Below are 144,179 nucleotides of genomic sequence, written 5' to 3' on the forward strand. Positions count from 1 at the left end.
AAGGAGAGAGTATGATGACTCCATGGAGGGACCTGAGTGGCTGTGGGGAGTTCTGTCTAGGCAAAGCAAAGCTCCTCTCCCTGTACCTCACTGGAGCTATGCCAGACCAGGGCCAAACTTGGCCTAAGCAGCCACTTTTGGGGTTTTCCCTTCTTTCCGGGGAAGAACAGAAGATGCTAATCTAAATTAGGCTGGAGCAATAGCATTAGCTCATCGGAAGGTAAGGGATGTTGTTCAAACAAATACTGTGCTTGCTTAAGCACTACCTAAAGTTCAGTTAATTAGGCAATAATTTAAACTCTGGCTGATTCTAGGGGCAGTAGTTTTTATTTTTGTATCATTACATATCTCATCCACGTGGCTTTAGTTTTCAAATATGAAAAATGATGCTGTATGACTATAAAGCCAACATCTGTGGAAATAGTCTTGATGCTAATAGGAGCATATTTATTTGGGGAACACAGCAAATAATTTCTAGTAGTAACTGAACTCCTTTAAATTAATAAGTAGTACTTAATCAATTAATTGTTCGTGTTTATCCTACATCAGCTCCAAAATAAATGAGGAAATACATTTCTTACCAGATATTCCCAATCACAGCTAAGCTTGGTACATCATTAACTTTTCCTGCTCTGGACTGGAATAAACAGATGTTACTTATGATCTGGGATGCTTTGCTAAAAGTGAGCAGAAATGTGCTGAAGTCACAAGGAGCTGTTCTCTTAACTTCAAAGGCCTTGCAATCACATCTATGGTGCTGAATATTTTACCTACTAAAAGTTGTGACATGTATCATTAGCTACTATGAGATTAAGCAAGTGTGTAACAGCTTGTTCTAACACAAATCATGGCAGTTGATTATAAGGATGGACTGCTTTCCAAATCTTGAGGCTATTTCTTGGTTTTGGGGAAAGGGATTGGTGAAGGGATTGATTAATTCCAGATGATTTTAAAACCCATTGTGGAATCTGTCATTATCCTGACTCCTCTAAAATACATACTAATATTTAGCAATAGAAAGTGTAATGAGCAAAATCACCAGTCCTGATACAATTAGCATAGCGGGAGAAAGGATTTTTTTGTTTGGTTGGTTTTGAAATGTTTATAACTTCATTAATGAAACAATTAAACAGGATAGAACTGTCTTGTTTTGGTATCGAGTACTCTTTTGCCTCCTGGGCAGGTAGAGCTTTCATGAAAGACAGAGGGCAAACTTTTTGCTCTTAACTGGCAATGCCCCAGCTTGAACAGAGGTTGGTTTGCTCCTAAGAGTCCTTCTAAGACAGTGGATGCAGTGTATTCCCTTTTCGATAACCTACCATAGAAAACAGCAGGAAATACAGTAGTTTAATGCTTATGTATCAATAAGAAAATGCTTTAATTTTTGTTTTGGGTGGGTTTTTTTAATTGTGTAACACTAACAATTGCATGATATTTAGCATGTAATTAAAGATTAAAATTTAGACAGTCATCACACTCCCTCCATCCCCAGGAAAAAAAGTAAACAATTAATCTTTAAATCCTTTTTAATAAATGAATATTCATTCATCAATATTTTCATAAAGCATCTATTCGTCATTCCATTTTACTATTCTTTTTTTTTTTTTTTCACTGTTGAATACCAAAAATACATAGATGTGCCTTACGCAAAAAAGACTGGGTTTTGGTTTATCTTTACAATGGGATGAAATCAACTTAGAGTTAAACCACCATAATATTTCTACTGTTTATTGACCCTTTAGACTATAACACAAGATAGTTCCTTTTATTTAAATGCATTTTACAAACAAATGGTGTGTAAATGTTATTTAGAGTAGTGTTGAATTAGAAAGGAGTTCATTAGCTATGAAATACATTATTCTGGTTCAATTTGGTTGAAATTACCATTTTTAGTCTTAAAGCCATCTATGGTTAAAATCATACACTGCAGCTAGCATAAAGGGACAAAAGCCAGAAAATGGGAGGTCAAGGCAAACACTGCTTTTAACGTGTGTGTGTGTCTGTGTGCAAGAAGTGGTGCTGGGATTGGAGGAAGGGAATTGGCAAAAAAAGGCACAAAAATGCATGTTAGAGATGAAGTGTTAACCTTAAGTGAGGTTTTCCTGTTTTTTTTCAAGACAAACCAAGATTTTGATCTGTCTAAAGTTCAATCTGTTTCTGCCCCACATAACTCAACTAGGCCAATGAAATATCCTGAAAACTCTGAAACATGCAACTGTCCACTTTTTGCAATGGCAGGCAAGGTGGGGTGTTCAGTTTCAAAGAAGGTCTGCAGTAACACACTACTCTCCAGTTGTGCAAAGGGTAAGAGAGGAGGAGTCCTCAGACACTGAGTTCTCTTGCCTGTGCATAGTCCCAAAAACGTACCTTGCCCTTTGTTCTTGCTAGACAGTGATTTTCCACCTGCTTGGAAATCCTGACTGAAGCCACTGGAGAACTGTTTACACTGGGATTTGGAGTACCCATTTCGATCACAATTAAACAGTCTCGTTGAAGATCTCTACTTGACCACAGGATCTATAGGAGCTGGGACTTGAAGAAAACAGAGAATTTAACTGTGATTAAACCATGAGGGTGTGACCACTTTTCTTTTAAATCCCATTTTCAGGATAGTTCTTGGGGGACTTACTGAAAGACTTCCTTGATGATAATTTTGTTAGGGTAATTTTCTAAAGCAAAGCCTTCCATTTAACATTTTTATAAAAAAAAAAAAACAAACAGATCTTCTTGTTTAATTCTACTTTGTCATTAGGGTAAAAACCTGGGAGGTCTTTTCAGCAATTCTACCAAATCTGTACTTTGGGAGGGTGTTAATTGTTTAGTGACTTTGATTATAATGATGACAATGTGCTCTCTAATCCCTTCACAGTTTGAAGCGGTATTAGAGAGCTCATAATACAACTGTGGTTTACCAAGGGGAGATAATACTGAGGAGCTTTTAAAAGCAAAGTTTTTCTGCTCCAGCTATACGGGCTCCTTTGAGGCTCTTCACACTGCATAGCTGTTTGCAGATACAGTGCTTAAACACTGCAGTTAGAGCCACTTTGCACCACTGCCAAGGATGCAGCAGGACTGCGGTGCTGATCCTGCACACGAGAGCAGCTGAGGATTGCATTGCAGCTTTGCTGCAAGGCAACCGTGTGGAGCCCATTCCTGTTGAAGGAGCAGCCCCGAGGATGAGATTGCAACACACACTTTGCAACCCAGACTCATCTATGCTGCATTTCAGTCCAGAGCAAAGTTTCATAGTTCAGCTGCAAATAGTCAGAGATAGGAACAGTAATGGACTGTACACAGCAGCAACACAAGTATCATTGCTCTACCCACAGGTAAATCAAGAACTAAGAAGAATGCGGGTCATTACAGAGCTAAAGCAGCCTTTTCAGCTTCATCCCTTTTTTGTGTTTTTGGTAGATGCATATCCACACATTTTTTTCCCATAGGCGTCTCTAGCTAGCATCCAAAGCTCTCTCCCTGCCCCAAATTCCTATCCATGTCCAGAAGAATTCTACATGCAGAGAACTGGCAGGGCTAAGCCTGATTTTTTATTTTTTTTTAAAGATCTATTTATGCTACTGTTTTTGTTGTTATTGAGAATGTACATGATAGAAACACTGTTTACAAAAAAATATATCTTCTTTTCTTTAGAAAGTTTTAGTTCTGATAAATAGCAAATTAAGTTTACAGATCTGCAATTGGCATACCTTGACAACTACAATCTACTCGACTGAAAAAAGTTGGAATGGCAGTGAGGGAATGAATTGAGATGAAAACCAAAATGGTCACATATGCATGAAGGATATGTTAGAATATAGTTAATGCTGAAACAAAACATACTGTTTGCTATCCCTTCTGATTTGTGATGACAGCACACTACCTTGGTAAGTGGACGTGTATATACTTTCAGTATATAAATAAAATATGAAAATGCTCCATTACTGAATCAAAGTATCAGAAGTGTTCTATTCACTCAATTCTAGAGAATAAAAAGTTGTAACATCACAGAAACAAAAATATGACATAGCATGCAGTCACAATAACAAGCACAGGGAAGAAAAATATTGAGAAAATATACTTATATGCATATTATGCAAATATATTTTACATTAACATACAATGTTATAAGAATGTTAAATAATGTGAATGCATATTTAAAAAAGGCTACAGCTAGGTGGTTTCATGTCAAAGTAGCAAATAACCTGAGACATCTTCTATGCTTTCACTGGAATAACAATCTTTAAATCTACAACAGATGTAGAACACATTGACAGCAGTTGAATTCTCAGCTAAATTATACTAAAAATGTGCTGTTCTCTTTCAAAATGACATGGCAGCTGGAACCAGTCCAAGGGAAGGGAAATGTGCTGTACATTTACAGTACTTACAAAAGATTCATTTCACTGTTGATGGACACTTAAAATGCTTGTCTGAAATACTATGAACATGTGTTTGTCTCCAAAGACCTAGAGCAACATTCCCATGATCACCTTGCTACAGAAGAGAAAGCAAGAGATCATTAAAAACAATGTCCATTCAGGAGTGGAAAAAAAGTGTTATGACATATATAAACCCAAGAAATTTTAGCAAAGAAAAATAAATTTGGCTCAATGAAATCATAGTTGACGGAACTACATTATAAATTATTTACTTTAAACTTACCAGTGTAACTACTGCTTTATGATTAGTGTGTATGGCAGCATTTACAAACAGTGTTACTCAGTACTGACTTTATACATGTTTACAGCTGTTTGAAAATTTCTATGACAATCAAAGTCTTGTAGGGATAATATACAACACTTACTTTCTCAAGGCTTGTTGTTTGGACAACACCTGCCTTTTGATTTAAAAAGTTCCTCTGAAGTGCATTCTATGTTAGTGTCCATAACCTCAGAATCAATGTGTACATGTGTGTGTGCATACATATACATTTTGTTTGCAGTATGTGCTTTTAAGTACACACAGTTCTTTGCTACATGTATTCACACATACATGAGTATGGTCTATAAGTTCATATATATATATTTATGTATAAATATATATATAAACTGTGCAGGCAAGTAGTACTTCTCTTGTTATAATTGAAGTCCTTTAAAAAAGTTCAGTCACTCAGTTAACATAGTATAGCCAGTAAATTAGGTTGAAAAGAGAAAATGTGAATGGAAAAACCATTCTTGACCATCTGTCGATGGCATTCACATCTGTTAGATCAGGGATTTTTATTTTCAGTTGTGAAGACCTTCTTCGTAAATGGCCCCTCCTGCTGTGGGAGCCTGGTCTTTCTGACGAACGCCTTCCAAGGCTTTCGCGATGTGAGCTTTGTTTTCTGTACTGTATTCCTGAGTTATCGAAGGATATCGTTGAATTTCGGGCTTCCGTAACACTGGTGGTGACCTCGTTGCTTGCCACCTCGTTGTGAATTTCAAGCGATGTTAACAGAATGTTTCCATGGGTGTCCACCTAGGGGACAAAACCAGAAATATAAATTGTTTCAAAAGACTTGACATTTATCAGCAGAATGTGGGTGTATTTAAATCTCCAAACCCATACATATTTTAGGAAAGTGTGTATTCATTTTAAGCATGTGATAATCTTAGGAAAAGAAAAAAAGGGTAATACTCATATGCCTAAAATTAGGAAAGTACTTAAATACTTTTACAAACAGGCATATCATCATACTACCAACCTCCAGTACAAACTGCATCTGGCAAAAAAAATAATTTCCCTCTCCCTCTAAACCACCTGCATTTTAAAGGGTGGCGTAGTTCAGTGAAATCTGCACATTGCTGGCAATGGGGGAAAAGGGATGGATTCTGCCTCTGCTATAGCAGAAAATTAAATTAAACTGGACTAGTTTTTTTCTATCTGTGATTTAAAACCAGCTGGAAAAAGGGCCTGTGAAGCTTTCTAAAATCACAAGAACAGTTCTGATCTGTTGAACTCTTTGCATTTTGCAGTCCTAGAGCTTATTTGCAAGTTTTCAACTTTTCCTTGTATGGTCATTTCCACAGTTTTCCAATCGTGGCAATGCTTAACTGTAGGGTTTTTCCACCTGGGTAAGTGATCTTAAAGACCAATGAACTTAGATGTGGAAGAAAGCTGCTGAACTGAGAAAACAGGTGGCACATCTTCCCTTCCACCTCCATATCCAACAGGCAGTGAACACAGTGTTGAGCACAGATGAGCAATGTGATACCATTTTTAGTAATTACAAGGAAGGTTGTGATAATTTTTACATTTTTACAAATTAAAGGCCAGATTCTCCAGACCCCCTGAGCAGCAATAACTGAAGAGTTGCACAGAGTTGGGTTTGGCTCCTTCATTCCAGAAAAACCTTCAGTTCCCATCAGTGGCACTAACAGGAAGTCTTAAATTATGCTGTCTTAGTCAATAGTGTCTTAGTCTTAGCTACAGTGGTGAGGCATCACCTCCCCTTGTGCCCCATGCCCTGAATGCTGGAGGAAGTGAAGAGAACATAGCTGATGCTGAGATCAGCTCCAACTCTCTTGCTAGTTTTTGGAAAATGACAGATGAAGGTAAAATACTCTGTGCTAGGTATTTTCAGCCAGTTAATGCATGTGTGACTGTTCAAGTGAACTCACTTCCCTATGTCAGACACAGATAGTGAATCATGCCATACAGCATAATTTCCAGTTTTACATATATAATTTAATCATCCAGAATTCATCCTGTAATTAATACGTATTTCTAATCTGCCACATGATCTAGCTGTGTTAACTGCAGCAGTCAAACATATCATCCTAGCAGCATCTGTTTAAAAGTGCTTGATAAAACACACTGCTGTCATGGCCTTTTGAAGTTTGTACAGTCATCTGATACAATGTCCTTTGCAAGCTTTGTGTGATGCATGAAAAGTATGTGTGGCTGTGGCTGTCCATATGCATTTAGCTTTTTTTCAATCCTGTTAAAATTCTGTAAAATGTATATTTTTTTCATTAAGCATTGAAGCTACAGCTTATCTTTTCTCAGGGAAAACAATTATGATAGTTTATCAGTAATGCTTTGCCAAGCTTCTTGCAAATGGAAAAAGAATATATAATGCTATGACTGACATAAAGGCAAGTAGGGAAAAAATGTCTTAAGGTATCCAACAAATCCTGCAGTTGTAGGTAATAGCACATTATGCTGATGAATGCCTATAAATAAAAATAAACAACGTGAACCAAAATAATGGGGTGGAGAAGCCTCAGTAGTGATTAAGAAGAATTTATTTTCCTCATGGCAGAAACTCATTGGGTACAAAAGTACAAGCCTGAGGTTTGTAGAAACGAGTTCATGCTGTTGAGCAGTATCTGTGACCAGGGAATACACACAGCAGTAAAATACAGCCATGAATAGCATCACTACTTATGGTTGTCTCTGAAAGGAATAGATTCAGATTTTTCTGTTTGTTTGGTTGTTTGTAGTTGGTTGTGCTGCTTTGTTTGTTTTTTTTTTTTTTTTCCACAAAGTTTACAAATTATGATCAGGATTTGTAACAGCATTGTGTAAAATATCTCCATAATCTGCATTTTTCATATGAACATTAAAAGTAAATCTGTCATCCAGACCCCACAGCATCACATGTCATGTCCTTTCCCATCTCCTCCCACACTTCGAGAAATCTCTTTCAGCTTACTAAAAATGCCCCAGCAGAGGCTGTTTTGCTGGGCTCCATCTTGACAGCATTGCCTTCTCTTTGCAGGTTTCTATTCCCTTTCCTTCCACCACCACAGGTGTCAGCTGCTCTTTCCCTCGGGGCTTCCCAATTCTGCCTGCCACCTACATATATACAAACATTAGCCCATCCATGGGTACTCTGTCCTTCTACACTGAGCCTGGATTTTTGTTAAGTGAGGTGCTGGCTGAAAGCCTGTATTCTGGAGGGTACACTTATATATTCTGGCTTCTCCTGCACAAGGAATTAATTTTATTCCACTTATTTTATTACACTTCACAGCCACCTTAATTTTGTCTGTCAACCTTACATGCCATCCTAACATGGCTTCTGCCTCTGACCTGCCACTGATGCGGCCACTTGTCACCGCTTGTGACTGCACTTATAAATCAAACTAGAAAAGCTGTAAAACATGTTGCAACATTTGTGGAAATGTTTTGTCTGAAAATGCCATTATGTCCTATGAAGTTGCATGACAGCATGTATTTCCTAAAAATCACAAGTGAAACATATTTGGAGACATACTTTTGAAACAAATCTCCTTGTTAATAGGGCAACAGACTTGCATGTCAAATACAAGGAATGAGCAGATGGAGAGAAGAAGGGGTCTGCAGAAACTGAAATCAGGCTTCTGGTCCACATACACTCTTGAGATCCATTCCTAAAAATTATCTTGATTCCTTCAGTGGTTTTGAATAAATCACCTAAGCCCTCAACCACATTAGACCAATATATGCTAATGCTTTGTGACAATCTTAAGGTGATGTTGTGAAGCATGAATACTTAATGTATGCAACATGCTAAAAAGTATTTGCACAAAAGCATGACTTCTGAATGGTATAAGCAACAATTTAAATTACTTTGACAAATGTACACAAGCTCTCTCAGTGAATGAAAAAGCAAATCAATAACAGTAGAGTATCCTGTGCAAGTCAACTCATGTTTGCCTGAATATACAGGTAAGACAAAATCCTCCATGAGTGAACATGAATCTTGGTCGGTGGCTCCAGGGAAAATATTACAGATACAGATTGAGATAAGTAGCTAAACAGATTAGTCATGGATACACATGATGAACAAGGCCAACATTTTTGTTAAAACTTTTGTTTTGCTCCCTATGAGCCTTAGAATAAAATTTTATCACCTGGCTCAAAAAAGTCACTGTCTGTGCACTGGAAATCACCCCAAAAATGTTAATGCTAGGCTTTGCTCTCAAGCATTGCTTATAAATTGGAGAGATGACATTGTAGATTTGGATGATTTCCCCTCAGACCTTGCCACCCTTATTTAACCTAGACATTTCTCCTTTTTGCCTTCTCTGCCAGCCCTGTGCCTCCATGCTTCTTGTACTCTCCTTTCTGCTCACTCTGGTTCCACCTGAAGCTGTTAATTTCCATTTTCTCACTGTGGTCTCCACTGCTGGTACTCCCATCTTCTCTTCAACACAAGCCAGGGCTGGTTGCTTCCATGGAGTGTTACCCAGTGAGGTCATCAAAGCAGAGAGAAACAGCTGAGTACCAATTTGTTAATTCCCTGCTGAAGTATTATGGATCCAAATGTGCAAAATTGATGCTTACATTTCAGAATCAATTTTAATCAAACCCCATCCTTCCCACCTCTGATCAACAGCTCCTGCACTAGGGTAAAGTGACTGAACCTCACATACTCTGGAGGCTGAGAAACATTAAATGCCATGAGATGTTTTAGGTACAGAAGAGCAGATTAACTTCTGAAGGTTCACCATTTCTGAACTATACGTATTACAGTACAAATAAAAAATCTGAAGACTCTAGCAGCCTAATATCATCACACAAAAATTACCATAACTTACCTAACTGAAGTCAGAAACAGGAGAATTAAGATAAGGCTCACAACGAACCTCTGATACTTGCTCTTGGAGGAACATCTTGTCACCAGCTTAGGTTGTATGTTGTGGGTATGAAACTCTAAACTTTTACACGTGAAAATTCCTGAATCTATATCTCAATTCTAAACAAGATACTGACTCATTTAGATGTTAAGTATTATACTTTTAAAGAAATGAAAGACACGATCTGCTATAGAATACCTTTCCTCAATTAAGATTTTGGGAAAACCTCAGCTTTAATGCCAGTGAGAGAACACTTTACTAGGGTCAGGAAACTACCATAGGGCTTGATTTACCATTAGGTAATGTCTGAATTATTTCAGGTTCATTTAGTTTTCTGATTAATATTTCGTAAATTTTAAGGAGTACTTTATAATTAAATCTTTTTCCTCATAAGTCTTTCACTACACTACACAAAAAAGAAAAATAAGAAGCATTTTGCTCAAACCCCATAGGTATGTTTAGGAGTTCATAAATCCCAAATTTTTAAATACCATGTAAACACTTTCCATCATATGAAGCAATATAAATGCAAATAGCGGGTTTAAATAACAGCATGAAAAGCTGTCTCTGTAGTTAGTCTTGCATTATTTTACATCAAAATTACTATTCAAGTACATTATCCCACGAAACAGATCTCCCCTTAAAATCATAATAAAATGGAAATCATTTTTGGTGCAAATTATAATCTAGACTCTAGCTCTGTGATTCTCACCTTACCTGCCCTGGTGCAAGTGTCTATGGTTTTGGAAGGGGTAAACTACCTCATAGCAGTTTCCATATTTACTTACATGTATAAATGGCTTTCCAAGTTGTAGAACAGTATGCGATCGAGCCTTAAGTGTTATCTGTGCTTAAAACAAAACTATCTGACCACATTATGCTTTGGATATTTTAAAAATAATTTAAAACTGAAAGCACAATAAGAACTATTGCATTGAGTGTTCTTCCTGTGTCTAAAAGTTGATACTTCTCTCACTACTGCTTTAATATGTTTTTCTTAATTAATAAGCAGAAAAAAAAAGATTGAAAGAGAGATTTGTGTTACATCAGCCTAGGAGATAAGCCCAGGGTAGCCAACAGAACTGGGAAGATGGAAAGATATTGAAAAACAAGGCAAGTATGAAGAAGAAAAGCAATTAGTAACTCCCATATTAATATCACTGTCCACCAAGTAAGAATTAACATTGAGGTATGTGAACAGAGAATAAATAAATAAATAAATGCATGGTCCTCCCTTGCCCTGTGTTTCACATTGTCTGGATTCTTACAATCTCTAGGCTGTAGTATGAGTTGTACATACAATCCTTCTTATTGTCTCTGGGTTTACACCATTCATACTAGTGCAAAGTGGCTGCAGAACAAAATTAGTATATGCATGAGTCCACCAGCACATGCTCCACATCCTCATCAAAAGCACTACAGGATGAGAATTCTTCCCACAAGAGCTGTGCTCATCACTCTTGACGGATATTTTTCGAAGCTTGGCACCTACTCACCATGCTCATGTTTCAGAAATATCCCACTGTTCAAAGCAGCACCAAAAAAAGTACCCAGGAAAGATGCACAAGAGAATACTGCCAGTTTTGCTATTCTCATATTTCCCAATTTAAACTGAGTGGTAATTCTGCCACAGCAGCCAAGATGTTCATTCTCAGAATAAAATCCCACTTGTGAGAAGGGTTGCTACAATTAACAATTCCTTAAAAGCACTAAGTAGATGTAAGTGGCCTGAGCCTCTATTCTCAGCAATGCCTGGTGGGAAGCTGCTGCCTTGGCCAACAGCGGGGGTTTGAGCCAGGAATCTCCAGTGCTAAAAAAAACATGTAGTGACTGCCTGAAGAGAAGGGCCTTTTTATAAAGGGTTATGCATTATTTTTGTTCAAAGGAAGCTGTTCCCACATGTCTGACAGCCAAGGGGGGTTGAAGCTTGAATGAGCTTGTGCAGTAGTTACCCTCCTGATTTGATACCCTGGGGCTGAACTTTTGGTCCCACCAAGCTGGAAACCTAAATTGCCACAGCTTGAACTAAGAAGCAATATTTTTAGCAGGGGACTGTTAGCAAATCATAACCTCTGTGGATTGGCCCAGAAGGTGCAATGTCCAAAACACATGCTTACCAGCTGATTATGCCAGTAGCCTCTACCACAAGAGTGAACAATAAGTGCGAACAGGATTGCCTTAGAGCTCTCTCATGCTGATTTAGTTGTAAATTAGGCTGTATCTGAGCCTTATTTAAAATAAACAATTCATGTAACAAAACTAAAACTGCACAGAGAGCTACAAATGAAGCCTGAATCTGCCAATGGGAACAGGAGAAACAGAATTGTTCTGTAATAATGGTGATCATTTTCAAGGGAAAACATTTTTTCAGGCCACCTATTCTTTTCTGACAGCTTTACCACAAACAGAGGATTTTAGGCACTGATAACCATATGCAGAAGAAATATTTTATGAAAACTCAAGACTCAGTTCTTCCTTTATCCTACAGCTTGTCCTGATGTGTGAAGCAGGGTATCAGAGTATGAGAGTGTTTATAATGCAAAATTGGTGCGTGTATATGAAAATTGGTTATACTCCCAGAAAAAAAAAGATCATCCTATGTTTGTCCCCAGAAACTATGGTTTACTGGGACAGACTGGAAAAGTTCAGTGAGGAATACTATTTACAGTGCATTATCTGAAACTAAATGTGATGCAAAAGTAGTCAAAAGAAGAGACAGCTAAATGTGACATTTTCTTTGTAGTCAGCTGCTGATCCACAAATGAGTCATTTGTAAAGCCTTGCTCAGTTTTCATCTTATCACCAGTTCTGAATCTTCTGAAATCGTTTCCAGAGATTCAGTTTAGTCAGATGTGCCTCAGACATCATGCCATCTTCAGCAGTGCTACATGGGAGAATAGAGGGGAGAGTTTTACTCTCCCCCCTGCTTTTCTTTGTCACCTCTGCAATGTGAAGAGACTGCATGTGCAGTTTCCATGCTGTGAGGACTCTTTTCCTTATGCCTGGAGCTAATGGGCTCATTGGCTTTATCACGTGGGCAGAGCTGGACAAAAAGCCATAATGGGAGCAGTGAAGCCAATGAGCAGCTCAGCAGCAGCAGCTGGCGGAGCATTCCTCAACACAGCAAGCTTCAGTGGCAGTGGATCAGGAATAACTCAGAGAGAAGTGCCTAAAAGCTTGGCACTGGAAAGGCATGTTCATAGCAGCAGCAACAACATGGAGATGGTTGTACTAGTTTTGGCTTTTCAAACCCATAACCTCTGATGCAAAACAATGCAAATGCATGTGTTAGGAAACAGTTACTGAACATCAACTGTCTGTTTGCAATTATCAAATAAAACACAAACATATCCACATCTGTGGATTTTGTGGCCTAGAACATCTTTGTTACTAAAATTCTGCTGCTCTACAACCAAATAAGACTAAGAAAGTGTAAAACACTTTTTCTACTATAAAAGCAGCATTTATAACCAAGCCTGCTAGTTTGTATTCCAGACTTCAGTCCTCTCTGACATGTAAAAAGTTAACTACAATACCAGTATCCATGCTGGTTCTACTGGTTTCCATGAGCTAAAGTCCTCCTATGTGAATATAATGTGTCATTTTCCTTCATCTTTCTCTTGTTCCCTTTGCTCAAGAGACAGACACTGTCTCAGCAGCACTCCCAGTCTCCTACACCACAAGAGCAATGCTTGAACTCAGGGCCTGTACACAAGTCAGTATGTTGTGCTGCCTCTGCTCTGCTAGTGCTGCCTCCCAATGTAAACAAGTGATTTCCACAGCACTGCAGCTCTTCTTGACTCGGGCTGGACTTGATACAGCACAGTTCACAGTTCTATCACAACGCCCACAAGTTACAGCAGCTGATGTGGACAGCAAATGGTCTAATGTTTATTTATTTATTTGGTTTAGTATGGGTTTTTTTGCTAGTGCCCTGAGCTAGCACCCTAAATCAGTGACAGGGAGATCATGCATATACAAAAAAAATCAATTACTAAAACAAAACAGCAACACAAATCAACCCAAAACGGTAGTCTTAGAGACAGACTAAAAATAATGCCTTCTTCCAGTTTTATATTTGAACCCCTTCCAATCTTCTTTCTAGCACAGCACATTTTAATAGTCATCAAATAGTGCCGATGATAGCTACAAAGGAGGCTGCCTGGTTTTAGCCATTCTCCCTTTCTTTCAAAACGCTGCTCAGCCTCAAATCATGTGAGATTTGAAATATTTCCCAGGATTAGAAGTCTTCCTATCCCAAATGGATATACACCCCATGGAATCACCGAAATCAGAAAACCTATAATTTTCGTGAACTTGTGCAAGGCTGTCTTCATGGCTCTAAGCATTCCTTGCTATGCAGTGTGCCTTCCAGTTTATGAGCCTCTCCCAGGACATTCAGCCCCAAGTCCAAACTCTAAAACAAGAAGCAAGCAACTGCCAACCAGCCATTATTTCCATCAGATCCAATGATGTTCAAGGGCACCAAAGGAGAGGTTGGAAGTTAATGCCTCTTTACTGCCTTGAAGAGGTCAGAGGAAACCTTGCAGAGCTTTCAAGTATTGTCTTCCAGGGCAAGTATGTTTAAAACTCTGGCATGATCACCTCTCCTGCTGTATTTAAGGGTGCCTGTACAGAATAGCGGACATAGAATCACAGAATCATAGACTGGTTTGGGGTGGAAAGGACCTTAAGATCATATAGTTCCAACACCCCTGCCGTCTGCAGGGACGCCTCACCCTAGACCATGTCAACTTGGCCTTGAACACTGCCAGGGATGGAATATTTATCATTTTCTTTGGGCAACCTCTTCCATTGCCTTACCATGAGAACCATATTCCTCCATCAGGGCTGTGGTGTCTGGAAGCCCTGATAAACTTTGTCCAATGTAGATCTGCTAGATGGATTTTCCCTGAGCTGCTCATCCTGAAAGCAATGAGACCTCTTATGTACATATATGTACATATATGTACTCCTAAGTACATAAGTACAAGAGTACAATTCCCTCTGCTTTGCATTAGACAGGGTTTCTAAAATGAGAAATTCAGATTTAACATCCTACCTCCACTGAATCTACATTTTCTGTCTATGTTTTTTTCAAAGGAAGATTTCTGATCAGCTGTACCTAATGTTCCTGCCTTTTCCTGTTGTATGCTGGCATTGCTTCTCTGAAAGCACTGAATCCAGTAACTGCAATGAAGCTGTATTGACTTTACCAGCTGAGGCCTGGAGACAAAATGGTTTCTACACAGAATGGGATCATACCTCTTTATTTATCCTGTGTCATCTAAACAGCACATATTCACAGTCAGTATGGATATATACACTGCCAGAAAGCATACAGAGATCCCTTTCACAGCTGGAATTCCAAGAAAAACAAGTAACAAACTCTTCCTTCAGCTCTGGTGTACTGAAACTCTTTCCTAATTTGTTTCATATATGGTTGATATTAAACCAGCAGAAAAGTCAAAACAGTCCATGATATTTGCTTAGGACCACCCAGAAAGAAAAGATTGTAAGGGCTGTGACTCAGAAGTGAACAAAAAAAGGTTGATATATGGTATGATCAAACCTGGGATATAAAAATGGCATAATCTATGTATGAAACCCTCTATTTTTTATATTAAAATACTTATATTTCTTTTGACAACATAGACCAACTGATCCTAAGATGAAAAAACAGTCAGGCTGTTGGGCCCATTAACAAGACTTGTACTGAATTATGTAAATCATTTAAATGGATAAGATTCAGCAGATGGTTTCCATTGGGAGAACTGAACCTTAGTGCATACATCTGCATTACATTCTTGTAGCTAAAATATTCTCAATTTCTTTCAATTCTCCTAATTCTCTTGATACTCCTTTTTTTTCCGCCATCTGCTTTTTTTTATTATTATGACTATTTATTTTTCAAGGAAAGGGAATTAATTCTTCTTGCTAGCTTAGTCCTAAGCAGTGCTACCAACTGTGATGAGAATTTGGTTTCATAATACTGTGGACAAAAATGAGTTTATTGATTAAAAAATTATTTCACAGATATGAATGTCAATAATTTGGTGCAGTTCTGCACTACATTTACTATAGCAGACAGAATCATTAGGATCAAAACATACAGCTTGAAATTACTTTTATGATACTGGTATTTCATAAACAGGTAGTAGTTTTGTCACTGTGATCTCTTCTAATTTATAGGTCATATTAAAAATAATCTTACTCAACAGAACTGAATGAAGAAGCCTCCCTGGAAGCATTTTAGCAAAAAAAAAAAAAACAAACCAACCCATGTTCTATTCAAACTGATATGGTTTGCTAATATCATATAATGTTAAATACCTTTAATGTCTCTTCCAAAGGGAAAAAAAGGGCATCCATTGGATGAAGTAATACTCTAGGCAAGGGAATAGGCTTGAATGTAATCAGCACAGAGCATGCTAATATTTGCTTCAGAAATAAATCCAAAAGTTTCTCTAGGAATAATAATTTTCTGCTGGTCTTAAACAGCGGCAGATGACAATGCCACACACAGTGGTTCAGCTATGCTGGCCAATTAATTAGCATGGCAGAACTAATCCTTTATCTGTTCTCTCCCATTCTAAATGTGTCTGCTGTAATTGAAGTGAGAAAAAGTATGCTCAGATCCTGGGTTGCCTTATGTATATACTTAAACGAAATCACAGCTAAATTATATTGGATTTAGAAAAATGAATGCCTCTGTGGATCTGAGCCTTTATTTTCAAGCTAGCTGCACTCCCATTGTTTTTTTCTTCTTACAATTACTTGTCATACTCCTTCGATTTCTGTATGCCTAAATATATCCTTCTGTGTAGGTTCTTGAATATAAAGATGCCCAAGTTTGTCCACAAAAAGATGATGTGGTTGGTGATGTTTTTACGCAAGCTTTTTTTGTTTCAAACAGATACTTTTGCAATAGAAGAATGGAGAGCATATATATAGATTAAAGAATCTTACCCGGTTGCCTTCAAACTTTGAGCGATCATTGTTTGCCTTTGCTGTTTTTTCTGCAAGTTTCTTCTGCCTTTGTGGGCCTTTTCCAAAGAAAATGTAGTTGACAAAGGCGTATTCAAGTAAGGCCAAGAAGACAAATACAAAGCAGCCCATGAGATACATGTCGATGGCTTTAACATACGGAATTTTAGGCAAAGTCTCTCGCAGATGAGTGTTGATTGTTGTCATAGTCAGCACAGTTGTAATTCCTACACAAAGAAAAAGAGCACATATCTTACAATTCCAAGCACATCACATTTCAATTTTATTTTCCCTTTTGGCAAATCTGCCTTGTCAGTGTGAAGAAGCTTAAAAATTTCTCAACGATATCTCACTGGTGACATCACTGCAAATCAAAGCAAAATTAAAGCTTGATACATGATTATTTTGTTACAGTATTTTCTTCACGATTTCCCCCCACGATTGGGGGAACAGCTACCAAGGGATCTGGCACCACTGCCATGAGTTAATGGAGGTTCATGGAAGCCAGTGTAGCTGTACTGATGATCCATTCCTCAGAGATCAGACCAAACTGATATGCAACAGAATGAGTGTTCATACAGATGGTGAAAGACTCTTCTTATGCCGTTTAAAATTTCAAAAGTTAAACAGCTGGCTGAAGTTAGTCCTGTAGCAAATGTTGACAGACAGGCACCCTTCTTGAACAGCTCATCCCATCTATTTTAGATACCTATTTCAAGGAAAGGTCAACATAGAAGAGGGACTTGGAGATGACTAGTTTAGAGCAGTACTCTAATTTTTACATAGCAAGAAGTGAGATGAGCAGTGAGAGGCAGACAGGTATGTGGATCTGTGCAATGAAAAAGCTAGGGGGGCAGAGCAGCATTTTTATGGTGATTGACTGAACACTAATAAAGTACCTAGAAAAATCTATAAGGTGTGTCAAACCCTCATTTATTTACCTAAGTATGGACATAGCACCTGAAAATATATTACAGAGCACTGCTCTGAAAAGCTGGTAAGAAAAGTGAATTTACTGTCAGTCTGCTTGAATTCACAATAAACTACAGGGTCTGTATCTCTGCTGGAAATCTTATGGGAACTACAAATCACAAGTGGCTGAAAACAATGATTCATAGAATAAGCCTACAATGCAAGGCAAGGCATTCTAATAGGTCCCCTACATTACTGTTTTCTCTGATTTCATAATTATACCATCAGTTTGTAAGCAGTCACTAAAATGCAGGCAGTACAAAAATAAAGGACAAAAGAAAATTGCTGCCATATTATAAAGCACAGCTTCTTTTACATGAAGAAACAGAAACAAAGACAATATAACTCAAAATCAAGCTGTCAGTGTAAACAGTGTCACTCCAGGGAACTGCAGTAGTAGCTTATAAGGTTCTGTGACAGATATTTTGTATATTTAGTAGGTCAGTGTCATGCAGTTTTTCAGTGCTTTTCCTCTAAACTGTGAAACAAGTGTATGTTGATGTCAGATGTTTGGTGATCCAGAAGATCAAGCACACTGAATAGAAAGGTGGCTATCACTAACCAAAAAGAAATACATCCCCTGGGGGACCCTGGCATCCTGCACTCAAATGCCCTTCCAACAATCAATAATTTATTTTAAAGCACAGTTGGAGAAGTAGCTGACACACACCTGTTATATAAAAACAGGATAATCTTGTGATTACAGCCGTTCCCAAGAGTGAGAACTCTCAAGATTATTTTTCCCCTCACTCAAAGGCCTGAATTTTGGAATTTCTAGGACTAACTAGCAAAACCTCAGTACTGAGCAGAACTGATGGGTTTGAATATATCTTTTGAGAACAGCCCTGTATCAGCCTCTGTCTGCAGTGTTCATAGTACAGAGCCTTTGCAATGAGCTAGTGTTTGCTCCATGTCTGGATTTCTCCATTGAGGCAACTACTGGGTTCAGTGCAAGTTGGAGCACAGGTGGCATGTGCAGCAAAGGAAAAGGGACAGGAGCAAAATGTAGAAGTGAATCAACTAGAATTAGGATGTTGTAGAGAATACAGCCTTCCTGTATGGGTTGAGTAAAGTTTGTCTTCACATCCTAAGAATTGCACAAAGAATCCTTCCTCTAACAAATACTCAGGCCAGCAGGCCTTACCCTCCTCTGTACTGCACTTTGCAGTCAGATACATAACTCTAAAGGTGCTATATTGCCTTTAAACTTTGTTACCATATCAGAGCAGCTTCTGACTCATAAGAGGGGCTACACAAAGGAACAAAGGATTAGACCCATGATACTGAACTTTATTATACAAGCATCACAGACATTATCACCAAGTCACTAATTGTTTTCTCAGAAGAATCTATGAGGTGTATTTTTGTCCTGTCAAAAGGACTATCAATTTGAAATAGAACATCTGGGCTCCTGAGCTTGACTTCAATGTTCTCTCTCACTTTTATTCTAATATTTGTGTTATCATAGTACAGTACTTGATGAACTTGTGTTACAGAGAAATAGGCCACATGAGACAGTCCTGTTAAATAACAAAAACCATGTGAATCCATCATAGAAGGGCATGGAATATCACTAGATTTGGTAACTTTGTCTAACCATCTCTTCTCTTCAGTCCTGGCTGATATGTAAAATCTAGATGCTGACTGATATGTTGGAAGTGCTCCCTTCACTCAATCATGTCTCCAGGGTGGATCTTTGAAATGCAGTAGCTCATTTCTGAATACATCACAGCTATTTGGACTTTATGCTACACCTCCCATTCAGCTACTACTACTTATCTGCAACCTGCTGAACATGCACTAACTGCTGACTGGTAATGCCAGATTGTGTCATACCCATATACACCAGCTAATCTACAGTATCTGTATAATTACTGTACAGAAACTGCAGTTAATCTACAGTACCTTCAGTTATCCAAGTTCAGATGCTACTAAGGTGATATTGCACAAAGGTATAGCTGTGGCTGACCTGCCTTCTTTAGTACGTGGAACCTTACCACGTACTACCACCTAACCTCAGTACAGGGTACCGAGGTAGGGAATCATATGGACATCGGTTGCAGTCCCAGTTTGCTGTAGTACATATCATAAAATTAAGAGAACTAGGGAATATGTTTGTATTTTAAGAAGAGAAGAGATTATAGCAGGAAGTTATACAGCGTAGACTTAGAGACAAGTTTAGGGCAGGAAGGTATGTGCTATTGGGAAGCAGAGTTGAAGTCAGGATTCAGGATGAGATGATAGGCAGCGGTAGTCATAAGGATTTATGGATCCATTTCATCTTCCTTGTCCATCGCTATTCCCAACTATGATTCTGTAATAGGTGAAGTACTTTCTGCAAAATATTTTCATAGAATCATAGAACATTTTGGGTTGGAAGGAATCTTAAAGATCACCTACTTCCAACCCACCTGACATGGTCAGGTACACCTTCCATTAGACCAGGTTGCTCAAAGCCCCATCCAACACCTCAAAATCTTTTTCCTCAGAGCTGCTCTCAATCCATTCCCTACCCAGCGTATATTTGTGCTTTGGATTGCCCTGACTCAGGGGCAGGACCTTGCAGTTGGCTTTATTGAACTTAATGAGGTTTGCACAGGCCCACCTCTTGAGCCTGTCAAGGTCCTTCCGGATGGCATTCCTTCCCTCCAGGTTGTCTACTGCACTATTCTGAAGCCACCTTCTGTTATCTAAAGGATATTTTGATCTCAATAGGTCTTGGACAGGGATCACCAACATGTGCCAAATCCAATATTTTCTGCCATGAGGTAAACAACACTTTAAACTGCAATTAAAATGCACTTAGTATACTGTGCATTTTGAGGGTTAAGCAGGATGTAATGATCCACAGCTGATGTGCCCCTGTGCTCTGAACTAGTACATGATTCTTGAGACCTGTTCCCGCCACTGTCAGTTAAAGACCCATACCTTCAGGAGAAGGCTGGAGCTATACTTATCTTCCCACACTAAACTGGATTAAAAGCCCACACTCAAGAGCTTGGAGTATGGTTCTGGAGCTGGTCTCCTTGCTGAAGCTACTGACAACATTAACTTTGATAAGAACAAGGCTAAGACCTGTATGAGCAGCTCATGTTAAGAGATTTAGTGGTAGGTACATTCTTGCATGAAGGGGAAACCTTATCACTTTTGAGGCAATACTTGGTGATGATTTTGATGGAAATTATTTTGGATTATCAAAATACTGACGTGACATTGAAGCCTTTTAACGACCTCCAAAGGCTACATTCAGTCTGACATTTTAATGTCCCGTTCATTCTTAGCACATACCAAGGGCAACTCTTGCTGCTGATGCATCATAATTGATCCAGAATGACACCCATGATAAAATGGTAATCAGTATGGAGGGCATGTAGGTTTGAAGAATAAAGTATCCAATATTTCTCTTCAACCTGAAGCTCAGTGAAAGTCTTGGATAGGCACCTGAGGAAAGGGAGGGAAAACCAGTGTTATTCATACTGAAGACACTTGCAGATATTTGTCTTCAGTTTCCGTAGAAACTAAAGCACACACATTTCATGAGGTAATATGACATCTGCAGAACAGTAGGGGAAATGTCTTCACTAGATTACTGGTTGGTATTACAGGAAACTGTGCAGTGAATATGGTGACATGCAAACAATTTGTATATGGTAAGAAAAGAGAGAAAAATTGTAAATTATTCTAGATTATTGAACAGATGGGTGTGCACCAGTTAGTTTTTAAAACCAGATGCTTAGGTCTCCAAGTAAAATGATTATTCAAATATTCAGTTTTATGCATAGTATTAATATTGAGGTTAATAATGCACATAGCTATTTATTTACAGGGAAGAATTGTCCATGAGATGGTACTTCTTAATTACATTTGAACTATGTAACCTGTGGTGTCAAAAATAAATTGCAATGAATCCCAGTAAGGAAATGCCTCTAAGAGACAGACCAGATCCTCTAACTCAATTAGAATGGGACAGAATGCTTCTTCAAAAAATATTTTAAGCAAAAAAGGATGATTTTATATGTGTGCGTACATACACACAATGCATATATAGATTCACGAATCATCACAAGTGGAACAAATGAATAATGAAAAAAATTAAGAACTTCAATTTTACTGTTTAAAAAAATATTTAACTTAAAATTGGTGTGTTTCAAAATCGGTGTTAATCTTACTGAATATATTTTATATATTTAGAAATCTCAAACAGTTTAAAAAAATTGTGCCTTTTTTTACCAAATGCAAAGAGGATTAAATCTGAGTACAGCTGTACAGGAAAAATGTAGTCATTCTCACAGCATTAGCTCTGTGATTTCAGTGTTTGTTTTACTAGTCTTAGATATGATACTTTTAGTAGCCCGTCTAAAAGCCCTAGTTAAATCAACATCCTAAAAAATATTTCTGCACATACCGAGGACGCATATAGATATTAGACCACATCCCACCCATTCTAATGTAAATATGTGCAAAATATGAGAAATTACACGTAGAAAAAAATTAAAATCTTCCCTTAAATTATGTTCATATGTTTGCTTATAAGCATTAGAAATTACAGTTGCCCGTATACACAAGAATGATGGATTTCTTGAGACAGAAAGTGAAAGAAGGAATAGAAAAACACAGATTTCTCTTCATTACATTCTAGATAGTTCGGTATACTTTGAGTCCTATGACAGAAAAAAATTCTACACCATTTCCAGGAATCAGAAACATCCAGGCAATATTAAGCTGTATACAACTATCCTTAACTGTTCTTTCGAGAAATCTCAGAACTACCACTCGAAAAGAAAATATCTGGTAGCTATATTTGTTTGCTGTGATTACTTCAATCAGTAGTAATTTTTTTTCCAGGATGAAATACCTTCTAGTTTCACTAAGAGATGAATCTTGGTGGAATCATAGTAATTTATTTTATCATAAAAATCAGACCAAGGTTTTCTGCTGTCTAAAGGAGTCAGTTTATTTTTTTTTAGCAAAGAAACATTTAAATTTTAATTTGCTTAACATCTTTGTTTTTGAATGAACAATGCTTCATTTCAAAAGACAAATTCTCTCTTTGAAACTATGCCTTCTTTTTTGTTAAGAAAGCTTAACTTTTCCATGGAGCTTCTTATGAAATTGCTTCTGAGCCCTTGTTTCTGCAGACTATGTAAAATAAAACAGGAACACACCCTGCCGTCATGAAACACATTAAAAACATTCCACAGTAAGAGCAGGGTGTAGTATAAATTCAGGAGTATGAATTTTAATAAAGCTCTATTGAGGAAAATTATTTCATATAATACAGCACCCACTCAAAGAATTCTCTACAGAGCAGTTCCTTTCCAAAAGTTCTGTCCAGGTCTGGGTGTCTGTCGAGTATCACTGATAGAGTTGATGACTGGAAAATCTCCCATAAAATACTGATTCTTTGATAGATACCCTGAAGGATTCAGTCAATAAGGTTCAGTGGAATTGAATCACTGAATCAAAGCCTCTTCTTGGGTCACTCCAGTGCTGAGGACCTTGGACACATTGGGGAACCTCAGAGAAAGAAGAGGGGACTTGGTGCTTTTGAAAAAGCAGGGAAAATTGTGTGGATGGAGGAGATGATAATGTGTCAACAGTGGAAAGAAGTAGTGTGTCACGTATGTCAGTCATGTTCAGTAATGAAATCCTTAACTGAGAAACAGTATCACAGAGCAAACTTTAGATATTCATCTTGAATGCTTCACCTGTGAGCATTGTCCATTATCTCTATCTAATGAGACAAGATAGTTATTAAAATTAGTGGAACCTGGACTTAAAGGTGGACTCTCCAGACAGTGTCTGAAAGCCAAGGTTCTCAACATAAAGTTGCTTCAAGCACCAGGTTCTTTGTCCTGAAGCAAGAAGACAGAACCCTAAGAACCATACATGGGGCCAGGGCTGTCAGTGCTGTCTGACTGCTCTAGAGCTGGACCTGGACTGAAACAGATTCAGTTGTGAATCTGAAGGTGCACTATTTCTTTTGAGATGCCTACAACATCTCAGACACCATCAAGTAGCTGGTGGATATGATATGGCCCCTCCACCTTTTTAATTAGCAGCTAGAGACTAAGAAGACTGCCCTATGCCATGTCAAGTAGCAGCTGATTAAGCAGCTCACTTGAACTGCATATACATTAACAAGGTATCTAAGCTCCCATTACATTTACAGGAAAGTCAGTTAATCTAGTCAATCTAGTAAATGAAACTTGGAGAATTATCCATCTCCTCGTAAAATAGATTCCTATGGATCTACTGAATTTGTTTCCAGACTTCACCAACTCTATTGACTAGATTCCCATCAACTAAGACATCTGGTTCATATGCAGACACTGAAATTATATTCACCTTAAATCAGAACAAGATGAATACCAGCCCTGCAAGTCACAGCATAGGTTTTGAGGGTCTACGGCTCCTGGGCAATCTAACAAAAAGTTTTGCTGGCATTACAGCTACTTAGTTGATACATTGTTCAGTTTTATAAAGGTAAACAGAATGTCATCCTGTTTCATGGTGATTTTTCAAGCTCAGATTTTGTTGGGAGGTCTGGATCTCTGGAATTTCAGAATAATTCAGTCTTCATATAGTTCACGTTGAAACTGAAACATGAACTGGTAGCCTTGCGTTTTCATACTATGCAGGCAGATTTCTCCTTTAGGTAGCTCTCCATGAGACTACAGAAGTTTCTATTACTTTCACCTGTATGGGTTTTATGTCTTTCACAGACGATCTATTGGCCCTACCTCCAGCCTGCTATCTCTGCTGTAGTATCTCACCTTCAGCAAACAGACCACAGGAATCTGTGGAAAACAAAGAATTAAAAGAAGGAACATTCCTTTTTTTTTTGCCTCGTTACCCCTTTGCATGGCTAAAGCTCAGTGAAAAGGATGGGTCCTAACCTGTATGGAACAATCCACATGTAAGCCCAGATCTTTTCTGATCTAAGAAGAAACCATCTTGTGTAATATATTTAATAAAAATTGATTTCTTGGCGAGCTCAACAATTATACTGTTACTTGCCTGATTATGCTTGGATAATGATTTGTCAATTAAGGCTCAGATTAATTACCAGGAAATTCTAGTTGTTAATTTTCCATCAATTTTTTTTTGCATAAAGAACAGTGTTGCTGTTCAAGGACCAGATTTGTTACCCTTTCTCCCATCTCATGTAACATATTTATGTCCATGGGCTAATTTAAATAGTACAGGAACAATAGAATTTAGCCTGAAGTATTTAAATCTAACAACAGCATTGAGAATGTAGGCATGAAAAAGAAAATAATCAATAACTGAGCTGAAAATATTCCTCTTTCATATATTTGGGCACTTGGTAAAAAGTAATTACTTGTTTCTCTTTCAATTTCATCAAAGCTGGCAAGCGGCAGGATCTAGCTCCAAGGCTAAATTAGTCTCTTGCTGTTTTGTTCAAGTAAGAACCAAGATAACAGAGTTGGTCAGTTACAGAATTCTTACTTTAATCTATTCTTTTGGGAAGGTTCTTCCACTAATTGGAAATGTACTTTACAGACTGATCTTTCAGAATACAGCAAATAATTAATTTTCAAACCTTTTAGGACTATTCTCCTCTTACCAACAGGTTGCTAGTTTGGTTCTGACTGCTATGCATCTTGAAGCTTTTAGGTGATGTTTTACATATCCCTATTCCTGTTCAGTTTCTTTGCATTTCTGGGTAACAAACATTTAGGCGGTGGATTCAGCTCCCAGGTCGAGGCTCTAAATTTCAGGGGTTTCCATGCAGATATTTACATATGGATGGCTCATAAGCTCTTGGTGTCAAGATATCAGGAGAGCTAGACTTGTAGGGAGCTGATTCTAAGGGTGTGATTTAATTGCCTATACAGGCAATTAAATTAGAGATGCCTAATGCCATTTGAGATGCATTAGGCTACTGAAGAGTAGAACTTAATACCAGTTAAGTAGTTAATACTAAAGCACTGGATTGTCACATAGGACACAAGAAACTGCCTTGGAACCTGATGATATCCATCTGCAGGTCCCGAGGGAGCTGGTGGATGAATTTGCTAAGCCACTGTCCATCATACTTGAAAAATCATGGCAGTCAGGCAAAGTTCCCAATGACTGGAAAAAAGGAAACAGAACCCCTGTGTTTAAGAAGAGAAGAATGGAAGACCTGGTGAACTATGGACCAGGTAGTCTCACTTGTGTGCCTGGCAAAATCTTGGAGCAGATTCTCCTGGAAACCATGCTAAGGCACATGAAAAATAATGAGGTGACTGGTGACAGCCAGCATGGCTTCACCAAGGTCTGATCATGCCTGACCAGTTTGGTGTCCTTGTATGATGGGGCTACAGAACTGATGAATAGGAGCAAAGCAGTTGGCATTGTCTACCTGGACTTGTGCAAAGTATCTGACACTGTCCTGCATGACATCCTTGTCTGTAAACTGGAGAGACATCAGTTCAATGGATGGACCACTCATCAATTTGATGAATGGAAGATCATAAAAAGCCTGAGACACATTCAAAGAAATCCTGGACATGTCTAAGGCAATAGCCTGCATAATGTGCGGAGGTTTGGCACCCAGTATTTTTGAAAGGACAAGGCATTCTTCCCATGGGAAAACTGAGGGAATTGTACCACACGTCTAGCTTCCTCAGTATTTCTAGGATTTTTGTCAACAAGAAAAAGCTTACCAGTAACATGCTGAGGGCAATTAGTATCCAGCTGAAGGTACTTGACATCTTGCTGATTCTCACAGCTGGAACAACCAGTTTTGATGTTGCAGACATCAATTTTATGGATAGACTACAAAAGAATTGTCTGGATGGCCACATGTAGAGAGTTGCAGTCAACAGCTCAATGTTCAACTGGAAAACCAGTAATGAGTGGTGTCCCTCAGGGACTGGTGTTGGGATCAGTCCTATTCAACATCTTTGTCGGTGACATGGACAGTTTGTTGATGACTCTAAATTATGTGGTTCATCTGATATCCTGGAGAGAAAGGATGCTATCCAGAGGTACCTTGACATGCTTGTGAGGTGGGCCAACATCAGCTTCTGAAGTTCAACCATGCCAAGTGCAAGGTCCTACACCTGGGTCAGAGCAATCCCAGGCACCACTACAGGTTGGGCAGAGAAGAGATTCAGAGCAGCCCTATGGAGAAGGACTTGGGGGTGTTGGTTGATGGGAAACTGAACATGAGCTGGCAGTGTCTGTTTGAAGCCTAGAAAGCCAACTGTTTCCCTGACTGCTGGGGAGGGACTCTTCATTAGGGACTGTAGCAATAGGACGAGGGGTAACAGGTTCAAACTTAAACATGACAAGTTCAGATTGGGTATAAGGAAGAAGTTCTTTACTGTGAGGGTAGTGAGACACTGGAACAGGTTACCCAAAGAAGTGGTAAATGCTCCAACCCTGGCAGTGTTCAAGGCCAGGCTGGACAGAGCCTTGGGCAACATGGTCTACTGTGAGGCATTTCTGCCCATGGCAGGGGGCTGGAAGTAGATCTTAAGGTTCTTTCCAACACTAACCATTCTGTGATTCTACAATTCTAAGGCTCTGGAACACCAGCCTAATTGCTAAGCAGGATGTTCCATAGCATATCAAGAGGCACAAGATACCTATGTTTAGACAACTGAATAGTTTCCTAAGAGCTATTCAATTGACAGAATAGAGGTATTTGAGAGCTGAACTGTTCTTCAGGCTCCATTGACAACACTGATTTGATATTATTTGACTACGGACTTAATTTAGTTATTGACACACAGGCATCCATTGCCATTTTAGATGTCTTATGGCAGCTTGTATGGACTTCAGCTGTGTTAAAAGGACAGTCAAACCAGATTTTTCTTCTTCATAGAATCATAGAATAGTTAGGGTTGGAAAGGACCTTAAGATCATCTAGTTCCAACACCCCTGCCATGGGCGGGGACACCTCACACTAAACCATATCACTTAAGGCTTCATCCAGCCTGGCCTTGAACACTGCCAGGGATGGAGCATTCACAACCTCCCTGGGCAACCCATTCCAGCACCTCACCACCATTACAGTAAAGGATTTCTTCCTTATATCCAGTCTAAACCTCTGCTGTTTAAGATTCATAAAAATTTAACTTCTACTTTCTTTTCTTTCCATCATGAATAAAGAGAGCAGGCTAAAGCCCATGTCTTTGCACACACATTCTAGACATTTGAAGAATTTAATTACCACCAAGTATTTTTTTTTAAACTCACATGACCATACCTCTTTCTCCAGTAAGATCAGGTACTCCATTTTCAAGACTTTACCTCTTACTTACTGATTTTCCCTAGACCCTCTTCTAATGCTCCACAGCTGTTTTGAAGAGCGGTACCCATGATCACAAATACTCATCTCAGGCCTTAGCAGTGCAAGTAAGACTCCTTATAGGATGAATTTTGTTTTGCTTGTTCCCCAGAAGATGTTATAGGCTCATGTTCAGTCTGAGACCAACAGCAGCCCCTAGATTTCTACACACAGACACCTGGTCTAACCTGGTATTCCCTGTCCTGAATATGGATAGGAGTAATTAGTTGTATGTATTTTGCACTTGTCCATACTGATTTTTATATTTTCTTTACAGACCTATTTTGACCCAATTTGCCAAGATAATTTTTAACTCCAATGCTATGTTTCAACATGCATGCATTTCCTCCGGTATTCTTGCAGCCCTGAACATCTTTCTGCCATTATCTATGGGGTTTTTCCCATGTTTACTGTTGCTTTTCTGTAGTAACTATGGGAACAGATTTTCCCATTTGCATAAGTTACACAAGATTACACAGCACTGATCGTCATAGAGGACAGGAGAAATAACTGCTCCAAAGGCTGGTTATGGCATGACTCTGAAGTCTTCTTTCAGTTTTATACAGTCAAAGTCAGTACACTAGTACTGAAATCTCTGAAATGTTCACTGAGATGTTGGGCTCAAAGAACTAATATCTCCCCTTGAGACTTCAATAACCTCATAGCCAAATAGAAAAGAAAGCATGTCTGACTTATTTTCTAAAGAAATGAAGAAACTGGCCCTAATTACTCGGACCATAATAAAATAGGGTCTTGAGAGGAAATCTGAAGAGATTGAGCTGACTTTATCAACCAGATTCACTATCATGTTTCAGATTTAAAATCAAATATGTGATTTTTAGAAAAAAAAAAAAAGAATTATGTTTCCCCTGCATGGAAATACTTGTCACAAAACTTCATAATTAATCAAGCATTTTCACAATGTCCTGAACCAAAACAGTAGTAAATTCAGCATTGTGTCTTCATCAGTGACAAAAATTACATGCTTCAGAAAATGGTACAAGAAACATGGAATAATCCATTCCCTGTGACTGTGTCATTCTACTTCTGGAAGTCAAACTGTCTTAAACCCTGAAGCATGAAACTCTTTTACTCCTTCCACAAGGTTAGGGTTTTTTTTCTGAAAGAACTGTTGTGATTCTGAAACTTTGGTCATAATAATATCTAATCCTAGTTTTCATTCTCTCTCATATTCATCTTACAGCTCTTTGGATTTCCTTTTTCCCTGAATTAACAAATCTTTCTCCTCTTTAAATTACTGAATCATGTCTTTACTGAAATATTTCATACTGAACTGAAAGGTGGCTTAGGACTGCCATAAAAGCTTCCCAACTATTCTCATTGTTATCCAAAGGAGCCATCCTACAAAAACATACCCAGTCTTGTGTAGGGGCAGGTAAACCCTGGCTGCCAAAGCTGACACTAGCTGCAGAATGGAAGGATATAAGATTAGGGTATCTGTTTTGTTGTAGAAAAAAAACCTCCCATTCACAATGATAAACAAGAACAGCAGCAGTTGGCAACCCCCCTCATATTAATTTCAATCTCAGCAATATTTACATTTTGTCCTGAAATACAACTTGTGCTTCTGTGTACTTCAAAACAGATGCTGTGTCCAAAGAGTGGGTGAAGCGATGCTTACAAACATAATAGAGCTGTGCTTCATTTGTTCTAGTGAGCTGAGACAGACGGAACAGCACACTCCTGTGGTCTGAAGAGCACTGAAAATCTGGAGGTCCCAAATAGTAGCCCCACACTTGCTGATAGCTTTCTGTGCTGCTTGTCACACATAACAATATTTTCCTATGCTGCTCTCTAACATTAAACATAAAATTCAATACTGTGCTTCGTCACCTGAAGACATCTAATTCTGTGAGCTACCAGTAACTTTTATTACAACTTCAAGGAAACAAGAAGGAAAACCAGGGATTTAATTTTAGTGTCTTTACAATGATGACAAAAGCACTGGCTATGTATACAGTACTATACATACCCATCAGTGCAAATCAAGATATAAAAGACATTACATTCACTATACAATATAAACCAAACATGCACTGAAAAGCTGCAGGGAGGTATTTCTAAAAATAGTGGCTTTTTGACCTAGTATGCCAAAACAAAGTTATGTATGTCCAGTAACCCTGTATGAATACTTAAGATTCAGAGATGAATGATTTCATATGCATTTAGATCATAGATATTTAGGTGTCTGGTTAAGTATCACACATACACACGAGAAAAAGAGAAATAAACAAGAAATTGTATTTCATGGGCTCTTGCCTCTGTGTATAATCAAGTAAGTAATTTCTTTAGCCAAACACACAACACAGACTATGTGTTATTATGATTAATAATGATTAATTACGATCAGTAAAATTGTAGTTGTCATACGTGAGGAAATTAAACAGTAAATGGGCAAATGATAATACTTGCCTGTGGCAAAGACAACATTCTTTGACACCAGTCTATATTCCACAATGGAGAACTGAGGAAGTTCAATCCTCTCCACACCAGTGACTGCATTATCTCCACCTCTCCAGTAGAACTCTATGTCATCAGTTGTGTAGCCATCTGCGGACAGAGCAGAATAGTAAGTCAGAAATAACAGCAGTCTCAAAGGTAGCCTCAAAGACAGTACAGGCATTTTGTCATCTGAGACGATGAAAAGCATCAGAACAGCTGGAGTCCTGTGTGGTATTTTGTTCTATTTTCTCCTGAAGAGCTGTGCTATTACAGTCTGCTCAAGAATTTGAGGCAATATATTCTGGGTTGTTTTCTGGTTTGTTTTTTTTTTCCGTAACACTCATAAAATTCACATAGAGATTAATGGCCACAAGGAGATGGAAACTGTTACCCAATAACCTGCAAAGTTGCGTGGTTTTCATATACATTTAGCACTGAAACCAGGTGTATATTTATGCTAATAATCACAAGAAGGTGGACTGTTCAATGAATAAAGACAAACATAATTAGGGCAGATCTTTTCTGCTCACACTAAAGGCTGTGAATCGCACCATATCCATTAGCTTCTGTAGTGGAAGACTGTAGCTGAATATAGAATATATACCAGTATTTTCTTTATATGGCTTACAGTCCCCAGCCAGCAGCAGAAATGGAGCAGGAACTCTTGAAGCACAAGTATACATCTAAATATTTCAAACCTAGATCAAGACTTGGTGTTTAAGAGAATATGGTTCTGTTTGGAACACAATTGCAAATCATAAGTGGAGAAGATATGAAAGCCCAAGGGGAGTTCCTCTGTCAAGACCATCTGTGTGTAATAAAGCATACCAAAACAAAATGGTATCACAGTATTTTCTCTCTTGAAAATGAATCTGATTGATTGAAATATGAACATTCATTCTCTTATGTTGAAGGTAAGTATCCAGTCACTGCCACTGATAAGTAGACTAGAGTAATAAATTACTTTATTCTGTCCTAAATCCATTTTTCTAGGACGCATCCATCCATCTAGAAATGTATGACGCCTTCTATTTTTTAAAAAAGTCAAATAAGCAAGCAAAAAATCCAAAGGGTGATAATTACATGATTCACATAGTGCTTATAAATACCAGTGTGAATAGTACACAGCTCTATAAAAGGAAAACTGCCCTGCATCTGAACTAGGTTTTACATGCATTTCCTTATGTACATACAGCTTTCTATTTCCAGAGTACAGTTCTGTTCATCTAATGGGTATCTTCTCAAGTCCATCATACAAGCTGCAGTGGTCGTGATTCTGAAATACAAACACCAAACAGAATTACTGTACAGATAGTAATCCAGGTTTTGCTGTTGTCACTTATTTTTCAAAGTGAGGACTCTCTGAAGAATAACTTAAAAATATTTTAGGATCTGGTCCACAGTTTTACACTGAGCAACAGCTTAATACAGCAGCAGTTACAGTGACTGCAATGAACAACTCACTGTGACTTACCCTTATGCAACCAGTCCCTTTGGGGTTCAATGGATGCATCCACATATGCAAGTATTACACAAACATTTGCTGAGATTAAAAAATATGACTATATACCAGAAAATGTGAAGCGAAAAAAGTCTGCTACAAATGTCAAAATGATTAGAGCTGTATGAATAACTGATTCCTTGGGTTTGTGACAGCTCTAGAAAAAAACTGAAATGTTGAAAACATGCTTTAGTCCAGCAGAACACTTTGTTTCAAAGTTGAGTATACTTCTCTAGTTTTCAGATTTTAAGAGGATTTTGTAATGAAGCACTGTATTGAATTTTAAATTTTCTCACCAAATAACAATATATTTTTGCTTCTTTATCTGTAATGCAGGCAATTGAGCATACTAAGGGTGAATTTGCATAACATTTCACTATTGATGCATCTGCATTTCCCATCAAGCTCTTGCATATCAGGGGTGTAAAAAATGTGCATGCACAACCAAAATAGTTCTATTAGCAGCTTCACACAACATTGGCCTATTTTTTTTATATGTATTAATGAATTTATCTATCTGTACTAACATATTTCAGTGTTTTGCTGAATCACAGCCTTCATCAGGAATATGTACCTTATTATGCATAATTTTCCTTATAATGGCTTCATATATATTTCAAAAATTATCTTCTGGGCCTGACTAGGTCCATTCCTTACTGATCTTTTTCTGATATAAACAAGAGATGGATCTTGTACACAGTTCCTAAACAAACAATATTCTGGTGACAAGGAGGAAGTGCTTTAAATGTACCTCTAAAAGCAGGAACTATCAATATTAATAGTTTTGCCCATGCATATTCTCTGTTTTGACGCTTTCTCTTTAATCCATTAACCAAGGTTTCATTTAAGATCCTGAAGAAGAATCCACATGAGCTAAGTTGATACAAGAGGGAGTGTGGTACCAGGATCTTTACTATTATGTTGTGTAACTAGCTTTAAATGCCAGCCATAGAGCACATATGCAATTACAAGTGATTAATTTGACAGAATTATAAAAAATTATGCAGCTGGTAAACTTGCATTCAACTGACTAATTGCCTTATGACTTTTTAAGGAATGTATCTTTATTTTGGCCTGTTCACATACCATAGTGGTATGCGCATTCCAATACCAGAAACCACACAGACTTGCTCAAGTAAAATTTTAGACTACAACATAATGTATGGTTTCAGTTTCATAAATATGCACTAGAAAAGAAGATGCAGCTAGATATAGATGGAAACATATTTACCCCATTTACTCAAAGCAAGTTGAGTGCTCAGAGGTCCCTCCTGAGTGAACATTCAAGCAACCAAATTTAACTTACACAAATGCTCACCGAAAGCAAACACTAATTGCTCAGGCTTGTGTGCACTCCCAAGAAGAACAAGTTTATTTTTTTATGGGCTGGGATGCTGCCTGACACAGCAGGACAACAAGGTTTCAAGAGCTCATCATCACAGCAGTGACAGAGAAACAATTATGAGACAGACAACAGTAAAGTAGTACACAGATACATATACACTGTGGGTAAAAGCAATACACAAATATTTTTACTTGTTTGAAATCCTTCTCTACTACATTATTACTGGGCTGATTGCCTTTGATTATACTGTGTTATTATATAGGAACCCCACATGAGATGTGCTGGGAGGTGCTGCACAAACAACTGACTGAAGGATATTTTCTGTCCCCCAAAATTTTACAATATAAATCAGTCTAAGCAATATAAATATCTTTTATGTGACTACATCATAGGCTTGATGGCTGATTTGATTCTCTTTTAATCTTGACACAGAAATATATTTATCCAAAAAAGAACAGAAGTAAGAGTGGTTTCCTTGTCCAGCCATTTGTAACTAAACTTTTCATCTTGCAAATACCCATCACATTGTACTTATGAGCAATAACTATGTAAGTCCTTTCAAACAAAATACATATATTCCCCCACTCTATTTATTTATAACCTTTAGCACTGTACTTCCTGAGAACAAGAGATCTATATATGGCAAACACACAAGCAGTCAGACTCTATTATTGATCCCCAGTCTATGTCGTTATTTCTTTTTGGTCTACTATGAGAAAAAAAAGCTGTTGTACCATTGTATGCTTGTAAATTGCTCTGAACAAGGTGGAACAAACTCAGTGCCATGCCCCCCAAAAAAATCCCCAGAAATGGGTTGAACTTCAAAAAGCTACTGTCCCGTTACCCCACTCTCTTGGAGAACACAGAGACACTGTGGCCTTGGGATCACTTTCACAATTGCTTTGCAACATGGATATTCCATAATCAGTTGTAACCCTCCAAAATTTCCACTATTATTCTCAGTGACCCTGTGTTTTGTGGCACATAAAACTCAGGTTCTTATCTCAGCCCACAGTATGAATCAATGACTACAGATTGCAACTTGAGGCCAGTGCCATCAGGATGCTCTGAAACCACAACACAAAAAGACAGGCTAGCAGTAGAGCAACACAAAGCAAAAGACTAAATCAAGATAGTTCAGGCTCAGATATTTACTTCCTTCTGGTCACAATGTCCTATATTTTGCCAAGATTTAATTTTAGGCAGTTATCCTTCACTAAATAACTTAGCTGCATTTCACCATGGACATCTGACCCTGGATGTTGCAAGTTTTCAGAAGAAAGGGAAGGATAGAAGTGAACCACATATGAACCATTGGTGAAATCCCTACTAAGCAAATAATACAAAGTGAAATGCAATCTGCTTGTGGACATTTACATCGTGAAGAAGAGGAAAATAACTTACTCAAATACACTGTTTTATGGCAGATAATCCTCACTTGAATGATTTCAAATACTTTTAGAGTGGAACAGAAAGACTTCTATACATTATTATGATCACAAGAGTTCTAATCTCCATCACTATTACACTGCTTGTGGGGATGGTTGTTGAGATAATGGAAATGAAATTTTTTTTTTTTTGTCATTTAATTGCCTTTGGAAAGAATTGTGAACCTGCAGTGTTCCATTCTGGGTCAATAGGATGAGAGATGAAAGCCTCCTTTTGCTAAACTTAGTTAATTATAGAGACAATATTTCCAAGAACATCCCAAACTTCTTTTAAGTTTCATAATAGACTGAGGCTACTTTTATTTTGCCTAGAAAGTTTCATCCAATTATAGGTTATAATTGGATTATATGCAATAGGAAAAGAGGTAAAGACCTAAGATCCAGGTCAGGTCAGAAGTGCAACTGTTCATAAAAAACAAGAGCAGGTAAAATAATGATACTAGTCGTATAATCCATCTGCACCACTTTTCAGATCTCATTTATATTTACAATAGGGATTTTTTAAGCAGCACTACCTATGTGCAGAAATCTTGAGTATTATCTATGCTTAAAAATACAAGAAACTTCCAGTGATGGAAATGGAAGTACCTATAGTCATGGTCTTAACTGTGGTCATGGTCTTAACTGTGGCTGAATTCATTCAACCAGTGCTGACTGTGGCTTTTCCTTTACAGACTACAGGCACATCAAGAGACAACAGAAGCACAGACATTCAGTCTTACCACCTACACTTTGGACAAAATTTTCAGGGTTACAACTAATGTGTGTCTTTCTGCTTCCTATACCCAGTGAGCTTTCCAGATATGGTGATTCTACATAGATAAAGCCTAACTGAAGGCACTTTTGGCAAAATTAAGAAACACCCAGTGTGTCATTTATTTTCTACAATTGTCTTTCAGACTTACAGTGGAAGGTTACACAACACACTACCCAATGTTTGTAATAACCCTGTACCAGGAAGCAACTATCAACCATATGTAATGACAGTGATAAAATCTTCATTATGGAAGTACAGACCTGAGGCCATAAAGCACTGTTCCATCCGGATGAAGGCGAATCATTCGATTCTTCACAGTAACACCATGCACAAATGATTTCTTGTCATTTAAGAAATAAGTGTCGGGCACCCAGAGTTGATCTGCCACTCGGTTATCAAGTGTTAGGTTGAGAGGTATGCCAGCGTAAGCCAGCCTCTTATCTCTCCAGTACTGTTGAAAATACATAGTCAAAGTGTAATCCTAGTGAGGAAAAAAAGAAAAGCACATCAGTCAATCATACTTGGTGAATTTTGGTTTTTACTTGTTACTAGCTTATTTTTCTGTTGGATTCATTTAAGTTTTATTAAAAAAAACCTGAAAACACTAATGAAAATGTCAAATATTCCCATCACTTCCTAAATAATTTTAACAATTCAGATATCACCCTGGTCTAAAGGAGCATTTCAAATCTTAAGAAATGCAGCTAGTATCGGTATCTTTTGTCCTGCTCCTCATTTTCTTTCATGTGGTTCCCCTGACAACTACCCAAAATAACGATGTTTGTGGAATGATAAACGAGGTAATAGGTAAATACTGCCATCTTCCTCACTTTTAAAAATGATACATAAATGGAAAATTATGCAAAGTATTTTGAAGCAGTATGCAAATTTCTGCATGAAAAATAAGCTGCAAAGATGTTATTTATCATGTGCCTTTGTGTGAGACTGCATCTTGCAGTGACACAAAATTTTTCTCATCAACAGGCTACATCAGTACTTGGAAGAACAGCAAATCATAGTAAAATCCTACTAATGTCCATGTTTGGTATCATCATTTCATCAGTTTCACGGTGTCTGTTATGAGCCGTGATCATGAACATAAAAACTTAAACATGGATACAGATGTCTAAAGCATCCATTTTGGTGAAGAGGGCTTTAACCTAAGTTGCCAGAGGAAGGGAACTTCAATACATCCCACTCCTCTCAGTTTGATGCCAGTACCAGCAATAGATGCCAGGAGCCCAGAAAGCGATCAAAGGTCAGCAGGAGAGCATCTGATGATCAGCACAATGAAATTCCAACCACTCCTGCCAGTAAGTCAGGTTCATTGAGGGCACAACTTAACTGCCTCTACACAAACACTTATAGCATGGGGAATAAACAAGAGGAGTTGAGATGTGCAGATCCTTCAGGGCTATATAGGTCTTACTGGCATAATGGAGATGTGGTGGGATGGATGCTATTGCTGGAGTGTTGAAATTGAAGGATACAGGCTCTTCAGGAAGGAAACACAGAGGAGATGAGGAAGTGTTGCCTTTTATGAGAATGACCAGCTGGAACACATGGAGCTCCAGCTGGGGATGAATAACAAGCCAATGGAGAGCTTATAGGTCAGGACTCATGAGACAGCAGGGACAAGTAACTATATAATTGAGGTCCACTACATGCCATCTGACTAGGAAGACTGAGCAGATGAGGCCCTTCTGTGGACAGATAGGAGCAGCCTCACATTCACAAGTCCACATAAAAGACTTCAACCACCTCAATATGTGTTGGAGTGAAAAGACAGCAGGGCATAAGGAATCCAGGAGGTTCCTGGAACTCACTGATGATAACTTCCTTCTCCAAGTGACAGAGGAGCCAAAGAGGAAAGGGGCTGTGCTGAGCCTTGTTCTCACCAACAAGGAGCGGCTGATGGAGAACATGAAGCTTAAGGACAGCCTTGGCTGCAGTGACCATGGAATTGTGGAGTTCAAGATCCTTAGAGCAGTGAATTGAGCACACAGCAAGCTCATTACCCTATACTTCAGAAGTGCAGCCTTCTGCCTCTTGAGGCATCTGCTTGGTAAAGGACCATGGGATAAAGCCCTGAAGGGAAGATGGGCCCAAGAAAGCTCATTAATATTCAACGATCACCTCCTCCAAGCTCAGGAGCATCCCAACAAAAAGGAAGTCAGGCAAAAACGCCAGAAGGCCTACAAGGATGAACAAGGAGCTCCTGGGCAAACTCCAGCACAAGAAGAAAGCCTACGGAGGGTGGAAGGAAGGATAGGGAGGAATACAGAGAAACTGTTTGAGAAGCCAGGGATCAGGTTAGGAAAGCTGCACCCTGATAGAAGTAAATCTGGCCAGAAATGTTGAGGGCAACAAGAACAGCTTCTGTAGATATATCTGTAATAAAAAGAAGACTAGGGAAAATGTGGGCTCTCTCTGTCAGGAAATAGGAGACCTGTTTACCCAGGAGGTGATTCGGCCCCTCTACTCTGGTCTCTTGAGACCCCACCTGCAGTACTGCATTCAGTTCTGGGGTCCCTGACACAAGAGGAACATGGACCTGCTCATATGAGTCCAGGGGAGAGACACAAAAATGATCAGGGGGCTGGAGCACCTCTCCTATGAATACAGGCTGAGAGAGCCTGGCTTGTTCAGCCTGGAGAAGAAAAGGCCCCTGGAAGGCGTTAGAGCAACCTTCCAGTACCTAAAGCGATAGAAAGCTGAAGTGGAACTTTTTAAAAGGGCATGTAGGGATAGGACAATGAAGAAATACTTTAAGTGAAAAAGGATAGATTTAGATTAGATAGACGGATTAAGCTGTTTATTGTGAGGGTGGTGAGACACTGGAACAAGTTGCCCAGAGAAGCTGTGGCTGCTCCAATCACTGGCAGTGTTCAAGGCCAGGTTGGATGGGGCTTGGAGCAACCTGCTCTAGTGGAAGGTGTCCCTGCCCATGGCAGAGGCTTGGAACTGGAAGATCTTTGAGGCACCTTCCAACCCAAACAATTCTATGATTCTACAATTCTATAAATTCTATGATTTTAAAATTCTTTATTTAATTTTATAATTTGCTAACCTTACTTAGTCATTTCAGAACGGTTCACCACATTAGTGGTAAGGGAACAGTCCACACAAGAGGGTGGTTTAGATTGAATATTAGGAAAAATTTCTTCACAGAGAGGGTGATCAGGTATTGGAACAGGCTTGCCAGGGAAGTGGTGGCATCACAGTCCCTGAAAGTGTTCAGAAAACATTTAGATGAGGCCCCTAGTGACATGGTTTAGTGGTGGTCTTGGCAGTCTTGGGGTAAAGGTTGGACTTGATGATCTCAGAGGTCTTTTCCAACTTAGCTGATTGTATGATTCTATGTTGTAATAATGCTATATTGAAACACTTTGAAAATCTTAGACACAAGGTCTCATTCATTAGCTTCATGGTACTGTAAAAAATAATAAAGTCTGGAAGCATTTTAAAGTTAGGTGTCAGCTAAACTGAAAACAACATAACATGAAATAATAGTAAAATTTCAAGTTTAGAAAAGAAAAACCTTTGTCTTTTCTTTCCTTCATAACCTTCCAAGTGCAGCAAAGCATTTCAGCTTTAGGAACCCGATTTTTATGCATGACATAAAAAGTGAACATCTGAAAATAATTCTGTCTTATATCTGGAAATGCATGTTTATAATTAAAGAAAATACTGAGTTTAGATCTGATAGTACTGCCATATTTACCAATGGAAAAAATGAGACTAAATTCAGGCCATTAAAACTCTGATTTTCAAATTACAGAAGTGCTCTAAATGATAAAACTCTTTGCAAAATGCTGAGAAATTTATATGATCTCCAAACACATTTAAATATTTAGCAGCAGGTGTGCAAGCCACAGGATACCTGCATTTGCATCTGTTTCTACAAGCTGGTAATGCAAAACCCCTCAGGCTTGCTGCTTGTTTGGGAAAAGGATGCTCAGACTTTCTAAAGACAGCTGTTAGGAATGGTCCATCTTTGTAATGGACTTCACATGGAGCCAACCTAACTTCAGGCACTGATCCTGCCCTGCTTCCCTCCAGCCCTCCAGCCTTTCCTTGAAATCAAATGGAAGCTGAGCATGCCTTTCATACTCACAGCCTTTGCATTTTTTATTCAGTGATTCATTCTCTTTAATGAAGAAGCTGATATAGCTTTAAGAAATTAAATTTAATTGCTTAGAAAAATAAATCATTGTAGATATCAAGGACAAGCTGCTCTCATTTTAGGAAACTAATAGGAGACCTCTGAAAACAAAAGGGCCCAGTGATGGGAGAAAGGAGCGTATGTGGAACTGCCTGGAAGGAAGCTCATTCCTCAAAATTCAAATTCGACATGACTGCTCGGGAGAACATGCTCCAACCTTTTTGCCAGCAGCTTTCTTTGGTGGGACTAATGGTCCCTTCTCAACAGTGAATGAGGTGCATGCTACACTGGGCGCACTTCCCTCACTCACATTAGCACGTCAAGAAGACCACATCTTTCCTTATGTTCCTTGCAATCATTTTTTTAACACTCATGCATTAGAATGAATATCCTCTGCCAACTCTATTTCACCTTAATTAAAGCTTGTTTCTATTAATGTTCAAAATTTGCTGTATCCTTGGCTTCTAAAATGCTTTGCACATCAACATCAAGAGCTAGGACTTATAAAAGCTGTGGACACAAGAGCAGTACACCAAAAACCCACTCAGTGTAAATGTATAGTATTGCCCAAAACAATGCTAAATAGAAATAAAGAAACAGGGTGGTATTACACTGCATTGAAAGAAGTGAACCAGCTGGCACCAAAATATAAGAGAAGCAGTATATTTGAACAGAAGAGAGTTTTAGCTTTTTTTTTCGGCTTGAGATAAAATATATGTTAACAGCTAAAACATGAAGAAATTAGCTAAGTAAAACATATGTAACAAAACAAGCAGTATTAGTTTGCAGTTTTATGTTTAAATAATTATACTTCAACAGGGAACACCAGAGAAAAGGTTTACAAATTACACATAGAAACAGTAACAGCCAGCCAACATCAAAAACTTTCAGTGTCTTGACTGAAACATGAACTTCCAAAATGTATCTTTGAAGGTATAAATTTCATTAGTGCTTTCTCAATTAACTTTCACTTCTTAACTTCATCTTAACTTTAAATCAAAATCTTCTGTCTATATGTCTGCTAATGTATGAATACATTTGCATCTATTGAAAGCAATGACACCCAGAACAGTTTTGGATTTGTTTTTTTTTTTTATAGTACATAATTGCATGTGAGCTACCATCTCATTCTCACTTCTTTGCTGGTATCTACTAAGGAAAATGTTCAAGCAGCATCTTCTGCAATAGCAATATACTACCCAGATGCACTCTGCACTTTGAATAACAGACATGGCAGAAATAGAATGCCTGAGAAAGCATGTGTGCTACCACACACTTCGAAGAATCACTGTACATTTGTGCTCTGTCAGCCTCACCTACTCTGAAGATGATGGGACAGAAAGAATTAATATGAACCATGCTTGCTCACCACTTTTTCAAATCACCTCAAAGCAAAAAAGCAGAAACAAACTTGCATTAGAACTTTACTGAAACTGCTTGGCTGTGCAAGGAGCAATAAAATCATAGAACAGAATCATAGAAACATAGAATAGTTAGGGCTGGAAAGGACCTTAAGATCATCTAGTTCCAACCCCCCTGCCATGAGCAGGGACAACTCACACTAAACCATATCACCCAAGGCTTCACCCAACCTGGCCTTGAACACTGCCAGGGATGGAGCATTCACTGCCTCCCTGGGCAACCCATTCCAGTACCTCACCACCCTCACAGTAAAGAATTTCTTCCTTATATCCAGTCTAAACCTCTGCTGTTTAAGTTTCAACCCATTACCCATTGTCCTGTCACTACAGTCCCTAATGAATAGTCCCTCTCCGGCATCCCTGTAGGCCCCCTTCACAGGTCTCCATGCAGCCTTCTCTTCTCCAGGCTAAACAGCCCCAACTTTCTCAGCCTGTCTTCATATGGGAGGTGCTCCAGTCCCCTGATCATCCTCATGGCCCTCCTCTGGACTTGTTCCAACAGTTCCATGTCCTTCTTATGTTGAGGACACCAGAACTGTACACAATACTCCAGGTGAGGTCTCATGAGATCAGAGTAGAGGGGCAGGATCACCTCCTTCGACCTGCTGGTCACGCTGCTCTTGATGCAGCCCAGGATACAGTTGGCTTTCTGGGCTGTGAGTGCACACTGAAGCCGGTTCATGTTCATTTTCTCATTGACCAACACCCCCAAGTCCTTCTCTGCAGGGCTGCTCTGAAAAATGAGAAGAAAAGGCTAGTTCCTTTGGGTGGCTCTACCGAAGTCACTGCCAGCAGAAACTAAGTTTATTAAAACCCCTAATGGTGTCTGCTCTCACTCTCTGATTAACTAATTTGCTAGGCTTTGTACTCATAAAGGAAGTTTTCCCCTTTTCTATACTCTAGAGAAAAAATCAGGAATGGTGTGAGTGGACATGAAAAAATGAACTAGCTATTTGTCAGGTAAAATTAGAAAATGGACTTTTATCCTTCGGCAAGTAGTCTACAAAGTTTTTAAGGGCCACCTTCCTGTGAGGGAGCTTGTAACAACTAGCTCTGATATAGAGGTGAAGAGGCTGGATGTCTAAAGCTAGGAAAGATTAATCCCACTTCAACTACTGTATTAGGGTGCTATTATATGTCAAAGATGACACAGAACTGCCAGCTTTCAGAAATACTAACTACTGCACAGAGCAGCAGACAATTTTCTTAGCACCAAAGACCTCCATAAATCATATTTTTTCCCCATACACCACCATGCCACATTCAAGGTCCTCCATTCCCCTCTCCACTTCTTATTGAAACAGATGCTTCAGGTAAAACATAGTAACAAAATCACTCAAAATCTTGACAGAAAGACAAACACGGTGCTTCTGAAGAACAGGAGACATGTCCTCAAAATGGGAAAAGCAAGACTATACAGACAATGTGAGCTTTCTTTTGTGTACTCAAAGACCATAGAGCACCATACAAGGATAAAAAACAGTGACAAGCATCCTTAAGCATCACTGCAACTATGCCAGCTATGGAAGCAAAGGCACACAGAAAGGTGTGATGGTGGTTTTTTAACACAATTTCCCCTGAGGAAATTGATTAAAAAAAAAGAAAAGAAAAAACTCAAATAGTAGACAATACTTGGAATTAATTTAGATAAAACAGTAAAGATATTACATTAAATAAAGTGTAACACTTGAGGGTGTTGGTTGATGAGAAGCTCAACATGTCCTGATAATCTGTACTCACATCCCAGAAAGCCAACTGTATCCTGGGCTGCATCAAAACGAGTGTGACCAGCAGGCCAGAGGAGGTGATTCTGCCCCTCTATTCTGCTCTCAAGAGACTATCTGAAGTGCTACATCTAGCTTTGAAGCCTCTAATAGAAGAAAGAAAATAGACATATTGGAGCAAGTCCAGAGGATGGCCAGGAAGATGATCACGAGGCTGGAGCACCTCTCTTATGAAGCCCGGCTGAGACAGTTGGGCTTATTCAGCCTGGAGAAGAAAAGGCTCCTGGGAGATCCGATAGCAGCCTTCAAGTACCTAAAGGGGGCCTACAAGAAAGCTGGAGAGTGACTTTTTCACAAGGGCATATAGTGACAGGATAAGGGGAATGGCTTTAAACTGGAAGAGGGGAGATATAGGTTAGATACAAGGAAGATGTTCTTTACTATTAAAGTGGTGAGGCACTGGAACAGGTTGTCCAGAGAAGCTGTGGCTGCCCCATCCCTGGCAGTGTTCAAGGCCAGGTTGGATGGGGCTTGGAGCAACCTGCTCTAGTGGCAAGTGTCTCTAACCGTGGCAAGGGGGTTGGAACTAGGTGGTCTTTAAGGTACCTTCCATCCCAAAACATTCTGTGATTCTAAGATCCTAGGATACCTGTGTTCTTCACTTACCTTATGTGTGATTTCAATACATCTTAAGCAAGAATTTCAGGGACTCACCAATACTGAGTCGCTAATTCAGTGTGCTAACCATTTCAAAGGATTTTTTTAAGCATTTCCTACATATGTGTTTCTCCACAGACTGAACATATCAGTACAACTATGATTTAACTACAAAGCTACTACAGACTGGCAGAATGTATTATGTTATGATACTGTATGGTATCTAATGCATTGACTACAGGAATAATGAACAACAAATACTAATATGCTGTAATACTAAAAGCAAACAAAAATTTGTTTTCTATTACAGGATTTGTTAATTTTAGCTTTTCTCTCCAGCACTCAATAAAAGGAAAAGAAAAAAATAAAAATACAGTTTGTTCATCAAAATAAAATTAACAACATTACAGCTGCAATAATACTCTGAAATTAACTATCACTTTTTACAGACTTACCATGTTATGTATCAAGGAAGTTCAAGTTTTCTACTAGCTCTAAAAATGTTTTTTTTTTTCAATATAACTGCTAGATAGAATATTACAATTAATAATTATGATGGAATACTCTTAATATGACAGTTAACGGAAAGAAATTATTCATACAAAATAAATGTAATGAAAGTTGTGGGGAAAAATATGCAAAATAACTGTTCCATTGCTTGGGAAGACAACTTTGTATCTACTTGAAATGTAGATTCCTGTTTTAGATTTTCATTTGGATATAAATTCACACTCTTGTTTTCTTGATCAACAAACAAGCATGGTAACTACCATCAGCTTTTGGATTATTTATTTTTGGTAAGTTAATAAAGTAAATACTCATTCACTGAATAAAAAGATGCACTTAAAATCCATGCCTTAGCCTCTGTATAACTTCAAGATCCTTTCCCTCACCTTCCATACAATTTCAAAAATTAGATATGGCTGCTGTAGTATAAGGATCTATTTCTGAAGCGTTAATGACTGAGTTATTTCTTCCCAATAAGTCCAAAGTGAGTTGCAGAGCCAAACTCATGCAGCCTGTATTTTGACAGAACAGCTGTAAATCTGTCCCCATACCATACACAAAGAGACCTGAGAAATACATCCATGCACACATTAATCCACATAGCTAAATACGAATTTAATACCGATGTATTTAGAAAGGTTAACCTTAGCAAGACAGAATTTACCAGCAATACTGTTAAGCTGTGTGAGATGATCAATTGAACATTTTTCTCAGCATTCAAAAATTTCTAAAAGCTTCAGCAACTTTCATATTAAAAAAATTATTAAAGTAAAAACTAATTATATTTTACCCATTGACAGGTAAAATGTACGATTTAAACCCAATGTCTAAACCATACCTTACTTAATTGTCAGTGAATGGAAGGAGACATGCATGCACAGAGATGCACATTCACCCTACTCCACCATAGCACCATCCTCTAATGTTCTGTTGTGGTTTAAGCACTGAACTCAGGACATGTTTCTTGGTCTACTTGCTGTTATAGTAAAGATTCATCTCACCGATTCTGACTTGGGCTTTTCTCTGACACCACTCAAAAACCCTACAATAGTGACATGTTGGAAACATGGCACATATTTTCTCAAATATGTGGCTAAAATACTCTTCTGTTAAGAAAACATAGTGCTAAAGATGCTCAATCACACCAGTTTGAGCATGGCCTTCCATGAATCCATGTTGTCTTGGATCCTTTGTACCAAAATTACCATGTTTTTTTTTCTGTTCTACTAAAACACACAAGGATGGTATTATAAATAGATTTAAGGAAATATTTAACCTCCAAGAACCCACTTGATGCTACAAAACAAAGTTCTTCAAATGAATGTATGATTGCAGGGTCTTTCCTGCCCTCTCACATCCTTTGGCACAAGAGTTTCCATCCCTACCATAACCACAGCACCTTCTCCACAGAGCTTGTCCCCCACCAAGCATCTCTGGGTGCTCCAAGGAGGGTTGCCATACCAACCAGCGCTCTGCTTTCCACAGGCAAAGGGAGCATGGTTGACATAGCAACCAGTCAAAGCAGCATCTCCCCAGCTTTTCAGGGACAGTGGTGGTCACTGCAACAAAAGAGAAGCTTCCCAACAGGAATTCAGGGAGCAGCTGCACACCCTTGGTGGGTACTGCCTTACTGTACCTTCCTGCCATAGGCACAGGAGCTTACTTTTCAAAAGCTGGGTATTGACACTTCTCAAACCATGTTCCACTGCCTGCAACAAACTGAACGAGATGTCTTCTTGCCCATGGGGTGTTCTCTCATCTGAACATCAGAGGACACCAACTGACAAGAAAGCGAATGCTTGGGCTGAGCTTTGGTAGCTGGATACGGAGAGAGAAAGAACAAAGTGCCTGCAAAGATTTCAGTTCAGTGACAAAAGTCAGGGCAACAAGTCAGTCCGGTATATTAATCCTTGGCAGATGGGATTGAGGGGAGAATACTTAAATACTCCTTTTCCGCTTCAGAGTATCACAGGTATTACACACCACAAGCTTCTCAGTAACCAGGAGTTCCTATTCCCAAAGGACTGGTTATGGGAAAATGAACATGCACCTTTACACATCAAGGGTATCACTCTTATCTAGTGGTAGAAAGCTAGCTAAAAGAAGTATGGTCTTTCACCACACCCCTGAAGATCTGTCTAATGACTGTGTGCCAAACTGCAATCAAAATCCTCTTGATGATGGACAGATAGAACATTAAATTCAGTATCTGATGGAGCCCTCCTAAAAAAGAATAGAAATAGAAATGTCAAATGTTTAGATGCTATACGTAAAAACTCTAAAAAAGATTAAGGCAGAATATATACACACACCTCCTAAAGGAATTATAAGAAAGAAAAATAACATTAGGCTTAGTGAGGCACTGAAATTGCTTCATGAAGCACAAATTTATTTTAGAGTTGACACGACCTTAATAAAACAGGTACATTTAATTGCACTAATTGAAATACTGATAACCTACAGGGAAGGAAAAAATCAACCTTTACAGCTGTCAGCTGGTTCCTACAGTTGAGACAGCTGACCTTAGAGAGATGGGAACTGACAACTAATGGATTGTGCCTCCTACACCATAGCAAGATGTACTACTGACGAGCTGGAGAAATGAGCTAGTGTCCTAAAATCTTAAAGCTATGGGATTTTTTTTTTTTTTTAGTTATACGATATAAACAGAAGCTAAAAATTTGGGATCTACCAGGTACCCATTTTAGAGAATGAAGGGCTTCTCACAATTCTACTTGGTTCTTTCCATAAAAATATCAACTTATCTCTATCGCATTACTTGAATTATCAATAAAAATCTGGAAGAAAGAAAACCAAACCAACACAAATCAAAGCACTATAGGTTGATATTATTTGTCATATTTGTTCTGGTCTTCCCATTTTGTAGGCTATTGCATGCATAATTCTTTAGAATCTCCAAGGTGTTCCAGGACATCTGTGATAGAGGTAGTCACGAGCCTCCATAGCTAGTCATACATAGATACACTCTAAATACTGTGACCATAAACACATAGTTCATTCACCACTTATTTGGTATGTTTGAACATGAAAACCATCCAAAACAATTTTCAGGAAACCCATATTTCAGTCTGAAAAGTCTACAGTCATTTTATCAGCATAGAACTGTAAAAAGACCTTTCTAAAAGCACTCCAGAGATAACAAATAACTCAAACCCATATTTAATAACTGAGAGCTAACGGAAACATACAGTTGAATTAAAACGGAAATACGTATCTGTTCACATCCACATTTTTTGTTAAAAAAAGGAGTATCTGCTTCCTGTGGGAAGAGCTTTTAAAATTTTCTCACCTCTAAAGCTATTCATTTGCTGACTCTGGGAGACAGCCAATCTCACTGGCACTACAGCAGCAAGGCTGATGCCCAAATTTCTACTTGCTGCCTGTGATTATCTGAACCACCAGATAGTCTTACAGGAAATCCCATTCAAGACAGACACCATGAGCAAAGCACATTTTGAGAAAGATCATGAGAACACATTAAAATGCTTTAAAATGCGCAACCTGCAACATGATCCATGGATTTTCATATTGGTATTCCAGGCTTGGAGGGCACCCCCAGACCTCACTGGCCCATTCTGACTCCCCAGGGTACCCCCACCTGCCCAGGGGCCAGAACCCCCTATGAGCTCCTCAAGCCATCAACTTCTGCCCCAGCAACACCACAGCAGAGCTGGTCTTCAGCATCTCACAGTCCTGCCCTGCCTGTCCATGTCAACCCAAGCCCACCCAAAAGCCCATGTCCCACCCCAACCTCAGTCTGTTGCCATCCCCAGGGAAGTGCCTTTTGTCCAGGACTGGGGCTGTTTCCCCACTGCCTTGCTGGTAGCTAGGGATGGTGTTGGAAAGAACCCTGCCTTGCTGCCCTTCTTGGGAGCCACTGGCACTATGGATATCATGACAGGGTGTCCAGAGCAACTCTGACTCTTTATACATAAATGGGCAGTTCACTAGGACCAGGATATTATGTGTTCCTTTTTGAGTAAGGAAACAAACCAGAAGAGATTTCTCTGCAATGGTCAAGAGTCATAAAGGTGACCAGTGAAGTGCCCTGTGCTTCCTAGTCCCTTCTCCCCAGACAAACTACTTACATTGCCAGCTTCCCTCACTTCACCCTTTCATTCTATCAGCAATGCTAAATCCAACTTTACATCATGCAGTAACAAAACTGGAATGCATGCTAAATCAAAAGGGAAAAATGCATTTACTAAAAACTCATTGCTGTGTTTAGGATAAACTCATCCCATAACATGGCTATCCTCATAAAAGTTGATAAAGAGCAAATAAATAAATGGATAAAAAAAGCAGTGGAAATATTACAATATTAATACATGATATTCAACACAAACCACTTGTTGTACACAAAAAGACTTGTGAAAGAAGTGGGAAAGAGCGTGTCTCCTGCCAGTGCCCTTTAAAAAATGAGGCTGTGAGTGATTTTAAAGGGAAATGTTTTGCTGAAGGAGTGTCTCCCCTCCTGCACATGATCTGAACATCCCACAAAGATCTGCTAATAACTTTTAGAATCAGGGAATCAAAATGTGTCACTCATAAAGTAAAATGAGGAGGGTTTCAAACCAATGCTTCCTGACTGCTGAAGTCTCAAACAGGACAGTCTAAACAACTAAAATGAAGCACATATCTAGTCACAAATGTTCAAAGCTTCCACTTTCAGTAGCTAGATATTTTAAAGCAGAGTTCTTGATGGCAATAGATACTCCTAAGGCATTGCTTCTATTTAGAATAATTATAGCAGAAGTGACGCTTAATGTGCTGGTCACTTTGCCCTTCATGCAAATCTCATGGAGTTCAACAAGCCAAGTGTATTGATGGATTGAGAGCAGCGCTGAGGAGAAGGACTTGGGGATGGGTGTTGGTTGATGAGCAGCTCAATGTGACGAGGCAATGAGTGCGCGCTTACAGCCCAGAAAGAGCAAGCAGTGACAGGACAAGGGGAGAGAGTTCTAAACTGAAAGAAGGTAGATTTAGATCAGATATTAGGAAGAAGTTCTTCACAGTAAGGATAGTGAGGCACTGGAACACATTGCCCAGAGAAACTGTTGCTGTCCCATCACTGGCAGTGTTCAAGGCCAGGCTGGATGGGGCTTTGAGCAACGTGGTCTAGTGGAAGGTGTCCCTGACCATGGCAGGAACTGGATGAACTTTAAGATTGTTTCCAACTCAAACCATTCTGTGATTCTATGGTTCTATGATGTATGCTTAGTTAAAATACTTGCCTTAAGGCTACTGTAGGCTGTTTTGGACATCAACACATACGTGCTATTCAAGATGCTTGCAAAGATGAAGAACTGGGAATGTATTTTGCCTTATGTTCACTTCCGGTAACTGAATGTAAAAAGGGCTGCTTGTGTATTGCAACATTCCTCCTAGTGTGGTAACAACTGGAAGGACAAAAGGCAAGTATTTTTATTGCCTCAGAAATTTGGTGAAAACTTTTGAGAACTTAAAACTCAGTCTGCATAACCCCCTTACACAAAGTGCTTTTCCCTCACTAGACAGTTACTGTGCTGTACGCAATACTTCTCCTGCAGCAAAATTACTCTTATAAATCTGTACTAGGTGAACACAGTGATTTCAGAAGCACTCCTCAAATTCAGAAGTAAAGACACAGACCATATTTTTAAAGAAACAGAGTACCTGCCATAGGTACAGCCTATAACCACTGCTCAATTACTTACCTAATTCATCTACTATTGTTAAATAACTCAGAAGTACCAAAGTGCATCTAAGAGGTGAGAAATCATTTTGCCCACAAGGCCTTTGGGTGAACAAAATGCAGCTAAATAAAGGAGCATGAGCAAGGTACGTTATATAACATTGTTTTCGGCCAGAGATTAGCATTCAGCAGAGAACCTCAGTTATGATAATCAGATGGCCTCCTCAAATACAAAAATATATCCTTGATCATCTATCTCTGCTCTTGCTCCAACATGCTTTTTCATGCTGGCTGGAGAATCAGTCCTTCAGGCAACAGCATAGGGATGAAGGGTTTAGATTCATAAGGAGCAGGACAAACTTTGTTAAAGTCTGTACAGCAAAAATAGGACTCAGGTAAAGCTACTGGAACAAATGAAAAAGGAGGTTAGCAGAGAAGGTCTTTGAATGAAAGACTATGGGAAAGCCAACAGATGCAGAAGAAAATCTGTTTGGGGGATGAGCTGCATAGGGGTGAAATTGAAAAAAGCTTTATATCCTTGAGAAATAAGACAGAAACTGGTAAAACTCATTTGGGACACAAATTAAGCTCATTCTGCACCCCAAAATACCATTTAAAGATCGCATAGACAAATAAGCAACCAGAACAACTGCATACATACTACTACTGAAATGCTGGAGATTTTAAAGTAAGATGAAGGAACTAGGATACCTAGTTTTAAGTGAGAACATTGGCCTAATAGGAGCATCAGAGACTTGGTGGCAGGAAAGCAGTTAATGGAAACATGTAACATAAACTACATAGGCAAGAAAAGAATAGATGTAGTGCATGTTAAAGCAAGGTTTGCATCAGGAAGTTAACTGTATTGAATGTTATACATTATCTCTATGGATTAAGACACTAGGCTTACGTAAGTATTAGACATAAATTGTTACTGCCTAATCAGGATGACAATGGTGTCAGTGAGGTGCCACGACAGATTTAAGAGACAGAAAAAACCCAAATCAGCAATCAAGAACTTCAATCACCCCCACATAGACTGGGTAAATGTCAGGTTGGGGTGTGATGCAGAGATTAAAAGGCACCACAAATGACTGATTCATGGAGGACCTTTTGGTGAAAGCTAAAACAAGGCAAGACACTCTTGACTTTGTTCAGAGAAATGTGCAACTCATGGGTCAAAATGTTGTGAAAGAACAACCTCTCCATAACCCTGATGAAATTGGGAAATCACTTTTTAAAAGTGAGAAAAGTCTAAAATGTCATAAAGGTAGTATTTAATACCCAATTGTATAAAAATGAGGCCGCTTGCTTCCAACTTGGAAAAAAGTTTGTTTATGATGATGATCATAATATGAACTTCTTTATATTGAAACTAACTGTTGAGTAACAAACAACCCCCCCCAGAAATTAATTAAACAATTTCATTAGAACTAGAAAGATGTACTTCAAACCCAAGAAGTCACACCCAAAGGAGAAAAAACAGGTTAGAAGATAACATAGAAAAGCAAGCCAAAACCACATAAGCATTAATTTGCTAAAGGCATGAACACCTATTATAAATCATCAAATTGTCTTAAAGAAAGCCTCATAGAACAAGAAAGTATTTCCTGCCATGGATTAATGACTGGGTAAAATAATAGAAGTGAACAAAAGAGCCTAGCAGTCATTTTTCCCAACAGCGGGAGGTCACTTGCAGACCTGAATGGTGCTCTGTGCAGGACTTCATTCTTGTCATCATCCTCATAAATGGCATAGACAGGGGAATGTGCATTAATGTGCTTATATTTGCTACAACATTTCTCCAAACAGTAAAAATGAAAGATACAAGTATGAGGACGTGCAGAAAACCAGCAGCATTCTAAATGTCTGAGTGACGAAACAGGTAAAATTCAACGCTGATGCAAAGTAATGCACAGGGGGGAAAAGCAGGCCTAACTATGTACTAAGTGGTAGGTTCTGACTTATGATCACTCAGGAAAAAAATGTGATTTTAATCAGCAGTTTTATGAAGATATAAGGTCCATTTTCTGTAAAGTCAAAATAAGCAAGAGAACATTAAGGCTTTTTGAAAAAAAAAAAAAAGGAAAAAAAGTCACTGCACTGCACTGCTTTAGTTTACTTATGTATTGAATACTGCATTCAGTTCTGGTCCCTGTCCTTACTTAGTGCAGTAATTGCATCAAAGGAGTGAAAGGCATAGAACATCTCCCATATAAAGACAGACAAAATATGAAGGGACTTTTCTGCCTAGTAAAGAAGCAACTAAGAGATACACTGTAGGCAGCTGTAATAATGTTGTGGAGGAGGCCAACAGCTATTCACAGCTCCTCACTTGTGAGAAACAGGAGATCACCAAAAGAAATTACCAGATGCTGGGCTCAAAACAAACAAAAGAATACTGTTCTAGGCAATTCTTACCCACTGCTTGGCACTACACAGAGGTCTCAGGAAGCCCCTGAGCAGTTTCATAGTTTGATGCTGGGAGAATATCAAAAGAATACACAATTTAGTCTTATTCTACTTTTACACACTTCTTGAGCCTTCACTGTTTCCCACAGTCGGGAACTGGATCCCAAGAAAGATGGACTTCTGGTCTTAAGTACATAAAGCCATTCTCATGTCCTTATCTTCTTTCAAGTAAGCTATTAGGACTTTGTGGCATTGTTGATGGGCTGAGGTGGTTGTGTCCTGTTGTGTTGTGTTGTGTTGCTGTCCTGTTGCGTTGTGTTGTTTTCCAGTTGTGCTGTGTTGTTGGTCTTGTTGTGTTAACAAGCATTATTGTCAGGGCTGATAACTTATTGTTACAGGAGGAAAGAAACTAGAAGTTGTCACATGAAACACTTGCACAATTCATTTTTTATTCAACTGCATATGAAGATAATTTTGCATATGTGATCTTTGCAAATAGCACAAATACGCCAATGCAGAATATTTAACTGTCTGTCAAAGTTCAGAAATTATTACAGGGTTGCTTCTTTAATGATGTTGAGTGATAGTTGTGTTCACTTTAATTTGTCTAACATCTGCTCCTGGCAAATGTAAGCAAATGTATTTAATTACTATCTTTCGATACTTGTATATGCATAACATGAATAAGAACATGAAAAAATTAAGTTTTCGTGAAGTAGAATGTAAAATGCCGTTGAAGTAAATGATATGGCAATGAATCAGATAGCTAAAATATCTATTTTACAATTGGGAAGTTAGCAAATAAACACAAGTGATACATTATTGCAAGTACAAATATTGTTTGAAGATGATAGATATATTTATTCTATGTGAAATTTAAATTAGTTTGGAGCTCGAAATCAGAACCATGTTCTTTCCAAATTATGTTGATTGATAGCAGTAATATTCTTGACCTTATTTTCCTACCACAACACCATTCCCATTTTATTCTAGTGTTTTTTATATGTTGAAAGATTTTATATTTGTTCAAACCCCAGTTAAAGTAGTGCATTTACTCTTTTTAACACAGCACAACTATTCTATGGATTTCTGGTCTATGTCAGGGGATGGAAGTTTAACTATAAATCCCCTGCAGAATGATTCTCCAGTTATGTCTGTCTCCTGAAACTGGGATCTCCAATCCCATAGTCCCTCGTGCAGCCTCTCCACTGCTCTCTCTTATGTCTGTAGCCCTGGAATTTGGGTCAGTTATTGACAGTACAGCTCTTGGACTTGCTGCCATGCCCAGGGACAAACTGCTGCCACACAGCTGGCTACCACCATGCAAGCCTGCAGGCAGGTAACACTGTTCGCCTGATGTGCAGGGTCTTTCTGATGTGCAAGGGAGTAGCTGCAAGCTTTATGTCCATATTTCTGACTGACCGCAATCTGCCCTGTCCCTCGCGAGGCTGCTGCTCTGCAAGACTGCACGCTGTAATGTCTCTGGACTCTGGCGTTATATGGGAGAAAGAGGGTGCAATGGATTTCTAGGGTGATCTGATCAGTAAAAGCTGAACTATGAGAACTGTTGCAAGAGCAACATAATCTCAAACAAATAAAGAAATCACACTATTCACACCAAAGCAAAGTTGGTTAGGTTATAAACTCTCTTACACAGAGCACAGCTCATGACAGTAAAGAAGGAAATGTTTGACTTTAAAATATCTGTTCAAATCACAGATAAATTCTGTTAGCAGTTTAAATAATGCTTGTTTCACTGTTAAATAATCTGATTTTATTAAAGAATGTAGACAAAATGGCTCTGCTCATAACCAAATATAAAATTTCCTACATGGTTCAAAACCTGTAAGTATTTCAAATTCTGCTAAATGAGAAAGATGTACCTAAAACTATACTGTATGCCACTGCAAATAAATGGATAAGCTAAAAATAATTATTCATTCATTTTAGTGTGCTATAGTGAATTTTGATACTGTTCCTTTTTATGTAAACAGACACTTTTTCGACACCATTAGTGAGTTTCTGTAATGACTATAAATTTGTGCCTTTTTCTAATTAGAATTGCAATTATCATCTACTAGTGCAAAAAGAATTACCAAATCATTACTTACATAAACCAACAAAAAGTAAACTGTATCTTAAACTCAGAAATCAAATGTATGTGTGATTCTTAATTCAGTATATAACCCAGTTTTACATTATCTCTTTTTCATGCTTTCCCAGGTTTATCTCACAAAGAAACCATTCCTATATGGACAGCATTTTTGCACGGTCCCAAATCCAGCTGCTCGCCTTCAGAGTAGAAGCTGTTGGATGTTGAACACATTAAAATCTTTTATGCCATACTGAAAAAAAGCTTTCAGAAATCTGGTAGTAATGATGAAAATGTATGCATTTGAAGAACATGCTTGGTTGGTTATCTTTTACAACTAACTATAACAAATGCATTTACCCTAATAAAAGAATTTACTTTCTTTGAATTCAGACTCTGTTCCCCTGTGGAGCAATATATTTTATGCTTAGAAAAGGCCCTTGCAAGAATTATTGATGTATATGTTATTATTACAGTAACATGACATAGTAGAAATATTTCAGATGGATTAATAAAGTGGGTCCCTGATAAGATAATAATTAAATTCAAAGGATTTATCTTTCTTACCAGATACACAGAATATACCTGCATTTGTATGTGCAGGCATGCAGTCTTTAAATCTTGGTTCCATGCTACTCTATATAAGAGAAGCATCCAGTATCTTCATGCCACACTAACTCACATTTTCACTAACATGGCTCCCCTACCTAGGCTTTAAAAAGCTACTAGTTTATAGTTAACATTACCATTACAAAAAAGTAATTTGCTGATCATTCAGGAGCCATATGAAGTATATGAAGAGTCACTGCTTGGAGCTATTGTTTCAAAACCTTTATCTAAGGCTATGTATTCTAAAAGGCTAATTTAATTAAAATTGATTTTTAAAATATCAGTAGATATTATTGGGTTTTTGGAGTACAAGAATTTATTTTACATACTTCTCAATTTTTCTCAAAATTGATTGACCTTCCTTTGCAGGAATAGTCTTCAAATGACTACAAAATGTCATGTCATTTGCGTGTTTTCCAGTAACAACAAATGTAAAATATATTGAAAACTGTAAGGAATTAGCTCTTGCCTTTCATAAGGCTAGAATTTCTTTTACTGTCACACGTTTGGGAAATACTCCAGTTACTCCTACTTTCAGTCAAACAGGATAAAACAGTTTGAAATTGGAAGTTTGAAACACAGAAGTGAAAAGAACAACAGCGTTAGCTGATCAGTTATTTGGTAGAAATCATAGAAGATGAAGCTGGGTATTCTGGGTAGTTGCAAGAGCACTGTGAGTTATCAATTAAATGTTTATGTGAAAGATGCTATTGTAATCTCAGCATGCAGCTAGTGACAGAAGTAGCAATGCCACTGCACAAGGTTGAAATTTCAAGGTTGAAGTTAAAATTTCACCTAAAATACACTGTAAGTTCTGGACATCTTTCCTCAAAAACTTAAAATGGAAAAGATGTAGTGAAGGGCTAATGAAAATCCAACGGAAGAGAGAACCCGTCTTCTGAATAAAACATTGGCTTATTTAGGTTAGTGAAATTAAACATGGAGTCTATTGTGACTATCTCCCTGCACACGGATTTCCTTTAAAATAAGTAACAAAATTGAGAGAACATGTGTACCTTCAGCATAGCAAAACACAATGTCAGAATGTACTCACATTGCTTACCTTGATCCTAGGGAAGGAAACATTCCACGTTCAGATGTAATCTAAACCAGTTTACAATTAATTGCATCAAGAACCACTCAGCCACATTTCTTCATTATTTAGCAAGAACCTTTCACAGAAAGTCCTAACATAAACTCCAATTTGTATAAAAATAGAGGCTTTTTTTTCCAAAGGTGTCTAGGTGCAGCTGGATGTAAGCTCCTGAACTACTTATCATCTTAAACTCCTTACCAAAGCTCTCATCAATTAAATTGTTCAAATTTCCATGGGAATTAATCAGAATAAATTAATCAGAATTTTTCTAACTTATTAGGAAAAAAAAGTAATAATTACATTTAGAAGCATCAGTTTCCTACATAAATGTTGAGCTGACTCTCTGGTTACTGTCATGGATTGTCACTCATGAAAGATTCAAGCTGTTTAGTTTAGATGATTTATACTGTTAAAAACAAAAATCTGAATTAAACCTGAATTTGTGGCACTTGTCCAAGCACGCTTAAGGCTAAAGACATAAAGCTATTTACATATCTCAATCCTATTGTCGTGGTTTAGACCCAGCTGGTAACTCTTGTACCACACAATCACTCACTCCCTCCCTTCCTCCTCCCACCTCCCCAGGTGGGATGGTGAGGAGAATATAGAGAATACAAACCCCATGGGTTGAGATAAGAACAGTTTAATAACTACAGAATACAGTATAATGCTACTAGTACTACTACTAATAATTATAAGGGGAATAACAAGGGAAGAGAATATAAACTTAAAAGGGGAAAGCAAAAAAAATCCAATAAACAGCAGTGATGCACAATATAACTTCTCACCACCCATTGACCGATACCCAGCCTGACCCTAGCAGCAATTGGTCCCTTCCAGGTAACTCGCCCCAGCTTATATACTGGACAAGATGTGCTGTGGTATGAAATAACCCTCTGGCTAGTTTGAGTCAGGTGTCCTGTCTCTGCTCCCTCCCAACTTCCCCTGCCCCTCCTCACTGGCAGAGCATGAGGTACTGAAAAGTCCTTGATCAGGGTAAGCATTACTTAGCAACAGGTGAAAACATCAGTGTGTTATCAACATTGTTCTCAGACTAAAGCAGAAACAGGGCACTGCACCAGCTATTAGGAAGAAAATTAACTCTATCCCAGCCAAAACTAGAACACCTGTTCAAGTGTGTATTTCACACTGCACACACACATCAGTGTGCATTTGGAAATCAAAACACAGACCTTAAGTGTGTGTGAAATCATGTGCATGGGTTCTACTGATGCTGAAGGGACGACCGTGACAAACTGCACCTCTGCAGTGTGTGGAGATGGCTGATGCTATATGCTGATGGACTGCCTCACCAAAAAGTGGTCTAAAGGCCCCAGAGTATGGGAAAGGGAGAAAAGTACCCACTTTGAGGGTGTACTGTGAGTGGCCTGATGGGTCGGTAAATAGGAGTTGCAAACCTCTGTGCCTTTGTGATCTGGCTTCAGAGTTTCCCAGGAGCTGGCTGATGCCCCAGTATCAGGATCTAAGTGTGACTGATGCACAGTGAAGAGCTCATAAGGCAGGCTAATGAAGAAAGAAGACACAAAGCAGAGTTAAAGCTCTGTTTTGGCACCCCAACCCTTGGCAAAACCAGGGTGTAAGTTACAGTCCAGGTATAAGCAGCTGCTGCTTTCTGACTATTTCTACATCATCATGTCAACATTATAAGTTTTATTTTAAATATGCTTGCTCTTGCATTCAAGGATTATGTTCAATTTTTGACTGTTAGGAAGCATTAAAAGGAGAAGATACCAATGAAAACCTGCAACAGTGACAGTGTGATTTACATGTACGTTCAGTTACTATTGTACTTTGACAGGATGAGAGCACATTCGTAGCTTTAATGCACCAGATGTATGGCATGTCCATGCCTGGATAAGCATTCTCTAGAGCAGAGCCATAGCAGGAGAGCTGCACACTTTAAGATACTTCTGTTGTGTGATTCAGATTCTGGACTGAGCTCAGACAGACAATTTACAAATAATGGGCCAGACTCAGCTAATGTGATGCTATTAGAACTCTGCAGGTTCAGATGGAGTTCTGCTGCTGTAAAGGAGATGTAAGTTTGTCCCTGTAAACAATAAAATAATGATTCATGCAGATGCTATGATGCAAGACTAAATACAACCCAGAATTAAACATGCATGCTTCCCTCCTTTCAGGGCAAACACTGGCTTTTTCTGTTGGTTTCTGCCTGCTTAATATTTCTTTCTATAAACTGAGCTTATGCTCAGGAAAATTCTTCATTTATTGGTTTTTTTTTTTTTTAGTATTCCACCTACAGTCATCCATTATATAGTCTGTGTCACTGAAGCATTATCCTCTTTGCCATATTTTTGTTTCTGATTGTATCTGATTTCGTCTGTGCTATTTAAATGCATTCCTCTTACCACAGAAATCATATTTCTTCCTCTAAATGTATTCTCCCATACTTGTTTCTGCCACTTTGTGCTTTTTAGATTACACTTGTTGTTACAGTATTATCAGACCAGAGCAATAGATTCCTCCTTATTTCTCTGCTGTGGATTTAGTTTGAATTCACACAAATGTAGCAGTGCAGAAACTGAAACACAGCATTATAAGGTGCTGGAATCAATCTTTTTCCACAAGCCAATACTTGTATTTATGTGGATGTGTTTTGCTAAGTATTTCTCTTCCTTATAACGGTGTTGTGAATAACAAGTAGTCAGGCAATTTTGCAAGGCTGGTCTTGAGAACTTTGCTGGTTGCTGTGCCTTGGTTCTTGCCATACTTCTATGCATCAGCTGTGTTTATTGACTGCTGGATGCAACTAGTTTAAATCTCACTAATCTAACCTCTCCAAGCCCCATGGAAAAAAAAAAAACAAAACAACACAACATTGAAGCCACATTAACAGTTAATGACTTTATCAAAATGCTCAGGTTTTTACATACAAACTGAGCCACCCGGGATCAAAGTTACTTATTCTAAGATTTACATGCAGGTAAAAAAAAGTAACTTTGGTTACTGATCCCTCTCTCTCTGTCAGCTCCCAGAGGCTGATATTGCTGCATGTTTTAACTTTGCATTCAAGCCTAACTACCTGGATAGTTCCACATACAGCATCAAGGAAATGGCACTTAGTTATTTGGAGACTTTTGTTTGAATTATATAGATTTCAAATCAGTTCCTCAAAAGGACCTGAGGATAATTGTTGAGAGTAACTAAAATACTTACTCATCAGCCTTGGGCCAGCAATATTAGTCTTATTCTGTAAGTTTTTAAGCCACTAAATAACTTCCAAAGTTCTTTGCTGCTTTCTTTCTCGGAAACAGATTACAACAACCATAAAACCTTCACATTAGAACTTCAGCCCTACACTTTTTTAAACGTGCAGTGCAGCTGTTACAAGGGCCTCCAACCATAAAGATGAAACCCCATTAATTTTGCATAGCTATCACTTCACAAGAAACAGCTTCCCAGAACACACTACAACTGAGCTTTACCTATTTCTATGTGTACGATTCAGTTACAGCATAGAAACATCCCATGCAGCAGAGATGGAAATGTTTGGGAAATAAAAATGCTCTGTTGCAATGAAGTCAGACAGATTGGCTTGAGGGGTTATGTTCTCCCTTGCTTGGCGATGAAAGAAATAAACATTTCTATTATATATCACCATCATGTGATACAGTGTCATTAGCCAATATATTTTAAACCAGTATAAATAAAAGCAACACAGGATGTTACCCATATGCAATAGAGATTGACACTAAAAATATTTATCTGTCATATGCCTTCCTGAAGCCAAAGGGGAAAAAAAAAGAAAACAAACCCTAATGCACTTCCCTTAAGAAGCCTGGCAAGTGCTTAAGACAAATGGAAGTATGATACTTGCACAGGAATGCTTTTATGAGAGAACCCAGACCTACAAGGAAAGAATAGAAATAGCTGAAACACTAGCAGAACAGCACCTTACACATGCTTCAGGTCAGCAAGAAAGGATTATGTATCACACCAATGTCCAAGGACAATTTGAAAATGCATATGTTGGAGATTTAATTTCTTTTTAAACATGCATATTAAAGAAAGAAACAACTAGAGTAAAAATCATAGAATCACAGAATGTTTTGGATTGGAAGGAACCTTAAAGATCATCTAGTTTCCTGCCATGGACAGGGACACCTTCCACTACACCAAGTTTCTCAAAGCCCCATCCAGCCTGGCCTTGAACACTGCCAGGGATGGGGCAGCCACAGCCTCTCTGGGTAACCTGTTCCTGTGCCTCACCACCCTCACAGTAAAGAACTTCTTCCTTCTATCTAATCTAAATCTATTTTTCACTTTAAAGACATTTCCCCTTATCCTATCACTGCTTGCTCTTTTTAAAAGTCCCTTTCCAGTTTCTTGTAGGCTCCCTTAGGTACTGGAAGGCTGCTATCAGATCTCCCAGGAGCCTTTTCTTCTCTACGCTGAAAAAGCCCAACTTTCTCAGCCAGTCTCCATAGAAGAGATGCTCCAGACCTCTGACATCTCCCTGGCCCTCCTCTGGACTCAGTCAGGTAGGTCCAGATCCCTCTTGTGTTTGGGGCCCCTGAGATGTACACACTATTTCAGGTGAGGTCTCACAAGAGCAGAGTAGAGGGGCAGGATCACCTCCTTCAACCTGCTGGTCACGCTCCTTTTGATGCAGCCCAGAATACGGTTGGCTTTCTGGGCTGCAAGCGCACACTGCCAGCTGATGCTAAGTTTCTCATCAACCAACACCCCCAAGTCCTTCTCTGCAGGGCTGCTCTGAATTCATTCCCTACCCAGTGTGCATTTGTGCTTGGGATTGCCCTGACCCAAGTGCAGGACCTTGCACTTGGCCTTGTTGAATTTCATGAGATTGGTAGTGCCCCACCTCACAAGTGTGTCAAGGTCCCTCTGGATGGCATTCCTTCCCTCCAGAGTGTCAACCACACCACACAGCTTGGTGTCATCAGAAAACTTGCTGAGATTGCACTCAATCCCACTGTCCATGTTGCTGACAAAGATGTTGAACAGGATTGGTCCCAGTACCGATCCCTGAAGAACACCACTAGTCACTGATCTCTACTTGGACCTTGAGCTGTTGACTGCAATTCTCTGAGTTTAACCAACAGCTAATTCCTTATCCACTGAGTGGTCTATCCATCAAACCGATGCCATTCCAATTTAGAGACAAGGATATCATGCAGCATAGTGTCAAATGGTTTGCACAAGTCTAGGCACGTATTATCACTTCCATTCTCAATGAGATGTCTGTCTGTGCAGTCCTGGGAGAAAGCCAAGTCTCATGGGCAGGATTTTGGGTAGAGTACTTGTGTCAGTGACCAACTTATGTCTGAACACAAGGGAGATTCCTACTGTTTATGCACAGTGAGATTAGGAAAACAGGACTTTGTATCTATTCTTGCTTTTGTGTGTTTCCTTTGTAAATAAACACCATGACTGGACCAAGTAACACCAAAATGATTCATTTCTGTTTCTACCCAGGAACGCAACAAGAGCCTGTATGTTATTAAACTGTGTGAATCTCAGCACAGTAACATCTGCATGTGCTGTTACAGTTTTAATAATTAATTAATATTCACAAAAACAATTTAATTCTTTATTATTTACAAAATTGATTTTGCCTGGAATACACATTGTGAAGCACCAGATGAATGGAAAAGATTAAAACAAAAATGCTCAAAGGCTGTTTATACATTAATGTGTCTTAGTATGTCTGAAACATTTTGTAGTAAAAGCTTTATTTTTCACTTCAATTTTTGAGATTCATGTCACTATTGAAGTAGAAGTAATTGACACCCTGTGGATGTGGAGCAAAGAAAGAAAGTGTTACTTTATGGTTGTAATATAAAGAAAGGGTAAAAAAATAAGGTCCCAATTGCCCGTGTTTTGAACTCAAGGGCTGAATCAGCTCATTCCTAGAGCTACACTACCCTTTCTTTCAGTGTTTCCAATTCAATAAAACATCAGCTCATAACTAACTAGAGTGCACTGTTAAAATCCAAGATTTGCTCATTTCTTGCTCATACAAGATTTTGTTATTACTATGTTTAGAAATGAAATGAATTTAAAAACCAAGTCTGCTTCGAAATAGCAAGCCTCTTCATCTTAGTGCAAATGCTGGGGGTAGCAGGTGAAAACACCTTTTTCTTTCAGAACCAGTGACTGCCGTTTCAGGCTGCAAAAAATAGAAAGCAGTAAAATGTCAGCTGACACAATGAATATCTGTATAAAAGCAATGATACAACTTGGCTAAAGCCAGGGAGATGTATGAGATAGCTAAAGGCAGAAGATCTGTCAGCCTGCTATGCAGATTTTATTGTACTTCTTGTAAAAAAAAAAAGAAGTTTATATTGTGCACTACAGATACAGTATTTTTGCATTTGTTAGTGCTCAACTTGCTATCAGTAATTTTACTTTGTCACTGACATAAATCTAAAGTATTAGCAGCCACAGAATAAGGGCAAGCAATGTGTTGAATAAGAATAAGGATGCAATGTGTTATCTGGTATTTGCTTGTCTGCTTGTTCGATTAAAAAATTTCAATGAAAATATTAAAGCAAGTTTGATTTAAAAGTTACCTTATTTAGATAAAAAAATTAATTACTTTAATCAAACTACAGTGTCTGCCAAATTTCCATGTTAGTTTTAGGGAAAAAGTGAACCCACCCCAACGCTACCGAGGATATTTGACGTACACAATGCACATCATTTGCATCCACTTAGACATGAGAAAAACACATTTTTTTCCCTGCACAGTCCTCTTTTGGCGGCTTTGTACTATTATGTGATCTTTATCTACCAATATAATCTGGATGGCACAAAGTCAAAGACTGCGTACCTGCCAAACAGTTTTCCCTTTGACAAAAATGTTTCCCATTTTTCCTTCTGTACTCCTACACATATTTGCAGCCGTCTTGGGTAGCCTGTGGGCTGCGGGACTGAGAACACTTGGGAAGTTTGCAGAAAATAAACTATTTTAGCTGCAAAAAAACTATTTCAGAACATTTTTATTGTCTTATAAAACATTTTAATGTTCACACTGTCCTCAGCACTTGGTTTGCTGATTTTACTCTCATTGGCAGTACATAAAGCCGAAGAGCTCATCAAAAAGAGGACTAGGATAAAAAGAGTACCCAAATGACTTCAGTATACTGATTTTGGTAAACCGAGATATATCCCCTGGTATATAATGCTGATTTGACAACAGATATAAATAGTGAGACAACTAGTAAGAAAACCTTGTAAATAATTAGTTCATTTTGATTGTGCAATAAAAAAGCCAACAACTTACCCACTTTCTAATCAGTTACTACAATGCCAGTACAAGCTTTCGCTTTGTCTTTCATAAAACAAATGCCAACACATATAAACAGGACAGAAAATCAGTGGCAATGATTAGTAGAACATTTTATTTCCTTTTTGATTGTTAATGAAGAAAACAACACAACAAATTACAAATGAAAATTACAAAATTATATCCATCAGATACTGATTACTCACAGTCTGTAAAAATTTAACACAGTTCCAGCTAGATCTATAATCCTTGTGCTGTTGCTTTGATGTTTGTGTATAAACATCAGTTGAAAGAATATATACATAAAAAGAAAATAGGTTTAGCCTATTTAGGAATGTAAATATTGATTATGAGATGACCTAGAAAGTAAGTTGTTTTGTTATTTGTTTGTTTTCTTACTTACAAAACAAATACTTTACAAGGATTTCTTAAGATTTTTTTCAGTGGCTCTTTACAAAATAATTCTTGTCCATAATATAGTGTCTTTCAGTGTGTTACTTATAGCACAGTTAGTGCTCAAGGTTTTGTTTTTTCAGAGCTTTCAGAATCTGGCACCCAAACACAAGCTTATGGCCTTGCAATTCTGTAACCCATTTCACATCTTTCAAGAAAAAGAACATTTTCACTCTACTGGATACTTGACACATAATGACTCATGAACTGAATGCTTGGCAACTTCAGGCAACCAGATTAAAACACCATTTTTGAACCTTCTAGTAGCTTGCTGACTACTTAATATTAATTCAAATTTGCCCACTCTAAACCATTGATTATTTTTCCTTTAAACTTCCCTTTTTCCTCTCCCCTCTCCTTCCTTTCCCTTTTCCTAATCCCACCTTCTCACCCTCTCTCCTTACACCACCTCTCCTCTTCCCTCTTTTTTTTTCCTATAAAAAACAACAAAGTTCATCTTTGGAGCCATTATGCAGTGAAGGCAATGAACAGAAACTCAAGTGGATCTTGAATGACAACAGAAACGGTACCCCATGAGAAGTTCACCCAGGATAACTCCTGTCACATTTTCGTGCTACTGTATGGCATTCTTTGTTCTCCAGCCCTGAACAGGGCACACATTTGCATAGACATGCAATTGTTTCTCAGAGAAAATATATGATTGCATATTTCAGTTACAGCTTCTGTATTCTGAACACTAGCGATCATTGACAACTCCTTTACAGCCAATAATAACAAATATTGATGGACATTAAAGAGGCAAAAACTTCTAAGGAAGGAAACACAACACACTATAATAAATACCCAAAACGGAGCTTATCTTGAATTTTGCTGTATGGAGAGCGATTTTAGATACAGGCTATATGACGACCACATTTCCTTTTCATGAATGACAGGAAAAAGAAAAAGAAAACATCTATTACTTCTTCAGAGAGCATAAGTCCTTAGGCCCAGGCTCATCCTGCTGAATTTTAAACACTTACAAAAGTGAGATGTGTAATTGCTCCAGGCCAGTAAAGAAAGACAAGGTACTCCAGAGGGCCATTTAGATCTCAGACAAGCTGAAGCCTCTGGGGGTGCACTTCTCTTTCCACTGACTGCACATGCAACTTAGGACAAATGCCTTCATAATTCAGGCACCTCATATGAACCCCAATTCAGTTTCCACAGACAAGTTATTCAACTTGGATTAACTGGGGTTGAAACAAAGCCAATTCTGAACTAAATCCCTCAGAATCTGAATCAAATGTCTATTTCAAATGCACAAATTTTCATCACATAATCACAAGCAACTCTTTTCCGTTTCAGCCCCTAATTATATTTCTAGAGCTGAAGAGTTGATATTTGTTTGTAATAGGTTTAGAAAAAGCTTCATATTCTACTTTCCTGCTGCCTCCAAATGATCTGTAAATAGGAAAGCTTGTCTACTTACCACTCAAGATAGTAAACAGATAACTAACCTCTTCAAGTACACCATATGCCTCTATAAAAATTTCACGACACATTTGCTTGTAGAAATAAAGCAAGAAACAAGACACCTACTTCAGCTCAAATTGGTTCTGGCAGTTACACTAGCTAGACAGATTCACAGACTACTGGACAAGCATTGGTGTGTTGCTATCATCTCAGAAATACACTCTATAAATTTTCATCCCAAGGCAGGAATTAAATTGTTTGTACACAATCATTAGCTCAATTTTGTCAGACTATTTAAAGCTGTAATTTCATATTTATTAGAAATCCTTTTTTTATGTACTGTAGAGAAAAAGAGAATAAGTGAACAGTGATAAAATGATTAATATTATAAAACAAATTTTTATTTAAAATTAGACCCTAATCCCAACCTAGGCTTCTTTTTATTTTCAAAGAGAAATTAACTGTTGCTCTGAAGGACTTATCAGTTATAAAGCCAAGGAAGTATTTCCATATGAGAGGCATACTGTGGGGAAAAAAGTGCCTGCCAAGCATCCTTACAATAGGTGTAAATATACAGAGGCGAATGGATCTCTGACACTAAAATTTGTTCTCCTGAAGTCTAGTGCATTTCTGCACTCTGGTGACTCTGGCAGACCTTGTTTTTATCTAGTCCTATACTTCACAACACATCCCAGAAATACCTTCAGCTGTCCTGGAAGCTGATTCACATAGAATCATAGAATAGTTAGGGTTGGAAAGGACCTTAAGATCATCTAGTTCCAACCCCCCTGCCATGGGCAAGGACACCTCACACTAAACCATATCACCCAGGCTTCACCCAACCTGGCCTTGAACACTGCCAGGGATGGAGCATTCACTACCTCCCTGGGCAACCCATTCCAGTACCTCACCACCCTCACAGTAAAAAACTTCTTCCTTATATCCAATCTAAACCTCTGCTGTTTAAGTTTCAACCCGTTACCCCTTGTCCTGTCACCACAGTCCCTAATGAAGAGTCTCTCACTAGCATCCCTGTAGGCACCCTTCACATACTGGAAGGCTGCTATGAGGTCTCCACGCAGCCTTCTCTTCTCCAGCCTGAACAGCCCCAACTTTCTCAGCCTGTCTTCACACGGGAGGTGCTCCAGTCCTCTGATCATCCTCGTGGCCTCCTCTGGACTTGCTCCAACAGTTCTATGTCCTTTTTATGTTGAGGACACCAGAACTGCACACAATACTCCAAGTGAGGTCTCACAAGAGCAGAGTAGAGGGGCAGGATCACCTCCTTCGACCTGCTGGTCACGCTGCTCTTGATGCAGCCCAGGATACAGTTGGCTTTCTGGGCTGTGAGTGCACACTGCTGGCTCATGTTCATTTTCTCATTGACCAACACCCCCAAGTCCTTCTCTGCAGGGCTGCTCTGAATCTCTTCTCTGCCCAACCTGTAGCTGTGCCTGGGATTGCTCCGACCCAGGTGTAGGACCTTGCACTTGTCATGGTTAAACTTCATGAGGTTGGCATCAGCCCACCTCACAAGCGTGTCAAGGTCCCTCTGGATGGCATTCCTTCCCTCCAGCGTATCAACAGAACCACACAGCTTGGTGTCATTGGCAAACTTGCTGAGGGCACACTCAATCCCATTGTCCATGTCACCGACAAAGATATTAAACAAGACCGGTCCCAACACCGATCCCTGAAGGACACCACTTGTTACTGGTCTCCAGCCGGACATTGAACCATTGACCACAACTCTTTGAGTGCGACCATCCAGCCAGTTCTTTATCCACCGAGTGGTCCACCTATCAAATTGATGATACTCCAATTTAGAGACAAGGATGTCATGTGGGACAGTGTCGAACGCTTTGCACAAGTCCAGGTAGATGATGTCAACTGCTCCACCCCTGTCCATCACTTTTGTAGCCCCATCATAGAAGGCCACCAAATTGGTCAGGCAGGATTTTCCCCTAGTAAAGCCATGCTGGCTGTCACCAAGCACCTTGTTGTTTTTCATGTGCCCTAGCATGCCTTCCAGGAGAATCTGCTCCCAGATTTTGCCAGGCACAGAGGTGAGACTGACTGGTCTGTAATTCCCCAGGTCATCCATTTTCCCTTTGTTGGAAATGGGGGTTATATTTCCCTTTTTCCAGTCATCAGGAACTTCACCTGACTGCCATGATTTTTCAAATATGGTGGCCAGTGGCTTTGCAACTTCATTCGCCAGCTCCTTCAGGACCTGCAGATGGATTTCATCAGGTCCCATGGACTTGGGTACATTCAGGTTCTTAAGATGGTCTCAAACCAGATCCTCTCATACAGTGGGCACAAGGTCTAGGTTTTCACAGTCCCTGCATCCTCCTTCCAAGACTTGGGTGGTGTGGTCAGAGCATTTGCCAGTGAAGACTGAGGCAAAGAAACCATTCAGAACCTCAGCCTTCTCCAAACCCGGGGTAGCCAGCTCTCCCGAAAGCTTCCAGAGGGGGTCTACGTTGTCCCTAGTCTGTTTTTTAGCTGCTACATACCTATAAAATTCCTTCCTGTTATCTTTAACATCCCTAGCCAAGTTTAGCTCCAACTGGGCCTTAGCTTTTCTAACCCGGTCCCTAACTACCCTGACAACATCCCTGTATTCATCCCAGGCCACCTGTCCTTGCTTCCACCTTTTATAAGCCTCTTTTTTCCTGCGAATTTTTCTCAGCAGCTCCTTATCCATCCAAGGAGGTCTCCTGGCCCTCCTGCTGCACTTCCTTCTAGTTGGGATGCAACACTCCTCAGCTTGTAGCAGGTGATCCTTGAATATTAACCAAGAGTCTTGGGCCCCCCTGCCCTCTGGGGCTATATCCCATGGAACCTTGCTAAGCAGGTTCCTGAAGAGGCCAAAGTCTGCTCTCTTGAAGTCCAGGGCAGTGAGCTTACTGCACACTCTTCTCACTGGCCTGAGCACCTCGAATTTGACCATCTCGTGATCACTGCATCCAAGACTTCCCTGGAGAGTCACATGTCCCATTGGTACCTGTGGACAGGGTTCAGTTACCAAGATAGACACACAAAGTTAGATATTCTCTTGGGCATCTAAGATTTCTGCGCGGGACTGCAGATAAGACACATGACCATCAGACTACCCACTCCCTTCCTGTGACTGTACCAGGATGCCAGACAAAGGGACACTTAGATACCCTTAACTGAGCAAAGGGCTCCAACTGTCTCTAATACAAAATTAATACAAATTTGAAAAAAAAGATAAAAAAACAACAAAAAAAATACCAGAGATGAGTAAAAATTGCAGAAGTTGAGAAATTGAGGAGTTGTAGAGACATTAGACTGAAATAGCTGACTGAGTCACAAGCAGCAGGCAAAAAGCACAGGCCACAAATTCTGATGTCAAACAAATTTCATGCCTCCCATATAACTTCTCCCACTTTCTGTTCTATTTTGCTAACTCAGTCATAGAAGAAGCCCCTGCTGTTTCTCTATCAGGGTTTCATTTCTCTTTATAAATGAGTGAAAAGAGGAAAGAGATAAAAGATACAAGAAATACTTAACTGATTCAATTCCTTTTCAGCCCATGTCTATGATGTTCATTTCCAACTTTCCCACACAGACATCTTCAGAGAATGTTACCCAGAATGGGTGTTTCAACTCCCAAAGCTGTAAATACCTCCAGACAAACAATGCTTGACAATATATGCATTGATAGGATAAACACTCACTTTCCTGAACAATTCACTGCCAAAGTCTTCAAAGCAGGCAGGATTTTACCTTGAATAGGCAGACATATCAGTTCCTAATATCTCTATGTGTACAGCATATTACCAGCTGGAAATAGTATCTTCAAGAAGAATTAATCTTGCCAGTTTAGAATTTGTCTTTTAGAATTGCATGCCTGGCACCTGTGCTTTTACAGCTATGGTCTTCTGATTCATGCATGCTAGCTTTTTCCAAGTACTTAGAAGTATCAAAATATAACTTAATTATACTGATGGTACAGTTTCTACCTATTTTGTGACCTAAACCAGAAAAAAAATGTGTAAGTTTATGTATTCAAGCATATGTCTATCTGGAGAATACAGAAATGTTTATATCTTATTCAGCTCTTGTGTACAGAAGTAATCTTCAAAAATTCACAAAGCAGAGCCAGGAAGAACAGCAGGAAAAGATTCAGTCATTCTCATTAATTCTACATTGAAGTACTTAAGCAAATTAATACCAAAAAAGGTATCTGTCAGACATCACCCACTTTATGGAGTCATTAAAACTTGATGTAAGGAATATTGGATGGATAGCAGGAGAGCTGTATGATACAAGCTTTTAAACAGAAGGGCAAAATAATACTCTGTGCAAACTGTTGTCCGATTTAGGCAATACTATATAATATTAATTTTTTTACAAGTTAATTATTGTAGAGCTGTTGAATGGAATTTGGGGATTTGAAAAAGGGAATACAAATAGAAAAACTGCTCAGTTATTGTGTGGCTTCTGTCAAGTTTTTTTGTCTTAACACCATCTGAAGGTGGTTTGGAAGTACTTAATAAAAAATCCAAGAAAGTAAGTAACTCCAACTTAATAGTTGGACTCGATGACCTAACAGCTGGATTTGATAATCTTAAGGGTCTTTTCCAATCTAAATGATTTTACAATTTAGTTTTGGGACAAAGTATGACCAACACTATATCAACTCTTCATGAGGAACTCCATTCATCCTCATGAAAAAATCTAGTGAGAAGAAATAAAAAGAAAACCATCCTAAGTGAGTGACCTTTAGAAACTGGGAGAAGACATTGCAGACATTCCTAAGTACATTAGCTGGGTGAATTTGATCAGGACAAATGTACTGGAAGGATACATCTGTATTACAGAGGACAATCAAGAAAGCAATCTTCTGTAGGCAAAGCTGCAGTACAGACATTGCTACAGGTTCTGGCTTGCAACAGGTTCAGCATTGAGCTGACTTCTATTGATGGCTGCCAAGAGATTGAGAGGAGGAGAGGCAAGGAGAGAAGAAAGGGAAATTCAGTAAAATTCGGGCCATTATAGCCAAGGAAATCAGAAGCTCCATGTAAGAATATTTGAGTGGGAGAGCTTAAAAGACTGTGTAACCCAACTCCTGTGGATCTAGGCTGATTTGGATGGCAAGCTGAAAATAATTCTGCCTGGTTTGGTGCTGTCTCACACTACAGCCCCAGAACAGCTACTGCTGTACAACACTACCTGTACTTGACACAGGTAAGGGAAGCTTTCACTGGTTCTCTGGAGAGAAGAAAGGCTTAAAGCAAGTTACTTCATCTGAAAACAAGCTATGATGGACTGTGTACAGATCTATACATCAGAGTACAGAGCAGTCCTGGAAAAGCCCCCAGCCACTCCTGTGCTCTATCCCCTTGCACAGGATTCCCAGGCTTCCTCCAGTGCACAGAGCAGCCCAGCAGACAACCACAGATCAGGAACATTACTGTAAAACATGTGGGTGCATGGATTGTACCAGAGCAGCTATGGACAGGAACAGAAATGGCAGAGATTGAGTCTGAATTCTGCCTTTGTTTTCAAAAACACAAGGAAAGCCAAGATCAGCCTACATACCAGTACGTGACATGAGGAGAAATTTTACTTCCCTGGGAAAACAGGTAAACATCAGACGGCTTGCTGTATTGATGCCGGATAGGCTTTTTCAGGCATCTGTATAGATAAAATTTAAGGCTTTGGCAAGTCAGAGACAAATACAGGGCAGTGTTCATCACCCACTCATCAACAGTACCAGAGAAAACCAAACCAACCAACCAAGCAGATGCAAACAAACCTGGAGGCAGGACTTCCTGTGTTTCAGGTATTAACTGTGAAGTGTATTGCTGTAATTCCTTTGTGGTCAGCTACCTCAGCAGGGACATAAGGGAAAATTAATACAGCTATACAGGACTTAGAGCAATTTTGATTGAAGTGTGCTAAGAATATGATCAGAAACAATCTGCTTTTAAGTAAAATATAAAATTGCTTACACAGGCTTTATTTACAGATATGATCAGAAAAACATTTATAAAATTCTAAGTGAACATTTTTCTGTTCAAACCAGCTATGCTAAATAGGTGATAACTTTGCCCTTTCTCCCTACTCCTTCTTTCTTCAAAGCTCAGCACATAACACAGTACCTCTTAATTTGGGAAAATGTGAGAAAATATAGGCCACTTGTACAAAAAAGACAAGAGAATTGAAAAACCAACAGTTTGGAAAAACGAAGGGGGTATTTCAGAGACCCACTCTGCCTTCTTCCAGGGTCTGTGTATAAGGCAGGCTCAGGAAACATGCCTATGTATCACATCAAAGGGAGAAGAACAGAAAGTCTCGGCAGCAAGTGCTCTGCTCCAGACAACTGCTTCTTGCTACTCCTCCTTGTGCTCCATGAGCCAGATGCCTGGGAATGCTGGAATTGAACTTCCATCCACATCCTCTTTCCCACCCAATTTGGGTGGGAAACCACTAGCCACACAGATCTTGCTTTGCCCGTTTCCCTGTCTCAATACCAAAATGTATGGGAGATTGCTGATCTATGCCAACAAGTTACACCTCTTTGAATCTTCATACAGGGTTAATCAAATCAGCTATAAGATCATCATTAGAAAGGATGCTAATGAGACAGCAGTTAGTTATCACCAGACATTTCAAACATTTTAAATACAATCAAAGTAACAGAAGCAAAAAGTTGGACTTTGAACTACTCCCAGTGCAATAAAGAAGGAAGGCAAAAAGGGAGGTGTTATTTTTTTTTAACCCATTAGGACATCTAACAGGGATGCTAGCTGGCTTCAGTTGTAGAGATTTGAATTCAGATGTCTCAGACAAGTGTCCCTGCAAGGGGTATTCTGAAGGGTATTTTGAAATGCCTTCAAGCCACTCCTATCTTTAAGGCTTCTTGTTCTTCTATTAAGTTTAAAACATACAAATACTCAGGAACCCATTAGGAAGCAAACATGAAGTTAATTCTGTCACCAGATGGCTAGCACATTCACCTGTACACTGAGCTTCTTCAGCAAACACCAAAGTGTTACACAGCAAGTACAATGTTGTCAAATGGGAGACACCCTCAGGACAGTGAGTGAGCTATGCTCGTGGTTATGTCCTCCAAAGAGTAGATGAGTCAAATCCCACCTCAACAAAGAAAGGAATTGATCTTTAGATGTCCATATGTAAGCATGCCCACTGAAGGTCTATAAAGTAAAATGAAAACTCTTCTATTTAATTATTCTGACTTAAATAGTCTTTTTTTTTATTCCTTTGGAAACCAAGGAGTGTCTTCTGAATCAATCTCACTTTTTTCATACACACACACAAAAAGACAACTCTAATTTCAATATACTCAGAGAAGGAAAAAATCACCACTCCAAAGGAAGAAAACTCCTTCAACTGGTTTGTAGGTCAAAGGATATATTGGGAAAGACCATGATCTTCAATGGCCTTTCTTTCAAACGCCATAAAGAGCTGTGTTCCACATCTGTTGGAAAACAATGACTAAAGAAGGAAAACAGCTCACTATGACATCTTCTTTAACTGGAAGCTCCTCTCAAGTTTATCTACATATTTCCACATATGAGTTAGCACTAACTCACAGTTCACATTTGTTTCTCCCTGATGCTGAGGAAGACAATTTCTGCCCAGCTAAACTGAGATGCTCTATGGAAAGGAAATAACAAGCTAACTCTTCTACCTGGGGGCTTGCACATCATTTTCTGTAATGCTGAAAAGCTATATCCTCTCCATCTTCCAGTTGCTGCAGTAAAATACAGTACTTACAGAATCTGAAATAGATTCTTCAAGGAAGAAAAAAGAGGTACCAGTTTCATGCCATCCATGGAAACACTGTTTCACTGGTTGTTTTCCAGTGACACAGACACAGTATATCCTAAACATGAATCTTGCATAATCTTGCAGCTCATTCTCCCTTGTTTGTGGGTTTAATTATAGCTGGATAAACAACTGCCCAGATAACTTAAGAAAAAAATAATCTCATTTACACAATAATGTAATTAAATTTCACAGTGCAAATGTATACTGTTTGTTTCATTTGTTTAAAATCATACGCCTAACACTAATCTTTGCTCTAATAACCACCAAACAGCAACACAGAGAAGCTGCATAGGATATTGTTATGCTGAGTGCTGTCTGGTGAAAACTTTAATCTGTGTGGAGGCCCACATGAATCCTCAGTGCACTTCACATAAACTATTCTTGAAAGGATACACAGGACCGAGTGAAAGAGGGTGAACTGAGGCTCCATGGTCTGGACTAGCTGTTTGTGTTTGGTACTCTGATGATGCTATGGGGTTGTTATAGCAACAGGCCAGAACCCTCTTGGGGAGAAGAAAGGAAGAAAAACCCACCAAAAAACAAATAAAACAAAACACAACCCTCCCCCCCCCAAAAAAAAAAACACAACAAAAACAACAAAAAAAAACCAAAACAAAACAACAAAACCAAACAAACAAACAAAAAAAACACACACACAAAAAAATCATAAACGATTTACATGACATGTGGGTCACTGTGAATCTGTTTCAAATTAACAGGGATGGAGAATGGACACTGCCTCATTCCAATACATCTGTATAGGCTTAAATTCCTGCTTGTTTAGATTGGGATACCATCATCCATTAGACTCCACAACCAAACGTGTACATCCTTTTTTAACCTAAATAAAATCCTAGATGGTCCAGTCAAGTAGAGGAAAACAGATGAAGATATTACAGAAAATAGGGATAGTAACTTTTTCCTGACTGTTTCCCAGCAGTTCTGAAATTCCTTAACTTTTCCTCTCCTGCTACTCATGACTTCACCTTGCTTTCCTGCTTTTGTGACCAACAGCAGCAACCTGTAATATAAGTGGTCTGAAAGGATCAGTGAAGTAAGGTAGCTGATCTGACCTACATTGAGCTTGGAAGCATGGAAACTATTGAACTGCAAACTATTTCAGACTCTTCATCACTGTTTACTGCTCTGCTTGTCTGCCTCCTTCTAACTTAACCTTCTCTGGATTTTGAAACACCCACCAAAACGTTACCATCCATAACAATTCTCTTTTCCCTTTGCCCTCAAGAAGAATAATTAGCGTCTGCAAATTTCAAGCAAAGATTTTACCATTTACTATAAAACACTGATAAGGGGTTTTAATATATATCTACATTTGTTATCCTTACTCCTTTTTCCTAATTTGGTAAGAAAATGGGAAGGGGGGTGGATGGGGGAAGCTATTTAGCAATGCAGCAGAGTAAAAAACATTAAACCCATGAATTTTAATGACTTCACCATCTTGAAAATAATAAAGAGAGAATTAAAAGGATAATTCAGAAATGCATTCATTCTAACCATTCATGGCAGCATTGGTGTGGGGAAAGTTGTATGTGACCTTGATTTAGTATAGAAGACTGGCATATAAAGAACCAAAGCAACCTGGATAAATGACGTGAGGAAGAAATTTTTTACGAGGGTGTTGAAACACTGGCACAGGCTGTCCAGAGATGTGGTGGATACGCCATCTGTAGAGACATTCAAGGCCAGGATGGATGTGGCTCTGAGCAAGCTGATCTAGTTGAAGGTGGCCCTTCTGATTGAAGGGGGCTTGGACTAGATGACCTCTGAAGGTCCCTTCCAACCCAAACTATTCGATGATTCTATGAAATACTCACGTCCTGGTGTGTGGCATGCAGCATATGGCAATCTTTGCTTCATACTGACAAATATAGATACAGGAAAGGTAACTTCAATTTATGACAACTACATTATTCACATACAGCAATCAGTTTGCTAAAGCCTTCAGGGCTCTGCAGGATGTCAAACATAGTTACAGTCTCATGGTTAGTGGCCCTTAAATATGTATCCTAATTATGTAAATACCTACATTTTACATAGGACTCCTCAAGGACTGTTGACAGGAAAGGTGACACACCTTCTGTATGCAGAAACCTACACCAGAAAGTGGGGTCTCCAGTCTTCCATCTCTTTTTAACCCAGGACTAGCAAATGGCTGGAGGAAGAGATGCAGTGCTTGAGCTGCCATGAGCAGAGCAATGACTTTCCTCTAATGCTTTTCACTCACTTATCAAAGTCAAGTAAGACATAAATGAAAGTTCTTGCACCACCCTGGAAACTAAGATATTTTTTTAAACTTATCTGGTTCAGCCCAGAAATAAATTAGCCTCTATACACTCAGCTACATGGGAATGTGCTGAGGATGACTAGCCAGCTGAGAATTATTCATGGCTGTGAAACCTGCTCTTAGCATTCACAGCTGATAAGCATACAGTGCATGGCCTTTTGGCTGTCTATATTTGTACCACTCTGCTTTGAGGGCTTTGCATTCAGTTAGCATTGGTCAGGTCATTACATCAGGCATCAGCACTTCCCCGTAAAAGAGAACGATTGCCTGAAGCGGCTTTAATCAGTTTGTAACTGGAAATGTTCCATACAGGTCAATGGCTATCAGTTGTTGGAGTGTGCATAATGTAATTAGCATGGGCTACAATTGCTATTTTTGACTTAAATAAGGGCTTTTTTGCTAAAGTCTACAGCTTTATCTGAAAAGATACTGAACTGTCTTTTTCTTGTAGTAGTGGCACAGTCCACAGAGTCTTCATTCACTGAACCATGAAATTTGAACTGTTTAAAGAAATCCATTCTGAGTAAACACTACTGGAGGGGCAGGAAGAGGAGGCTGTTTGATTTTCTTCAAGTCAATATTCCTCTTCCTCTGCAGAATCTAAGAGCTGTCTTTCTCTTAGTAATCAATACTGAACATGAATTGATTAATGAAAGATGTTACTACTGTTAGTACGTACCTTGTAAAGCCCTCCACAGAGTGTTCCTATTATACCACACATTCTTCACAAGATAGCAATTTTGTCTTCTGAGACTATTTGACTTGGTTGTTTTCTTTCAGCAGAATCTTGGATCGGTAGTTTCTGGGCTCCTAGGTGTCTTCAGCCCTAAAACCATTTCTGAACTAAAAGGACCGTACTTTTCCTTCAAGCTCCCACCAACCTTCAGGAGTCCCCTCAGCTAAACCGCTGGCTAGTTTCTGCAGCACTCTCCCGCATTTCTAGGTAGTTTGCTAATTAAACAGACCTGGCTTTAAGAGGCAGGTCACGCAATTATTCTGAGGTAAACAAGACAACTTTTCTAAGCTACTGATGATGGCTGTTGCCCTCTCATTATGTTTTACATATTTAAAGACCAGCTTCCATCAAAAGGTAAAATTAGCACTGAAGCAGATAATTTTTTAAAGCATCAGTTCATATTGTTAAACAGAGTAAGTGGCTTTCCCTTTGAATTTGCATGTTAACATCTCACCCCACTGTCTCTGTATTCCTTGTTTTAAATGGCAATAGATGGGAAAAAAAGCCCAGGGAGGTAAAACAGCAGCAAGCAGTAATGGTAAATTGAAACTTTTAAAAAAATCTAGACAAACAAAACTTCACTCCCTCTTAACAGTAGGAAGGCTTCACAGGAGTAATGAGTGTACGCCCAGATACTCTTGTTTATAGTGAAGACCAAAATGCTAAGCTTCATAGGCAAGGTCTATTATATAAATTAACTTAAATAGTTCAAGCTGGCCTAATTTGTATTGAAAAGATTCCATTAGTACGTAAATACTTCAAACAAAAAGATATCTATCTACAAGTACAGGGTGTATTTATGTGAATAATTAGTGTAATTGCAATAGCTGCAAAATGAAAATCTGTAGAAACACTATAGAAAACACGGAGTAACCAATAGCAATTACCATTCCTATTGATATAATGTGCTAACTGGCTGAAGAGCTCCCTTCTAGAGACTTTTAAATGTATTTAGTTTTAGAAAGAGCATGAAAAAAATGGACAACTGAGTTCCTTTTCCCTGCAAACCATTTGTCTAAATCCAGTGCAGGCTACAGGTGTTACACAGTCATTCCCATATGAAGTATGGCTCATAGCTTGTATGCAATATTTCATTCTCCTTAATGAAGCCTTTGAAAGCTTACCACAAACATGGTTAAGGTACCAGTGGTGAGAGCTGATTAAGAACCTTTTTTTTTTAAGCTTGGCTAAATGAATACACACTGTCCAAAACATTTCAGTACATTCCTAACTTTATGCCTGGGCAGAGGCCACAAAGAAGCAAAGGGGACACTGTACGTGCTCCAGGTTGAAGACACACCTAAGTGAGCTGCCCTGAATAAGATCTAAATTACAACATTGTGACAAAGCTCAGCTGGGAGGCCAAAGTCAGAGAACAAATTACCACTTCACCCTTAGACATATCTTCCTTCAGACACTAACAGAATTGTATCAGTGGGGGCTGGAGAGAATTTTGCACTGGTGACAAGATAGGTGTGATTTTGTATCCAGCCTAGGGAAAGCAATAATACAGCAACCCCAATACCCCTGCTGGCACTCCAGGTGACCTGGGGTTGTGACATGAGCTCCTGAGCAAATTCCAGCCTGCTTCTCCACCTCCTGTATAATTATGCTGTTTCTCAGGATGCTAAAGTCACAGTCTTTAATCAAATTAAAACTCAGAAATCCACAAAATGCTGAATATAAATATTATTCTAGATTTGAACGGTTGTTTGCTGGAATAGGAGTAATGTAGAAAGACAAGAACTCTCTCAGCAGAGCAGGATAACCTCTGCTAGTAAGATGTTTGGAAAGCACATACCATTCATTCAAGTATGCAACAGGTAACGCTAGAATTTTCAAGCAGAAATGATTGAATTGTACCTTGAGACAGGAGTGCCACTCGCTGACTATGGTTTTTTAATCTAGCTGTTTCTTATGATGTACTTACTCAAAAGATATGGTGATCAATAAGCTAATGGAGCTCTTTAAATAAACTGGCTTTGGCCATAAGGTCTTTTTAGCTAACAGTGGTCTATCACAAAAGAATAAACCAAAGTATTTTGGTCAGACATGAGAGTCAGACATGATTTCCCCTCCAGTGTGGCTCCCAGCTAAGAACCTGACAATTCCCAGAAGAGCATGGTATTGCAGAACCACTGTTATGCTGCTGCGTCTGAGCTGGCACCAATGCGTCATACCCTTCCCTGCCACAAGGATGGTGGACTTGGCTTCCAGGAGGAGGGTCTTGCCATGCCCAGGAATCAGGCCCCTTCACCTGCTTCTCAACCTGGCACAGGTCTGACTGCTGGTACCTGCCCTGCACATCAACAGAAGACTGCAACCCTCAGGACTACAAGACTGGTTGTGCTCCCCTCACAAGCAAGAGAAATGCATTTTAAAACTATATAGATACATACCTATATATCCAAAGAAAAGATTATTTTTTCTGCTGATGATGAGTAGCCCATAGGTCAGCCCACATCTTTGATATCTAAGATAACAATACATCTATTATCTTTGAGAAACAGTGTAAAGAGCTACCCTGAGGAGTTTTACACATTATTTTCTGCACATTGTATTACTGAGCTTATATTCTAGCAGAAAACAAAAGTCATTATTTTTTTTTGAATACTCCAGCTTGCAAGAACAGATCAAGCACATTATGTGAACAAAATCTCAGAGGCAAAAGAAAAAAAGAAGCCTACCTGTTTGATATGTTAATTAATTTACCATAACAAATAGAAAGAAAAAACATTTGGCAGGTGGTAATGAACTTAGTGTTGCTTTTAGCAAATTTTAGTTTATTCACTGTATAATAACCTTGAGCCCACTTTGCCAAAATCAGTGGAGAAACAGCCTGTCAACTGCAATAGATGTAGCTGGCTATAGGTAGCTGGCCTAGAGTACTCACTTTTGAAGTGGTGACTTGGCAAGGCTTGTCCTTCATTTGGGAGGACAGGACAGGGCACCACCAATCATATTTGTCTTTGCATCAAGTATTTGGGTTGTCCCCTAGTTTTTACACAAGACATATAAAATGCTAAACAGCAGTCATCTAATTCTAACTGAACATTTATGTTTAATGAGGTCCACATTGTTTCTTCCTGTACATCAAACGTATCATTTGCTAAAAATAAAAAAAAGCACAAAAAATAAAAAAATAAAAACCCCACAAAATAACACCTCCCCCCCCCCAAAAAAAAAAAAACAACCCCACACAAAACCAGGAAATGAGGGCTGAAGAGGGGAAGAACTAAAGAGTAAAAATTAAAAGAAAAAGCACTCAAACAGGGGCTGACCATCTAAAACAATTTCCCAACTGAGAACTCATAGCTTCCCTACAAATAGAGTTGCTCCCTTGTAAGTGTTTTGTAAATCTCTATTCGGCTTCGAACAGTATGTAACCCGTTAAGCTCCTAGAGATGTTATATCTACATCAGAAAATAATAGCTCTATTTTTAGCCACAAACAGTTCTGGTTAAAGAAAAGCAAAGTAAAGCCATTGCAATTAAACCTAATAGCTGTGCACAGCAGTCCTGTCAGGCTGCCTCTCTATAGGTGAATGGAAAATGCAGGGGGACTAAAAGCTCTGTAGCTGAAGGAAATTGCACAATTAAGATGTTTTTCTGATTTGGCATTTTTAATCTGGGGTTTTTTTTCCTTTTTTTCTATGGGAAAGGAGCTATGCATTTAAGATTTTATTCTAGGAACAAGGAAAACATTTCAGTGAGATTTGTTCCTTTGATCCTTTAACTTGATTTTTCCCAAGAATTAGAAACTCAGTGATTTTCAGTGTTTTAGAGCATCTTCTGCTATAGGAGAGCAGAAGGAGAATGAGACAAAGATGTAATCATTTACCATTTGGCACTTTGCTTTTCTTCCAGGGTTCTCAACCCCACCTCTAGTCTTTAGATCCTACAAAAAAACCCAACAAAACAAAACAAAGACCCCATAAAACCCCCAGTACAAACCAAGCAAAAAAAACCCATCACCACCACCAATAACAAAAGAACCACCCCCTAACACAACAAAATGCTTGTTTCTTTTTAGATATTGCAGACATTTCTCATTAGCAGACCTTTCTTTGGCCCAAATTTGAGAGTGCTTGGTAAAGCCACTTGTAAGATAGGAGACACAGGACAAATAGGTGCTAATTATGTTTTGAAGAGCCTCTTAGCAGATTTTGCCATGTTGCATCTCCAGAACTTGTCTGTTGTGGAAATTTCAAATAAACCTCATCTGAAGTGAGATGTAGCTGAAAAGGGCCATTAGAAAAAGCAGGAAGGCATTCTGGGATATTATTTGTTGCTAATTAGGAGAGTAAAAAGAATCTTATGACCTTTGAAAGATTTTTAAAGGATGCAAAATGACTAAACAAGATTCGGAGTCCTAATCTTTACACTTAACTACAGGCAAGCAGCTTTGGAAGAAACAAGAGAGTAACAAGATTCTTAAAAGGGTGGAACTGAGCTCTCTTCCACCTTGCTGAGTGACATACATTTTTCAAGGCGACTGGCTAAGAAGTTTTACAGCCAGAAGTGCCTTAGATGACATTTTCAGGATGACAGAAGTACCTGAATCAGAGTGTGCCTATCCTGCATGGGGTATAGTACATCTGGCCCTTTGCACCTTATGTCTAAAAAGACAGACTCAAGAGATCTTCCAGGTGATGCTACAAAGGCCAGAAAATAGTCAAAGTGCTTACCAGCCAAACCCCTGAATAGGAAGCTGGGGACCATCATTCAAGGCATGCCTTGGAGTCTTTTCTCTGAATACTTCTGCTCACAGGCTGTGATAAGGGCCAGCTGTACACGTTAAAAAATGGATGGGTGGTAACTGGCATGTCAATCTGAGCTTGCAGCACCTTTGCAGGTTTTTCCTTGGTTTGAAACCATGTAGTAAAAGGCTTCCAATGTATGTTTATAGGGATGTTGGAACTGGTATTTAAAAAGATGAGAAAAAAGGAATTTCAGACTACAGCTAACACAAGTATATAACCTCAGTATTCACACATTACAGTACCTTCTTAAAATAAAGGGGTAGAACCCATTTATGATCTCTGAACAAGCCTACGTTCAATTTGAAAGCCTCTGTGCAGTCTTTCCCTTATACAACCACCCTGTTCTTACACTCCAGCCAAGCTGGGTTTCAGGAGAGAAGCACCATTTCATAGGACACTCCATCTTAGTCAAATGGTTTGCTTCCAAGTTGTTATCACAAAGATTTAATTTTTCTTTTCTTCAGAGGACATATATTCCTACCCAGTCAAAAGTATCTCTGCATCTATAATAAAGGCATATCACAGCAGTAACAGATACAGATGCTGTGTTAATAAACACTGAGGACCACAGCCTTACTTCTTCCAGCTTTGTATCTCTGAAGGTCAACAATCAATACATGCAGGTGGCAGGAGCACTCAGTAACTGCTAAGGTGGATGTACACAGCTCTCCAAAGACTGGGGACAGGCAGGGGAAATAGAAAATCATGAAGTAGTACAGAGAACCCAGAGACCCATGAAAATTTCTCTTCAAATGTTTAGTCCTGGTGTTTTGCAGGAAAAACATACAGAAAATAAATTAGAGGAAAAGTTTTTATTGTAAAGCTAAAATCATAATTCAGAATGCATTTCAATAACTAAAGGTAATAACAAAAGTATTTCCCTCACAGACAAATAATCATTGAAAGGGAAGAAACTGAATGCTAAACACAACTAAAACTCAAAGTTTCAAAAGCACTGAAAAGTCTGTCATCCGAACAGCTCTGGGTCTGTCCAAAAGATATTAATGTGGAACAACAGCACAAAGAACAACAACAAAATAAAACCCAGTTCAGTAACTCTGAGATATGGGTTCATTTTCATCAGCAATACAGAAAAAAGGAATTATTTAAATTCAATTCCTAAATTTTTATACCAATACCATCCTCTGCGATCCACAGAGAGCACACAAAAGAAGCTGTAACTTACATCAGCTTGACGAAGCACAGAAGTCCACCTTCCACAACGTTTTACTGTGAACCTTCCATTATATTAAAGAAGTTGAGTATGTCACACAAAGGCAGAGAGGTTACATGAAATAAGACCTGCACGTATCTATAAAGCAGGAGAAGGAGAAAGAACCTGACCTTAAACTGTTAATTTATCAAAAATACAATTGTGCTTTTCAGCCTGAAGCCAGTGTTACATAAGTACAGTAATAGAGAAAAATGGTTTCTATGCAACATTGCCAGACAATCTATCTGAATAAGAAGCTATTTTTAGTTTTCAAGAAAAATTACTTCTTCAGATGAAAGCATCACTTTCACTACACTTAGAAATTACTTCTCGTCAAACAGTCCTCACTGCAGTGTGTATCATCTATTTACATCTTCCACATAGATCTGACATTTTACCTAATACATTTCTTGAATGCAAGTTCTATTAAAATACAAATAATTTGTCCCTGATAGTAGAATATTTTATTCCAGCAGGTTCTATTTATTAAAATTAATAAATACAAGGTTTTCAGCAAGACAACTGCATTGTTATAATCTATGAATAGAAGTCAGTGATGTTTCTGTGATGTTAATTGTATTTTTTAAAGACACAGGTATAGTTTCCTTATAAAACAGTTTCTCACAACAGAACTGAAAAATAGCATAGTAAAGACTTCTTTTCCTTGCATTATTCCTTAAAGAACATTCTTTAACCATTTAAAAATTATTTTGCTATGCTGAATAAATGGCACTTACATGCAGTGCTCATCATAACAAAATTCAGAAGATGCTATTTATTATGTCACTGATTTTTATGAAGACTGCACTACAGGATTAATTTAAATCAGTATTCCACACCAGAGGTCTCTGAGCTAGCTCCTAAACCACAGCACTTTCCTTTTTCCAAGGAAAGCTAAAGAAAAAAAAACAAACAAAAGGGAGCAGAAAGGAGAGCATGACAGCAACAGAAGTCATATTAGTGTCACACAGAATGCCATGATTTCTATACATAGATACATAAGGCAGCATGAAAAATAAGTGGCAAGGCAAGAAATGCCAGAAGAGAGGTAGCAGAACAGGAGAGGAAATGATAGAAAGAGAATAGCATACTATATGCAATTGGCTTAGATAGTAGATGGACAGATGATCATAGTTGACTCAAGTCCTGCAATTCCATTTGTAACTCAGAAGCTCAGCTATGACTGTCCTCAAGTAAAACCATGTAAGATACCAGGCAAGTAGATTTAACCAATACAGTTTACTTCATGAACAAGAATGCAGGATTTTGAGTATGTTCACTTGATTCTGAGGTACTACCCAGCTTCTCATTTAGTGAGGGCAGCTCCATGTCTTCAGCAAGACCAATTGCTGGTTGGTTGAGCTAGGGGCACAATCACCCCAGGCTTATTCATGTACACTTGTGTCTTGTCTTTACCAAGAGCTAGTGCTAGTCACTGTGAATGTTCAGGTTTATGTTTTCATGTGATGACCAGTTCTGCATGTGTAGGTTAGGAAAATCATGAACTTCGTTCATTTATATTCAGATATAATAATGCAATTCAGCACTATGAACTTCTCCTGGGAAAAAGAACAGTTATTTAGTGTAAATGCTCTGTTTACAGCCCAAACTGAATGTTTCTAGTTAGCCAGGTGACATATGCCCAAAGCATCTTAAACAAACTCCCTTAAACAAAGACAACAGGATAGTGAATGAGCATGCCCCTGTAACACTGTAATCAGGATGGGATTTAAAAGTGGAAATGACTTTAATAGAAAATTTGAGTGAAAACTTAAACCCAAGCAGTGACTAATTCTAGAAGGAAAGCCAAAAACCAGAACTTCTAAAGATGGTGCATCCCAGTTCTGGGAAACTTTAAAAGGGTTTTGCAAGGTCAGCAGATTGCTCTCTCACACTAACTAAAACTTGCTAAAAAAAACAGAAATTGAAATTATACTCCTATAAACCTATAAACACTTGTTTCAGCTCTCTGTATCCTTATTTCCCTATCACTGCATGCTGTCCCTCAGTTGTACCAGTGCAATGGATACAGAGCTTCTCTGTGAAGCACATTAGTTGAAAAAATAATTGACACAGCTGGACAAAACACTGCACTGCCACAACCATCAGCCTTGCAAAGCTGTGGCAAAGGGGAGAGAATAGTTGGGGCCACAGGAAGGAGAAAGCACCAAAGCCACCTTTGCCAGTAAAGACTGATGATACGGCATCCCAGTTCCCACAGCAGTGAGCCACACTTCCCTGAAACAAGATGTGAATGAGTTCTCCTTGATTTTTAAATCTTTTGTGAATTCTGGTATCACTTAGCTAACATTAAATTCAGAAGGGCACTATATGTTTCGAAATCAGGTCTTATCTTCTATTGGATGGACTACCAAGATAACTTTTTATTTTCAACAGTTTTGTTATCAAACACTTAATTTTTTAAGATAAGATTTTTTAATTTCCTTTTATGTTGTTTCACATGTGTTTCATAATAAAAACTCCTACCAAGGAAAATATCATTGAAACACCAAAGCATCATAACAGTTTTAACAAGAACATCATAAAATACCCAAGATAGATGAACTCTGAAGAAAAGTAAGAATCAAAATGAACAAAAATACAAGTCTATTCATGAACAAGTAGAGAAGAAAATAATAAAGCCTAAGGCTTTGGTAGTTGTTTTCTTTTTTTTTTTTAACTTTTACAGAACAGTATTTACAAGAATATGTAAGATACAGATGAAATAAGTAGCAGACACACATCATCTCATCTGAAAAGTACTGCCTCCAGAGCTTTATTTTTAGGCATCAGTCCGGGGTGAAGGATGAGCTTGACAAAGGACATGTAGCTCTGCAACACAGAAGAGTCGGACTGTCACCTGAGAAAGCAAGAGCCAGAAAACTCAGAATAACCATTTTGTGCATTCCCCCATATGGGGAAATCTGTTTTTATGAGTACTGGGCCATTCAGGCAAAACCTTTTAGCATCCTAACACCCTGAATGTGTAGTAAGAGAGCTAGTAGATAGGCAGTTTTGCAGAATTCATAGCAAGATACTACATCAAGAAGTGTGTATCCTATGATATACACAAACAAAGCTTCAGTTAGTAGCTGTAAATTCTTTTTTGATTGCTAATATTATTCACCAGGGCTCTATTTAAAGTTCTGTTTTCTAAAATTCAAACAGTACTTTTTAGCTCTATTTCAGTAGGGGTCAACCTGAACACTGTGACAGCAATTGCTGGCACAGTTTTTGACCAAATGTGTTTGGACTGAGACAACTTGGTCATGTAATTTAATTACATTCCTCTACTCTTCTCTATTTTCAATCATGTATAATTTAAGCCATGTGTAGAATCTTAGATTAATGCAACAGTGAGAGAGCAAATCTTTCTACCGGCAATTTCTTCAAGCAAACTTTACAGTCAGTGTTAATAAAGTGACTCAGGGACTGAATGAGGACAATCTTATGTTAATAGGTTTTAAACTATTGTACATTTAAGGAATATGAAAAAATCTTTATGTTAGTATGCCAGTGGTATTTACACTATATACTCTTCAGCTGGCACCATCCCCAAGTATATTGCTGATAAAGCATAATATCTGAAATCATTATGCCACTAACACACTTAGAATGTTGGACTAAGCAAGCTGATTGCTATTATTAGCATTTGCCTTTTGATGCAAAATAGTAACTCAGAATATAATTCAGTACTAGAGGAAAAAGAGAAAAAAAAGGAAGAAAAAAAAAAGAGCCAATTTCACCTGTGGTGCAATTCCAGTGAATAAACACATGGAAGACTTTGGACCAATTTATCAGCTACATCTCTTGAATCACAGATGTTCACTTAAGTGACAATGACTTCATTTTGAAAAGCGCTGAAGCAGCACAAAATAAGCAAAGCATCTGTATGCAGCAGAAACTGCATTACCTGAGGTGTTCCTTGAAGGTTCAAGTCACTCTTCTTTAGCTGACATAGAGAGATTATCATGCAGGATTTTCTGATGTTTTTTTATTAGTTAACTACAAATGTGCTCTGGGGGGTTTTGTGCTTGGTTCCACCCCTCCTCCTCCTCCCCAGTTTTGACTAGTCTAATGTTCTAAAATACTATCATTCTGTTGTGATGTAACAGCCTTGCCTGTTGCTATTCTGCTATGTTTTGTGTTCCTGGTTTCAGTCTTGGAGCAGATTAGTCTCTCTGCAACTACCTAGCTTTTCTTGTTGAATATTGAGAAAAGTTTGGGCACATATACATACTCCCAGCAATCAGTTTTGCCCATCACAACCTTCTAGGGTCAAAGTTGCCTCCTTGTCTACCATATTTAAAAATGAGAGTAATTTGTAATTACTGGTGCAATTTAATTGGAAATTTATTGTCTTCCCCTACAATATGGTAACAAGATACTCAGGTAGCATAGCCAAGGCTGAAAGGATGTTCTTACAAACCATTAATTCCTTTGTGCACGCATGATGCCAACTGCAATCTACTATTTAAAACCAAAACAGAAGAAAATGATTAGTCAAATACACGCACATGCTTGTTTTAGTAAAATACAGAATGAATGTTACAACTAGTAGAAAAAAATGCAATTAATATTCCTAAGTATTTCTTAAAGTGTATCTTTGCTATTCTATGTGATTAAAAAAAAAAATCAAAGGGATATTTCCTAAGAAAAGAATTAGGTGCTGTGCATTTATAGCATTAAATAGCATCAAATGCACTGAGGACATTCCAGCTCCAAAAGGGAGGCAGAGCCTAAAACCAAGAAAGAAAAATTTGATCACCCATGATTTGACAGGCCTAGAAAATGTCATAGCAATACATGAAACTCTGTTGCTTTCAACACAGATTTAGAGGAACTTCTATCTACCAGAATGAACAGAACAATAATTAAAAGTTATTACTCTGTCAGAAGTTTTCTACTTTTCATGCTATTGATTAACTGCTGGCAAAAACGAGTTTACATGTCTTGCATTTTTAAGAGCAATCTCTGCCTACTGCCCTCCGGACAGTCTGGGTCTCAAACTGTGTCTACTGACTAAGAATTTTAATAACTTTCTGGATCATTAGAAGTTAAATAAAAAGAAACCAGCACACTTCAGTGCTAATGATCAACCACTGGTTTTATGTAAATATCCAAAAAGAGAAAGATGTCTTCTTCACTAGGAATTAAACTACCTGTGCAAGAATTATCATTTTATTCATTTACTTATTTAATTATTTTTTTTTACAAAACAAAAATTTTCTAAGGAGATCTGGAAAAACTCTTCACAAGAGAGTGACAGTCAAGACATGCTTTACCTAAGAGGAAAGCAAGCAAAGGTATGCATGTGAGTGGGAATGGGTGAGGGGAATCTTTTAATACAAATTGTATCACGTAAGGATTAGAACCATAGAATCATAGAATAGTTAGGGTTGGATTGTACTATATTTCAAAAAAACTTGCTAAAGTTCAGTAAGAATACTGTAGGGACAGATAGATTCTAGTATCTTCATTCTGTTACAGTAAGTCTATCACAGGCCACTAGAACCCCACTGTAAGAGAACTTAGTAATTACAGTAGGAATATCAGAATCAGATCCTATTCTTTCTCTTTCCAAAGTGAAATGTCATAGTGTTTTTTACTAAAGCAAAGGTTTGACTTGAAAAAAAATGAACAAAATTAAGAAAATTAAGAAAATTAAGAAAATCTCACAAATCTGTGTGTTTTTAAAAACACATCCCCAAACTATTTGCAATTATTTAGGTGTTAATGGAAAATTTTCTAATTTTTTTCTTTTGGGTAGAAAAATCACTTTGGTGTAGAAAAAGGGCCATGTCTAATCAGACACCTGACTACTTAAAACAAACACTGGATGACACAGGCAACTGGGATTTCCACAGCATAACGGAAGTTTGAGAGAAGCAAAATCGCTGCTACGACAGTCTTGCTGCCCAACATATACATCAGAAGGTCCTCTAGAACTTGAGCCACCATAAATACCAAAATCACAAAGTGATAAAGCTGAAGTAACAGGAACAGTAAAAAGATGGGTTAGTGCAATCCATCAATATCATGAGTACTAATCAGTGAAATACCCAACGCAGATTCCAACACCCACAAAAGAACATAGCCTTGTCAAAACTGGTGTTTCTAATTTGAAAATCCATTTTCATTTGTGCAACTGCTGAGCTGGCATTGACCTCACCACTCCAGTTGGAATGGGATGCCTGAATCACAGAAGAGTATGATTTACAGGTTTTACCTCTTTGCTGGATAACCAGAGAAGTTCCTCAGCTACAAGCACGTTCTTGAGCATGAACCAGTGTACAAGGTGAAGGATGCAGCAGCACCATTGGCTCATGCATCACAAAATGTTCTTCAAGAATTGTTTATTACACACAAACCTGTACAAGTGTCTGTGCATCTCATCATCTTGACTCATTTACTGCCACATGGGCACTCTAGGCAGCAAGGAGTCATTAAGCAAACACCATTGCTTACAATTCACCCAGTGTTTTTCTGTCTGTAGATTGGCTGAGAAAAACTAATGGAAAGATTTGCTACTATAGATTTGTTTCCCAGATTATATAGACTAGCCTGACAAACCAAACAAGCTTAGGAGAATTGTTTGTGGAACAGAAAACTATTATTTGTATCAAATGAATGCTTTAAAAAGAGCTGGGGTTTCCCAATGTAGCATAATATAATGTGTGAGGATAAACAATACAAAAATTATCTCTAAAGAAAGCCCAGATGGATGATTTGAAGATTACTTCATGGCTATAGCTGCAGTTATGGGACTGTCTGTCTAAGCTAATGTATTCTGCTGACGTTTTGCTGTGAAGATATTGTCAGGATTTTGGAGTTCTGTGTCTCATGGGGGAAGAGAACACTTTTCATGAGACACAGCAATTAAGCAAGATTAACAAATATTTGAATAATTTCAGCCTGAATTGTGTTCTGTGCAGCCCTAACCCTGAGGGTTAAATTATTTAACTCCTTATTGGTCACATCCTCCTCACTTTAATCATGTTGCACATAAGACATGGTGAAGTCATTTACTCTTTAAACAGGTGTTTAAAGAGTCCTTTACTCTTTAAACTGGCTGCATTTCAGTAAATTCACCACAGATTTATAAGCATAGGAACAGAGACCGGGACCATATGAATGCCATAAAAATTCTGAAAGCCATTTCTTATGACTGTAGGATTAGATGGAGGTATAATTCTATTCACTAACAGAACTAAGAGTAAGCTAGTAACCAGTGGCATTAGAAGGGCAGAAACCTCCTCTTGAATTAAGGTTCATCAGTTGAAAACTGGTAAAGACAGTGTTTTTCCTACTGTACTATTAATCCTTATATAAAAAGCATGACTTCGAGTTTGCAAGCTTAATGTTCTTATGCCCAGAGCATTTTTATGGGCAAAACTTAAATTGCTCCAGTGCTTGTAGAAGGCACACACAGCAGCAGTAAAAATACAAGCAATGCCTGCTCAGGTAACAGTGCAGTGCCATAAACAGTGCCTTCTCCACAATCTCAGGAACTCACTTCTGATTTTTTTATCATGGGATGGAACCAACAGCCCTTCAGAGTTATTTTTGATACGAGCTAAACTGCATCTGACATGAATATGCCAATGGACAAAACCCCAGTCATTTCCAGAAAATAAGGTTTCTCACATACAGTGCAAACTGTCTGACGTGTTTTGGGTAGGTACCTCCCGATCAGCTTCAGGACTAAAATGATCCCACATTTATCTACTGATTGTATGCCAGGGTGTGTCTTTAACATCCATATGGACAGACAGAGAAAGCTGACAGATGAAATTTGGCAAATCTAGATCTGCTTGATGAGGCCATTTAGTGTCTATATGCAAAGTACTGCATTGTTATGTATTCAAGTTATGAGAAATGTTGGAGCACAGCTGCATTCAAAAGTAATTTGATTGAGTGCAAGAGAGAAATTGTTTTCTCCCTTGCAGGTTTTTCTATGGGTTTCAAATTTCTAATTTTCTATTATTTTCTAATTCTCGTGCAGGTTTTCTAATTGTTGCAAGGTTTTTCTATGTGATAGGTGATGCACAGCAGGATTTGGTAAACCCAACAAATACACCATAAAAATGAGAACAGATAGCTAAAAGGTCCCACAGACGTCTCTCATGCCCATCGTGCAGCAGCAGGAGTGCATCATGGCACAGCAGTACTAGCCAAGCCCTGAAAACACAATGGCTGTATAAGGATGGCAACACCAGCACTCCAATAAGCTCAGCCACTGCCTGCTTCAATACACCCTTGGAATCACCAGTTCTAATAAGATTAAACTTCATGGAGAAACACAACCTGCTCCAACCAGTTCTGGTTTAGGTGATTTGAGGAAGTCCACCACACTGAAATGGTTTGCAGCCACTGAAGTGGATGGCTGCAAATGTAGCACAAGCTATTTGCCTCCAAATTTTGTTTTTGAATGCCGGGTATTTTCAGGAAAGGGCCATTAACACTATTCTATCATTGCCTTGTTCTGAACAGGGAAGTCTGAAAAATTCTAGGAGAAAAACACTCTGACATTTTACCAACAGGGATGAAAATGGAGAAACAAAAAAGCAGAAAAACTGCACTCCAGAAATATCAGATAAGTATTCTGGTGAAAGTGGACGATACAAGAAGGCAGAGGTGACAAATGAAGACAAAGTTGAAGAAGGGCAAAGGGCCCTAGGATTATTTTTTAACTCAGTTTTTGCTCATTGCATCAGAAATAGAGGAGATTTCTCTTGAAACTTATTTTCTGTACCTATACTACTCCTGCACTGTTCACTTGGAGTGTTCTCTAAGCCAAAAGTTACTACAAGTGAAAAAAAAAAAGGAACTATATCCTATGGAGCTAGGTAGCCATATTTCACCTGAGGAGTAAATTATTGGACTTTTTTATAATTACAGAAAGATTTAAAAGGCCTTTGAGATGTCAGCACTGCAAGATAGTGGATGGATTGCGCATAGAATTAACAGCCAGGAACTTCCAAGGTTTACCACAATTTTTTCATCACTCACTCCATTTTGGCAAGCGTATCACTTCAAGCCATCATCCTCGTAAACCCGATAGAGCTAGGAACTTAAACATATTTTGAAGAACATAGGTAAGTGGTTTGATGCCTCTCACCTGCAGTATGAAGCAAAGTAAATAACATCTGTTAACTAAACACTAAGACATTACCAAACATTTCTGGAAGACAATATTGTGGGATGTGATGCAGTGGGAGAACTGAGTATGCTCCATTTCACAGCCCACTGTCAGACTTCTTGAACAAAGGCAGCTCAGGCAGAACATTTCTGAAAGCAAACATTCAATACCTAATTACATTTTATGCGGATACAAAGATGGCACCATATCCCAACATTACTAAAAGGAGTACAAACATTATCAAATCATCTGTACAACTCAAAGCACTCAGTCTTTATTTTACATACTCTTTACAATGGCAAAGTGGGCAAAGAAAGCATTTTCATCTTAACTAATAGAAGTTCCAGCCTGGCATAAACAGGATAAGTCAAAGCAGTCCTTCAATAAAAGCCTGCTACACATCTCAGTAGGATAATAGAGGGCAGAAGGAGTTTTGTACTTAAGACCCAGGTGAAATATTTGCCACATTTAATCCAACTGCGAAATTATTAAAATCATAAGTTATGACAAGTATTGTCATCAGGGAAATGGGAATCAGAAAAATAGTATTTTTATCAGCATAACTGTTCTTGAACTCTGTATGAGGTAATATTCTTTCTGTTCTTTTATCTAAAACATTCACTATCATCAAACTATTTACTTTGCATTTCTAGTATACTTCTGCACTAAATATTAACTTTACTGCATTTGTAAACTTGCAGCTTCTCCTCAAGATACTTCAATGTTTTGTAGTTGTGAGCATGAGTAATTCAGGTTGATGGTTTCTTAAGTGGGTTTGGTCACCTTGGAATGTGAAAATCTGAAGTGGAACTTGTGATACAGCCCTTGAAAGTGCAGAGTAGTACTGAGAGGATCAGGAAACGTAAATAATTTTCATTTTACTTAAAAAATGAAGCATTGAGGCCTGTTTTCAAGCTCTCCCTAAAATGCAAAAACAGCTTAGTTGTATACTCTGATCACTGCGAGAAACTTCGATCACCTTAATGTGTAGAATGTTATAAAGTTTAAAATAGTTTTTTCCTACTATCTCCAAATCAAAGAATTTGTTCCAAATACAATCAATTACTTTAATTCAATATGCTAGAATCTATCAGGCTTTTGAAGTGGTTTGGCAGCAGCTTTCCATACAGACTGAAACCTTTGCAAACACCAAGCACAATCTTTTCCAGGTTTCTGGCAGATACCATTCTACCCCTTATTTTTCAAAGAAATGGAGACAGACATCAAATAAATGGTTTGAAGTAGTCCTAGTAAACTAATACTCAAGCTCAAAGTGGCAGACAACCCAGGACACATTTGCTCTCCTTTTTCATTATACAACAAAGTTCTTCCTAAACATGCCTTGCAACTCTGATTCAATTTAATTACATTTTAGCTGTTATTCAAGTAACCTAAAATGAGCAATATTTGTGATTAACATATATAGTAGGATTACAACTTCCAGCCCAGTTTCATTGCATATTTTATCATTTCAAATATCTTCAATATATGCACAATGAGTTAGTTAAAAATCTAGCAGTTCACTAAGTGGACAAACGCTGAAGAGCCCACTGAAGCGTAAGCACTGACTCTAAATATGCATGCCATAGGCATTTATCGGTTCATAATCTAGTTATATTGTCTGAAAAAACAGGAGCCTATTATACATATGCAAATACAATTCTCAATTATAACAAAAGATGTCTTCAAACCAAAGGCTGCCACACTGTAGACAGGCTGCCACATTGTAGACAGGCTGCAGGTAATGAATGAGAAACTAAACTATGCTGTCCATACTCTTGAGAAACACCATGTAGACATCACAACTGCCTATAAAAATACTAAACAGTGGGAGTACTGTTTGTCGTGTTTTCTCAATAATATATGGGTCAGGAGATTTCAATGCAACCTGTCTTGTTGCCATTCTCTATGAATTGTCTGAAAATTTAAGTAAAATGGCTGAGCTTCAGAGCTGTCTGGCTAGTGAGTTCTCACTGGGAGGAAGAATAATTTCATTTTATCTTTCAGATGATTTGGATCCTTCTCCAACATTTTTAGATCAGCTTATTGTGAGATATGCAGGTAGATATTCCTTCTTAATGCTCCAGGCACTTAGCTGGTAAGTAAAACTGCTGCAAAATTAAGGACTGTCCACTTCTATAATCAAATCTTTCTACCCCCTACCAGAAAGAAAAATTAAATCTGCATTATATGCAAAAGAAACTTAGCTGCTACTTACTTTACAGAGCCTGCAGTAACATGCTTCTTACAACATAACTAGAAGAAGCTGTTACAACTTACTTACAACTGCTACAACTTAACATTATTCCAAATTCACATCAAGAAGGACTTTGTAAGATCCTGCATAAAGACTTTTTAAAGCACAACCTTGTGAGAAAAGAATCAAAAATAATGTTGCCTTCACTCAAAATTCAGGGAAAAAAATAAACCCTATCAAACTCCTGTGACTTTTAAAATCACTTTTTTTCCTTTTTTTTTCTTTCATATTTTATGTATGATGAAATGTTCCAAGTTCACCCCTGCAATTCTGCTTCTCAGTCCTGACTACTTCTCTCTGATTTGTTACCTTATGCTTACGGGCATACAGTCTTCTGGAGTAGAGAACTTTTGTTCAGAGGTACACACCTCTATGCAGCAGCTCAGCACAAAAAAGGAAAGGTACAGGAAACAAACTCTAGCTTTGGAGTCATATAAAGTACAGAAGAACTCCAGGTTTTCTAGAAGCTTCTAGGCCTTAATAGTTGCAGAAAAACCCACCAAACAAAAACAAATAACAAACCTTTAAAAACATGAATTCTCACTGCTCAAAACCCATAAAACAACAAAATACCTTACAAATTGGTTTTATATCTGACAAGCACTAATACAATTCAGCTTTGTAATCAGTTTCAAGATGCAACAGCCATCATTAGATTTTGCATCTGGCATCTGGCCATAAAACAGTGCACTGCCACTCTCTTGCTCAGCAGTGCACCTTCTGCCAGATAATCCCTGCCCAACCCTAATGCTTCTACACTCTCCATCATTTGACAGTGCTAAGGATCACAGCGGCACTGAAGAAAAATGTTTTACTCAAATGAGGTAGGTACATCTAAATTATATTATTCAAGCTTAAAAGGTGAGTTTAGAAAATAAAAAGATTTGAATGCTCTCCAGACTTCGCACACACTGGTACTAACAAGCATCTAAGTGTGACCAGCAGGTCGAAGGAGGTGATCCTGCCCCTCTACTCTGCTCTTGTGAGACCTCACTTGGAGTATTGTGTGCAGTTCTGGTGTCCTCAACATAAAAAGGACATAGAACTGTTGGAGCAAGTCCAGAGGAGGGCCACGAGGATGATCAGAGGACTGGAGCACCTCCCATATGAAGACAGGCTGAGAAAGTTGGGGCTGTTCAGCTTGGAGAAGAGAAGGTTGTGTGGAGACCCCATAGCAGCCTTCCAGTATCTGAAGGGGACTACAAGGATGCTGGAGAGGGACCATTCATCAGGGACTGTGGTGACAGGACAAGAAGTAATGGGTTTAAACTTAAACACAAGTTCATGTTAGATAATAAGGAAGAAGTTCTTTACTGTGAGGGTGGTGAGGCACTGGAATAGCGTGCCCTATGAAGCTGTGTTCAAGGCCAGCATGGATGGCACTTTGAGCAACCTGGGCTAATGGGAAGTGTCCCTGCTCAAGGCAGGGGGGGTGGAACTACATGATCATAAGGTCCTTTCCAACCCTAGCCATTCTATCATTCTATGATTCTGTCTGAAAAAAACACTCTGCAAACCATTTCCTCCCCCAGCTTCTGCTGACCTGGGCTCTAGTCTTGATATCCAGACACAGCCCTGAACTGAGCACCCTAAGGCTTCAGATCCCTCCTAAAGTTTCTTTTTTAAGGTGTCTGCTGCTGTTCATTTGATTTCACTCCAAATTTTAATAAACAGGTTAAATTTACTGATGCCTCAACCTTGGAGCCGAAGCCAGCCAGAAGTGCAGATGACACTGCTTCACCTGCAAACCCTCACACACAAAGCTTCCAAATGGAGGTGCACAGGAAAAGAGGATGAGGGGAACTATCTCACAAGGCCTGAGAGAACAAAAAAAAAAACCAAATATGAAAATTTCTGCTGAATGAAGTGAGATTTTGGTTTGGTTTTTTTTGTTTACTTGGACATGGCAAAAGATACTGACTGATCCTGCTTCTTCCTGAGCCTGCTGGTATGCAGTTTAAAAATGGAGCTTTCCACTACTTTACTGTAAGTCTCCTCCACAGCCTAATATATCCTACAGACCACCTCTCCTTCCATTTTTTCTAAACCACCACCATATAAATTATTTTTATGGTATCTGTATGTCTTCTGTAATGTCTCTGAACTGCTCTTACACTTCAATATCTGCACACTACAATAGAGTTTATCAGGTGATCACAGAAACTATTCTTGTGATGTCACCTTGTCGTGGTTTAAACCAAATCCACACAGTTCGCTCACTCACCCCCCCCCCCCCCCTTGCTCCCCCAACTCCCGAAGAGTTAGGAAGGAGAATCCAAAGAATGTGGCCCCCACGGATTGAGACAAGAACGGTTTAATTGCTAAGGTATAACACAAATCACTCCTGCTACTACTACTACAAATAATAATGATAAAGGAAATAAAAAGTGAAGAGAATACAACACCTCACCAGCCACCAACCCATAACTCACTCCACCCTGCTCGACTAAGCACCAACCAATACCTCCTCCATCCCCCCCAAGCTCCAGCCCTTCTGGGTCTCTCCCGGTTACATCCTGGGCATGACGTGCTATGGTATGGAATACCTCTTTGGCTAGCCTGGGTCAGGTGTCCATCTCTCCTTCCTCCCAGCCTCCCCTCCTCCCTGGCAGAGCATGAGCTACTGCTGAACCCATGACACACCTAAAGCTTAAGTCAATTTGCCATCCCTTCATTGAGAAGTAAACAATTTATAATTAATTATTGGCAATTATTTTGACTTTCATTTCTGATCTTCCTAAAAAATGTTTATTATGGTTTTAAAATAAAAAATGTAAAATGATTACACGGAATAAAACAAAATGGCAATTAATACCCGATGTAAGAATGATGTTGCACTTGAACTAGCCACGTATGAGGGTAATCAAAGGGAAAAATAACACTTTACTCATAGAGTATTTTACTGCTTATCTGAAAGCATAAGGTCATTTGTCAAATTGTATTTTTAAATGGACCATGAATCTTGAAACTGTATCTATTAAACTTTTCCACAAATAAATCCTTTTAAGAGCATTTCTTCCCCAATCACAACACCAAGTCAGAAAAGCATATTTATCCACTCTTATTTGGAAACCATTTAACATCAGGAGTGCCTTTAGCTCTGCTGGCCACAGTGTGCATCACAGCGATGCTGAACCTATGCCTTAAAATATGGTTTCCAATTTGAATAACCCTGCAAGGTTCTCCCCTTGTTCTCTATCCTTTCTACACTGCTTTGCTTTAATGCCACTATAAACAAAGTAGGAGGGACTCCTGCAAAAGCATGACTTGAATAGCCAGGATGCCATCATTTCCAAGGTGGTTCTTAACAGATGAACTGAAAGGAAACTTCCTGCTGCCAGATTATAAACTGTGAGCCTTCAGGCTGCACTCCTTCAGAGACCAAGTGTGTTTCAACAAAGAGAATACTGCCAACGCTGACCAACAGCATACACGTTGCTTCTTGTATCTGTTCCTTCCCTTTGCAGTTGGCAATCTCTCTTTGAAGCAACTACAAGGGTCAGTGCTGTCAGCAAGAGGGAAAAGAGGTTAAAAGACAACAGCTGCTGCATCATCCCATAGCCTGTGGTGAGTGACACTAGTACCCAGACCCATGGAGAGTCCTCATGGAAGGCTCCAGGAGCATGGGAACAGTCCTTCACTACCTCAACACTCACACCACCTGAGCAATCGGCTCCTCCTGAAATTTCTCAGATGTATTAACTGGGAGAGTTAAGTAATCTCCATTTGATTTAATCTACTGTCTCTGGGGGGACAGTAAGTATTTCAAGCTCTATCTAATTTCTGATGGAACCAGTAGATTTAGGATAGAGAGAAGAATAATTTATCTTTTTCCCTGACGCTTCATTTCTCTGCTTCTTCACAATCCAGAAAACAGTAAAATAGCATGAAAACTCTGTATTTTAAAATAGCTTCTATCCCCAAAAGGTTAAGCTGCATTTGCTCATACTTCCACTCAAGAATATGATAAAAACATTTAAGCCAAGATGAAGGATTCTAGTCAGAAATCATCCACACTTCTAACAGATGACAACGAAGGGATTAGGAATTTATTACTGGAATCAAGGCAGGTTTTCTACATTAAAGCAGAAAACTTAGAGCCTCCAGAGATATTTTGTATTTCTGTGGGAGTTGGAAGTCACTCATATCTTATTTAGAGGGTTTTTCCTCCAGTGGCCACTCTGTTGTGCTTATGGTATGCACTATGTGTCACTGCAGTGAAAGTGCAATGGAATAAACTTCATTGACATGAGCATTAGAAATTTATTATGAGCTCTCCAAGCATGAAAGACCATTTAAAATAACTGACAGAAGGGAGATAGTTAGAATTGCTATGACTTTTATCAGGCTTTGCAGTGAAAACAATGGAGAATATATCTTAGAGCTTTAAGTGCAACATGTTAATAAGTAAAAGTCTACAGCTGTTTTCAAAACTTTACAATACTAGTGAAATTGCATTAAAGAAAGTTGGGGTTTTTTTGCAGGTTTTGTTTTTTAGTGCTACTTCTACATTTTGATTGTAGTCATTCAATTTATTATTAAGAAATCCTCAACAGCTCTGGGAAATCTAAATATATATGTAAGCAAACAACTTTTTTTACATGATAATCTTATCCAATTAAGTACTTGGAAGAAAAATGATCACAACAGGAATGGAAACAGGAGTTACTTTTACTAGCACTACTGGTCTGAAAGAATACTCTTTAAAGCAGTCCTCTTTAATGACCAGGAACAACAGTGTTGAGTGAAACAATATAACATTTAGTGTTCATTTATTTTACTTACTCCTCTTTAAGAACATAGAACTATTGATGATTTTACCTTTCTAAAATGTTAGCTGTATTTGTAGAAGACTGAGTGCAACACAGGACTACACCTTGGAGGCAAATACCTACCTTACAAGCAGGAGCAGTTCAGACACTACAAAAATGTGCATGAACTGTTCAAGCAGAAACACAATCTGAACAAAAAGCAAAATGTCATTTTGAAAAATTAAATAACAGGCCAGGACACATTTATGTAGAATATTTAAAGTCTGTCATTTTTTATTTCTAAACTGATGAGATATCTTGAAGGAAAATAAAATGAAAACTCAGATGACTAATGTTCTATTAAGGGATCAACAAGTAATAAATAATTATGAGCTTGTCTGAACTATTACACATATTACATTTTTACATTTATTCTTATCCTAACATGCATACAGTACTGGAGGTCTAATACATCAGTTAAGACAGCCAAAATTGTAAGAAATCATTTTTTATGCTAAAATATTTTTAGTAGCTACTACAGAGACATTTTTGAAGTTGGGATTTTTGCCTGCCTGTTTTACTGTATTCTTCTATGAAATAATTCCAAAATCAACATGTTTCTAAACTATTGATTCTGAGATGTCTTGCAATCACCATTCCACTCACTTTTAACATTCTTTTCCCCATATATATAACTACAAAGTATTCTAGACACACAACATCTTAAAAACAAACAAAACCTAATTCCCAATTAATATAAAATGCCACAGTATTACTGATTTCAGAAGTGAGGCAATGTGGATAGAGGTGCATGTGTTGGGCCATGGAATTATTTCAGATGAGAAATAAGTTTGTCGTCTGTATCTGGTGTGCAACAGAGGAAGAGGGCAGGTGTCTGAGATGTGTGTCATGTGTCAGCACCAAAAAGAGGCAAAAAACTTTCTGCAGCAGTTCATGAGTTTCTGGGATGAAGGCAGCTCAGAGCTTGCTATAAGCACCCTCATTGGAAGACAGCACTGAAAACAGTTCAACTTCAATGAAGCCTTTCAGTTCAATTAGGATTTACTGTCCTCCTCACTATAATTCACTGATGCATGTAGCCACATGTTACCGAGAATATAAAATATACATATTTTATACACATATATCACATAATCTGTGATGGCTAAAGAGTAAAAAAGCTTGCTAAATCTATCACAGACAAAAATGGGCAATTTATGCATCAAACAGGAGATTCGGTCTCTAATTTAGAGTAATTTCTAATGCTGACTTGCTCTTCCAGTAGTAATCACTCCAATGCAATGACATGGTCTTTACAAATGCCACATCACTGTGTGCACCTGGAGCTATTTTCCTGAGCTTTGACTGTAGGCATGACAGCAGGATCTTAAGGAGTATGAAACTATCCCAGTATGGCCCCACTAATAAGTCTGTCCTGAGAGTCTAGGGCTTTCTGTGATTTTTGTGATTCCTGTGGTATTACCTAGGAATTAATAGCACAACCTAAGCATGCATCAGCTAAGGACTTTCACATTCCCAGTGTAGAAAATCACACGTAGTCAGGCTCCACTTCATCCAGCTTACTGTGTGTTTAAGGATACACAGTTACCCCGCTGGCTGCTACAACCACACTACACCTCCGACCTAGAATTCATCAGGCAAAAGATAGTAACATCCCTTCACATCTGTCCCTCTCCAGAGTGAGGACCAAATATTGACCTATATATTCATTCAGCTAACATAATAGAGCAAATAATACTGTAAAATTAGCAGTCCTTTGTTGAGTGTAAGTCTACAAAAAAATCATAAAGGTATGCCTGATAGGGTACATTTATACCCTATCTTTTGAGGTTAGTGAGTCAGAATTGATTGTAACTATAAATTCCAAGAGAAATATTTTAATAGGTATGTAAATATTTACTTCTCTGAAAGTATTTGTTGCAACTGAATCCCACTGTGAAGGACTAACCTGTTCCACAGAAGCTTCTTTGGAAAAAAGGCTAACAAACAAATAAATGACCAAGTGTAGCTATGTAATAAATTAATTTCAAGCAGAGATTCGTTAGAGCACAACATATAGTTAAAAAGCAAAGGTGTGATCATCACATGCTAGAACAGTAGTGTTAACCTGTGCTGTCTAAAATAACAGAGAAAATAAGAACTTAAAATCTCAGGTTTCAATATACTTTTGCATTCCTGGAGTTAGCTCTGTTACTGCTCCTACATGGTAGTAAGTAAATAAAGGCTATTCTAAGTCTCTATTTTCCCACTTGTACTAGAAAGATGCAGCAGGCGCAAAGACACCAGTTTTGTTACTCGTGCATTTGCACTTTGCTCAACACCATGATGAGCAGATTCCAATAGCGCTGCAGTTGTTTACACATTGCTAAAAAGTAGGATGGCATCAAAATTATACTTAGTCTGACAGAATATATTGATTTTGACAAAATGTCATTTAGGAAAAAACCTGTTTGAAGAAAATCAATGTTTGTTTCAATATTTCAGTAAATTTTCAGTATAGTTGCATGCTAAATTAGCACTACATTAAAGAAAAAAGTCAGCATTACAATAAAAAAAATTTTGACTGGTCCCAAGAAATATTTTTTAAAATGCTCTATTGAAAATATTTAAATATTAAGGGTTTGCTGATTCTAGGCCAAAACAAATATGTAAATAATAAAACTGCCAATAAATATACAGTCTGGTTCCCACATGGTTCAATTAATGGCTTACATCTGGGAGTAGCCTCAAGAGAAGACTACACATCTCAATAAGTCTACTGCCTGGTGTCATCTCCTACGCACCAGACGACTTTTGGAAGGCTTCTACAGAGGTACTTCACATACCCTGCAAGAATAACAGCTCTAATTCCATGAAAAGCACTGTAAGTCTGTTGTCTGTCCATCTGATTGTGGCAAGAATCCACACTGGAGTCTGACAACCTACAGCTGTGTAATTTAAGGAGGGGTGGAAAACACAGAGGCATTTGTGACTCCTCTTGCACCACCTGGTCATTCCATCAAAATAGTCTTGGAAAACCTGAAAATAATCCACTAGAAAATAATTTGAGCAATCTACAGCACCACAGCAGACCACAACAACACTAAGAACACTATTGTGAGGATTAGCTTCTCCGGTTGTCTGCCCACTTGTTTTTCAGCATACCTGATGCTGCAATAATTGACTTATCTGGAAATCTCTATGCCAGTTACAGGGTAGATAACAGTGAAGAGGATGCTGAGGTGAAGAATGTGGGAAAGTACATACTGCAAAATTAAGACTGTTTCTCAGTGAAAGTCCTGTTTGTGTACAAGGAACCACAAATTATGTCTAATCTGAGACACCTGGGAACTCATCAGCAATGCTTGAATAAGGGCTCTATACCTCAAGCATACTCTGAACACAGGAAAAATATCCTGTTCTCCATCTGTTCATGATGCAATTAAAAAATATGCTGTCCCTTTAAAGAGATTCAATCCAATTTTCTGTCCTGGATTTCACAATTACTTCACTGTGAAGCTTTATCTTTTTGGAAAGGGAGGAGTCAACAATTCTTGAAAGAGCTCTCAATTCTTATTCTGCATTAAAAAAATACACATTTTAACACCTTTCAAAATGTATTACAGTTTCTTTTTTAAAAGTTCATTGAAGTAATCAGAAACTCTCATTTTCAGGATTACACACTCCTATACCTTATACTGCAGAACTCAGTATTGTAGGCAAAAGGAGCTTGAGGAAAAGCAATCCAGAACTGACTATCCACAGACATTCATATTTTCTCTTCTTGAATTCCCAATAGCATAACTCAAATATTACTTCAGAAAGATTTTTAAGGACTAGCGCAATATAAAGCAAAAGAGCTGCTGCTCTGAGATATACAGAATAGAAAAGTCCAGATATTTAGGGGAGAGTTTGCAGTTTTTTCCCCTTACAATTGCAGGCAGACACACACTGCTTCATACTGTTTGTACATTGAAGTTTTCTGGCATTCAGAGGAAACAGTTGGTGAAGGCAAGCAACTTCCAGAAATCCGCGTGAGTGAAAGGAGTTAGATTTCACTGCAGTGTCAGTGATTAACACTGGACAGCTCTGGGGATTTAATAAGCACAACTAACAATGATGATGATATGCATTATAATAAAATACTGCAGAAAGTATGACCTACAAGGAAAAACATAGCCAAAAACTATATATAGATATATCCTTTATCTAGGCGCATATTAGCTAAATAAGTGCAATAATTTATTTTAATGTCCTTTAGCTTAATCATTAAGAAACCAACTGCAACCAACTGCAATATTCCTGGACTGAAAATCATGGAGGCTGGGAGATTTTTCCAGGGAAGTATCACTTTTTTGCGTTACTCATTAAACATCCGATACTAGTCCAAGTCAGAGGTATACTGGGCTAGGAAACATTTGGTATGAGCTGATACAACAATTCTTACACCCCTTTACCACTGCTTCTTGTAAACAGCACAGATGAGAACAAAGATGAAGAGATCGCTTTACAACTAGTTGCTAATTAAGTGATGAATAAATAACACATCAGATGGAGATGTGCTTTAGTGTCCCAAAACAAAATGAAAATTAATGCTAAAAATGGCAGTCAGTATGGCTTGAGCTATCTATATTAGCACTGTACTTCAAAATGGGAACATGCTTTTGAAGTGAATCTGCCAACTGTTCTCCCTTACTATACCTTGGTTCACATTGCAAAGCTGTTTTAAGAGCATGTTAGCTTTACTCCTTTTGGTTGTGCCCAAATCAGAGGTGCTTTCTACAAGCACACTGAAGCTTCGACTATAAACTGTTATGCAACCCAAACCAGAAGTACTTCTACAAAACAAACACCCAAGATTTAATGTGGACATTGGCCACCCAGCTGCATTCTGCAGGTCTGCACCTACTGGGCTGCACAGTACCAGCTTTCATCACCAAAAAATGGACCACATCTCAGGGAAGCAGGGTCTGTCACTGATCTGCTGAAGGGTGTAGCTCATGGTTCCTCTCTCATCTGTGGCCCCACACTTTCTAACTCCTGTGTAACTCCTTCAGAAGGAACTTTGAGACCTATCAATGAAAGCTATTTCCACAGTTTTTTTAAATGCTTGGTTCCATTACAGACATACAGTATTGGACCCTGGTTTTGTAAACTATCCTCCACCCACATCTCGCTTGTCAGGTTTTTCAATAGAGAAGAGATACATGTGGGCAGAATCAGACCCTCTGGACCCCATGAGCAGCTCAAAGGTCAGCTTGCAGAATACACAGATAAATCTGATCAGCTCAGTGTGGAGAAGACATTTTTAATGGTAATCTTACAGATTGCTGCTAGAAATGGAGATGTCAGTTGGCTTCATTCTCCACTGACATGTTTCCAAAATAGACAGTTTCCCACTTCTGTTAACATAAAGCCTGCAAAATAATTCTATGTAGCACTTAGAAAAAAAAAATAAAAAAATACCTGGTTTGATCAGTACACATCAAACAAATTTTTATCTGTCTTAACTTCATTGACAATTTCTCCCTCATCTCTCATGCACTGAACATCAAATATTTCTTTAGAGTGCTACAACAAAAAGCAAAAGGAAAGTTTTCATCACAGAAAGGCTCTAATGGTGCCAAGGAGGAAAAGTGTAGGGTGATGCTGTCCACACACCTGGCCACCTCACCCAAAAGGGACAACCTGCCAGGGCAGCAGCAGCTATGGTTCTGGGGCTTGTCAATCTCTAGTCATGCATTTCCTTCAGAAAAGAAAAAAGGATTCTTTGGGAAAAGCTGAACAGCAAACATCACTGGAGCCTTTTGTCACAAAAAACTGAGGGGAATTTTCACCAGCTCTGAATTCCTGCTGAGAATTCACCTTTGTTTAAAAGTTCAATGGGCATGGCTTAGTGAGGATGTTTAATAAGGCTCAATGCAAAACAGCCAGTAGATCTGGTACAAAAAAAGAAAGCTGAATTTATTAGGCCTACAGGTCAATATATACATTTCTCAGAGACTCCATGGCTATGTCTCTACTAGTGAATTAAATATGACTAGAATATTAAACATATACTCTGTCACTGAGGCCATGTGGCAAGATCATCTCTAGTCTGTACTATTAGACTTTTTCACTCTTCAAAAAAGGGTGGCTGTATGCTAGCTGGGTATCAGAAGTGTCTTCAGCCTGTGCAGGCTTTTGAACAGTGCCTGGGAAGCCTTTGAGGAAGCACTAGCTGGCAGGCTCCAAAGCCACCCCAGAAAGCACTCCAAGATTTTATTGGTAAGGTTGGTTGGGCCTGCAGCACTCAGGAACGCTTTCCAGAACTGTAGTGAAGTAGCCTATTGGCAGCAATGTCTGTGTGTGCGTCCCTTCCTTTTTTGTGTAAGTCAAGAAGCTGAAGGTCATGGTGGGACAGTATAAGAAACACAGACACAGGCACACAAGCACGTGAATGCAGGTCAAATTCAGTTTGGTTCCTTGGGATATTTCTTCATAGTCTGGCAGTAACTGTTGAACTGTCAAGTCTCTAATAATTTCTTTGGTATATATGCTAACTGTAAATGATGCTGAGCCTCTGAAGATTATTGAATAATGAATAAAACCTTTTTTCTCCCTTTTACTAGTGTCTAATCCTCTAGTTAGTTTGTTTATACCCATGAAGGGAAACCAAGAAAAAAATGGTGTTGGACCTTCTGGTAGATCCTATACACTGACTTGAACTTTTTTATTCAGATTTCTGTTATTTTTCACTGGGAGTTTTGCTAGAAAAGAATTAAGAAAACGTTGCTCTGAAAATGTGATCAGATCTTCATGAGATAGAGCTTAGAGTCAGAGCAGCTGAAGGGGAAAGCTGGAAGTTGTCTTAAATCACTTTCTTGTTCTTCTGGTCTCAAACTGGCCAGACGGAGCCAGCTCCCAGCATGAACAGCAGCAGAGCAAAAACTACAGAAATGCAATGCTGTCCGAGTCATGTAAGTGTCAAACAGACCCTATTGCACACAGATTCTGTCCCCTGTTCATCCTGATAAGCTTCTCTCTATATCACACCTAGACAGAAAAGGTGTATTAGCTTCAGGGAGGTATTTCTAACATTGTGCCCAAAGGGAATCAAGGGAATCCTCAGCTTCTTACTCTCTTGCACTGAGACAACAGCCAACAGGCATACTAGTAAAAGATCAGGTTATTTTGTAGACCTCTGGATTAAAAAAGCCTTTTCATACACAAAACATACAGTACAACGCTAGACTATGTATCAGCAGGAATAGTGACTGACATTACAGTTGTTGGCCACTAAAGAGAACACTTACTTAACAACAAAGATAAGCCCGGGAGTGATTAATGCACAAGTGCAAGGTTTACCAACACATCAGCATCTGAGAGCTCCAGCCAATATTCTTGTAAAGCTAAGGAGTGAGTAATACCATTTGCATCTGTATGAAGATGTTGAACTGAATACCAGCCACAGCTCTGCTGTGTGTTTTGCTGCTTTCAGAAACAAGGAGAAGGTAGAACAAGACCTGAAATTTGCACAGATCATGGACAATCAACACAATTAATGTCTGAAAAGAAGTTTTTCAAAGAAATTAAGATTCAAAGTGGTTTTGGAATTTAGTCTTGTAAATGCATATAATTCTTCTGTTGCTTTTAACACACTCTCCAATACTCTCAGTGTATTCCTAGTTTTTCAGGGAATATACACAGGAGGGAAGGCATGGCCACTTCTCTCCCTTCAAAGCACATAAATTTAGGCTATGATAACTAGCTGTTCAAAAACCCTGGCCTTGGCATGAAGATCTGCATGCCTGTAGCTTTTGTGCTATCCTATGAAGACACAATGGGACAACCCAACAGTCAGAATATTGGCATTAGTTCTGCAATTGCTTTGCTTTTGCCAGTCTGTGTGACAGCTGACAGAGGATGGAATGAAACCTCTTCTCTATGGCACCACTGAAAATGCATCACTGCATGTAATAGTCAAATTTTACCCTGTATTTAGGAAGGAAAGGGGAAGGGAAACATATTCCTCAGAAGCCTGATATGATGTAATTAGAATAATCTCCCCTGGAGTTTTTTCAGTGAATCAATAAGTGTCTTGAAGGAATATTGAATACATCTTTTTGATCACATGGAGACTACAGCTCCTTCTAAGTAACTGTGTATTTGCCAGTGGTTTTTGTGAAAAACAACAAACATGCCCTGTGCCTGCTGAGCAATGATAACCAAAAAAATTGAACTTTCACTTCACTGCAATCATACGGTAATATAAAAATTGAACAATTCCCCTTTCTCCCCATCTTCCTTCCCTGTTTTCTCTAGCTCCATTAGAAACAGTCACAGTTTATAGTATGGCTCACTACAGCAAAAGCACAGGTTGAAGTAAACTGGAGGATTTTTTTTTGCGAACATCTTGTCCCTCAAGTCTTTTAAAATTTGACCTTTCTTATATTTATTTATACAGCACAGAAGTCTGCTGTTCAAGTCAAAATAAATAAACAAAAAAGATATAGCATAACAATATCGTTAAAAATAAGCACTTTCTGTTTTCAACAAGTTAACATGCCTGTACTGACAGCCATGACACACTAGTAGCAAAGGAGACACAGAAAAGGATTTGAAGCTGAGTGTTGAGAAGATAAGGGTAGCCAGCTGTAGGCAAGGGTGTCTTGAAGAATATGAGAAAGCCTAACTGGCAATGGGCTCGTTGTGCTGAAGAACTGATGAAAAGTTGTCATACAGCTGACAAAAAGATGACGCAGAGTAACTGACATGAAGATTCAGCAACAGACAACTGGGAAGAAAAGATGAAAATATACTAGTTGTCTCAGTAGAAGCTAGGACAAAAATTTGGTTTCAGTGAAAGATGACCACAATTCAATGACAGATTGAAAAGTAACCCTGACACTTTCATCCTTTGATAGCCTTCATCATCATTACATCTAGTCAGTTCCTCACACCCATTATTTCCATATATCTGAAGATTTATCACTCATCTCTGAAAGGTAATGTTTCATTTTGTGTCCTCTAGAAGCAATTAACTAAATCCATCTTCTGAATCTTCAGCACTGTTACTGCATTATTGCTGTGTCTTAATCGAATTCCTCAGAAGTGATCTGCCATTAAGTATAGATTCATCACACCATTTTATTTCAGGTTTGATTTGGTTTTATTATCATGAAGGAGGTCACAATAACACATCGATGTGCAAGACACATACAGGATTCAACAATGCTACATATAGCAAGGTGCAGATGACATTCAATATTGCTCTGTAAATGCTGCAATCAAACAATATATAATGTTGTAAAGAACTTTAATACTCATTTATTACCATGCTCTGTAACAGCAAGCATCAGCTACAGCCAAGCTCAGAAGGACTAGCTAATTTTGTGCCAGAAAATAGCAAGCTACATTTGTATTTAGCTTAATTCAGCAGTGTTTTCAGGGAGAGGGAGGCATCTGGTTTTCCCACAACAGTTTGTTGTTTGGTTTGGGTTTGTTGGTTTATTTTATAGACTAAGCACCTTAGGAAAAAGACTAGAAAGATAACAATGAGAAAAATGCAGCCTCCTGCTTTGGGGAACAATAGATGTGAATAATCAAGAGTCCAGAGAAAAGACAGAAAAATTGAGACAGATTCTTACAGGGGCCTCATGAGATTGGGTCATTTTCTTGAGCTACTAAATAAATCATTCAGGGACTTTTAGGGAAAAGTAGTAACAAATGATTATGACTTCTATCATAACGACAGCTGTGCAGTGAGCACCAGCAGTCAAATTAATAGGTATACTTACATTTGAGTTTAATAATTCTTTTTTCAGTTAAACCACTTTTCACATATAGAAACCTTTGTGCCAGCAGGTTACTAAACGACATTATTCATGTGTCTCTGTTGGGTAAATTAGAAGAATATAAGGTAAGACTATAAAGGAGATACTTTTAAATGCAACTAATTAAAGAGAGGGGTAACACCATGAGTGTTAACGCTACATTATTTCTTTAGAAAGGTAAGCAAAAGGAGTCTTCTTCAGAGGTTTAATTTATTTTTTTTTAATGTAAAGATAAAAAAATACTTTACTGATGCCAACTTCAGGCTCTCCTTTCCAAACTATAACATCAGCATCCAATTCAAAAGGCACCTAACACCACCTAAATGGGTATGCCGGGAAAGATGTACAGTATCAGACTTGATGCAGTACTTTACAGCCAGGTTAATAATACATGAGCATGCGACTAAAGTGGGTCTACTGGAAAGATAAGCTGATCAACTATCTCAAATGCATTTTCTAATTCACTGCCCATCTTTTTATTCCTCTTTTTCTTCCCTGCCCATTTAAGGGGGAAGGTTTATAAGAAGAATAGTAGACAGATAATCAACATTTTAAAAATAGCTAATCTATTCCCAAGCTAACTCAACTCAAAAAAATTGAAAAAATGCCAAAGGAGACACCATTTTTTTATTAAAAGGGAAAAAAAAGTGTTTCTCTTAATTACCCAATTCTCATTCATCACACAAACACACAGGTACTGCTAACTACTTCTCTTTATGTTCCATAAGTCCTTACTGCCCAAGGACAACTTGCTTTCTCTGTCACATGAGGTGAAGGTGAAGTCCAGTCCACCTAGGCAATTAACTTTCATCTATATTCTAGGTACCTAATAAAGGCTGCTTAGAGGACTCTGGTACTTTCTCTAGTTTGTTTTCATGAATAAGAACTCCGGAACTCCTCCACAGAACAACTATTATCTACCTAAAATGTCATGAACAACATCTGCATCTCAATTTGAGTGCATGTTAACTGCCCAGTGTAGCTGACTCAGACACCACCTCAAGCTCCTTCTCTTCATCAGTAGCTGTTGGTGAACTAGCAGAGCTTTCTGCTCTGTGATGCAGCTTAACATGCAGCTTTCAAACTTTGGGGGAAGTCACTGCCAATGGTTATGAAGCCAAGAAAAACCAAGATAGAGAGCTGATCCCTGAAAAACAAGTTTGCAACAGCAGTTTCCCCATCGTGCAGAGAATATTTATCCACCTGCTTTCTCTAGAGAAACAAAGACCTCTCAGAGCAGGGCAGAGTCAAGAGGACAAGCGGGTAGTATTCATTTCATCTACTGCCAGGAGCAAAACAGACAGGCATTGTGCCCATGCCATGCTCCCTGCACAGAGAATGGAAAGAAACAAGCCCTCTATGAGTTATCTGCTAATATAGGTACTGCCAGTCATATAGGATATATACCCTCTGGAGAGTCACAGCTATCCCCTTAGGAAAAGTGATGACATAACTTCACTTGGATGTAGTAAGTTGAACTTTTTGGATATACCTAGCCTAGCAAATAAAGTGAGACAGGTAGCTTTCTGGTCCAAAGGACAAGTGGTATGACATGGTGTGTCATGGCACAGTTTGCTTCTACCTACATTAACTCATTTCACAGCAAAAGTAGCTGCATTCTAGCTGCTTGTTGGGAATGGACATGGCATGTGCTAACCTCCAGAGTACCCAAACATCACCTAGGAAAATGCTGAGCTGAACCCATGCTAACAATTAACACAACTGGTGCATGCCTGAGCTCAGGTGCCATGCTCTAAGCACAGAAGTCTTGACATTCTACAGATCATCAGGAGCATCACAATCCTTAAATCTAGGAGATGCACAGCTTATGGGTCCTTTAGAAAATTATTTTCAACTTCAAAATTTCTGTGCATATTAAAAGGTACAGTGGCATCAGAAAGCACCAAGAAAAATAGCTATATGCTTACAAAATAACTTCAGATTAAGTGGAAAAATGGTTTCCACTAGTTCACATTTTAGCATTCTAAGCCTGGAAGATTCAATTTCTGACTCTTTTAACCTATTGCCCAACAGAAAACTGTGAGAGGGGCACATCTTCCCTGCATTGCCAAGCTCAGCTGCTACAAGGGGAAGCCCTCAGCTCTGATTCTGTACCAGCTCAGTCCCAAAGACCTGCCCAGTTAAGGTCATGTGGTGTGTGAATTGGATTACAACTCAACATTTGACATTACAACTAAGCAATGAGCTCCACTGCTAGGCCTATTATGGGCAAGTAACCACCTGAATGGGGTATGTTAAAATAACCCTTGTGGTGAGGAAATAACTACGTGTGACTCAATGGAACAAAGCTGTTCCTTTCAAGTAACTTTAGGGTTAACAGACAAGCAGAGTGTAATAGTGGGGCTATCTTACATCTCAATTAAAAGAGCAAGGGATGACCTATTTCTAATCACATGGATTTGAGCTTGCTGCTAAAGGTTATCTTCTCTGTCCTACATGTATTTCCAATCAGGACTCACACAAAGCCTACCTGAAAAACCTTCCATAATTCAAACCACATACAAAATTTTACATGCATTAACCTACTGGGTAACATTACTTACTGCTGCTAAAGATCAACTGTGTATCAGTTCAGCACACTCTTCTATTTACCTGTGAAAAGGCAGGTTAAGAAGGAACAATACATGGAATTCACCCCAGCGGGTTAAGGAGGAACAGTATGTGGAATTCATTCATCTCAACATTAACTAAAAACTGTTCATTTATCCTAGGTCAGCCAACTCCTCCCATTGTCTTCTCAATCCCTTACTTTGTTAGCACTTCTAGATGGGCACCTCTGGAGGGACAGTCATCCTTACTGTCTTAAATACCTACCTTACAACAAAAATATCCGTCTTATAGAAGCACTTCTCTCTTTTAAGGGGAGATGATTATCAGCACTGGCTGGATGCTGGTCATATACTGGATAACCTGTTTAAAGCTTGCAAAACAAGTCACATTCAAGGACCTAACTCCCACTGATACAACAATCCTACATGGAGTTCTGTAATGACATAACTTTACAGCTTCCAGAAGCTGTACTAACTGCACCAGAAGTACCTCTCGCATCTCTGCAGAGCGCTCTATTGTGCCATGGAGACAGACCCATGAACTAATGAAAATTCAACATTCATATTAGTATAAAGAAAAAAAGTCATTAAGTGCTATTGAACTGCCAATTATCCAGTGTAACTGCAGACCTCCCAGCACAGCTGTTTTACCTTCCCTCTCTGCTGTATGCAATATTACATTCATATTGCAGGTTACATTATCACAGCAACCTGTAACTGGTTCCTAACTGCTGAGAGAACAAATTATTTTGCCAAAATTATCGGTTCGAATCCGTAATAGTGAATAATGAATTAGACATGCCTAGACTTGGGGATTTTTTCCTTGCAATATCTGTAGTTATGAGGAGCTGTGAAATTCAATTACAAATATTAAATGAACTCTCCTTTTGAAATGATTCTTCTCTCAGCTATTTTTTATGACTCTGTGTCATAGGGGAGAAAAAAAGAAAGTTTGTCCTGGATAAGCTAAAACCCCTAATAGTAGCTAAATATTACTCAACCTCTCCCACTGAAAGATTTTATTACCCTTCAATATTAACGGATTGCACTTGGTACTGCCCAAGTTTAAATTCTTTATATAATCACATCTCTATTAAAATGAAAATTGTGGGGAAAAGTGTATCATTACTAAATGATCCCAATGCTCTGGTCAAAAAAGTACTCTCTCAAAGAGTCTTGAGATACAGGAAGTCTGAAGTCACAAACCATGGGAGGCTTCAAGAGTACACTAAAGAACTATTAACACACGTTTATTTCATTCTTCCCTACCAGACAGTATGAGAGTCAGGACACTTGGCTGGGCGCACCTATGTCTGTATGCTGTCTTCTGCGAAACATGAGATTGTCTGCCATGGCTTTATCATATTGCTGAGCTTTCTGTATGACTAAAGACATAAAATTACCTGAATAAGCACTGAGTGCATGGATGGAAACCTTCATATAAATATAACTCTGCTTCCTTCACTTCTCTGTCTTCAAAGGAATGGGAAAAATTGCTAGGCATGGAGTAGATATAAATCCATAAAGCTTCTGTAAGTCTTCCACTCCTGTATAACCTATATTATTGTTCTTCATTATGTGGGCACGGTGAAAGGTTGTCGACAAAAGTAAAAATTTCCTTATGCACAGAAGTTACATGCACAGAAGTTACATGCACAGGTTACATGCACAGAAGTCCTGACCTTGTACTTTATACAACTCTTGTAGGTTTTTTTATGACCAGTATATTTGAAAGGACATACATGCAATGCCTGTTGCAATCAGTGAAGGGACACCAAGAACATGATAAAGATAGATACATAATGTTGGCAACTTATGACATCTCACATGGTATGGCATATCCTTGTTACACTGGCATATATTATAAATGATCTACAGGAAACTCTTCATCTTCTGCAGCATCAGCATGAGACGAGCAGCGACAACTGAAACCACACCAAGAAACACTTGCGTGTACAACTGAGGGGAGGACTGACAAAAATACTGATTAAATCAGAGCATAGATTCACAGAAATACAGTGCTGGAAAACCTCCCAAAACACCAGCTAGCCCAGCATCTCCAGAAACAAGAGCAACAACATTGAAAGAAGTATTTTTCTGGTCTCTTCTTGAAAACCTGCAGCAAAGGAGATTCTACAACACTGTAGCTAGCTGAAAACTAATCTGAGAACAACTAATTAATTTCTTCAGGTCTTACTTCAATTGGTTCTAAAGAGCAGCTGATCATCCTTCTCTCACCACCAGCTTCCCACATATTGGGAAATTTATGTCCTCTCTCCATCCCATTTTTCAGTGCTAACCAAAACCATTTACTTCAACATCACCACATACGCCCCGTTTTCTAATTATTTTAATTAGAAACATTTGTTTCCCTTCCTTACACCTCCTGTTCACTTCCACCTCCCTGAAAGCCAGCACGAAAACACAGGACACAGCATTCCTCCACAGCAGTCACTAATGGTGGACAGAGAAACCCCATGTCTTCTGAATGACACTTCTATTTATGTACTCAAGAGTAAACTGCACCTTTTTTAAACTGTCTTGCACCTGTGACCTGGATTAACTTGAATTGCTTTAGACTCTGGTCCAGTAAAACCTCTGTATTCTTTTTTTCTGCACTGTTGCTTAGGTGATTCTGTATCATTATAAATAGTAGATTCTACCTTCCTTACAAACTGTAGCACTTTGTGGCTGCCCCTTCTTAGGGCCATTCCTCTAATTTGTAAACATAATTTTGAATTCCCTTTTTGTCCCCTGACATATATGCTGTTATTCCAGGTTTATGTCATCACAGATTGTATCTATTTCATCATCCAAGACCAAACGATTTGACACTGGCAGCTGGAGTTGGCTTTTTAAAAGCCTACTGCCACCTCCCAGCGACATTAACTACCTCCTTGTCTCTACATAAGCAGGTATTTCTTCCCCTTCACAGCAGCTGCTTTCCTCTGCGGATAAGCAGAAGCCTGTCATCAATGCCTCTGGTCAAACAGGAGTCATTCTTCTATCATGCTGTCTACTACTAGCACTTCTTTCACTCTGTCAATAGGAACTGTGAAACATGACAGTAGTGGAGAGACAGAGTGAGGCAGGCTGGGGGAGTTCATGGGTCCTCTCCTGAGGAAGAAAAATTAATGTGGCTGAGATAGAGGATTAGAAGGAAGGATGCTTTGGTTGCCATCTGGCAACTAGAGAGAAGGTAACCTGCTAAGACACAAGATAAACTGTCCTCCAGGGACAGTAACCATTGCTACCATCTCTTAGTGGATGGCTGCTGGCTCATCATCAGCACAGTGATAGCATGCTTTGCAGGGCTATGCTGGCCTCAGGAGATGGATGCTTCCCTGCTTGGGCAGCATTTATTTCTTCTTCTTCCCTTTTTTTTCCTCATATTATCTATCAAACATATACATAAATATATATATACACATTAAATTATCTATATAGTCTCTCTGCACTATTTAGCATGATCTACTATTCTCCCTACGTACATCAAATTATAAAATACATAAAAGCAAAAAATCAGTAATCTATTCTATTTTATACTCTTGGGATATGTGATCAAGTAGTGCACACATGAATCTTCTTCTAGATAGAAAACTTGTGCTTGCAATAAAAATTATTGTGTAATCACTCTATTAGTACAACTCATTTAATTTCTCCATCTGAATCTTGAAAGCAAAGTATGTCAAAAAGCAGTTATTTCCTGCATGAGGTAACTTTGAGATTCTGTTACTTTGAGATTCTGTTTGCCAGGTACTTAGAAAGCAGCTGTTTATGACAGCAAATATAAGCTACACTTACGATAAGAAATATAGATTACATTTCTGTGTCTTGCTACGTCTACTCAAAGTCTAACCAAGATACTTTGACTCTTCATAGCCATTCAGGAATGACGGACACCTCCTAGAAAGACGAATCCTTCCATCTATAAAAAAAACAAACAGCCAAACCACAAAGCACAAAAAGCCTACATGATGTCTAAGATACATCTTACAAATTAGTGCCTGCCTGCTTCTGATTCCAGAGGGAGCCTGGAGGATGAGCTTTGGCCAGAAACCTAGAGAACAATTCACTTACCCACTTACCTAAGTAAGGGTGTCTGGTGCCATTCTGGATGTCCTGGATTATGCAAGACCCCTGCATATGGCTGATAGTATCTATGGGAATACCCTACCCTTCTGAAGCCTGAGACCAAACAGGATACCTTGAGACACCTAAAATATCTAAAACACACTATTAAAGTGTCTTCTTTAAGATAAATAGCTCTCTGTGCTCCACCACCTGTACTCAGAAGAATAAGAGTCAGTTGTTTAAACTTCAGGAGTTGATGTCATGTATAACATATGCACAGAGCACACAGACATAGCAGAGGACTTGAAAGAGATCTGTGACAACCTGAACTGGAAATTGTATGTCACATACAACACAATGAAACAAAAATGACAGTAGACACCTTTGCCTAAGCCACCACATTCTGATGTAGATCTCTGCTAACTATGGCTTTAGAATTTAGCAATCCAGCTCTCATTTGGTCATCTAATTGCATACATCTCAATTTACATAAACTGAATCCCACCCCATTTTTTACACATCTAAAATGAGATGTGAGAAGGTTCTGCACCTTCAATACCTCAAGAGAAGCATGAATTAACTCACCTAAGAGTTATTATCTATGCATTGATACCTAAGGAATAGTAGATGATATTTGCTCACAGTGAGTAAGAACTTCAGTTGACCTTAGAGCAGCAAATAAAACAGTTTGTCAAATAGATGTCAAAACTGCTTTGAAAATCAGCAGGCACACAATGAAGTCCATATGCATACTTGCAGTTTTATAATGGAACATATGTAAAAATAAAAAATTACAGTGTTAGCATAGAACAGATTACACCTTTTTCAGAAACAACAACTCATAAGTTTTATGGTCTGACTTTATGTCAACCTAATTTTCTGCTTACAGTGTTCTCAAAACAGCAGGATGACTATATGCCTCCTGAATTTTGCTGGTTTCATTTAAATTAGAGCCTGAAAAACCCTGGATGAGCAGCTCTGAAGCCCCCTCTATACTCAAAGAGAATGTAGACAGCACTTCAGAGAGTAGTAGCACAAGTTTGCTGTCTTTCAGGAGGCCATACTATTCTCTACAAAACATTATATCTAAGGAGAAAGGTTCATATTTGCACTGATCCCCTTGGTTTTTTTTTTCCATCCACTTTATAGCATTACCTTCCATAAGCTATAAAACACATCCTAAAATGACTGCAAAATGAAAGCACAGCACCTTAGTCTTACAGCTATAACGATGAGTTTAAAGAGGAGGTTACTTGGAGATTCAGTGTATTTATTATTTAACTTCCTAAGGATAAAAAGGAGTATTTGGGTCCTTCAAAATTATACGCGTGGAACTAACACATTTGATTCACGAACCAAATGTTGAACAAGAATCAGATTATTAAAAAAAAATAAAAATCACAAATTGGGGATATTGTCTGATCAGAAATAGGTTGACAAGACTAGTAAAAAGCATGAGAACTATTTCTTTTTCAATTCACGTTGTCTAAGCAAAACACGCCTCTAAAACACAGAAAATGCAGAACACAGTCAACCCAAATCATGTAAAATGATAAATTATAACACTAAATTATTGAAATCTGACAACAGTAATCTTTCATACTCTTTATTTGTAAGATAACCTACAGTATTTTCTCAGTATTATGTCTGTCATTGATTAGTGTTTTGTTTGGAGATGCACGTTATAGCAGTTTTAAATGCAATTATTGGAAGCATGCACAAAAATAGGTGTGTACTTAAGTACTAAATTACAGGTATGATTTGTGAAATAGGCAAATAATAATGGGAAAGCATGCACAGGTAAAGCAGGGAAATAAAGCACATGTGGTGATACACGTATATATATCAATATATATTTGTACAGGACATCAACAGACTGCAGCCCTTCCTTGAACAATGCACTTCTTAGATGCAACTTCATTAGTTAATTCTTGCCACCATAACTCAAAGTATAAATATCAAAGCATGGTAATTTTACTTAATAAATATTTAGTATTTTCAGTATGATGTAAATAGTATAGTAGAGTAACACTTTCAATAATGATGCTCAACATTTTCAAGAGGTTATGAGATCAAATAGAAACCTCTTACTTAAAACTTTTCAATAAAATCATTTCATGCTGTGCAGTCCTGATACTTGCATCAGTCCTCCTGATCCAGCTTAGCATTTCATCATCAAAAGCAAAGAAAAATGTTAACTGTTCCATGTAATCTGAGGAAGGGGCACATTACTATTCAATAAGTCTATTCTAAAACACAGCTACAGGTAGCCTTGATGTAAGAAGACCAAAAGATTTTTAATAATTTTTAACAGAAATACAAAAAATAGATAAATTTTTGAAGTGCTGGGAAGCCAGATGAGTAACTAGTAACTGCAGATTCATAGAGGAATACATTATATGCAAGCCTACAGTTTGATTAAGAATAGAAAAGAATATGATACAAGCCATAATTCTTGTTACAACGAATTGCCATCATATCACTGAAAGCTACATTACAGGCTGCCTAGAAGGCAGCAAAATAAAACTTGCTGTAATAGCTTTTTATTTATATTCATAACACTGAAGAATGCTAATTCTCTGGTTATTTTCCTTTTAATATAGAGATGAATTTTAACAAGCTAATTTATAAAAGGTTACACAAATGTCTAGTTTTAAATCAAAGAAATTAATGTCCATACTACCACAGTCCATCTTTTGCAAAAAGAATATGCCAAAGATTAAAAGTTTAGTTGATAACCAGCATTAAGTTCAACAGCTATGCCTCAGGTCTTCAAACTGTGACCTTTCTTCCCCCCTCCCCATTACTATCATTACTGAAGTAATAGTATTATAGTGATAGTAATCTTGAAAAGCTCTTTCTGATCATTCTTATACACTGTTTCTTGATATTTACTCAAGAATCTGCAGATCAGTAGGAAGTTACCTAAAATAAGTGGAAGTAATCAATTTGGGCAGTACTTGTGCTTAGTCAAAGATTACTTCTTTCACAGGGAGAAGATGCAAGTTCAGCTGAAACTCCCGTAGTAGTAAGGTGTTCCACAATCAGAAGCTCTTTCTACTATTTTTTTCCTGAAGCAAATTAATCCATATTTTGCAACAGTATTTCAACATCTCCCTTCAGAAACACATATTTCTTTCTCTTGCAAGCTCTATATTTATATTTTTCAGACTTCACACTGCCCCATGAGAAAGCATGGGAAAACCCACTTATTTACAGCTCTGCCAACTAATGGAAAAGAGCAGGCACTTACTTGTGGGGCTGCTAGAAAATTCAGCAATTGGTACACTGTCTCACTGTCTGGGGGAAAGGGATGGCATCCATCCTCTTGAGGAGCTCCTGTATCATTCAAGATCTAACTACCCAGTCCAGCAACATCACAAGTAGTACAATTACTTACTTTTTTTTTATAGCACAGCTACAGTGGACTGTGCAAGTTGCTATTTAAAACAGGCTTTCCCATAGCTGGAGGAGGGGAAATAAAAAGGCCACAAAATGCAGGATATATGCCCTCATTATTCTTTTATTTTTTTTTTTTTTTGCTGGTCTCATTCTGCCTTTCTCCAATAGTTATTGCATTTCACATACACAACGTGTTATATATTAATTTAATGTGCATTGTAGTGCTTCCCTAAGTCTGGAGATTAGCCAAAGGTGGGGAAGGTGGCAGTGGGGATACTGAAGTCAGACTTTTTAATTACCCTTCAAAGACTCAGCTTCCATCTTTCTGAGAAGCAATCCTACAGACACAGAAAAGCCTGTGGAATAGACAAGGTGTCTCTACAGCTGCTTGAATCTGCAGGAAGCCTAAAATAAACTCTTAAAATTAAGAACTGTCTTGTATATCCCTCCTGAATGAGTAAAGAGGCAGAGTGACAGTTTTAACTGCAAGCAGGTAACAGGTGTCTCTGTTAAAACCACTTTTTAAAAGACTGGAAGTAGAACAGAAGTTTCTATCTGAGAATTTTGGGTACAGTGGGAAACAGAAAGGGCAGGATTAATGAAAATACACAGATCATGCATAAAGCCAAGCTATACCAGCTTGTAACACTGCAACACTGCACTGAAGGAGGGGTAGTGCGGTGTTAGTGTCATATTTATTGAAAGAGAGCTCAGCTTCCAAACGTGCAGATTATTACTCTTAATGCCATGAATGTAACTACAGCACTGCAGAGTAGGCTGGTCTATTTACCTCAGGTTTGCAAAATTAAGAATAGAAGGAAAAATCTGAGATACTGAGGGAAGGAGTAATTTTCTCAGGAACATGAAAAATCCACGTCAGATTCAAGACCAGAACAAGAAACCTCAATTCTAGCTGCTCACCTCAAATCACCGAACTACACAGACGGGGGGACCGAAAGGCAGAAACACACTAACACCCTTCTCCTCAGCGAACCCGGCAGCCCCAAACAGCATCACTTCGCGAAGCAAAATTACAGTTTCTCCGAGGTCCACAGGCAATCGTGCCTGCCGTAGATAACAATTAATACGCTCACACATGTCAGAGTTTATCCACCGACAAGCTGGCTTGGTGGGCTTTTTTCCCCTGAACCGCCCAAGAAGCAGGATGATGCGGACAGCATTGATGCCGCCTGCCCCGGGAACCCTGCGACCGCCTCCGCCAGCCCGCTCCGCTCCGCGTCCCGCCGGCTGCGAAACCCAGAGAGCTCCGGGAGAAAGAACGGGAGGAGGAAGAAGAGGGGGGTGTCAGGGGGGCTGGCACCCCCAGGTTCGGCCGGAGAGGGGGAAGGGGAAAGGGGGTCTCTGGGGAAATAAAGTTTTCAGGCCGAGAGGACAGTGTCCGCAGCACCGCGCAGCCCTGCCACAGCCCGCACAAGCAACACCGACTTCGGGTGGAGGGAGGGACGAGGAACGGGCGGTAGCCCCGGCGCCGGCCGGGGCCTCCCGCTACTCACCATGTTGACTTCGGAAACCATGTCGATGCTGGCGATGTCTATGTTCATCCCCACGCAGACGGGGGGACCTGCGGGAAGATGACATTGTTACCCACCGCCGCTCCGTGACCTGGAGGCGACAGGGGCTGCGGGACCCGGGGCCGCCGTGCGGGAGTGGCGGCAGACCGGGGGAGAATAGGAGGGTGCTCTGAGCGGTTAGCCCGGACAGGGCGACTCACCTCCGAAATCCGGCCGGAGGCGGATGTCGTAGCCCTTCAACAATTTATCCACAGTTTCTTTCACGAAGGACATGTTGCCGGGATCGTTCACACTGTGGGGGCGAGAGAGACGGGGGGTGTCGAGCGGGGGAAGCAGAGGAAGGGGCGCGCGGGGTCGGTGGCGATGGTAGGCGCTTGAGGAGCCAACATCAGCTTGCTCCCCTGCCGAAACGCACCCCACGCCGCCGGGGAATGCTGGCTCCTACCTCTGGGCGCAGCAGACTACGGCCACCAGGACGGGAGCGGAGAAGATCCCGAAGATCCTGCCTCCTCCAAAGCCCCACATCCCTCCGCTCCGCGCTCCCTCCGTGCAGCAGCAGCAGCAGCCGCCGCGATCCGGCTGCCCCGGCTGCCACTGAGGAAGAGGCGGAGGCGACAGTTCCCGTTCTACCCCCACTTCGCTGTTCCCCCCCCCAAATAAAAATCCCCCCACCCCCTGTCCCAACACCCCTGCCCGGCCCGCGGGAATAGCCCGCGCACCCGGCTGCGCCCACCCCGCGGCCGGACGCCGCCGAGCCCCGGAGGAAGCCTCCCTCCGCCGGAGCCCGGCCGCCTGCCTCCCCTCCGCCCGCTGTCCCCGTACGCCGCCGCCCGCCCAGCTGCCTTCCCGCCAGCCGGGAGGGGAGGGGAGAGAAGGGAAGATAAGGGGAGGAGAGGGAGGGAGGGACGGAGGCCGCCGCCGTCCCTCCCGGCGGACACCCCGAGGATGGGCGCCGTGGGCAGCGGGGCTTGTCGGGACCGAGCCGGCAGCAGCGGGCGGGGGCACCCACGGCACCGCGTCGGGGCACTCCCGCCCCGCCAGCCACGACACCGGCCCCGGGGCACCTGCCCTCAGGCGGGGGTGCCCCCTCGCAGCCCCCTCCCCGCAGCCGGCTCCTTTTCCTCGGGAGGGTGAGGGGATCCCCGCGGTGGAGCCGAGCCGCCGTGTCCCGCCCCTCTGCTTGCGCCGTGCGGGGTCACTGCGGCCACCCGCCCCAGCAAGCGGTGCCTGGGGAGAGGCCGCTGGGGCAGGAGAGGGAGCCGGGCTGGGTGCCCTGGTCCGGACCTCAAAGGGCCTGGGAGAGTCCGCACCACGGCTGGGAGTCGGGTGTGTGTTCAGTGCTGTGCCCGAGGCTCTCTTCAACAGTGCCCGTGAGGATGCCATCAACACAGACCTAGATCATTGTGTTTTGACAGGCAAAACCTCCACTGTCTTTAAAGCGTGCATATAGAGGCTTGTTTTGCAGGGCAGTAATGAAAGGAAGCTGCACTGATGCCAAAGGGACCCACGGTGAAAACTGTTGGCTCCTTGATGTGTCTCCTGTGAGCTTCTGGGTGCTCTTAACTTTGTGTAAAACATTGGTCAGGATGGAAACAGCACAGTGGTTATTACTGTGTGCTTCTTTCTGGGTTAATTAGTCCTTTCAGCAGGACTAATTGGCGTGGAAACAGAAGCACGCTGACTTGACTATATTGCCTTTGGTTCCAGAGCCAGTACCTTTTCAATGCCAGACCTCTTCAGTACACTCTACCAACGATGTAAACGTGCCCTTAGCTAGCTCCTGATTGTGGTTACAATGGCTGGCCATTGGCCCATGACAGAGTACAGCATTTCACTAGTGGAGGGAGAAAAGCAATGCCTTTTTTTTTCCCTCTCACTTCTCTTGCCACCTGTTTGCCTTCTACCAACCCTCTTCCATCAGAAAAACTGCTAGGAAAAGGATGGCCGGTTGAAGAATACTGTGCTGCTGTGCATAGGTGGGAAAAGGCTTTTTGCCTCTCAACAAACTCTTGGAAAGAAAGACAAATGCAATCCATGGCATACATCCTGATCTTCTTGCTGTTACAGTTAATAATAAAACTCCAAACAAAAGAAGGAGCAGGCTCAATTATAAAAATAATATAAACAACTAATATTTAATTAAAACCCTAATATAAAAATAGGCAATGACAAAAATGTAGAGAAACTGAGTGTTGCCAAGTCTTGTGATGTCATTTGAAGTCTTGCAATATTTGGATTTTTTTAATAGTGCCATAATTACTATGATCATAAAGTAAGTGAAAATATTAGCTTTCATTTAAAAACTAATAAAGCTTATGATGAAAGCGTGAGAATTGTGACACAAAGCATACATGACTCAAGTGATCAAAACCAAGAAGTCAAGCTATAAATATATATATGTGTTATTTTAGGGTCTTTGATCATCATATTTTTTTTTTTAATGCTATGGATGGACATTATTGAAGACTAGTTCTTTTAAAGACTTCAGAGAAAGTGAGTTTAGGGAAAGGTACTGACTCAGTTGTTTCCCCCTAAGTGCTGAAAGAAAGTATTAACACTGAATAAAATATTTCTTATGAAGAATTTAATGTGGTTTAAAAGTGCATTTAAGCACTAATAACTTTTCTTAAATAGATTGTCAGTTTTATAACAGAAATAAAATATTTCAAAGAACACTATTTCTGATTAACGTGCTATTGTGGTACTTTGAAAACACATCTGAGGTAGGAATGAATCAACAGCGCTATAGAGCCTGTCACATTTATCACTACATTTAAGTATTTGTCTTCTTGATCTTCCAGAGCAATCATTTCCATTTACTTGTGGATAGTTTAAAGATAATTCAGGTTAGAGCTGATGGGACAAGAAAGCAGTTAGGGGCTTATGGAGCATTTGTTCCTTGGGATTCTGAATACAGTTAAGCTTAGCAGTAACTGAAAGACATTAAAAATTATAAATGATCAATTAATTTCATGAAAGATAGAAATCATCTCAGCTTCTCAGTGATGTGGCGTTTACAGTAAAAATGGGGTTTGTCTGTAGGAAAGACTCAGAACAATGTTTCTGTGGCAACAGTCTGAGGGCAAGATCCATCAAAGCCCTGCACAGAGTAGAGTATAAATACTGCTATAAGGGGGCACCTCCCATATGAAGACAGGCTGAGACAGTTGGGGATGTTCAGCCTGGAGAAGAGAAGGCTGCGTGGAGACCTCATAGCAGCCTTCCAGTATCTGAAGGGGGTCTACAAGGATGCCAGAGAGGAAATGTAGAGACAGCACAAGGGGTGATGCGGTTAAACTTAAACAGGACAAGTTCAGATTAGGTGTAAGGAAGAAATTCTTTACTGTGAGGTTGGTGAGACACTGGAACAAGTTGCCCAAAGATGGTAAATGTCCCATCCCTGACACTGCTCAAGGCCAGGCTGGACATGGGTGACACGGTTTAGTGTGAGTAGCCCCTGCCCATGGCAGGGGTGTTGGAACTAGATGATCTTAAAATCCTTTCCAGTCCTGACTATTCTATGATTCTATAATGACTATAAATAACACTATAATACTTCTATTACTGAGATAACACTAATAATACTATAACTAAGAAATAATAGAAGCAAAGACTTTTGGCGAGCTATTTAATGTGGCCAATAGGAAAAGTGGGCACAGAAACAGACTTCTTGTCCTGCCCACAAATTAGCCACCCTGAATTTTCACCTGGAAACAGGGTCTCATTTTCAAAAGGCAAATAGGGTATTTCAAGGCATGGCAGGAAGGAGTCTGGGAACTTTTATTCACTAAAGCAAGGTACCCAATCAGAACATACAGGCTCTCCATCTGAGAAAATCCCAAGGATGTATCTCCTGAGATCAGCCCAGACTAGAGAACCTGGAGGTAAGGTTTTCATCTCTGTTCTTTGAAATGTTCCAATTCTCAGCAGATAGTTAAGTAGGAAAGAGAGGGAAAAAGGGAGAGAGGGAAAGTGTGGCCTAATGATTTGGTCTTACTGGTGAAGTACTGTTATTTGTAAACAATCTAGTAATTCATTAGCTAATTTATGGGTAAAATAAATCAGCATTCAGTGGTGTAAGGGATGGAACACAATTCTCTGCTCCCCTTATGTGCATTCATCATTGCTCATTATCACCCTTGCTCTTTTCCAACCTATAGTCTTTCTGTCCTTGTAAAATTATCCATGTGAAAGATGAGATTTCAAATGTTGTGGCTCAGACTTTAGAAATCATCACCATTTCTACTATTTTGGTGAATTCCAAATTCCTGTTCTAGCCTATGGGCCATTGAACAATTAAGATCTCTGCTTCTCATCAAATTTTGTTCAGTAAACTAAGCACAGTGATATTCTTTTCTTTCTTAGCATTGCCATTCAAAAATGGGAAAGTCTAAACTGCAAAAGCAAACATTGTGTGTGAAGAAGCAAAAGGGCTGTCCTTGGGCTGATGCAGATGCACATGGAAGCCTACACACGAAAAAAAGTCCTGTGCTGGGTGGTGCTACAGTTGATTCATTGGCTATGCCTAGGTTAGCAAGCATTCAGGCTGGTCTGTAGAACAGAACTGCTGTTGCTGAGGACCTGGTATCCACACCATCCACATTTTGGACCTTTTTTCCCCTTAGAAAAAAATCTGCTCTGTTCCCATAGACTATATGCCCGTTAGCAGTTGGACCCCATTCAGTGTGCTGCTGGGATGCATTTTCCACCTTAGTTTCATATGAAAGGAATCAATTTCATGCACTCTGAGACTGCTCTGAGATGTGAACCAAAGCATCGTAAGTGGGAATGATCAAATGATTCACTTCAGAAGCACAGTCCTGATCTGCACTAAAACGCTATGTAGACACACCCATCATCTCCTTTCTGTAGGAGCTGGAACAGAGCACACTCAGCCTTTGTTAAAGTACAGAAGTTGTTGAAGGCAGTGGGAGTGAAATGAAGAGCCACTCAAAATTTTGGAACAAATTCCTGTTTTCTTCATCATTGTCAGTACTAATGGAGATACAGAAGAGGAGGCACTGACAGGAATGTGAGAGAAAAGGAAAGGCCTGCTCACAGCTAATGCATTTGCAGTACTACCACTATCAGTCACTACACTGTAGGAGAAATATTGGCTTGAGAATCAGGGAAGAAGTATTTGATCACACCATGCAATACATCACTGAGCCCTTGCACTGGAAAGTCATACTGAGGGTTTACCTGACAAAATGAACATAACCCAGCTTACAAATGAAGGTCAGGATCACTTATTAGAGCATTTTCATTTTCCTCCCTGGCTTGTCTACCTTTTAACTGATTTTGACAAAGAACCGGTCTTATCCTGAAGCAAACTGCAAACATAGAGGGTTCCAAAATACAAAAGAGAGAGAGAAAGCTAAAAGAAAAGTGGAAGAATTGCTCCTACAGCTGAAATGGTGTCTTCTGAGGAATACAGGACATTAATCTTACTAGGCTGAGACCCATGCTGCTGTTTACCTATTCTGCCTTGCAGCAATTTTAATAGCCTGCTGGTTTAACCTGCTGAGAAGGTATAATTAATAAAACTGGCTGGGAAAAAAATCCACAAGAAAATTATAGAATCACAGAACAGTTTGTGTTGGAAAGGACCTTAAGATCATCTAGTTCCAACACCCCTGCCATGGGAAGGGACACCTCACACTAGACCATGTCACCAAAGGCTCTGTCCAGCCTGGCCTTGAGCAGTGACAGGGATGGAGCATTTACCATATTTGGGCAACTTGTTCCAGTGTCTCACCAACCTCACAGTAAAGAATTTATTCCTTATAACTAATCTGAACTTGTTCTGTTTAAGTTTAAATGCATCACCCCTTTTTCTGTCTCTACATTTCCTCTCTGTCATCCTTGTAGGCCCCCTTCAGATACTGGAAGGCTGCTATGAGGTCTCCACTCAGCCTTCTCCAGGCTGAACAGCCCCAACTTTCTCAGCCTGTCTTCATACGGGAGGTGCTCCAGTCCCCTGATCATCCTCGTGGGCTCCTCTGGACTTTCTCCAACAGCTCCATGTCCTTCTTACATTAAAGACACCAGAACTGCATACAGTACTCCAAGTGAGGTCTGGCAAGAGCAGAGTAGAGGGGCAGGATCACCTCCTTTGACCTGCTGGTCACGCTCCTTTTGATGCAGCCCAGGATATGGTTGGCTTTCTGGGCTGTGAGTGCACACTACTGGCTCATGCTCAGTTCTCATTTACCAACACCCCCAAGTCCTTCTCTGCAGGGCTGCTCTGAATCTCTTCTCTGCCCAGCCTGTAGCTGTGCCTGGGATTGCTCTGACACAAGTGTAAGACCTTGCACTTGGCATGGTTAAACTTCATAGGGTTGGCATCAGCCTACCTCACAAATGTGTCAAGGTCCCTCTGGATGGCATTCCTTCCCTCCAGCGTATCAACCAAACCACACAGTTTGGTGTCATCGGCAAACTTGCTGAGGGCGCACTCAATCCCACTGTCCATGTCACCGACAAAGATGTTGAACAGGATCAACCCCAGTCTCCAGCTGGACATTAGCCATTGACCACAACTCTTTGCATGTGGCCAGCCAGTTCTTTATCCACCGAGTGGTCCATCCATCAGATTTGTATGTCTCCAGTTTAGACACAAGGATGTCAAACACAAGTCGAGGCAGAGGACATCAACAGCTTTACCCCTATCCGTCAGTTCTGTAGCCCCATCATAGAAGGCCACCAAATTGGTCAGGCAGGATTTGACCTTGGTGAAGCCATGTTGGCTCTCACCAGCCACCTCATTGTTTTTTATGTGCCGTAGCATGCTTTCCAAGAGAATCTGCTCCCAGATCTTGTCAGGCACAGAGGTGAGACTGACTGGTCTGTAGTTTCCTCGATCTTCTATTTTCCCCTTCTTGAAAATGCGGATTATATTTCCCTTTTTCCAGTCATCAGGAACTTCACCTGCCATGATTTTTCAGAAAATGATGGACAGTGGCTTAGCAATTTCATTCACCGGCTCCTTCAGGACCCGCGGATGGATTTCATCAGGGCCCATGGACTTCAGGTTCTTAAGATGGTCTCGAACCAGATCCTCTCCTACAGTGAGCCTAAGGTCTTCATTCTCACAGTCCCTGCATCTGCCTACCAAAACTTGGGTGGTGTGGTCAGAGCATTTACCAGTGAAGACTAAGGCAAAGAAATACATCAGTTTTCTCCAAATCCAGGGTAGCCAGCTCTCCTGGTAGCTTCTAGAGAGGACCCACATTATCCCTCATCTGTCTTTTGTTTCCTACATATCTATAGAAGCCCTTCCTGTTAGCCTTCACATCCCTTGCAGATTTAATTCTAACTGGGCCTTACTTTCTTGTCCTGACCCCTAGCTTCCCAGACAATGTCCCTGTATTCCTGCCAAGCCACCTGTCATAACTTCCACCTTCTATAAGCTTCTTTCTGCCTCCTAAAATTTTAGCTCTTTTTTTTTCTCTCAAAGTCTGACTTCTCTTTTGTTTTATGAAATCAAGACTTGAGGATCATTTTTGCCAAAATACCATTCAACTGAAACTTAATGTTTACTTCAGAAAGCTCAGGTTTTTCACTTTCTGTTCTATCTCAGCAGAAGCAGAGTTTTAGAGTGACAGGAGGATGCTGGGGAGTAGACGCATGACATCAGGGCTTGAAGAATACTCTGCACTTTGTGAGTTTCATTCTGCACTTTGACGGTTTCATATGCTGTGTTTTGCCTCTTTACATAACAAGCAGTGGTTTTTGGACATGCTATGTGGGGAAAACAGTATTTATCTGCTATGTGTATTTATCAGAAAGCATATGTAGTATTTGCTGATGTTGAGCAATACTCAACAGTTTATGCTGAGTTTATAACCTGCCAACAGGTTTATACTCATGGTCCCTATTTCTGTCACATAGACTGAAAACATCATTTCATGAATCCATTTGCTCTGGTTGCATAATTTGCGAGTTTTCATTTAATTATACAGAAATATTAATGTTTTTATGTCAACAGTTCTGATGTAGTGGAGATCTGAATGTTTTCAGTGGGCCACATAAGGAATAAGGCATTAATCAATATGAGTAATGGTGACAAATCTGCCTTTAAAAAGAGGCTTGACCCAAATTGTTTTGAACTGTTGTTTAATTTTCAAATGGTTATTTTTCTTCATGCTCAAGAAAATAGAACAAAAATTTGCATTATCTGAATGAATTTAAAAGATTATTTCTGCAATATTACATTCCTTATGCAGCAAAACCTCTGGATTATGCATATAATGAGTCAGACACATCAAAATAAAAATCCATTGACACTTTGGCAGAGGAAGAAATAATAAAGGCTCTTTATAACTCACATTTTTTCATCACGAAGATTGATGATTATGCACTGAAATAACACAAATACATTAGAGGTGCCTGTGGTGCTTTAGAAGTACTATTCTTTAAGTCTCTGTCCTGATGAAAACTCAGTCTGTTTAGAAAAACAGACAAGTAAATGAGTTATGATTTTTATATTTTTTTTTACTGTAACTGCAGTTGAGGAAAAGCTACTTTACATAGGACTTTTTTGCTAAGAGTTTCTATTTGAGTCAGGAGCACGTTATTCTTAACACAACAGTATGAGGCAGTTATTTTTTATGTAAGATTAGATAAAAATAAAAGCATATAGTCCATTTTTTTTGTTTTCGCATTTATCAAGACCTTTGTCTCATTTGTGACAATTATTTACTACAGCAGCCATAATTCCAAATCAAGACCCAAGCCTCATTGTGCAGGAGATTATACACAATGAAGAAGACAAGGATGAGTCTTTTGAATTGTTTATATTTAGTATTAAATATATTTAAAAGATGATCTAGTCAAGATCCTACCTGATGCCTCTGTATAATGACTGACTAGCCTAAACACCAAGAGATGTTGGTTCCTGACATTTTCATCAAATGTCCCTTTGAATTTTAACCGTGGAAAAGTAGAAATACAAAGAATAAACACTTGAGGGGGGGGAAAAAAACCCAAACAAAAAGAAAGCTATTTCCACACAAGCAAACTTTCCCACATAAAAAAAAAAAAAGAATAAGCAATGAGAAGGAAAGTGCAAGGAATTGTTTGGCATCAATCCTAATTTGCTAAAATTAGGAAGAATTCTGGGAGTGATATTCCAGGATAACAAAGAAAGAGCTATGGGTAGCATGAAGTGAAAGTCTATGTCTTGTTCTTATTCTTTGAGTAGTTTTTTTACTTATGCTAAGGAGTGTCCTTAACTGGAAAGAGTTCATGAAGTATGAGGGTCAAGGAAATGCCTCAGAGTGTGGGGAGTGTGGAGGTGTATTTATATAGAGGCTATATCCAAGCCATGCACTGCCAAGACCCAGTGCTCTAATGGTGGAAGTGCCTTAGTCTTTTTTAATGTATCCTCTTTTCTCAAGGCTGTGCCAGCTAACCCTTCCCTCTCATTCCCCAAACATTGGCGTCAGAAGCAGCCACAGTTAAGCTGACAATACACAGATCAGGATCATGGGCCATATTCCCTCCGTGGAATAACATGTAGATTAAGATGGTTGTGTAACTATGTTTCTTTGTTGCATGCACTCTGTACAAAGTGAAACCACTGTCTATAAAGGGGAATCATTAGGAGGTAAATGCACAGTTTTGGATATGTTGATGTAAAATCTTTGTCATTGTGCCTTAATTTAAAGATTATACTTAAAAATAGATTTTAATATTATTCTCAACATTTTAAAGTTAGCATTCATATACATATAATCACCTTTTAAAAATAATTTTTATTACTCACCTTGTGTCATAAATTGCATATAGCTTTTTGTTTTCTTCAACTGCATTCCTGAAAAGAGAGAAAGAGAGAATATCATTCGCATGACCTGTGTTAATTGCCAAAGCAAAACAGTTTACAGATTAGAAGCTTTTCAAACCATTATTGTAGAACCAATGTAGGGATGCGAAGAGAGAAAAAAGTAAAATCTATAAATTGACTTGTTCAACACCTGACATGACAAGATTGTAATAATCTTTTGGAAATTGTCTAAGTGGGATTTTAATTATAGATCCATGACTCTGTTGCCAAGAAATGAAAAAGGAGAAAAATAGTCACTTCTTTTGTGAAAAACACAATGTAACACTATGGTTTTGATAGAGCTGTGTGAAGAATTTTTAGAAAAGGTTTCTCATTGATCCAGATGAACATTATCCAATTTGGTTATTTCATTATTTTTTACAAGCCAAACTAAAAATACAATGTCACCTAATGCAATGTGTTCAAGGTAAAATGAAATAATTTATCTCTGACATTTTGAATACTTTTGTGTTTAAAACATTGAGTTTCATATAAAAAAAGGCATGTTGAAAATTTGAAGCTTATCAGCTTTTTCAATTAAATCCTTGTGACTTTGCAGAATACATTTTGTTATTTTAACTCATAAAAAAACAGATTTTTTTTTTTTTGGGGGGGGTGTGCTGTTTCAGAACATGTGGGAGTAGAGAACTCTTCTGAAATAGTGCTACTGATTTAAGGCAGAGCAAGAAGAGATGTTGCCTGATATGTGTTGGCTTTGCTGGAATCAGCAATAAAATACAAGTTTTAGCTAAGTAGTTTCTGAGAAGGCATGATGAATGTAAGGGGTGCTCCATAATAAGTATTGATTTGTATCTTACAATCTGATTTATGTCTCTGTGCATTACTTTACCTGTCTGCTTAGAGAAGTTAAAGAGAGGCAACTAAAAGCATGGGGTAAATGACCCTGGGTTTGGATGCATTAAGCTCTACTTACATGGGAATGGTAGATTCTGGGTTTGGTCCCTGTTCTTGGAATGGTTATGCATTTACAAAAATGTGCACTAGCTGAAGGATGTTAACATCTGAGTATTGTGAATGCCCTGTTCCCTTGTGCACTGGGTAGGGAGATTTGGGACCTCTCTCATGTCATGGATCCCCTTGAAATAGCCAGCCACCTAAATCAGAACTAGTAGAGCTGGTTGTGACTCAGGTTAAATGCCACCATCTTGTTTATTTAAGATGCCCTGAGTTACTTGAGATGCTGCATAGAGCTGTCAGTTACAATACAAGATGTATGTTGGATATAGAGAATCAGGGAGCATGCTCCCCAATACCACACTCTACTGCAGAGGTAACTGGAGTCCAAGGAGCATAACTTGAAGCATCCCAGTGGCTCAGGATGCTTGAGTGTGGGAGCTGGGCTGAGCCTCTCAAGTCAGATTCTACCCAAGAAAAGGATCCTCAGCTTTCTATACAGCTTTCTATAAGCTCTGTGAGCTAACTTGACTAGATCTCTGTTGACATAATGGGAGCACCCACTTCTCATGTAGATACCTACATCTTCAGATGAATACTACTCCAAACTTCACATTGTTCTTTTGATAGTTCTAGGCATCAGGATTCCCAAGCCACATTGCTCTGGATTTAAAGATCATAGTATTGCATGCCTGCAACCATGCCTGAGCATGCTATTTTGTGGTTTGATTGATATTCTTAAGTACAGTTTTGTCTGGTGTCCACATTTCTTAGTTGCATGATCCACTGTGACTCACTGTAGGCTTGGGGTAATTTATTGAGCTCAGCAAAGGAGAGAGGAGGGGAGGAATTGCAGAGAAGGGGAATCTGAAACCTCAACACTGACCCAAGTATATCTCCTGTTTATAGTCACATATCTCATACATGTAGTGTCACATGGTCAGCACTGAGATCAGAAGATGACTGGGCTCTTTCCTGAAGCGTGCATGGCCACTTTCTGCAAGATATCAGAGCAAGCACTTTACGTCTGCAAAAGCTGGATATATAGTAATGGAGCATGCTCAGCCTTCATCATCCTTTAGGGCATTGCTCCCAAACATAGCCAATGACACCTGAGAGACAGCTGCAGCTCACCCTGTAACCATGACAACTGGCATGTTATCATAATGGGATTTGTAGCAAATTAGCTATGGGTGGAAGAGGGCACCACTTCTAAATGAACATGTACAGTATAGACAGAATAAGTATCTGTTTTCAATCCCCTTATGCAAATATATACTAGTAGTTTCTGTTAATACATTGATTGAAATTTTCAAAAGAGTGCAAAACATCTGGTATGGCCACCTTGTGTTTATAACTTTTGACATCCATCAGCAAAAATGCCAATGGCAGGGTAGAATTAACTTAGCTTCTTTTTTGGAAGAGAGATGATAACAGCAAAGGGAGATCAGGAAAACAATTAGGCAAATGTAACAGGAAAGAGTCAAATCTAATCTTTTAAATGTTGAAGGTTCATAATGATCTTTTATTCAGACTGATAATGCACTCCATTTTTTTCTTCTCTTACAAAAATGTAGACACATCTTGATGTTGATATTCTCTGCATTGAAATTCTCTGCATAGAAAAATGCCTTCTTGTGAATGATGAGTAAATGGAGTTCATCACTTACAGAAGTCTCCTACTGCTGCTGTCTGCCTGGCACCAATAGAAGACATGCTTCTGAAAGTATGACAAAAGTAATTCCCCTGTCACAAAGCAACACATAAAAGGTACTTATATTAAAAGCACTTTGTTGTATATGAATATCATTATATAATTGATAATTCATATTAAAATGCTTTGCATCCTTATCACAAATTTAATAAAAGAACAAAACTGCTTTGAATATTTTACATGCACTTGCCTAGAGCCACTATTAAGCAGAGAGGCTCTGTATGCAGGCAGGCAGTCATTGATGGTAAATCAAATGGAGGGCATATGGTTTCAGTATTGCTGCTGGTGGAGTTTTTGTTGCTAGAAAGAGCTAATGTTTTGCATTTAGGATTATTAAAGTAACAAAAATAGTAACTCATCTTTTCTTCTTTTTTTCTCCCAGCACTATTGAAGACTCACTCAATATAATAGAGAAATAACATGCCATCAACAACACATGTAATGTAACAGTGTAATGTCAGGACTTTTCTGAACTATCAGTGAGGGGGGAAGCAAGTCCAAAGACTGAAAGAAACTCCAAAGGCTGAAAAAGACTGAAACAGTGTAGATGAAACACCCTCCAGAAGTACCTAATATCTACAAACATAGCCTATACCTGTCTAGACAGGTGACTTTTCAGTATGTAATACTGCATAAGATAAATCCTATCCATGGTGATTTTATGGGAAGGAAAGCTAGATCTGCTTCAATACATTGAATATATTGCCTTCCAAAAGCTTATCAGCCCATGATGTCTTGCATGTCTTTAGGCTGGAGCTCCATCTCTGCTAACAGTATCTTGACAGCAAGGAAACTGGAAAGCTACTAAATTAGTATTATATTTCTGGAATTGCTGGAGTCTTTTAACTAAATGTAAGTTATATTTTAAAAAGCAATAATCACTTTCTATCACACCCTTAAATCCTACAAGATTATATAAAAGCAGAAATTAAGCTAAATATATTAATTTGAAAATAGTCTTCAGGAGAGTGAAAAGTAATAGACCTTTTTGGATGAAGGCCAGAACACAAAGCAATGCTGTTGAATCACAGAATGCTTAACAAATACTCTTGATGTTACGTATCTAACAAAATGATCCAGGATGAACATACAGATACAAAGACTAATGTTTATAACTTGGAAGATACTGCTAACAAGAAAAAGTGAAATATTTCAGCTTCAAATTCTGAAAGCATATGAACATGGAATACCACTATTAAATTTTTTTTTTTTCTATTCTGGAAAGAGCTCTATACACCACACACACATCATTTACAAGCAGGAAAGAAAGCAAACACGATACTAAAATTCTCCACAGGCTTAGAGAATGCATACCTTGTTATGTCTGAGCCTTTTTCATTTTGAAGTGAAGAAAACACATTTCATTATTGACCCAACGTATAAAATAGAGACCAAATTAAGCCCATACTACATGGCCTTTGGGCAATTACCAACAGCTAGATGAAAAACCTCAGTGTATCTCCTCCTCCCTGGAACAGCTCCTTCTGGGCTTCTACACCAAGATTGCTCAACTCACCGTGAAAACCTTCCCTCCAGAAACTTCAAAAGCTATGAGGCACCTTCACCAGTCACTTTCCCTTTTCCTAGGAGGTTCAACCCATGCTAACCAGGTTAGGTATTCAAGGGCATCATTGTCACACAGCATGATAGGCACTAACAAATTAGATTTAGTACCTAGAAACCTATCAGGGAAAGAAAGAAAGTACAGACTGAAATGCCAAATGTGAAAATGGAAAACTGTGTTTAAAACTCCCAGGATATTATAGGCAAAGTTATTGAATTATCATTGTAGATCTGCTGAAACCTCAGTAAGCAGCAGACGATGGAGGTTTCTGCTATAAATATAAGATTCGCATAGCTATCTCTTATTTTTTAAAGTATAAATTAAGTGGATGCAAGCCAAGTTTTCATAAATAATGCCAAAAATGTTTATGTATGAGAAGCTTAAACTATGTGGCTCTAGCTGAAATGAATGTGAACATGATTTTAAACATGATTTATTCAAATGTTATGTTAAGTAACCATTCAGTATGCTTTTATGTAATGCTGATGCCCAAGTTACATGTAATTATGATGACATTATAGCATCCTTGATCTTTCATAACCTCTCTAGAAATTCATTTTTCCAATCGTCAAGCTCCTCAAATAGCGTGGAAGTGACAATGTCACATAGTATAAACAGTTACCAGAACAATACTTTTCAGGTCCAATTCTATGAGGGCTAGCCGGTCTTGACTCCCTTCGACATCAGCCAGAGCTGGGAAGTTTAGCATGGCTCAGAAACATGCCAATTCATTAGCAAGTCTGCAAACCTGCTTGCTGGTATTTAAGAGCAAAGTAGGAAGGACGAACTGAGAATATGTCAAGATGTAGACTCCTGTCTACTCAAATTTTAAATCACTGATATTCTCAAAGGTGTCTAGTTCAAGTTCAATAGGTTCCAATTATTTTAGTTCACATGATTTATTTTCTTTTTCTTTTTAATGCATTCTATTTCCAAATATAATAATATTATGCATAGAGAAAGCTGTCAAAATACCCACAACAGAGGTGCATAAATTTGCCATTATCCTTACAGTTAAGATTTCAGAGTCACTGCAGATAGTTCAGTGAAGGTCCCAGCTCTGTGCTCAGCAGAAGTCAAAAAGGTAAACAAGTGCTAAGAGCAATCAGGGAATTAATAGAACAAAACAGGGTCAGTATAGCATTGTAGAAATCTGAGGCCTACCTACATCTTGTAAACTTCATTCAGTTCTCTTCCATCTCAGAGAGCTTAAGAGCTAGATTAAGGTATAGCAAAAAGCTACAGGGATGATTTGAAGTATGAAATGTCATTGGTAAGAAGAAGGAGGCTTAGGCTAAGACTCTTAAGTCTGGATAGCAGTTGAAGGGGGAAATATATGATAGATATATATGAAGTCATAGACTGGATAAATGACTATTTGGTTTTGCTCATACTATGAAAACAAAGGAGCACTCAGATGATCAGGTGGTCAGTTTAAAGAGAGCAATATGAAGTCCTTTTTTACACAATGCATAATTAAATTGTGGAGCTCGTTGCCAGAGGAAGCTGTGGCAGTCAAAGTTATAAATGGACCCAAAAATCCATTAGACAAATGCATGAAAAGGAGCTCCATCAATGGCTATTAAAATCAATGTTGTGAATGCACTCTCTGGCTAAGGAGGTACATAAACCTCAGGCTGCTTGATACTGAAAGGTTATACATGGTGAAGAATTGCTTTCATTCTGTCCTATTTCTTATGCTCCTCCCAAAGTACATGCTACTGCCCAGGGCCAGAGGCAGGACAGCAAACTAGATGCAACTTTGCCTTGATTCAGCATGGGAATGTTTATGTTCAATCCAAACAGAAATACCGTAACCCAGCAGTAAAACAATTTCCACATTTTAAACTGTCCTGTTGTTTTCATTACTACACTCTCCACAAATAAACCACTGATTTTGCTTCTCTTCCCTTAGAAATTCATTTAGTTGCATATTTTTATTTCTGTTCTTCAGCTCCCTGAAGTACTTGCATACATGCCAGAGTGATAAAAAGTATGCCAGTGTCCCTTTTAACCTTTCTGAGCTATTACAGGGCTGTTGTAAAATATGCGTTCTTTCAGACAGAAAAAAATTGCAGATGAGGTTAGTTCTCATACAATACAACAGTAAAAGAACTCCTTACACTTTCACAGACCAGAAAATATGTTTGAGAAGTGTATCCATATTATAAAAGACATGAGATTTACTTCTTGATACAAGAATTTAGCACCCTTGACATATATTGGAGTGCATTTCATCCTCAGTGGCAGGAGAAATTATGACTTAGAACAAAGCCTACTCTTTCAGGCTCTAGAATTCTTTCTTTTTCTCTTAAGTTTTTTGAGTTTTGTTTTGTTTTTTTTGGGGTTTTTTTTTCATTTTCAGAATGAAAGTTAATAGACTCAATAAAATAAAAATGAATTAATGTAAAATAGTTGATGCCACATCTGAAAGGCTCATGACTGAAAAGCCTAGCTCTCCACAGAGGGATTTAGGTTTTCCATGCAAAGTTAAATGGAGGCAGATGAGAGCCTTGAGTTCTCAGCGTATTAGTGGGCACTGCATATGACCCACGTTACAAAATGCAGAGGTCACCCTGACCCGACATTATGACAGTTTAGAATGAAAGTAGGTGTTTCTAACATGCTCTTTGCTGAACTCAGGGCTGTTGTGTAGTAGCCAGGCCCATAAGCATAACTATTTGACAGGGTTCCTTAGGTACTCCTCAGATACTTTTACTGCAAAACTTTTAAGGTGCCCTTGCTCTCCAAAGAAGTTAGCAGTTCAGTTTTCTCCTTGGATTTTGTAAGTATTCACCAAACCCCATAAAAATGCTTTCTTTTGTTTTGTTTAAAAAAAAATATTCTGGAAGAAAAAAAAATGGACAGAAGGTATTTGAAAAAAATATCATGAGGAAGAGTAAGTTCTTGATCTAAAACTCGTTACTGTATATAATGTTATACACAAATACACAAAATAGGGTTAGGAATCCCACTGACACACACTTGTACTGACAAAACTAGTCTCTAAATTATGCATGGAAAAATAATTTTAAGATTATAAAAACACGCATGACCAGATGAAATAATCACCTGGACACATACATGGTAATACTTTCTCATAATACTTCAAATACTTACGCTTTGTAAGTACAGAAAATAATTATTCTCAGTGTTCTTTAGCTCTTTTGGTTCTTTAGATAGGAAGTCTTTATAAATTCAAAGGCTGTCAGCCCGCAGTGTGTCAGGAAACTTGAATTTAAGAGCCCAGCCCTAACATTTACATTCCTAGGTTATGTTTCAGATTTGGTTGTAGATGTTAAGAATATTGCCTTTGGGAGCTTTAAGTGCATTATATCATAGCCTCAAGCTGTATTTTCTTTTATCCACAAATCTTCTTTAACATTCAGAAGTTTTGATTTAAAAGAGAAACAAGCTGGTAACAGAGCATACGCATCTCTGCATTTTTCCTACTCAAGTATGAGGGTGAGAGAACTGCAAAGTGTAGTTAAATAGTCATGGCAGCCTATGAAAAATTGGAAATGTTCTATGAATTGGAAAACACAGAAATGTTCTTTGCTTTAAAAATGAATCGGAAGAACACTATTTTTATTTTACAGGTTTTTCAGATGTGAATGTGTACACTTAAAACTGTTCTGAATATACTGGGACATCCCACCATCTGTAACAGTAGTCCTGTATTCTAATTTCGTGCTTTTAAAAGGACTCATTGGAATTTTATCAGCTTAAGTTTTTTCATTTTTTTTAGTGCACTGAACATCCAGTGACACTGGAATATTCTCAGCTCTACTCTTGACTTTGATAGAAAAGAAAAAGTTGATTTTTAAAGAATGAAATGGTTTAGTTATTCTTATTCAAATGATGTTTTGAAATTCTCTCCATCTTTATTTTAAAATACTGCGAAGTACTTAAGTCTGAAAAAAGGCTGCCGAAATCCAAAGTATACATTTCAACACTTCAACATATCAAGAATTTTATAAACAAGTTTGAATAAGCCTGAAATAATTTTTATTTCCGTTAAAAAACAACAGAAAATGTCTGTTCATAACCCTTATTTATTTATGTTCATTCACTGTTTATCCATCCACTAGAGTCTCCAAATTGCCTGGCTTTATTCATCATCATCTTTATAAATTGTGCTATGCATGCAAACTGGCTAGAATTCTCTAATATGATGTTTAACTATATTTGGTGGTTTTCTTTTAAAGTTCACAAATGTTGTGTATACATATATTAGACAATGTAAAATTCGGCCATCTGAAACCTCAGAGAAGAGAGCAGTTATTCATCTCCATTTAAAAAACCCACTTGATGAGTATGGGACAAACAATGTGGAATTCAATCATTTATCAATGTCATGCAATGAGACCTGGTTTTAAGATTTCCATGGTAGATAGGGAAGAGAATGTGAAGTCTCATAATATGTAATGCTTTGCTGTAACTTCTAGGAAATGTAAGTGGTATTTTCCCCCTATTGAAAGCAGGTCTACATTCAACAGTGCTTTAGACAAAATAAATCAAGTAGACATCCATTTTACCGTATTTCAGACATCCTAATAACCTTCACTTTATCATGCATAACTCTTATTTATAGAGTTATTATATATGATTAAATACAGATTAACTTTTAAATCTATGCTGCAGCTTGTTGAAACTTGGGAGTTAGGGAGGAGTTGACTTCCCACTGAACTCTGGGTGCCAAGGAATGGAATTCTGGCCTTTGAGCAAATGAGATACTAATTCCTATACCACCAGAAAGTTTCTCATGACTCCCAAACTACCTGCCTTTTTATTTTAGTTTTCACACTCCCAAGCCCCTTAAAATTTTGGCATATAGACCTCCAGCAGTGTGTGGACTGATGGAGACCCAGAGACTGGGACCACAGTGGGAGGGACTGTGAGGCTGGATCCTCTCACAGCCTTTTCGACCCTCCATTGCTGCTAAGCACAAGGCAACTGCCTCCTCTTATTGTGGCACTGGAAGTACTTTCCCTCTTCATACTCACTTTCCTTAAGTTTCTTTGGAGCATCACTGAGTAGATTGTTTCAGTTTGATCCTGTGTGTTCCCAATCTTACGTGCTTATAACTGTATACAGGTTTGCTATTTCACTAGGTGTCTGTACCTTTAGCAGCAACTTTATATATTAACAGAAACTCTCAGTAGAAGTGTCAATGAAGAAAATAAGCTATATTTTGCTGAACTTTAGACCAAATTTCCTTTCTGCTTTAGACATCAACATCATAATATGCTTTGCAAATTTTGATTTTTATTCAATGCATACTGTCTGCTAACTTTCAGAAAGTTTAAAACCTCATTGTTTAAAATAGTAGAAAACTGAACAAAACACACTTTGTCAACCTTTATTGGTTCCTTAATACAATATCTTCAGTATTAAATGAAATTGCTACAAGTCCACTGTAATTGATGCTAGACTGAAAGAGGAATCAATGGAGCTCACAGCTTCTACTTTTTAATGTGGTATGTCCTGTCATCTTTACCAGTTTCCCTCCTGGAAAGATTAATCTAGCTCTGGTAACATAAATCTTTTTTTTAGTCATATTTATTTGTAATCCATTTTCATTGGCACTTTTGCATACAATCCAGTTAGAACAATAATTAGAAAGCAATAATCCTTAGCAAAAGAAAACATCATTCTGAGTAAAAGCTTACTCCTTATTTTTTCTGCTAAATTAAGAGGATGATCTGAAACTATGGGCCAGATTGTGCCTCACACAAACATGCCTACTCTGGAGGTTATGGCAAGCTGTGCAGCCCACTGGGAGCTCTGGAGCTCCATCAGGCACAGCAGACGTATGCCAGATGCTGCACCTTCTCAGGCATAGAACATGCCCTCTTCTGGGGGTTTGACCAGGGTGGAAGATGGCTGGGTTCTATTTTCCCATCTTGGAGGATGATCTTTGAAGACTCTGATGTACCATCTGAAATGGGAGTTGGGAGATTAGAATTAGGTAATAGGAAAACTTTATAACATGGGCAGCATGGAATTTTCTAGGATTTTTATTTCATATATTCATTAGCAGAAGTCAGACAATTTTACTGAGGAAAGCATTTATCTAACATCTAGGACAGACAGTTTCAGTTTTGTGCCATATCAAACCAACCCTCATTAATATTTCCTTCCTATATATTCATAAAGTGGTTTGGGATGGAAGGCAGCTTCAAAGGTGATCTATCCATCCCCACTTGCAATGAGCAAGGACATCTTCAACTAGATCAGGTTGCTTAGAGCCCCATCCAGCCTGACTGTGAATGTTTCCAGTTACGGGGCATCTACCACTGCTCTGGGCAACCTGTTCTAGTTGGACATTAATCCTTGTTCTATCACAAGAGGCCCTTCTAAAAAGTTTGTCCTCATTATTCTCTTAGCCTGCCTTCACAGGAGAGGTGCTTCATCCCTCTGGTCACCTTTATGGCCCTCCTCTGGATTCACTCCAGCAGGTCCACATGATTCTTATGTTGGAGGCCCCAGGGCTGGAAGCAGTACTCCAGGTGATGTCTCAGCAGAGCAGAGTAGAGAGGCAGAATCACCTCCCTCAACCTGCTGGTCACCGTACTTCTGATGAAGCCCAGCATGTGGCTGGCTTTCTGGGCTGTGAGAGCACACTGCCAGCCCATGTTCAGTTTTTCATCCACCAGTACACCCAGTCCTTCTCTTTGAGGCTGCTCTAATCCCTTCATCCCCCAGCCAGTACTGATGCCCTGACCCAGACGCAGGACCTATAACTTGGCCTTGTTTATCTTCATAAGGTTTACACAGCCCACCTCTTGAGCCTGTCCAGGTCCCTTTGGATTGCATCTTGTCCTCCAGGTCTGTCACTGAGAAAGATTTGACCGCATTGCATAGTGCACTGAGGATTAATCTATTTGTTCTTGTAAAGTGCTCATCTATTTCCATGTGTAGATGTGCACAGTTCTGCACCTGTTTGTGTTTTTATCCTCTACTCTTATTCTGCTCTACTAGTTAGCTGTGCATTGCTCCTATTAAAGAACATTAGGTTCACAGTTAACTGATGTTTTCATTAGACAGGTCTTAAATAGGAGTAGATAATTCAATTTCCAGCCAAGAAAAAGAATAATAAATACATAACACTGAAGCCACCTTTTTGTTCCTCCCATTGTGAGGTTAATAGTTCATGTTTTAGCCACTGGGGAAACGGATACAATGAAAGATTGGAAGGAAAATACTAATTATAAATAACACCAAAACGGAAATACTTGCATTAGCAAAGTTAGCAATACCATGGAGTATCTATGTGCAATAGAGGGAAAGGCAGGGAAGTATTTCATTATTTATGTAGACATTTGAAGGGCTAAGAGCCATGTAGTAGCAGCTCTATCTGTTAAAAAAGAAAAAAAAAAGGAAACTTCAGAATGATTTGGGCTTTTTATATAATAATATGGGAGATTGCTCCAGTTTCCATGCTGTCATCTGAGTCTGGCCTTCCAAATCTCTGTGCATCAAGACAAAATGGCACAGCAAAAGTGACAGCATCTGCTCTTTACCACAGTAAATTCCTGTCTTTAAAAAGGAAACCTGTGTGCAGTTATAGCTGAGTTAAATAAGCCACAATTGCATAGTAGCTGCTTGCCACCACATATTTTGTTGAATTTAAACATCATTCTTATTATAACCTTGCTTGTGGTGCTGGCTCATAGCTCCACATTAGAATTGGTGCTGGAATGGTGGTAGATGGTATATTCTTCCTTTATTCAGGTTTTTCCCTGGTCTCACTGTGACCTTTTCAACATGTGTCCTGTGATATGAAAGATGACAGTGATCTCTCCTTCCCCTTAACCTCTTTCCCTGACACCAAGAAACAGCCAGTGTTTCAAATTGGTTTTGATTACAAGCATCAGGGTGCTGCTCTGGGAAGATGAGTATTTTACTTTTAACTTGAAGTACAGCGAGTTTACGACTGTTTCAATGCATTCTAGCACTGAATTCTTTATATTTAGCATAGCCCCTGATGAAATTCTGCTAGTTGCAATTATGTTCATCCCCTACCTATTAATGTAGCACTATTTCAGGGGCCATGTTTTTTGTGGGAGATCATGGTAAGAGACTTTCCAGTGTGTTCATCAGTGTTTAAAGAAAAAGGGTATTTGCACCTTGCCTTTCTTTTGTAGGAGAGTCCACATGAAAACTCACATTCAGACAATCCCCACCTTATACTTTGTTATATTTTCTCTGTCTAGGTGCCTCTGAAGATGTAGGCCTAGGCAATAGGAAACACTAAACAAAATGCATTAAATGAAATTTAGGCCATCAGATTCTGTCAGATAGCAAAGCAAAGGGTGAAGTACTTCTGACAATCTTCTACTGAGCAGCAAGGCTGCTGTGTTCGTAACAAGCTAAGGATTTCTTCACTGAAATCTCTTTTACAGTCATCTTTTTCATATGCAAACTACTTTTAAAATGTTTTCTATGTGAGATGGCAGATGTTTAATTCATAAACGACTAGAGGTAACAGCCATCCCTGGCAATAATTCTGTGCCTGTTGTTTGTATCCTGCTCATAGCCAGTAGTACCATTTGTGAACTGAAAAGTAAAAACCTGAAGGACAGTTTTACAAACATTCTTCTACTGAGTTAATCGCTGCAACAACTTTGCATATGGGTTCAGTTGTAATGAATTCACATGCCCAGAATGAATCATGTGTGCAGTTCATAAGATCAGGGCCTGTAAAGAGACATTTATAGAAATTGCTCCAAAATATTCACTCATGAAGGTTCTCAATATAAGTAGCAAGAAGAACTTTAGCTTTTTAAGATGAAATTTTAAAATATTATTTGCAGTCATATATTCCTTTGTTTTATGCAGTATATTTTTATTATCTCAAATGTATCTCAGATCTCACACGTAAGAGTATCAAATAAATGTCTAGAAACATGTAGAGTACTATAAAACATTCTCGTTTATTAGACACATTAAAAGGCTGTCAGTATCATGCAGTAGATGATTCCCTTTTATGTCAAGACTACTTCAGATATCACGATTACAATTTGATAAGTCCTAATTTTAAATCTAGCATCACCAAATAGTGTGGAAATTAGACTGACAAATCTGTGCGTACTCTGTCCCAGCAGTGCTTAGATGTCCTTGTGTATAGAAAAGTAAGCATGACTCCAGCTATAGTCAAATGAGCCCAGTCAGGGGACTGCTGCACTAACATCGTACACACAAATACAACATAGAGATTGACAATAGAGGTCTCTGAACAATGCAGTTGTAAAGAGATGTTTGGCAGCTTGTCTTGTGGATTGCACATGCGTTTAACAGATGCAATAGTAATGGTCTAATAAGCAGTTAAAATGTGGGATGAACATGCTCAGACTACTCAGAGTTTGAATTGAAGTCTTAGCACAACATCATGTACACTGGTCTTTATTGTTTCCCCTGCTATTTTCAATAGCAAGAATCTATTTGTCAAAAAAAGAGGCTTTGGGGATGTATTTTATTTGTGTAGAAAGGGAGAGACTCTGTAACAAATAACAGGCCCCCAGCACTGCAAGGAATCTGAGAACCTAGAAAAATGAAGTATAAGAATGGAAATATGATGGTGTGATCAGAACAGACATTTAAAATAAGACAAACCAAACCAAAACAAACCAAACCAACCAACCAAACAAACAAAAAGGCAGATTTAGTTTTCCCCTGTTTTCAGACAGAAATAATTGCACATGAAAATGGGTACATGTGCACAGTCAAAATGTTAGTTTTGAGTAAAGCTCTTATGGCAGAGCACAAGTTACAGACCTAATCATGTGCCTGCATAGAAGATAATTGCCCAAGAACATTATGATGGCTGCTAAAATCAAGTGCTTTAAAGTTGGAGAACACTAGAATCTAAATGGATGATGAAATCCTAATTGTGCTTTCCTGTAAATCAGTATTAAGATTTTTCTTGAAATATGTCTTTGCCTCCTCTTTTTTCCCCAAAAAAAATCCTTAATCATCCATTACACAGGATAAGTAGGTACTGATTACACAGTACCTACTGAATAAGCAGCTACTAAGAAAAGTAATCTTCACCAGCCAGCTAGCAGTGCCTTATTTACTGCATACCCAAAGCCTGCAGTAAATACAGCATTATTCATTTTTCATGGTCTTTTCTGGGACACTCACTGTAGTATTTGCATGCCTCAAAAACACAGATGAATTTATCGCTGTCAAAAGATAGGAAACCATTATTATTATTATTATTATTATTATTATTATTCCCATTTTACAGCTGAAGAGATAGGAACTTGCCTGGAGCTACACAGTGAATTAGTGGCAGACCAAGAATTAAAATTCGTGGCTTGTAACCGTGTTCACATTATTGGAGAATGCACTGCCTTGCAGTCAGAGGTGTGGAGAAACCACAGCTCTCACCACTTTCGTCTACTACTGCAAGTGCTCTGTAAGACTTGGGCAGTCCTAGTTACTCATCCATAAAATAAAACAAACAGCTAATAGTCAGCTGACAGAACATTACATTTATCATCACATTAACAGACTAATACTCAAGTCTGGTGTTTACAAAAGGGTCTTGAACCTGGGTGAACGCCCTAGCTACTGGGGTGCTGGTGGTTCCAGGATGGGTAATCTACTTTTCTGTGGTGTAGATGCTAGAACTCAAAAAGCTGTGAAAAAAGCACCATAATCTGATCTCAACAAAACGACACTTTATAGCGAAACACATTTAGAGTGGAAAACTAACTGACAGGCATAAGGTCTCTTCTCTTGGATTATTCGCCTGAAACTTATTCTCTCCTGCTGTCTAGAGCGTACCCAGGATTCTGCCCCAGTGCTCTCTACACAAAAAACATCTGATTAACATTTGATGGATCTTGTTTTGTTCTTTTTAGTAAACAGGGAAAACACCAGTAGATCAAACTGCAAC

At 38.9% G+C, this 144,179-nt stretch overlaps 1 protein-coding gene across 3 annotated transcripts; it reads right to left on the minus strand.

Annotated features, from left to right (window-relative positions):
* Positions 1-4,075: 4,075 nt before the first annotated feature.
* Positions 4,076-119,845, minus strand: GABRB3 (gamma-aminobutyric acid type A receptor subunit beta3). 3 transcript variants are annotated; one of them, XM_005151393.3, is made up of 10 exons: positions 119,697-119,841; positions 119,452-119,543; positions 119,234-119,301; positions 35,585-35,805; positions 31,467-31,549; positions 30,244-30,381; positions 20,793-20,945; positions 16,515-16,759; positions 9,053-9,058; positions 5,107-5,457 (listed from the first exon to the last, which is right to left on the minus strand). In XM_005151393.3, the coding sequence occupies exons 1-10, from the start codon at positions 119,774-119,776 to the stop codon at positions 5,107-5,109; spliced, it is 1,437 nt and encodes a 478-aa protein (XP_005151450.2). In that variant the 5' UTR covers positions 119,777-119,841. The 3 variants fall into 3 exon arrangements, with proteins under 3 accessions (XP_005151449.1, XP_005151450.2, XP_012985055.2); XM_005151392.3 differs by lacking the exon at positions 9,053-9,058 and having other exon boundaries at positions 4,076-5,457; positions 119,697-119,845; XM_013129601.2 differs by lacking the exons at positions 9,053-9,058; positions 119,234-119,301; positions 119,452-119,543; positions 119,697-119,841 and adding an exon at positions 39,016-39,039.
* Positions 119,846-144,179: the final 24,334 nt, after the last annotated feature.

The sequence above is a fragment of the Melopsittacus undulatus genome, chromosome 2 (genome assembly GCF_012275295.1).
Source record: "Melopsittacus undulatus isolate bMelUnd1 chromosome 2, bMelUnd1.mat.Z, whole genome shotgun sequence".
Lineage (NCBI taxonomy): Eukaryota > Metazoa > Chordata > Aves > Psittaciformes > Psittaculidae > Melopsittacus > Melopsittacus undulatus.

What these genes read in the sequence shown, in the direction of transcription:
- GABRB3 (XM_005151393.3), bottom strand. Translation starts at nt 119,776, where the DNA reads ATGTGGGGCTTTGGAGGAGGCAGGATCTTCGGGATCTTCTCCGCTCCC. An exon ending in ACAGTGCTTTATGGCCTCAG is followed by an intron (nt 31,550 to 35,584) that starts GTCTGTACTTCC and finishes TTTGTATTTCAG; the next exon opens with AATCACGACCACTGCAGCTT. An exon ending in TACTCTGGAAATAGAAAGCT is followed by an intron (nt 30,382 to 31,466) that starts GTATGTACATAA and finishes CTCTGTCCGCAG; the next exon opens with ATGGCTACACAACTGATGAC.